This window comes from Amblyomma maculatum, chromosome 6 (genome assembly GCF_055883805.1).
Source record: "Amblyomma maculatum isolate TAMU_Amacu chromosome 6, ASM5588380v1, whole genome shotgun sequence".
NCBI lineage: Eukaryota > Metazoa > Arthropoda > Arachnida > Ixodida > Ixodidae > Amblyomma > Amblyomma maculatum.
Genome location: NC_139349.1, coordinates 26,103,050 through 26,247,228, shown reverse-complemented (window position 1 = coordinate 26,247,228; position 144,179 = coordinate 26,103,050). Strand labels below are relative to the sequence as shown.

General features: G+C 43.1%; 1 long non-coding RNA gene across 9 annotated transcripts; it reads right to left on the bottom strand.

Moving 5' to 3' along the window:
- Positions 1 to 24,160: 24,160 nt before the first annotated feature.
- LOC146185294 (uncharacterized) lies at positions 24,161 to 87,917 on the bottom strand. 9 transcript variants are annotated; one of them, XR_014707783.1, is made up of 6 exons: positions 87,722 to 87,917; positions 48,304 to 48,338; positions 38,340 to 38,413; positions 32,232 to 32,350; positions 26,135 to 26,155; positions 24,161 to 24,336 (listed from the first exon to the last, which is right to left on the bottom strand). It is a non-coding gene; the product is annotated as an uncharacterized LOC146185294 (long non-coding RNA). The 9 variants fall into 9 exon arrangements; XR_014707784.1 differs by having other exon boundaries at positions 38,354 to 38,413; XR_014707782.1 differs by lacking the exon at positions 48,304 to 48,338.
- Positions 87,918 to 144,179: the final 56,262 nt, after the last annotated feature.

Here is a 144,179-nt window from a genome sequence, read left to right as displayed (position 1 = left end):
AGCGCGCCTTTCCTCTGAACCAGTTATTCTAACTAATTACCTAATTAACTTATTGGTCTAATTATATTTCGGAAGCAACATCACGTCACCTTCTATCAATACAAAACACCCATTAACATCTACCCCTTCTCAATTACTCACAACCGCTGCGGCAAGAATTTGCAGACGCGTTCTGCGGTCAGAAATCTGTGAACATAGCGAAGTAAGGCTTTCGCAATAATATCTTTTATCTCTGTTTCAAAATAGTTGATGATGACAGAGAACTTCATCCGCAGTGAATAAGAATGAAGTGCAACATCAATATCAGGCAGAGTTAATGGTGTTAGCACTGCACTGAAAAGCCAGTCTTCTGGATTGCCCAATATATGAATGAATGAAGCCCTTATGTTATTGAAGGGATGGCTCTCGGCCGGTGTTTTGTGTAATTACGAAATTATTAGGAATGGAAGTGCAGCTTCTCGCTTCACGGTTCTGCAAGCTGCTTTTCCTTGCTTGCCATGCTGCTGATCAGCACGTTGTAAGTCGACCTCTCGTACAATACTCGAAGCAGGCCGCGTATATAAAGCCATGCTTTGAGCATCTAAGGTCAGATGTATAGTTCCCCCCTTTTCTTGCACATTTCTTATGGAATAATATTTTTATTTCAAGACCTAGAGCCAAGCGTTGATAGCAGCAATGCCGGTAAGTACATAACGAGCATATCTCAGGCCGCTCCAAGAAATCTTCAAAAATAACCAAGGAAAGCCGTTCTTTCTTTTCTTCGTTCAACTTCCTAATGGCGAATTGTGAGTGTAAGCAAAACAGCGTCCGGTTACCTTGGGAGCTTCTGAACTGAAGCAAACTTTTTTTAGTAAGCGCGCACCGAAATTCGAGATATAAAACGCAGCATGGTATAAATAACCGTTTGAGCCATCTTAACTGACAACAATAGGAATAAAAACCTTGCAGAAACAGGCAGAAATTGGACTCAACCAAAGCGTTATGGCAAGTGTAGGCTATTCCCACGTAGGTGTACACTTACTCGGGCATACTCTTAGGTACATTTGCGCAAATGGGTGACATTTTTTAACCTATCATTGCGCATATTGAACTAAAACGTTTTTGTAAGGTGTGCCGCTGCGTATTTTAGTGGTTGTAGTATGACATTTGGCGAAAGAAACACATCAGTTTTAACTGAGAAAAACAACTAGAATACCGATCACCGCAAAGACCATAACGACGTATTTTCGTAACAACATGCTTCGCTAACGTTGTCTCTAACGAGCATTAGAAACAAAAGAAAAGCATTCGTGAATTCAGTGCCAGAAACCAGCAAAATGCCATTGTTGATTCGTTTCGTGAATTGCTTGCCTTCATTGAGCCCTGGAAGCGTCATTACAAGGTGCCTTCATTAGACTGGGAAATGCGAGCCGTCGTTTCCTTTTTGTCCGGACGCACTCAAGCCGAAGTATGTAATTACGGTGCTAATGAAGTCCGACGTCGCAATGAAGCCAAGGCTGAGTGGAACACACACAGTTTGCATTTACCCTGGTTTCCTCCTCGTACAAAATTGAGACGAGTCACGATGCTCTTTCTTCCTCTTTCGTTTCGGATCGACTGGTATTGAATTCTGTATACTTTCGTATGAACAGCTCAGCATAGTCCAGCTCGCAAATAAGCTGAAAGCAATGTCTGGAGCAGCAGCATCGATAGCATGACTGCACTAATCGCGTAAACAGGACTCCTTGTTGTGCCAGCCTGAGAAACAATGTAGCTGCAAGCCCCAGTTTCCCCTCCATCATCTCTTTTCTGCATGAGCAAAAAGCTGGATAATTGCTGATGGCTTTTTGTGTTACGTTGCTTAAAAATTGGTATTGTTTTTTGTTTGCTGCCTTGAGTTGTAAACTGCACAAAAAACGAAAATAAATATTTTTATCGTGTGGTCCAGAAAGTGCAGTATATTGTCTCACCGTGTGTCTCGCTGTGTCCCTGTCTGTTTAGCGCTATGTTGCAAGAAAACCGTCACCAACTCGCCCAAGCTTTCATCCTGACAGTATATTAGCGTTTTATTGAGTTCGCCACTTAAAGTTACTTAATTAGTGCACTAATAAACGCTGTTAAGGCAGAAAGCTGAGATTGATGTGTCATCGTTAATTAAAGCGGATGTAACGACGACACAAACATAGAAGACAGAAGGACGAGCGCTAAATATCACGTGAAGTTTCACTGCGAAAGAAAAGTTCAAAAATAAAAGAAAATGTTCCTAATGAACAATTTGCCACATCTTGATTAGTTTTGCTTGCAGTGTTATATTCGGCACGCGCACGCACCACCACAGTACATTTATATACCTTTCTAACGCAGTTAAACCTCACGTGATCATCAGTGCTCGTCCTGTCTTCATATTTGTCTGTGTCCTCGTTAGACGTGCTAGTAAATTTGATAATAATAATAATAAACACAAATAAGGAGGGGTTGCATAGCTACTACAGTTATCTCCAAGAAATAAATTGCTCACCTCTAAAGATTACCGCAAAAACGTTTTTCTTAATGAACCGGTGCGCGCGGTTTAACATAAAAATATGCTTATCATAGGCCTCACAATAGTGTTCCACCCTAAAATAAACCGCCTGAGTTTCATTGTTTAGTACTGATATCGCATAGCACATAGGAATCTAAATGTTTCCAATACTAGAGCCTGAGTCCTTTCACGCCGTAGCCGAACATTATATCCAACACTCTAAAGCAACATGCATTCATACAGTACATGGACGTAGTGGAAAAATAAATATGGTGTGCCATTGAAACATACTTCAAAGGGTAAGATTACCAAAAAGGAACAAACTATTCATCAAGAACACAAGCGACCCTTGAGTTGTTAAGGCGCAGTCCTTTACAGCCCGGATTATTCATTGCCGAACACAGACGGCATCATTGCACCTTGTTTCATCATTGCTATGATTTTCTGTGAGATTTTTCTTTTTTTCTGTGTGTTTGCTTTTTGATCCGATGTTGACTTGTTTCCGTAGCTGACAATGCTTATATTTGCTTTTATGTATACCTCCCCACTGTAATGCCGATTGGCGTTGTGCGTAAATAAATAAATTAAATTTTCTTGATTGAAACGCTTGCTTTCTGCGTATGATCGGTGTTGAAATGAGGCTGAGCATATTTTCCATCGCACCGATAGCGTGCGATCATGAGAGAAGCAATGACGAAAACCGCTCTTATTAAGGCGAAGGCCTCACTTGTATCATGTGTAGCGTGGATGGAAGCGTCGGCAGAAATTTCCGCTCGCAGTAACACCTAGAGAAAAATCTGCTTCCATCATCCATCAAATCCCCAATCGAGTGCATAAACAGCGCACTAACTCACGCCGGGCTCGTGAGAAATAGATCGTAAATTTCCTTGTCTAGCGTGAGGATAATAGTAGCGATGACTATGGCGAGGCAGTTAGGGAAAACGGTTCCGTATAAAGTGGCGTTCGTCATTTCCGTTCTTCAGCAGAGTTGGCTGTAATTTGTTTTTCATTTGGCGCAATGTGTTTTGTGCCTTATGCACTAAAGTAACGTAACCGCGAAAAGTGCTCATACTTTACGATAACTCCTTGCATCACTTAAGAAATATTTAGGCTCCTGGATTCAATTAAGGCCAGGGAGTGTTTTAGCTACATATAACCAAAGCATATTATGAAAAGAAATGCATAGTGATCTCAGGCAGGCGTCAATTCCTTCGAGGTAGCTTTGCTCTCGTCAAGTGTCTATTCCAGTATCGCGTTCTAATTCAAGGGTCTTTACGAACTATGCATATGAAGCCTTGCGGTAATGTAGAGCTAGAAGTTGCATTTACTCAGTAGAATTTCTAACTATAAAGAAGACGTGCGGTGTGCACGGTTAATTAATCGTAGCTGCGTAAAACCTGCCATGTTTCCCAAGCATACAGCTTTCCATGTGGACATTAAAAATTAAGCACGGACAATTAGTCCAGCTCACGAGTAAAAAGCGAAAATATTGCAGTCTAATGGGCAAGATATTTTCCAGTAAATCAACTTTCGATTTCTTGCTTCAAAAGCACATGATTGGAGGAGCGCAGGGCTTGGTTCGAACCCTGGTCGCAAGTTAGCCTTTCACTTGACCTGCACAAGTACGCAATATGAAACTATAAATCACGTAACTCACCTAGAACGATCTACGACAAAAGGTTGCTTGACAACTTTGATGCGAATGCCGGGAAATCTGGCTCTGCAAGCAAGCCGGTGAGTGGCCAGGATTTACAGTCAAGCGACATTTCCTAAATTGTCTGAAGTGATTTTGGCCTCAGTCACACATAGGGCTTAATGCATTGAGCGCTGCATTACAGATGCTCGGCTTGCTGTGTGCCTCACGATGCCACCTCATGACTTCACCCTACCTTTCTTATTTTCAGGTAAGTATAAATTTTCTAAATTTTTAAATACAGATTACTATGGTGAAGTTTTGTCAGTGCTGCGTTTTTTTTTTTTTTTTTTTTTATACGCGTTAAGTGGAGTGCTTGGAATGGTATTTATCTTCTCTTTTGTTGTTCAGTTCTTCAGTACCATATGTACACGTTAGAGACCTTTCCCAGTCGAAAAAACTACAGAACTGTGTCAAAAATACCACGAAATATCCTGTGGTTCTGTCGTAACCATCAGATTTTTCTGTAGTTCTGTAGTTTTTCTGTAGTATTTTTCTGTTGTCTGTAGTTCTGTAGCACTTATCTGTTGGTAACTACAGAAATTTCTGATGTTACTACAGATTGTTCTGTTGTCACAACAGGTTTCCCGTTAAAACCAAACAGAAATTCTGTCGTAACATCAGAAAATGTTCTGTAGTTTTTTCCGACTGGGTTAGTTATTAACTGTATTAAACGGTTTCAGCGAGGAGCTCGTTTTATTAATGCCTGTATTTCTACTGCCGTTTTATGAATGCATAGTGTTTAGGCGCCAAGATGGTTTTTTTTTTACATGGCACAAACATTCAGCCAAAGCAACAAGCACAATTCCACCTTGCCAAATTTTAAAAAAGAAAGAAATATAAATATAACAAGATTGCAGGTTGTGCAACGTATGCCTTGTAAATGGAGTTTTATACGATAAAAAAAGAAAACATCTGTTAGAGAAACATTTTCAGTTGTAAACACTCGCTTATTTAACAGGGGACGTACGCCAATTTTTAAGGCTTCCCCGGGACCTGATGCCTTAGAGCGAATTGTTGCACCAGTGTTCTCAGCCCGAAAGAAACATTTAAGGAAATTAGCCTAATGACATCACGCAGAAAGTGGCAGTGATAACTTTGTCTTCACCGCAATGGTATTTAAACAGAACAGGTGCGGAAAATGTCAAGCGAAATTCTGACGTGTTGCAAAACTGATCTTGGAGGCTGAGCAGTTCCGGCAGGAAATCAATGAACTCCTAAGTATTCAGCGGACGACCAAGCCCTTCTCTGCGAGTTACGAAACGTAATTTACTTGAAAAGTTATATAGGTGCGTCGGCTATCGGTACAGTTAGAGGTAGTGGGCACGTTCGGCTTTCGCCTGGCGTCAGATTGAAGCCGTGCGAGAGCAAATGCGACTGATATACATGCGCACGGCGACATCACGAAAGCAGAATGCGCCTACTACGTGACATGGATTACCATTGGTTTCGATTTGCACATAGGGTTTAATATCCCCGAAAGCGACTCGATATTGTGTATGCCGTAATGGAGGGTTCTCGAAATTTTAACCACCTTGTTAAGGTGTACTGACATCGTACAGCACACGGGCGCCTGTTTTTTGTTTTTGTTTTTTTTTTTTTTTTGCCGTTAAATGTGGCCGCCGATGAAATCAATCTCACGTCCATGTGATCAGCATCATAACGCTCTAACCACTGAGCCCCAGTGTCAGGAAAAAACGACAACTTTGGTCGTTAAGTACTTTTTGCTTTATTTTTCAATATGCATGTTCATGTCCTTGTTTGGATGGATCTTGTACATTATATTGTCATTTTTCCTTACCAATGAACTGTCCGTGCGGTTTCTCTAGTACAAAAATACCTCAAGACTGCTGCTTGCTATGGGGCAGGCAATCACACTTTTCTCCCTAATATACCGTTTTGTACCAGGTAACCCTAGCATCTCATAACCGCGAGATACATTATTGTCACATGTAAGAGGCCAATTACAGAGGCGTTTTGCGAAAGCAAAGAAGACGACGACGACGATAAGGATTACGTGGACCAACGAAGGATTAAGAAGATGTATAAGTAGTCGGCGACTTGTCAAGCGCTGATTGGTGAACAGAAGACGATGAAGACGACGATAAGGATGACGTGTATTAACGTGGAGGTTATAAATAGGCGCGATATGGAGAGGCAAGACGCGGGGGGAGCCAGAGAAGCGGAGGCTCCGGGAGTTGAGGGAGGCCTTGGCCGGGAGTGAGCAACGCCGGCTGCTGTACCTGTGGCCTCATGTTCTACGGCACTGCACCGTAGACTCACTGCTGTTCTCGAACCGGTTCCGGGGATTGAGCGACTACTCAGCCACCTGCTACGTCCAGGGGCACCTCTAAAGCTCGTACCACCGTCCACCCGCATCGCCCATGTGGTTGACCTCAACGCCGCCGCGAACGCCAACGTTGCCTCAGCCCACGCTTCAATGGGAGGTCGTCTGTTGCGGCCAACAAGACCAGCTCATAGCACGCCGAGCGCCACTTCGACGCCGACAGCAAAAAGAAATGCTTCGCTCGATTTCGTAAAACAACCATCCTGAAAAAACAAAAGAACCAACTGACGCGCGAAATTATTGAGGCTGCCTTCATCTTAGCCCTTAGGGAAGGTTATGTCAGCACCCCTTCGATCTCACTATCTAAATAAGAAATCAACTTCATCTCTGATTTTATCTGACTTCACCTGGTTTTTAGAGGCACCCTTCATACCTTGCTGTTTTTCGTTCTAGCCGTGTTAATTGCTGGCGCTGATCCCTCGAACCGCTAATCTTTTCACAGTTTTCTCACCTTGCCAAGTTCTAACATCATTGCGCCCTAAACCCTCTTTTCCATACTTTTTTCTATTTCACATTTCTGCTTTACGTCATGGAATCCATTGTCTTATCGGTTTTAGCGATGATGCCTCTCTTATTTTTTATGTCCTGAAAAACTTGTTATTACCAATTCGATCGCGTGTCCTGACTGTCACGTCACATTCATTATTCCCCTGCTGGCCTTTTACCCGGCGTGTGTATATAAGTGCACGCTTCATCTTGAAATAAAGTTGAAAGCTCAGCGCTTGTTCCTATGCCTTTATTTCTTCCTAATTGTGTGTGCGCGGCTGATACAAATGGATCGAAATCAACTTGCCCGGCAGATCGTGTTATTCAATTATAAGCAGGTATGGCAGAAATAGGTAAAGAGAAGGCGAGTTATATCTTGATATTTTCATGCACGTTATACGGCAAGATTGATTATTACTACCAGCAGCGAGCAAACTAAGCAAGCGAACAAGAACGTACTATCAACATTTGCTGCTGCAAAATATCGCGAAAAAGATTTACTTGCCTAAACAGCTTTCTCTTTATTGAATTCACTTTTTTCGTAAGTCAGTAACAGCAGTTCATAATAAGTCTATGGTACTGGGATGATATACCTTGATGACTTGATCCCAGCGAGAAGACTTTCACATTCGCCTTATGCATTCAGAAAAGTTCCAGAATAAGAAATATACATTACGTGTGAATTTCCGGATCGGTAAACTGTTGAAAATTTATCTTCATGTAATCACACACGGTAGTGAGCCTACGTACAATGAAGTGTTCCCTCTTTGTTAATAAAAAATCTATCGGTCTATAGCAAAAATAAGATATAATTACCTGTTGCAAGTGCGCTCAGGTTGCAACAGTGCGTAATTTATCAAAGCGCTTTGCTAGTTTTCAAAAATCGCGCTTTGTAACAAAAGTAGAAACAACATTGAAAGAAAGAGAGTGAAAAGAAGGCTGCACTGATTTTCAGTACTAATGAAAAACAATAAAGGAGCTTAAGATATTTTATCGGCAGCATACTGTGATGTTTTCAAAGTCCCGAAGATTCGCAGGTTACGTGGTAAGCCATGGGGCTGGATGGCGGGTTAATTCATACCATGTGGTGTTCTTGAGCATGCTCGTCCAATGAAATACTACAGCCGTGGCTAGTATCGAACCCATGTCTTTAGTATAAGCCGTCGAACGAAAACAATAGAAGCAAGGCTGAATGGTGAGCCTGTCGGTAATTTATATTCAAAGAGTAAACTAGCCAAAAAAAAGACGCAAACATGAAAGCAAACTTCACAGGACGCGCGCTGGTTGATGTGGTTTTTAATTTCACAAAACGACTCAGGCTGAGAAACGCCGTACTGGCTGGCTGGCGAGTAATTTGGACTACCTGGCGTTCTTTAGCATGCACTAACATCGCACAGCACACGGGCGCCTTGGCTTTCGCCTCCACCGAAAAGTTGCCGCCGCAATCGGGATTCAATTCCGCACTCTTAGGCCCAGTAGTCGAGCACCCTAACCACTGCACCACTATAGCGGGACCAAATGAAAAAGACACTTAGTTACTGGACAGGTTAAAATACTTCAAAGCAAAACCTTTGACAGCCCATTGATCAAAAGAGCCATCCGTGATGTTGGCATTTTCGCGGTACCTACGCAGTGATTACGGCGCTCGACTACTGTGCCCAAGGACGCGGGATCGAATCCCGGACTCGGCGGCTGCTTTTAGATGGAGGCGAAAAGCAAGGCGCCCGTGTGCTGTGCGATGTCAGTGTACGTTAAAGAACCCCAGGTGATCGAAATTTGCGGAGTCCTCCACTACGGCGTTTCTCATAGCCTCAGTCGCTTCGGGATGTTAAACCCAAGAAACCAAACCAAACTTAAAGCCAGTTGTTCGTCAGCAGCAGTATAAGGACAGCTGGCGCATAGGTAAAGGGCAAGATGTTGCTCATCGAAGCATGCGTGCGAGGGAAGTAGTTCTCTGGTGTAAGGTCTTCACCCTGCGCTCGCGTCCAAGCAAGTACCTCCAGGAGCTTTCCTGTGTGTTCTTCCCGGCCCTCACGCATTGTTATCCGCATGGTAAGCGGGCAGGGGTCTCCAAACGTACGCAGACAGCGACGACGTGCGCCGACGGCTGTGCGAGGCGCACCGTGGGAAAAGGAGCTTCTTGGTGTAGGCGCAAATGTCTGCGTTTCACCCGTCAAAGCGCATTGCTTATCGTGTGGTTATTCAACGTGCTCAATGAAATACCGACGTGGAACGTCGACTACGAGAGGCCGAGGCGATGCACAATGTCGCCAGCAAGACGCAAAGATTTGGCAACAAGCGGCAGAGGCAAAATACGGCAAATGTGATGAGGGCGAAGACTTGAGACAAAGAAAAGCAGCTGTAATCTTTTCACATTATCGCACTTAAGAAGCATTAAATGTATCTACCTAGCTTTTCTTCCCAAGATATAACTTTTTAAGTAAACAAAAACTTCAGCTCAGGCCAGAGATAAATAGAATGTAAGTGTCGCAATGAGTGTTTTTTTTTTATTTAATGTTAATATTGCTGGCAAAAAAAAAGGTCAGTGTTTACGCTGGCATATTACGAACAATCACTTGGAATCGGGTCTTTCTAGCAGTTCACAGCATTTGCCTGGGCCACCGTAATACCCGCCGTGGGCCCTCACAGTTCTCTAGAGCAAAGTTGCTATAAAGGGCAATTCATAAAATAACAGTTTTTAATCAAGGTCGTGCCTCGAATAGAAACCAGAGAAGACCAGTAGCTTTCACTACATCTGGATCTGCCATTTTTTGTTCTTCAATGCGCTATCGCAGTGCGGATGTTAAAGCTTTCTATTCATGACCGTCTTGGGGCCGAGAAACTCCGCGGGCCTTCTGCGCTGCGAGTATTTACTGTTTCGAAACAAATGAAGACGGAGTTCACTATTTATTTTATACGAGAGTGTACAAGGGGAACATCCTTTGACACCTGACGCTAGGATGAGGGAACTTCTGGCCCCGCTTCATTTCACGCTCGCAATGTTCGTTGCTATGCTGTGAAAGAAATCTTTTATTGCTTTGAGGTTGTTGGGTGTTGCTATTTAAAAATGAAGAACGGTGTGTTGCGCCTTGGCTGAGCCGTGGCTGAGCCGAGAAACTTCGAAATTAAACCGTTAGAAAGCATTTTTTGTATTCCCCTGGACCCAGAAAAGAAATATTAGATATGAATACTGCTTCTATCAATCACAACGCTTCTGTCAGAGTGAAATGCTGTCGGTAAAAGCTTTATTGCGTGTTCCCATCAAAAAGAGAGGAGGGGCGACATTAAGACGAGGCCGACTAACACGCAAAGGGGCTATTGCTGCACTCTGACTAATAAATAAAGTACACTTCACAGTTGCGTGTTAAATTTTACGCGACGCGTATACTGCTCCTGCGATAGAAAAGATGGCCAATGCCTTCATCTTAGTTCATATTGAGAAAAATGGTGGTCACAGAAAATACTCACATGACTTCGCATTTTTTGTGCAGCTCTCAGGATGGCGTAATACCATTTCTCTCCCCATATAGTCTCCATCGTTTAGTGCAGATGTAGGCTATGTTCTGATGGTACTCGAACATACGACATATGTATCTCAATACGTGTACGAGTTCTTTGAGAAGTGAGACAAATATTAAGCCTTCTTCTCCCCAAATCAAACATATTTCAAGCATAAATAGAAAATATAAAAGTATTAGCTTAATGAAAATGCCGTGTTAAAGGCGCTTCGCGTCATTCTTTTGAGATAAAGCTCGAGTGTCGATCGAAATTTTTCCTCACAAGCGAAAGCAATAAAACGCGGTCTTCATGTACTTTATGTCATTGGCAATTTTTAAACCGTTATCTCCAGTGCTCACATTTGCCAAGGTCACGTTACGTCAAAAAATGACCTTGAACTCTCGCGCTGTGAAAGAATGTTGCCACTGCTCGGTTTCGAACCCGCACCAGAACGAACAGGGGTTTAGCTTCCTTAGTCAAGGCATGCGAGCACTATGCTACCGTACTTTTTTTTCAACTTGGTATTCATTACATTGAAACGTTGATCTGATGCTGTTTTTTATTAAGCTTTCGCCACAGCCGATCTCGCCACAGGTAAACCTGCCCCACTGTCTCGCGCTCTACAGTGCATATTATCATCTTCGTGAAGTTTCATCTGCGCCACTCCTTCATAGGCGGCATGACAACATTGCCACTGACAACACGTGCATTGTTGCAAGCTCCGTGAACATCATCGTGAAAAAACATTTGTGAAGATACACTGCAGCGGCTCGGTTTCGAATCTGTGCCAGAAAGAAAAGGTCAAAATCTCAGGCCCTGGCCCGGCAGGAATAGGCCATAATTTCTAAATAAATCTGAGCTAATGCTCGATATCCATGTTCAGTGGCATTGAACGGCTTCAGGATTTTTATAAACTAGGCAGATCCCTAAGAAGCTTTCCCTAAGCTCAATATGGGCACACACCGCTAATTGTATTACCTTTTCTCACAGTGCGCACCAGCATTATCTACTAGCTATGATGTTTCAATGCATGCAAGCCATGCACTGACAGATAACGCATGCGGGTTTTAGGGATAAACAGCCGGGTCTAAATATTTTGCGTTATATATACGTGACAATCTGCCCTACCGAGCAATATCTCTCACTTGAAAGTTCGAACAGCGGTCATGTTTATCTCTATCGGCAGTGAAGTGCGAAGGATATCATTAACTAGACATTTATGTCAGTTATTTCTTTTCGGCAGCCAAGCCAATGAGGCCGTTGCAAGCTATCGTAATTTTCAATGTTTACTAATAGCGGCTGCGAAGCTTCCTATATTCATATATGCTCATTTTCGAGCTATCAATAAGTGCGTATCATTACATATTTTAATACTCTGATGGGGAAGGAGATCTGCGACTCTTAAGAAAATTTCCTCCTAAGTGTAATGTGGAGGCATATACATTAATACTCCCCCGTTAGACACCTGTATTATGCAAGCCATGCTTAAGGTGCAACAATTTTTTTTATCAAAATTTAACCAACGGGTGCAGACTGCTTTTCTGAAGCTACGGTACTTGGCAACACGCAGCAACGCGCGATCTGCTATGTGAACGATAGGAACTACAAAGTGAGGAAACCGCAACTAACTTAGAAAAGACCTTAATTACGAGGCTGTGGTTGGTATGCGTGCACAACACATAAACTGCACCGCATCACGTAACAGTCACCGAAACGTAAAAATGGCACGAAATATCGTGAGAAACGCTGTCTGATATTTTTTACCCCCATGTGCTGGCGGAATGGTCACACAAAACGCTTTTTAAGAAAAGAGCTGCGCTCAAGAAACAAATCTGCGAGAACTGCATCACTATGTCCTCCATTGCATTGCCAGAAAGTTGGGCTGAAGTCCTTCAAGGAAACGAGTATGAAGATATCGTTACAGGCTTTTTTGTTAGTTTGTTGTACCTCAGAAAAGTGCTTATCCAATGATCTGCATTCACGAAGTATTTCGTCCCCGGGGCATACAAGCCCGAAGCTTATTAACGAAATGCAATAGGACGCTAGCGCTTCTCTCGGCCCTCTTCAAATTTTTTGCACTGTTATTGCGCTTTAGGCCATGCTATAGTTGATTTGCATAGATTATTACGTAATTGTATATAAATATATTCGCACATTCTGATTTCTCACCTCAACCCGTAAAAGAGAGAATAATTATACAGTGCGGCTATGCTTAAACTTGTTGGCATCATAAGGGTCCATGTTTTTAGTTAACAGTTATGTATCCTTTATTGCGCTTCTCTTGAGCAGGTAAACGTTTTAGACACTCTGATTCTGCGGCCAAGATTTATTAACGATCACAATTTTGTTACCATGACCGGAAGCGAAAGCGGACACTTTCTTGTTAGTTGCGCCAGTAGTGAAAATTTATCCCAAATAACAGCCCTGACATTAGCGCGGATTGCAATCATTGTATCTAAAGTTCGTATTATGCGGGTCCTCATTTACAGGCAACAGTAAAAATATTCGGTGGTTTCAGCTTTTTGGGTGCGTCCGGTAATTCATAATACGTGCCATTAGAGCTCGCTTCAAGTGGTCTTGCGCAGTCACGTGCTTCTCGTTAGATATGCAGTGTTACCAACTTGCTATAGGAACACGATATAACAATTATGACGTAACAACCACGTATTGAAGCTTGTGTTTGAACGTGCGGCTTCCTCGTAATCGTTTTCCTTAAACTGTCGCCAGTAGGAGAATTCTCGTGCATCGCACATTATTATTTTCATAGATGCACGGCTTTGCTACGTGAATTATACTATCCACAAGGACGAAATCATTCCAGACGACATCAGATATAGTCAGCACCACGTCGACGACGAATTGCCCCACACCCACATGCAACCGAAAACGTGGTTGTTTGACAGCGTATCAGATGGTTTCTTATTCATGGCATTTGCCTTACGGAAGCAATTCTTGATGCAGGCCGCAGCCAAATTTGCGGACGCTGCGTTTTCGCTCCTAAGTTGGCGACAGTCAACGACAAAAACATCCGAAATGCGGTGTTGCAACTTGGTCAGTCAATCGCAATCAGTGCGTGCTGGTAGAAGGTATTGAGCACTTGAATTGTGCCTATATGTCAAGTGGCTAGCCTGGCTTTCCCCTTTTTTTGACAGAACACCGTAGTTATCACAATAATCGAGAAAGTACTTTGTGTGCCCCGAGATGATGCCAAGATCGAGGAATACCATTTTATTTGGTTTTCTTGACACATCATAATCACCATAAGCCTGACGATATCCACTGCAAAGTGAAGGCCTCTGCCATATTCCTCCAATTAACCCGCTCCTGTGTTAGCTGCATCCACTTGTCCCCTGCGAACTTCTTAACCTCATCCACCCGCCTAACTTTCTTTCGCTCCTTGCTACGCTTTCCTTCCCATGGAATCCAGTTAGTTACCCTAGGCGACCATCGGTTATCTTCTCTTCACACTAGATGTCCTGCCCACGCAAATTTCTTCTGCTTGACTTCCACTAGAATGTCAGTAACTTGAGTTATTTCTCTTACCCACTTGCACGTTTCCTATCTCTTGACGTTACCCCTACCATTTTTCATTCCATAGCCCTCTGAGTTGTCCTCAACTTAAGTAGAACCCTCTTCGTTAACCTCCATGTTCCAGCGCCATAGGTGAGTACAGGTAAGATGCAACTTTTGTATACTTTCATCTTGAGCGATACAGATAAGCTGCTAGCCATAGTCTACGAGTGCTTTCCAAATGCGCTCCATTTCATACTTATTCTCCTTGTTACTTCCCTTTCATAGTTTGGATCTGCGCTTACTACCTGTTCTAAGTAGACATATTAGCCTACTACTTCCAGTGCTTCGCTACCTAGCGTAAACTTCTGTTCCTTCCCGAGGCTGTTCAGCATTACCTTAGTATTGATTTTCAAGCCTACTTTTCTACTTTTCCTGTATCGGTCCCCTTGATGCATGCTTGAGCTCAACAAGCTGGTCCACGAACAGCTCGCACTTCTTGTTCTGTAAACAAATACCCAAGAGCACACTTATCGAGCAGAAGAAAAAAGTAACAGGGGCACCATCCAGGGATCCTTGTATTTGTTGGTTTCGAGAACGTCGTTTTCAAACTGAAACAACGTACCTGCCTCCCAGTGAAAAACCGCCGCCTGCCCTAGCTGTCGTTACCACACGTGCAAAAAACGACGGCAGGCAAAATATGGGCGTCGCCTCTCGGTACGGGCCTGTTTTTGGCGGCACATACGGCGAAACGCTTCGTCCAGCATTCCATATATAAGGTTACTGTTTTTTTTTTTCGTTTCGGTGCAGTTGCGGTCTTTCCGTTCAAAAGAGCAGCGTCAAGGAGGCGTGGAGACGCTCGTCTACATCCGCTCCCGCAGCCAATGTCTGTTTTCGTCTCCAGAGCCGAGTATGGAGTGCCACCTTGTTCGGTGCAATTGATGTTTGAAGACAGTGACGTTCATTATATTGAAGTGCAGTGTTGTTTCTCTCATATCTATGTGGGTAACAGAACAACCCTCGTTTTTAACAGCTCAGTCGCATCTAAAAATACTGCCGTCAATACTTGAAACCTAGATTACCGCTTTCACATTAAGAGTAATCCATCCCCAAGGAAGCATTCTTTTATTTCTTGCCCTGCTGCTCTTTCCATCTCCCTGGCCTTTCTTCTTCGAAGCAAGCAAAAGCGTATAAAAGCCCTGCCACTAATGATCGTATTGCATTGGCGATGACAAGTCCCTTTGTGTAAATGTTAGCTTGTGAAGTGTGTCTCCTTATCCACCATTGTTCGGTTCTCTTGTAAACTGCCGTTATAACTAGGATATATGTATTTGAAGAAATATTTCAGCGGTCTGCGAACACTCGAAAATTTCAAAAATGAATCGTTGGTATGCGCTCAGTACTTGCTCCTATTAAATCTGGACGCAGTTCTCTCTACATTTTGAATAACCGAAAGGCCATCAAAACAGAAAAAAATCTTTATATTCAGGAATGACGAAGTCTTTTGATGTTCTTTTTGCCGCCACTGCTTGGCAGTGCTCACCGCAAACAACGCAGTGACGGGGACATGCCATGGTCCCGAACGGCTGGGAAACGGTATTGTTCGACTGATTCTTTTTTCATGCATTAACTGGGCATGCGTGCGGCTTTACAGTGCTTCATCTATTCCAGAAATTGATTTTAGGTACTACTGCATGGATCTGGTTTTTTGACCCGTCTCTAGGACCACAAGGGGAAATTTGAAAGACACTGGGTAGAAGCAAGGAATAAAAAAATAAACATAGGCGTGCAAAAGTCAATATGCGAAATCATGGTGGCTTTCTTTGAACCTCTGTATCCAGGCAAGCTGGTACAACATGCAGTAGAGTGTTCCACCTACCCCAACCTCATTAACAAAACTTCAAGTTTCTAGAAGCAAGGAATTTGCATGGGGCGCTTCTCCTTCTTGCATGGGAGCTTCTCCTTAAGCTCTATTGCGTTCGTTGGCTTAATGAACCGCTCAAGTGTTAGCTTTTCCAAGACAAACGAAAGCTTCTCTGATCTCATGCGTGATATCTCCACAATATGCGGACAGAACCTCTCATCCTGAACTGACACCTAAGAAGAAAAAAAAAAAAACAGTGCCACGACTGCTGCAACTGCACCAGAACAAATGTACTTCGCAGGCCCACACGTGAGAGCATTAAATATATATATATATATATATATATATATATATATATATATATATATATGAAGGAAAGAAGCCAACAGTCGGCGAGGCCAAGGAAAGCGTTGGGGATGGTAATTTATGTCTTTTTTTTAATGTTTAATTGGATAATCACAGAAATTAGTAATGTAATCTATTTAAGGGGAAAGATAATTAGACACAAAGTAGAAGAAACAACGTGCAAAGAGCACCGGACGCGTTATTCGGAGGTCGTGGGTTCGGATCCCACCATCGGCACGTTGTTTTTTCTTCTTCTTTCTTCTTCTACTTTGTGTCTAATTATCTTTCCCCTTAAATAGATTACATTACTAATTTCTGTGATTATCCAAGTAAACATTAAAAAAAAAGACATAAATTACCATCCCCAACGCTTTCCTTGGCCTCGCCGACTGTTGGCTTCTTTCCTTCATGTATTATAACGAGCACCCTCATTTCCCCTTGATTGATCTGCTATATATATATATATATATATATATATATATATATATATATATATATATATATATATATATATATATATATATATATATATATATATATATATATATATATATATATATATATATATATATATATATACATAGGTTGCGAGAACATAACGTACTAGACTGCTAAAATAGTATACGCTTGTTTAAGTATACGCTTCATTAAAGGAAACATTTTTTAGTTTTCATTTCACTCGACGTTTCGATCGGAGACCGATCTTATATATATATATACACAATTTTACACAAGCACTGTCAACCGTATTTTACTGGCGAAATGTGAATAAAATTCGTTTAATAATTCTAAGAATTCAATATGCTGGACCCAGTCACGTGCTGGATCGAAATAAATTGATAACTTCGTAATACCGTACAATAGATTTCTTAGTGTTCTCTCACTGGTCGTGCGTTAATATTTCTGTGACAAACTACCGTCCTGCTTGTACATATGCTATGCAGGCATACCACCATTAGAAAATCATATCATATATCGCCATTATTTTCAATCAGATGTGTATTGTTCACTGAACGCAGTATCAGTATTGTTCACTGAACGCAAGCGGTGTTCTAGAGGTACGTGATGCTACACGGCCACTAGTACCAATGCTGGAAGACGACTTGAAAAAAACGTTCGTCCGTGTCCACGCAAACGTTCTTATTTCCCTGCTAGAGCACCTCAATTTTAGAAAGATAATTTAAAATGGACTAAACCGGCTTACAGTGAATGCATAACATGCCATGTGAACAATAAGATTGGAAATACTTTCGGGTCGAAAGGTCGTGCGGCGAAAGTGCTCTCTTTCACCATTGTTATTGCACATCTGTATTGAACCATTCTGCTTAAGTGCTCTCCACAACTACCGTCTTACATCATTTCGACTGCGCAGAGAAAAAGCTCGTGTTCTGGCATGCGCTGAGGATGTTGCTGTTTTCTGCTCTAATCATGGAAGCATTTTCAAAAGTGTCAGAAAAGTGAGAGCTTTGAGAAAATACTATCAATTAGGAAAAGTGCTTGAGATTTTGGCCCATTAAATGGCCTCGAACCCAGTGTGCCTTCGCCAAAGTATCGTGGACAACCACCCCACCTAGGTATTTAGGTATCCTTATAAGGTTACAAAATTAAGAGAATAAACAGCACAATTTGGTAGATCTAACCTCTCGGTGCCTTCGTCAACATATCGTTTAAAACTCCACCTGAGTACTCAGGTGTCCCTTTTGAATTGTACGCTGATATCAGTTTATAGGCGAAAAAGGTCTGCATAATTAGGAGAACAAAACGCCAGATTTCGGTGGATTTAACCTATCTGTGTTTCGATGTGCTAAATTTTGCCATTTTTTCTTGGTCAGCAAGATATGGCACGTGACGCAAGTGCTGCACTATCCCCGTCTAAATTACAAAAGTTGCGTGAAGTGTTTGCAGTGTTTGCGTCGACGTCTACTTGGGAAAGGACAAGTCGAACAAGCCTGTTTCGAACCGCATGAGCTGGCGCTGTCGTTTTATGCCACTGGTTTGTAACGCAGTCAGTTCAACTCTTTACTTTCACTATGGATACCAAGGATAGGTTTTTACATGCTGTTATCCAGTAGATTGGCTTAGCTTTTAAGATTTAGCGTGTCAAGGCGAATCAGGATGTGAGAGGCGCCGTAGAGGAGGGCTCCAGAAAATTCGTTCACCTGAGGTTGTCTATCACTGACATAGCACAGTACATGGACGCCTTGCTTTCTGCCTACTTCGAAAGGCAGGCGGTGTGGCCAGGATTCGATCATGCATCCTTGGGCAGAGCTGTAAAGCAGACTGCCAAATGTACAACAGCGGCGGGGCGTTATTCCTTTCAGTGGAGACTGTTCTGCTACAGTTTGTCATCATAATTTATTGCATTCAATGAACTGCGTCTTGTGTATTTAAAATCAGTTACACAAGCTCGTCATTTTCTTCTTACACGACTTGATCTGATTGTTTCATATTCTTCCTCTAGATAGGTTTACCTATGGGTGTTATAGTTTTATAGATATATTTGACTAATGTTTCCCTTCCTTATTGCACAGGACCATGTACAGACAGGCCCCGCTCAAAATGTGCTAGAGAGTTTCAAAAAGTACATTACTCCTGCAACACTCCACCGGGAATATCGCGTCCGGTGCTCTTCCACCGGACGCGATATTCGGAGGTCGTGGGTTCGGTTCCCACCATCGGCACGTTGTTTTTTCTTCTACTTTGTGTGTAATTATCTTTCCCCTAAACAGATTACATTATTAATTTATGTGCTTATCCAAGTAAACATTACAAAAAATAATAATAATAAAAAAAAAAGACAAAGTACCATCCCCAACGCTTTCCTTAGCCTCGCCGACTGTTGGCTTCTTTCCTTCATGTATTATAACAAGTACCCTCATTTCCCCTTAATTGATCTGCTTGTAGCTTACGGGGGTCTCGGTTCTGGCAGTCTTGAAGCCATAGGTAGCGTAACAGGGCTCTAGCACAGCTGTCGCCCTCGCTCTTGATCACGTTCTACGCGACGCTGGCGGTAACAAAGGACGTTCCACGTTCGCCGCTATGGCTGAGGGTGGCGCTGGTGAACACTCTCAAGGTTCGTATACAGACAACATAAATACCCAAGCAAGTAGCAGGGGAGACAGCGGCCGATGTAGCTCAGTTGGAAGAGCACCGGACGCGATATTCGGAGGTCGTGGGTTCGGTTCCCACCATCGGTACGTTGTTTTTTCTTCTACTTTGTGTTTAATTATCGTTCCCCTAAACAGATTACATTATTAATTTCTGTGCTTATCCAAGTAAACATTACAAAAAATAATAATAATAAAAAAGATAAAGTACCATCCCCAACGCTTTCCTTAGCCTCGCCGACTGTTGACTTCTTTCCTTCATATATATATATATATATATATATATATATATATATATATATATATATATATATATATATATATATATATATATATATATATATATATATATATATATATATATATATATATATATATATAATATATATATATATAGTATATATATATATATATATATATATATATATAAAGAATGCTAAGTGCTCATATATATACATATATGAGCACTTAGCATTCTTTTTAACTGCCGGGATGCAGTTTTCTTCCGGTACATCCTCCAAAAGGCTCTTAGCAAATATTATCTGCTTGACCCACACGTCATTATGTATCTCTTGACTGAAACCGAGGACGGTATTCTGTTGACCTTGTAGCTTTTTCGGGCTTCAAAGGTATGCAGCGCTTTACAATAATTGGATTGATTGTTTCAGCTGTACGCTTTATTTACATCACTTAGGGGAGAGAAGAGCGTTGAAAATGAGGAGGAGGAGTAGGAAGATGAGGAGGAAAGGCAGGGAGGTTAACCCGTAAAAGAAACCGGTTTGTTACCCTGCACTGGGGCAAAGGGGTGAGTGGATATAAAAGTTGGGAGAGATGGATGGGTGAAGTTAGTACAGTCAAATCACAGATATGTCACATCACATCACGTCACAGTCATATCACGTAACATAACAGCGAAATCATAGTCTTTCGATTAGACCTGTGCCTAATCGATTAGGCCTGTGCCTGTGCCTGGGAGGCCTTCACCGCAGACAATAACGTCTAATAAAGACTAAATTTCACGCGCAAGGTAATCTGCCTAAATTTTTCTTGGTCTCTTAATAACTCCCAAACATTACTGTTCATTACGTTAATAGGCTAAAAGGAACAGTGTGTCGAGGAAGCTAAATAGCAGGCGGAGGAGCCTGAGCCTTCCAGGAAACACGGGCGAAAAAGACAGCAAGGGGAATGACGGCCATAACCCTACCAGAATTAATCCCAAAACAATGACAAGACGTTGCCGGAGAAACACGATGCGATGAGAGGAGACAAATTCTAGGGAGACAAGACATCCCCATTAGCTGGCGTCTGGCGACCCTCTGTGCTCACGTTACTTGTACCCGACTCCTTGTACTCGCTCTTTATAAGAGGTGACACGGGGTACGCTGTATATAAAGCTTTCCCAGGAATAGCTATATAAAAACCTGCTTGTCGAGAACTTCATTAGTGTGTGTAATGTGTCGCGACGGTAAGGCAAATAATGCCACCAAGGTCTTTAACAGCTTTCTCACTGACGCCAAATTCTTTCCTAAAGCAGATAAGCTTTCTGAGACACATCTTGACTATTTTTTTTATCAAAGCATCCTGTAAAAAGAAATGAAAAGTAACTCTTAGCGCACCGCTGAAACCTGTTTCAGGTTTTAACCTGCGACCAAAACTGTTTTTCGTGTTGCCGTGAGTGGCCTCATAGATTATCACCGTACCGTGCAAATGGGATCTAGATAACTGAGGGAAAATAAAGAGTGCACCGCACTTATTACTGCAGATCGTTCACGACGTTCGCGTTAAGCACGTACTCGTACCATACTCAGAAGTTCGAGTTCAAGTAAAAACATTATGTGAGACACTTTATCTCCACCTATGAGGATATGAAGCGAAAGCGTAGGCGGCAACCTGACGTATAAAGCCCCGCTCTAACAAAGCCGTATGAAAGTGCATGCGTGACCTAGGACTAGTGTTCTCTCGGCATTCAAGAGCACTGGAAGGTTGATTCTAATTACACCCTCCCATACCTGAAATGAGTAACCCGAGTTGGCAGCTTCTCCCAGCTTCCTATTATTACGTTGTCTGATCAAACTAACACCCTTGCGTAATCAGTGTCCGGTCATGCCAGATGCCAACTAGCATCTGCCAGCGCCATGCTCCTTATTTTTTCCCGCACAACGCCGACGTCTACAATGCCGACGCCTTAGTTTAACGCAATCGCTTTAAAAAAGCAAGTTGGCTAAGATACAAGATTTCCTTCTTGATGTAAAAGTGTCTATAAATAATAAATTCACAACGTGCAAACAAAACGCGAATACATAAAAATGAAAACTAGAACACAGGGCGCTCCCGCTCTCCGTTTTTACTGTTTGCTCTTCCTGCTCCCCGTTATGTTTCAGCATTCTGAAAATGCATTCCTAAAGCGTCAACGAGAAGCATAAATTCAACACCATATTATCAGCGGGTACTTCAAAGGCTGCTCTCGGCGAGATATAGACGCTTAATTTTCGTAATGTTATAAAATGCTATAGTTAACACACGCACAACGCTTTTGCGCGCTACTGCCCGCAGTTGACTTGCTTATGCTGACACACATATAGGTATATTGACCACATTGAGACCCACGAACGAACCAGGTGTTTTAGGGCGGTAGACAGTGCTTGCTTTAAGTTTGGTCTACAATATATAAAAAAAAAAAAAACAGGATTCATGGCAAGCCTTCTTACGGTGTGAAATTAACTTGAAAGGGATGAGGTTTGGAGCAATTCAGTTTCTGAGATCCTTTCATGTGCTATGCCAATTTGCAAAGAAAATACGCGATAATTGTCTGTTTAAGGCTCACGGGTGTGTGCAGAAATTGGGCGTCCGCGCGAGGTGCCCACCCCTGCTAGCACTTGAACGAATAAAGAAAGGAAAAAAGTATCGTTTTATTAGATCGAGGAAGATAACATGAACCTAGAAGCCAAGTTGTAAAGCTGTTGAATAATCAGTTAATTAATTAGATCCACAATGTCAACATTTTGTCGAAATAGCGCCAGATGTCGATAGTGTCAAGGCACGTGAAAACAGCTCGTACGTCTAAATAGTACAGAAAACGTCAAAATTAAATTGTAAATGCCTGGTTTGTGTCGATTTAGATTATTGCGTATAATTAAGAGCAATTAATACTTGCGATCTAAGAAATGCGTAAAATGTGGGTTAAAACAAACGAGGAAATTTCAATGATGAAGTCACATCCGGTGGAAGGACGTCGATGTATTGTGAGATCTCACAAAATGAGTAAATAACGCCGGATTTATGTCGAACTAGAGAGAAACAGTTGGAAAAATAAAAACGAAAATCGGCACAAATAAAATCAATGCAAGCAGAAAGAAAGCAAATAATTTTAAAAGAGACAAATGAGAGCAAACGCGCCAAATGAGTATAGAGTCGCATAAGGGCTGTCGCCTTACCGCACTTAAAAAGTATCTAAGTAGCTCCAACAAATGTTTTTGATTTTGAAAAGGTCTTTTTTTTTAGGTAAATAAGAACTTTCATTTTTCAGTATACCTTGGCTCTGCCTGATGTAATGCAGTGCAAGGTGACAACACATCGATCACGCGCTTCATGAAGAAGCGACGGGAATTTAGCTTGTCGTAAGAACCTGCTATTATTCCTGCGATGTTAGCACCTAGTAAATGCCTTTTTTGTATTTGCACTAAGAAGAGTGTAATATCCATTTCTTGGCCCGCACGAGGTTACACAGTTTCCACCTCTATCATGAGACGAATGAGTAGGTAGTAAATTGAGCTTCAACAATATTATGTTTGTATTAGAAATATTCACCCATTTCATTAGAACCTACGCCTTCATAGTAAATAAAATATTGAGACTCACTTTAATATCACCAATACCATAATTCGTTACGTACATCCTAAATTCGCACTTACCTTGGTTAGGTAAATCTCAAATTTTCTGACATTGGGAAATTTCCGAGTTCGGTCATTAAAACTTCTAAAAAGTTTTTATTCTTTAGCACGTAATATAATTTTATTATGGTTCAACGTACACCATAATTTGTTCTAATAGTTACTTTATATTTTCTTCGAATAGTTACATTTAGTGTACGACCAACAGCGAAGCATCCTAGGAGTTGAACGCCGTAGTTGCATTCTACTTAGTCCTGGATTCGTTCATCTAAAATGCTGCTGCTATTCAAACTGCGTTGTTCACCAGCCTCACCAAACAGCGGGACATTTTTTGTTTCTTTAGTCTTTATCTAGTCACTTTTTCTACTCTATTGGGCACTGCTCGTAGTGGCAGGAGTAGTATAAAATTAGTCTTTAACATAAATATTCCTTTTTCCCGCGACGTCATCCCTTCATTTTAAGGACAACGTGTCTTGATTCTTTCTTCACATGCCCCTATAATTGGTGACCATTATTTTATTTGAAACACATTTCGACGACTGTGCGCACCATTCCGGCTGTAATCATAGATAAAAAATTCATCTGGCACCGTGAGCTTTAAGCGTGACATGTCGCAATGCAACGTGTGATTTGTCTCAGTGCAGTCCAAGAAAAAAATTGCGCGGCTAGCACAAGTAAATCTGAAAGCTGCAGGGTTAGTGTATACCACATTTGTACCGCGGTGCAGTTAAAGGTGGCAGCTTCATTTCGAAGGCCCCGAAAATCCTCTCGAGTCCTGTGCAGAGCTCCAACACGTTCAAAGAACAACTTGCAGGCGCTCTGAATCTCCTGGCAATTTACTTCATAGTAAAGAACTGCTTGCCTGGCTTGCGTAAGTCTGCATCTTGCCAATTCCATTATCGAACTTCTGTTGTGTCCCAGTGGAATAACTTCAAGACAACACGTGGCTTACAGTGTCGATGTTTATTTGCAGGGTCATCTTGTAATCTTGTCGAGCGCTGTGATAATATTGCAGATAAATAAATTGAAAGAGGAGAAGCCCATTTCATGTGTTATGCAATGTCCCTGGCTCAGCAGAACTGAAAGGTATCTTCATCTGAAAAGAACACCAAGAACCTCTCTGCTGCACTGCGGTTCTCACGAGATTTATGTGCATCAGCGCTGTTTTTATAGGCAGCTTATTTCTAGAGCAGCAAACAGCTATTTGGAGGTGTTTTGTGAATCATCGGATAACTCAGTAGAAACGGGAACTAGAAGTCATGGTGTTAAAAAGTGTTAACCTTGAAGAGATCTTCTAGAAGGCTCTCATGTTGAGAGGAACGTAATTAAACAATCATTTTTTCCAGCTTTGTGAAATATCTATGTTCGGGAATTTGTGTTAAAGCTTGAATTTATGATACTAAGATCGCCATGTTTATAACAAAAAAAAAAAAACGAACTTTGGATGAACATGCGAGTAAAGTCAGGTTCCTCGGGTTGTTTTCCAGGTCTTCTGCACCTGTTCGAGATGCTCATTCATTCGGCCGGCGACGTGTAGTTCACACCAACAGTGAGACAAAAAATGATGAACTTGCGCTAACAGAGCGACACTTAACTTTCTATAACAATAAGAACACGAAGCACAGAAAAGTATTTACAAACGACAGGGAGGCGCAGCACGGTGGCCGGGATTGTGCGATTGGCTGCGCTTCCATCTGGAGATTTCTCGGCTTTCCATCTGAGCCGCTTTCTCCCACGTGCACGCCGAAACATTTGAACATGGACCATCGCCGTCTTATGCTCTTTACTACACGAGAATTACTGTTCTTTTTGTCCATCACAACAAAAAACTTATAAAATGCCACTGCCTTACGTCCACTAGCACCGAGTCCGCGTGCACAGTTTCTATTCATAGTCCCTTCTGGGCATACATGACAAATTCACGACAGATCACAGGTCTTGCCACACAAATTTCACAATCACCTTTCTCGTGCCCGGTAACTGTACTGCATGCAAACCTTTCGCGACTCGTGCCAGTTCCTGCACATATTAAACTTCGCAAACGTGCTGTCCGTGCAACCCTGCTTGATCCTTTTGTTCGTCCCTCGCCGTAAACAAGAACACACACGTCCATGCACAGGCTAACGGAGCCGCTCACGATCGCCGGCGTAACGCGGCTCAGGGTTGCCTGGGGGTTTCTTTTTATCCTGATCTCTGAAGCCAGGGAGGTGGGAAGTATTCTGTGGCCGGCCTAGTTTTGCATTTATGCTGCCTACTGAGCGCTCAAATAGCGCGGCCCGTTCGCTAGGTCGCAGTGCATCTCTAGGTTCCGATTGCAAGAGACTGCTAATTCCACGCGTATCTTTGGATCTGACCTTAGTACTTCCAAACGCTACCAAAACTGCTCCCGGGCAAACAACATTAGCGGCTGTGAACGTCTCATCGTTCATGCCAGCGATCTCATCACGCGTGATAGTGGTCACTAAATCATCGGCTGTGACGCCCAGTTCTTTAATTGCCATTAAAGGTTTTTCTGAAGCGATTTCCGGGAAGGATGGGCAGTAATTATTGTCCAGCAACGACACAAATGGTCTGACAAGCAGGCAGGTTTGTAATTAATGCTGGCAACCGCAATTTTTCCTGAAATACAACCAAATTTTAGAACTAGCGACCATAAGTTCCTTATATGATGAAAAACAATAAGTGTATTGTTGTCAAATGCTGGCATTAAATCTGAGCGCTCCTTGTCTTCAGAAATGAGTTTTCGTTCCCCACATGTAAAAGGCAATGTGCTATGCTAGACCGAACAAGTGTAAGGAAGATAATTCAAACACTTGCTCATGTACTGTTTCGCGCCACCATATTTAACATGAAAACGAAATAATAAAAAGTATATAGCCCAGATTTCTTCTTACCTCGTACGCTGCACAGACGCGCTGTAGAGAGGAAGAAAACAAAAATGCAAAATCTCGGCATACTGAATTGTTTAATATATTAAACATTGATCATGGAGGTTCCGCAGTAAACGTAAACTTGAAACCAAAATTAAATAGTAGCAAAAACAAAAATATTTTTGCACGCCAGTTTACCAGCAGCCATCTATCAAATGAATTGATTAGCTCAAATTTTCAAGTAGATAATACTGTATGTGTTTTTTTTCGGTTTTCCATGCATCGGAAAAGAATGAGAAAAATACAAGAAAAAGCGTTTTCAATTTTAACCCTCTCATATATACTTAGAAATGCTTGGGTCACATTGGCGAAGGTGTAAAGTGCGTTGCACATGGATTTATATCGATCTGGGAGTCAATGTGCCAAAAAAATAAAATGTGACCTACAAAAATTTTTAAAAACACCTATTTGTTTAGGCATTGTGCAGGCAAGGCCGAGTGACAAGGTTAAGGGGCACTCTACTTGTTGCGAGAACATTGTGTAAGCTCCAGTAGCCAATATACCGAACCCGGCTTGTCCCCTTGTTCTAGAGAATAACGGCGCGGTGGCGACCAGCAGACCTGAAAAACAACTGACAAATTTAGCAGCCAATGAACGTATAGCAAATGGAGTGCGTCTCAAATGATTAGGTGAGGTTCAAGATATCATGTACCACTTATGCATTTTGGTAAAAATATCAATGCCAAATTCGTCTTCCTTTCAGTGGTTATTAAGATAATTGTGTAATGAATTAGAACGTTAAACACTTGATTGTGCGTTTTCCGTACTAGTGCATGAAATGATAACATATTTTTGTAGATACAAGGCGCAGGAATAGACAAAACGAACACGAAATGGACACGGACACAGCGCTACTTCAGCTGGTGATTTATTGCACGATCTCGCCTTTTATAGCAACGTGCAAAGATCGGAGCAGACAAGAAATAAAAGAAAAGCAGTTAGCGTAACTCTGTGACGATAACCTTGCTACTAGTCATAAAATACACCTAGCCCAATAGCCGATTCTTCAGATAACACCTTCCCCAACATAAATCCTCATTTATTATTTCCTCGCTTTGTGCACAAAACAAAATGAAACTGTTAATCATTTTTTTATTATCTGGAGCCCTTTTCTCTACTCATGGGGTTAAAGTAAAGGATACCAGAGTAAACTAGTCTACCTTTATTACACGCAAAAATAAATTTAGCAGATGTATCTCGTTTTCATGTTTATTTTTCTAGCCCACCGCGGTGGTACTGTGTTTAGGGCGCTCAATATCTGCGAACAAGAATGCGTGATCGATTACCGGTCGCTGAGGCCGCTTTTCAATGGAGGCGAAAACCAAGGCGTCCGTGTGCAGTGCGATGGCAGTGCAAGTTAAAGAGCCCCAGGTGGCTGAAATTGTCGTAGTCCTCCACCTGTCGGCTTCAACTTCAATTAACGAATGTTAGATTACTGTGTAGTTAGTTACTATCCTCTTAGGTTGGTGTAAGTTCGATCCTATTGGCTGCCAGTACGCGTCCCGATCATTATCGTATTGTGGTTCTCGTTTGTGCTCGCACGTGTCAGAATGCACCGGGAAATCGGCCCTTTGTTAAGCGGTTTGTACATTCATTTTTCAATACACCTCCTACCATTGTTATTCGAACATTAACCAAGACACAAACGAAAGAGAGATGATTCTTCGAAATCATCAACACTTTCGCGGTGCGCAGAGCTATAAATATAAAAATAACTTTATTGGTTGATGGAGTCTCAATAAAACAACGCGCCCTTACGTTCGATTTAGAGCGGTTTATGTTTGGCCTAAGATCATTCAGCACAAACTAAATCAATAAACTCAAAAATCACTTTAACGGACAGAATACAGCGTACAGTGCAGTTTTGTTGCCCTTAAAAGGTCAGTCGTTATAGAACAGTCCGGAGAGATCAGAATGGCAGCATACGCACTTTTAGTGCAAGCAAATGAAAACAAATTGAAGGGGTCATGTCATTTTCATGTTGATTCGTTCCTACTAATCCTTACCCCCTCTCGGTATTTCGCACATAACTCGCGTCAGTAAATTCCCACATGACCAGCGAAAAGAAAAACAAACGTGAGAACCACAGACAGTCTTCTTCACAACACTTCATTGAAGGGCGCCCCATCCTCAAATCTTGCTCTGCATTACAGGAACTGTCCGCTTAACAACCAACTGAATTGTTCTAAAAATTCATGTGTTCCCCTTTTTAATGAAACAAAAATTTTGTACAAACACAAAGATAAACTAACAAGGGATATCAGTGAAGCCTTTCATATTCATAAAAATCATGACTCCTGTGTAAGCACCCCTTCTGTATCTGTTCATGACTGTGATCTAATCTATCTTGATTCAAAAGACTGAGGTATCTGTTTGGCGATTGGTGTCGCACATGCGTTATTGGTTGTGAAAAGAGTATATTTTGCGTGTTTCTTTCTAATAAACTGCAGTTGATAGTCAGCGCAGGTGTTGTCTTCTTCCTTGTCCTTCGTCTCCGCGCTGTTATTCCTTAAAAGTTTGTTCCAACTAGTTCAACTTTCCGTGTTATTGTGTTTTTGAGAAAGCAATCACAAATTCTCTTTTGCATAAAAAAATACAGGTCTCAACTATGCATCATTCGCCGTGGGTTGTGTAGGTTGGCCTTAGTGCACTGTTTATGCCTTTATACTTTGTATTGTTAACAGCATTACCAACGTAAATTACGCATGGCTTCGTGAATATGCAGTTTATTCATAGAACCCAACAATCTGCAAATCTCAGGGACTGTCGTCAGCCAGATACACGAATAAACGACGGTCTAAAAATTCTCTTTCCTATTAATATTTACCCTAAGAACTCATCTAAAAATCCCGTTTTTGTGTCTAGCTTATGGACTTATTTTCTAAAGAATAGCTACCGCTGTGTGGGAGCCGCTGCCTCTAAAAATAAAAGAAAAACAATGGCAGGGCTTTGAAGCACTTACACCGAGTAGGACGTGCGAAAGCTTTTGCACCGATGGAAGTTGGTGGAGACGACGGTATGGAATGCACAGGCGAGAGTGTGTTGCAGTCTGCATGCGGATATATCCGCGTTTTCGCATACAGCGAGATGTAGTGCTTCTTATCCACAAAATATTCATGGCTTCAAATCCGCTCCACTAAAAAGCTTTTTTTTAAGTGTGAAAACACAGCAAGCGGACATGAAATGGCTAGACGATTTTGCCAGGCTCGATCTAAGTTCTAACCTGGTTAGTCCCACAATAGTAAAAATGAGCTTCCGCAAACTGTTGGACGAAGATGAAGAAACACATAGGACGATAGGTAAACACATGTCAATCGTCGTACGTGTGCGTTCTATGTCTTCGTCCAAGTGTTTAGGCTAAATTCACATTTTTTTTTACGTTTAATGTAAAGACCCAACTAGCCCAACAACCCGCACTTTTGCACTGTGGTCAGATCATGGCATGTGAAAGGGCTATTAGAATTACTCGCTTCGGAGTGCATGCACAGTGAATTCACAATTTGGCGGCCCAATCAGAAGTTAGGCACTGGAAAGATCGTTGCGCGGCTTTCACGATTGCAAGTGTGCACCAATAAATGGCTTAAAAAATCAGTTGAATCATTTCCTAAGTTGGCTAAGCTAATAGAGCGCATTTCTTAGTCTCAGCATTAAAATACCTCACTACAGCTCAATCAAAACATGGAGGATTTTTATTTAATGAATAGAACCAAAAAGCTATACTATACAGAGAGAAAGCTAAGCTTGTATTGAACTGTAAAAATGGTGTTTAACTTACAGTTTGTTAGCGAGGAACAGGCAGAAACTATCATACGTATTACCTCTTGGTCTACCCTTAACGAAGTTATATACCTCCGAGGCGAACTAGCGTAATGATGGAGAGCAGATGCTGTCTCGCATATAACTATTTTCGTTAACCTGGACTTCTCTTCGCTCCCACTGACAGATTAAGGCGTCGAGCGTTATAGCCTTGCAATCACCGTACTTGGCGAATGTTAAGGCCGTGTTCGTTACTGAAATCCACGCTGGCTGGCCAGTCCACTTTCGAAGTACATATAATTTGCGGAGAGGAAAGGGGAGCGGGAGGGTGTTCACGTGAAACCGGCTTTATTCGTTACGCAGGTCATTTCCTTCATACAATACTTTCGTAAGCCTGGATGCTTCAGTGAATGCAGGAGCATTTGGATCTATATCGCCTGTGGTGGATGGAGTTCGAGGCCAACAAACCATGACGCTGGTTACGAAAGCATAAAATGCGCGCATTTCAAGGTAGAGCTCTTGAGCGCTTGATGCTCTGCACACGACGCGGCTCAGGTCATCCATCATAGGCTTGTTGTCGAGATATCTGTCGTCAGCGCTTTCAGCAAGGAGGTGTCTTTACCCGCCGTTACGTAATACGCAACGAGTACACTGCACTCAGCCACAGTTGCGCCATTTCACTGCGAAGTAACCTCCATGCGGATCAGAAAAATGAATAATGAATGATGAAATGAACGACGACTTACAGCGGACGTCTTTCCTTTGTGATTTGCACACTTTATCGAATAAATTATATGGTGTTTTTTTTTTTTCGGAGTGAATTTTTTTTAATGACTAAATTTTATGTACTGTCTTTGTCCAGCACACCATTTTTTGCACATCGCATTGTTCGCCTGTGGGATATCAGTACCGGCTTTGTTTAAACTTTTTCTTACTTCATTCTATCCAATATTCGTGCTTTTCACTCTAATGATGACCAGCTTTCTTTGCACTCGCACTTCCAACATTCTCGTCACAAAAAGTTAAGCTTGAATTTTTGGAAAAAATGTTGGCCACTTGTGGCACATATGATTGGCGAACAAGAGATGTGTTTTGGGGTTGTGTAAACTAAAAAAGCCACTTCCTAAATAGACTGTTTTTCAAGAAACAATCTCTGAAGCATGGGTGACAACTTATTAAGCCTGAACTTCAACAATCCTGCCTTAGTAAACTAAATGAAGAAAGCAGTTTCCTTCATTTTTTTTTTGTACGAAAAGAGTTACATCCTGTTGAAGACATATTGTGATGTCATAATTCACTCATTCTTTCTATCTACGCGCTAGAAGCCTCACAGTTAGCGAGCGCAGACGTCAGCGAAAGCTACAATAATCCCTGCGGCTCTAACTGAGGCATTTTGCTCAGCAATGCACAATGAGCGATATTTTCAAACATTTATGCCATCTCATTCCTATTATTCTAGGCAAGATATACACAGTATGCGTAAGGACTTGGTGAAAACGTATTGAAAAAGTAGGAAACTCAGAATGTGCAATTGCATTCTTCCCGCCCTAACAGTCAACAACATTTGCACATGCCAACTATTGCGAGTTGATAGCCTGAAGCCGTTGAAGTTTACAGGTTGCCCGTATTGCTGACCAGTATGTGCGGTCTTTGTGCTAAGATTGCCAAGCAATGTAGACCGCACTTGCGTGCAGTGGATACGTATAAAATTTCGGTTTTGGTGGCCTGTCTGGCTGACAACTCAGTTGCAATATCAACTTAACGTATTTCGATATACGCAGCGTGGTTTAAAAAAGAAGCACAGAAATACTTGTTCTAAAAGCATGCAGCGTTTATTTGAAATTTGTACTACTTTTGCGACGTCATAGGGGAAAGCGAGAGCTAACTATTAAGTCTTTCTAAAACATGCAGACCATGCGGTTTACTGCAGCATCAAGAAGTAGAATTAGTGTAGCAAATCAGAGGTCAAAATATTCAATAGGGATAACAATGCACCCCACATTCGCGTGTTCTTAGGACCCATTCATACCTGCGAGTCGCAAATAGGGGAGATTGGCTGTCGCAAGCGTCCAGAGGGCGGCTCAGAATGAGAGACTTGCATGAGTGACCCTCGGGTCGTATTCCTGAAGTAGGTTCGTTCAGAACGAGACTTGTCAATTTTGAGAGTTCCCCAGCAATGAGAAGCCGGATGTAAAACTAACATATTATAATGCTACTGGCGAAGACGAGGTATTGTGTGGCAGAAGAGAAGAAAGAGGAAAAAGGAATGAAGAAGCGGTGGTGATTTGGAGATAGTAGGCCTCACCTTGTGCTGCTCCTATCTGCATTGTAGATAAGCACCCCTTTAAAATTTCATCGTACCAATATGGTCACTTCAGCTGCACCACTGATTTGGCAGTGGTTTGGGACCAGCAATCCCGAAGCCTGAAAATCGAGAAACATGCGACTGGCCGGTGACTGTTTCTTTTCGGTCAATGTAGCCATTTCAGACAGCCGACTTTAGACTAAAAGCGTCGCACAAAATCTGCGAGTCGCAAGTGTAAACGGCCCTTCGTTCGTCGTGCAAAACAATCTACGATTACTGATAAGAAATGGGAAGAAATTTCTCAAATGCTGCGAATAGCTTCTTCTTAGCACATAAAGAACTTGATTGCATAACCTACTCAATGCGCAGAAAGATACTGATAAGAAGAAGCGTCATGAGTAAAAAAATTAAAAAAAGCAAAAGCAACAAAACCAATGGCAGCTGAAAAGATGCATGCAATCTGAACAAGAAACTACGGGATCGCGAATTGGGAAATGTAACAAATAAAAAAAAACCAAGTGAGTGCTCTCTATCCCCCGAATTCGGAAAAATTGAGTGGCAGTTCCGCACAGCCATCGTTTCTGCATTATTTCTTTCGACACATGTACATCTTTTTTTCTTCTACTTGAAGGCTTGGATTTGGAGTTTCAACCGCGCGTTCCATTTTTCATGTGCTTTTTTCTCTCTGAGTTCGCACGCAAAACGAGTGACAGATTTGACAGCCGGCTTTTTAATAATACGCCCTAAAATGTCACTTGTGACAAAGAAGGCAATCTATTCGGTTGATTTAACCGCAATGAATCAATCGTAGTTTTTTTTCTCAACATTTTTGGCTGGAGCGCGGTGTCAAAACCAGTGTTCGATTGCACTTGCGAGCAGGTTACTCAACTTCAAAAATACGCATATAAAGGAAGTCCTGCAAGCAATAGCCAAGCACTCATTCCTCGCCTCCACCGATCCATTATACAGGGCTGAAATCTCCAGCTTCATTTACGCCCTGCAGTGGCAGTTCTTAGGGGCTTATAGATCACTTTATTGTCTACCCAACTCACTCAACCTTCTGTATTACGCAACCTTCTGCATTCTTTTCTTTTCGAATTCCAGCTTGAAGAAAATGAAATTGAGATGAAAAAGCAATTGTAACATATAGCTATTTGGACATCAACAAAAAACATCCATCATCATTTCTCAACGATAATGTATACTACACATCAGCCTAGGCCGAACTGGTGACCAACTAAAGTTTCTAATAAAGAAATGAAATTTGAGGACGATTACGATACTTCCTAACGCAGAAATTGTGCGCAGTTGTTCAGGCGTTTTTGCTATATTGTGAGGCAGAGAATTGAAGGGTACTTATATGAATGTCTCGGCAGTTACAAGCACTCGATTTTTATCAGGAGGCAAACATAATTTTTGACATCAGAAATTATTTTTAGCTCGTGGCTCTCTTTCACTTGGTTGCACCGGCAACGGCACAAATGGCGACGCTGCGCAACCGCCAAAAAAAACATGGTAACAATCATGACCGAATGAGTTCCACTTTAAATGTACTATCTCGTTCAACAGTTTCAACAGAACATTTCTAGAGTAAATGGTCATACGGCTGAAAATGGCCCCAGTTTTTCTGAGGATATTTCCCGGCTCGCCTGCATAAGTCTTGAGTAAAAGCAAATTTTTACGGCAGTTGCTTTATTCTTTCTTAAGAATTTGCTACCTTTTGCTGGCATTTCTGAAATAAAAAACGAGGCTTTCGCAATAAACCATCAGAGTAAACGTCGCACAGATAGCTTAGGTTCACTTTTAACACCAAATCAAATCAAATATTGTTGTCCTAGAAACGAATACATACTCGAGCTAAAAAACACTTATACGGATTCACGAAAGTCTCGAAATCTATAAAATTAAAAATTAACGTCGAACCGTATGAAATAATAGACTTCGTTATCGATGCTGCAGGAAATGTGAAAACTTTAAACGAAGTATAACTGGACAACACATAACGGAATGAAACGCAGAAATTGTTTATTATTAAGAAGAATGAAATAATTCTTCTCAGTAATAAACATTTTCTGCTCTTCATTCTCATCTGCGTCGTTCGTCCACATCTATCCGGAACCCAACTTCAGGAGAGTGCAACAGTAAAAATGTTGGGTTTAACAATTCATGAGTGAGGAACGGAAACCGCATGGCTGCCTCGCCATAAATAACAGGCGTTACAGACTATGAGTCTGATCGGACGCATTGCTCAAAATTGGGCGGTGTCCGCTCAGAGGTTGCACGATAGTTGGTGCGGGTAGTTGTGCAACCGCGCCTTGTTTACCAAGCCGAATTTCAACATTTGACAAGTACCCAATGGGTCGCCTTGAAGCTATAAATCGAAAGGCAATGAGAGTTCTCACCAGTCTTCCTTGCATCACACCAACCATGGCGCTCCAAGAAATCGCACAGCTGAACACAATAGATCAATTGGTGCGGGAACGACATGATGCCCGCAGGCTTATGGCCCACCTCTTTCATGCAACGTGCGCTCTCAGGGCTTATGCTTCGTCGCATTCAATTCTATCACTACCACTGCCAGTTTTTCCTCCTCGGAGTTTTGTACAGCCTTGTCCACTTCTAGCTATAACACATTCACTGCTTTCAAAGCGTCATTGCATCCACCCGGCCCCGCATAGAGCTTAGTGGCAGGCCACGTGAAGCAACACGCCCGGGTCCTGTGCTTGCATCGCTTTGCATCTATATGTGCCTGCTTAGGGCGCAATGTTGCTTTAAAAGCAATGACTGTGTTATAGATAGAAGTGAATGACCCTGTGCATCTGAATGATAACAAGCCAACTGATTTAGTAGGACCAAAAACACAGGTATGGGCATCGTCGCTTATGGAACAAGACGCCCGCTTGCCACAAGGTTCCCTCGTAATTTGCGTCGACGTAAGCATCCAGACCTGCGAAGTGACAACTGCAGTTCACTGCCTTTGCAAGTCTGCCCTAAATAAGACATCAATTTTTCAATTACCGGAACCTCGCATCTTAGTTTTGTGCGAAGCTGCTAACAGGCGCTTCGCTCTGTGATCGCAATTCCCATGCTTCCCAAGTCCCGTATTGTTATACGCACTGAAGCCCTACAGGTGACAAAACTACTTAGACGCGTCAGTAGCAGCAAACAAATCTGCCAAAACATACACAGTCTAGCGGCACGCATACTGCAGCCAATTCGAATGGAATGGATTCCGCATGACCTAAGTTCTCGAAGCCATGCGGATTCCGCAACCCGCCTTACCACTTCAACCTCGTCCTGTCCAAATCTCCTAAGATGGGATAATGCTATCCTCCTTTTAACGAGAAAGGAGCAACTCCGATGCCGTACATGTGCTCTCATACCTCTTTTGCGGTAATCCTCCCCCGCGGTCTAATCCGTTCAAAGAAGGAGGCGCTTCGCAGGATTCGAGTTGGGGTAGCCCTAACACCTGCAGTGACTTGAAAGTGGCCTAAGTTTCGAGATTTCTATCCCCTCCCTGTGTGCACCGCCTGCAAGTCCCGAGATACACAAGCCGACATTCGTCACCTACTGCGGGAATGTCCAGTGCTGAAGCCGACACGGATCCGGCACCTGGTGGCAGCTGGCCTCTCCCCCCTTCTAGACTTCATTACACCAGCCAACATTTTTTTAATTTATTCTTTTTTTTTTTCATTTTATCTTTTTTTTTCCTTCATCCTTCATAACATTCCTCTTATGCCCCGAGGCAATGAGCATCGCAAAAGGATAAATAATTAGAATAATTCATGTTATATTAATATTAATAAAAGAATCTGTAATAAAAATCCCGTGCAATGACGCAAAAGTTTGTAAAGACATCAACACTAATTATTTATATTTAACAGCAAATATCAGCCATCATGCCACTGTTCTTGAGATTTAACCAGGTAGGTCAAGTCTCGAAATAATGGTAAATTTAAGTTTGCATACCTAAAAGCCGCAACCCAATCCGTGGTAAAAACTTCCTAAGCTTTGCGATCCTCACTCTCACACAGTTACGTTTGCCCAATATTCGTAATGTCATATCATTCAAGAATTCCTTCAGCTTGAGTAACATTATCGAAATTAGTATACTGACGGTGAAACAGCCGCCAGCTAATATGGCGGGTTGTTGTGTAATTGCCAGCCTAAAAACTGTTGGCGTGTGGTTGCTTAATGGGTTTGGACATCGGTTCCTCGCTGCTCTGCAGAATGTGAAGGTGCCACGCCTTTTGCACCGTCAATGCGTCATTCTTGTGGAATGTATTTCATTTGCTTCCGTTTCCATTTCATTTGGAATAATCCCCGCGTTTTCTTTGCTGCTGTGTGGGGACAACACCTTGGTTCGCCAACAGCAAAAAGAGGCAGGTTGCTTCCATTAAAAGAAATCTAATATTGTGTCCTGCAATCTTTTACATGCATGTATGTGCTAATATGCAATAGAAGTGAGGCATTTTCTAAATATTGTTTCATGTAAAAATTTCTTTTTTTTTCCAAGCGCTACTGTTCATGCTGTTCGAACGGTATTAAAGCGTTTAAAAGGCACAGTTCAGGAATGGGAGGTGTTCACGTGTTTTCACCACTAACATGCATTGGCATCGATTAGCCTCTTACCCGGTCAAACGTGGTCGGAAATTATTTGTGAGTTGCACAGCCCTTGCACAACCTGTTGACTTACGGGCACTACTTCGAGACGCCCCAAGAGTCATCGTTCTGCGCATTGCTCGCCTTACCAATTGCTTCGAGCACGAGAAAGAGCGATGTACTATTATGCAGGCCGAGCCGGCTTATTCATCTGCTTAATTTAATTATTTTGATTACGTGATGTCGCGAAAGAGCAGCTCCTGTACAAGATTTCTCATATTAAGTACTGCCCGCATTGTGCAAAGCATTTGTTTATTTTTATAGCTGCAGCGAGTTTTCTAGCTTTTATCACGACGAAACCTTTGCAAATATCACCGTCAGAAATACATCATAACCTGACGGCGCGCAGTTACAAAACTGATGCTACTAAACTGAGGCAGAAAGAAAACGTATCTACGGAGGCAAGTAAGCAATTTTCTTAAGAATCGGCGTGTGGACAGCTCATAGCTTGCCTGCATGCACACTTAAAACTGTCATGTAGTTTTAGTAACTTTCTCCATGAGTAATTCCTTTATAATAAATGTAGAATGAGCATTCAGGGCCTTGCTAATGCCACCATGTTATGAAAACCAGTGCCCTGCGCTGTAATTCGCGCGGCATTCACTGATGCCGTTAATGATCAATGTGTCGCAGATTTTTCAGGCGGCATTTGTATTGGCGAAATTTATATATTTGCGACTTAAAGGGGCCAAAAAAATCTCATACCACCTATATCTTCACGTGGTAGTGACAAGGCCGAAGTCACAAAAGAAACGACAGGGGTAATAACACTGAAATCAACTCTTTATTTGGGCTGGCTTGCGCTTGCAAAAGAACTGAGCAACTCGGAGGCGGTGATAGCAGTAAATGCGCTCGTCGGTTGTCGAACAAAGAATGCCCACTGCACTCGTCAAGACTCAATTTAAAGGCGACGAAGAAACAACTAGATAAAGCCGCAGACTATGACTAGCATAACCTGGAACATTGTAGAAACACACGTCAGTGGTCGGAATCTTCGAGATACCTCTCGGCGCACCTTGCACGACAAGGAAAATGATAAAGCTGCGTATCGTGACAACGAGCGTGAACAAAGAATTACAGGGTTTATCCGTGCGCAATAATAAGAGCGATAAGAACGCTTTTCAGCGGCAGTTAAAAAAGAACAAATAAAGATTAGAATGATTCACTACAATATTTTAAGGCGAAAGCCTTTAATCGCACATCGTTGTCGTCAGCAAAAGTGTCAATTGGATGATGTGGGGATGACATCATAGAGATCTCGACCAATCACAGGGCACTATCGTTTGGCAGGCACTGCCAACTCGGGCCTCTCCTTTCATATGAGAAGATGATATCAGCATCAGCCTGCCAAGACCCTTGCATTCACGTTATACCTAGGCGACGCAGACACGCTCATACGGCTTGGTTAAAGCGGGCCTTTACTTTATATGTTGTCTTGTAGCTTACGTTATCGATCGTACCGGTTCAGACGTCCGTGGGGCGCCTTTCATTTGTCCCTTCCTCGAACGCAACATCACAGCCTGTAGAAGCAGATGAGGTAAAACCATGAATCAGCGAAGTTTCGAACAAAGGCTTTCGCCTTATCGCACTTTAATGATCCAAAGGGCCACACAAATTTCTTTTCTGAATTGTGGTCTTTTACGTTTCTTTTCTATCTGAAGGTTCCCTTTGCTACATTACTTATGCCCGCTTCCCTGGCAGTACTGAATTTGCCGCTTATTTGGTTTCTCATTGAAACAAACCAAATTTCAACTGTGCCATGTGCATTAAATCATTACAGTTTGTGCTATTCACTTAAACCCGTCGAGAAAATAGTGCATGTGTACTGTATAGCGAGCTAATTAATTTTTGTTTTGAATACTTATTCACAGCCATTTTATCTATAATTATTGCTCGCGTCACTTTAAAAGAACTTATTAGTCGCTTGAGCACTCAGTGCCACCTCCTATTCGGGATTAATGACATCAAAGAGCAGTGTGGTATAATGCAAAGATTCCAGGGCTTCTTGACCACCATCGTTTCCAAATGCATGGCAGTCTCTACAATGCAGGTATTACCTAAAATTCCAGAAATATATTCTGTGCTAAAAGAAAACGCAGTTGAACACGACTGTAATTCGGCTGTACTGACGCCACGGTCGAGAGTATAAATCCAGGCATGTGCAAACCTATTCGAATAGAGGAAATATGAAAACAAAGGACCGATTTAAGCTCAAAGGCTTAAAAGTATGTAAACGACCGGGGCCTTATAGGTTCTGCCTTAAACTATGGTGAGCAAAAAGGCTCTGCATCTATGCCCGGAATGCGGAAAGCCACGCTCTCTCTATCTCTAGCTACTTAGCACACTTGCAAAGGCTTACTTTGACCAAGATTCTCATGTTAATGACTAAGCAAAGGGAATTCCTTGATGCAACCAGCAGTCGCCACTCTCCAAACTACTACGGATGTCGTTCTCCCTCTACTCCAACGGCCAACAAGGCTCGGAGGTGGCTTGCAAGAAACAGCACGCATAATGGCGTGCACAGCCGTGCAGCCGCATGCACGTGGTCTTCGCACACTCAAGGAAGAGCGCCATGGAATGGGAGGTTTGGTTCGGTTTATGGGGTTAACATCCCAAAGAAACTCAGATTATTAGAGAGGCCGTTGTCGAGGGCTCCGCAAATTAAGAATACCTGCGGTTCTAAACATGCGCTGACAATGTACAGCCAAGGCCGGATTATCCAGGGTGCAAAGGGTTAAATTAAACCGGGCCCACCTTTCTCAGGGGCACCCCGAGAGCTGAAAAAAAAAAATGACAGACTTCGAAGGTCGGTCCAAAAAATGGTCAAATTATCATCTTCGTTATTTTCTATGGTTAAAATTACGGCTTAGGTATTGCAATGTCAAATGCTTCAAGGGCTGCAAAGCTAGCCTCATATTTTGCCAGTCAAAATACAAAACTTTGTGAAATGAACGGCGGCGCGACAAGGACACTAAAAAGAAAGGGACACCACTTGAGCCTGTTAGTGTCCTTGTTGCGCCGCCGCTCATTTCATAATTCACCAACTCATTCCTCAGGCCATTATTCTACAAAACTTTGTGCTCTCCCAAACGGCTAAAAAAAGAGAAACGAAACAGTCTTAGGTGATTTTAGCAGGTTTAAGTTAGGTTCATCTGGTCTCTGTTGGTACTAAACAAGCATTAACTGGTTTCAGATGCCTGCCAGCTGGAAGTAAACTGGTCCCACTTGGTGGTAGTCAAGTGGAATCAACGATGCCTAGCTGGCTTTCAGTTGGGAGTCGGCTCATACCAGCTGGTAAACCAACTGACCTCTATCATTAATGTTGTTCTTGTCAGTTGTGAGGTTTGAGCGTAAGTAGTGAAAGCTGTGACGAAAGCAATAAATTATTGGTTAGAGACTATGATTTCCCATAGCTGACAGCCGCGTCAGGGATTTGTAGTTGCGGTGAGTAGAGACGCGAGATTCTCATGTAGCTCAACGTTGAAGATCTCACCAAGAGTATTTCCCAGTAAAAGGCTCGAAAACGCTGATATAACTGCAAATGCCTATATTTACTTGCTTAAAGGTGGAATGAAAAAACAAATCCGACATTCTATTTCAATACACACCCAATTTAAATTTTAATTCATGCGAAATATTTAAACACATTTTCTTCGTTGCGTAAACCTGTAATGTTTCTTCAAAGAAAAAAGGCTTTCTTGTAGACGCGATACTACGGCGTAAGTTATTGCCTTATTCAGAATCTGCATGGGGAGGCGGCAGAGGTACAATTAACACTGTCCTAAAACTTATTAAAGCGTAAATTAAATTTCCACCCTATTTTGAGTGCGTACCGTATCTTTACCGACCACCATCTACGGTGGAAGCCGTTTCTCGGTGGAATGAGCTGCATAGGATACCTTGTAAAATGTAAATTTATTTTGTAAATTGAAAGTGCCATATATGCAAAAGTACTGCCTTCTGTTTTAAAAGTAGAAGTTATGTGCATATTCATATGCACTGGCTTTGTAAACGTGCACAGTCTCTATAAGTGCAAATATATATTACAGATTACTAGAACGTGCTAAAACCTTAGTTTTAGGCCAGTTCAGTAGCGATCTCATTTTATACAGGCGATACCATTTCAATAGCTTTAGCTCTCTGCATTAGGACAGAGTAATTTGGAGTAATAAACATTTTTTTCTGAACTCTACGTCACCATAGAGAGCATAATATTTCAGTTTCTGTATAAACACTACCTTCTACGAGCTTCAATTCGTCCTGCTGGATAAATTCACAAAACTATTAGATGACAGGTAGATTACTTACGGTGCGATTTTTCGAACAGCTTATAGACAAGACCCATCTCTACTTCGTCTGTGCAAACACGCACCCTATCGTCCTGCGCTATTGAAAAAGCCAAGAAGATATCTACTCGATAAATTTATTTTTCATAAGTTCGCATTCCTATTTTTGAACGAGTATGTGTGTGTTTTGCAATGTTCTAGATGCTGGGCTGTTTTTGTTCTCTACGGGAAGGTATATGCTCAGACGATGTACATAAGCAGTCCGCAGATTCTTCGAGCAAATATGGTGTGTGTTCTCTGTAGGAAATTCGAAAGCAAGTCAAGTCTTAAGCATGACAGCAGGGTCGACAATATAGGGTAGGAGAGAGGGGGGGGGGGAGGATTAATAGGGGCCGTCTAATTTCTTTATTTTAAATCAGGCTTTCGTCACAGTTAATCCGGCCCTGCGTACAGCACGCGGCCAGCTTGCTTTTTCGTGTCCATCAAAAAGCTGTCACCGCGGATTCGATCCCACATTTTTGGGCACAGCAGTCGATCGAGAATCCTAAGCACTGCACCACTGCGGCAGTGCAGGATTGGGAGAGAATTGGTGAGCACGAACGTCAGCTAATGCCATAAACAGGTCTCGCAGGTTTCAGAGCACTTTGCACACGTCGGCCGACGGAGGTCCTTGAAAACATCTGCTCTCCACTGACGATGCGACAACTTTAGATATTTAAAATTAGTTAATTCACGCAAATGATAACTGAAATTGTGGCCGCCACTGTGACTTAGTAATAATGGCATTTCTGCAGCTGAGCAAGACAACACAGGTTCCATCCCGATCGCGGCGTCTACATTTCGACGGAGGCGGATCGCAAGGTTTCTTTGTACTGTTTAATGTGAACACAGGCTTTAGAATTACGAGGGGTCGAAATGATCCGGAATTCTTCATTACGGTGTCACTCATACAAATAATAGGCTCGGAATGTTTTACCACCATATTTAAATTATGCTTTTCGCTTATATATTTCTTGTTTTTGTAAACTGCTGCATGCGTGCGAAGTGACGCATCACGCGGCTATGCATTCAGATTTCGGATTGAACGTGCGAGTGCGTTTGTGCTCTTGATTCCAGACAGTTGCGTTTTCATGGAAGTTGGTGAATACGAAAACACACGGGGAGAGGAAGTGCGGATTTAGCACGGGATGCACCGATGCCGCAGTAGCATAAGCAAGAGGGCAGCCAATGTCTTTTGCTCACTTCGCCGTATGTTGAAACTCCGCTCGCGGCAATGAAATATTATTGGCATGTTTTGTTTATAAATACTGACCACGTGGTATGTGACGTGCCACCGTAACGTTGCCGGAGGGTCTTCATGGCCTGAACGGTTTCCAAACAGGGCCACCTATGAAACTTTTGACGCAGCTCACATTGAAAAACAATGTCGCACAAACTCAATCAATGCTAAACGTTTCTAGGCGCATGGCGTGAATGAAACAGATGTTTCATTCTAGCTATAGCTCATGTGTTACTTCGGGTGAATGATTGCAATATGTAAATAAAGACATACAAACATTTAATAGAGAGCTTTAGCTTAGTGTGTGACAGCGGAAATAAATGAAATTACGTTGGCGTATCGCAAGCGATGTTTTCACAGAGTTTCAGTATTGGACGCGAGCGCCATAACTGAAACGAACGGCGCTAGCATCGGCCTAGGGGAGCAAGTGGGATCATGTAACTCCTCTACTGCTGCTGGAGCAGACTCTCGATTGAATTTGTGCGTTTTAAAAGCTAATAGTCGCATTTATTTCTGTAGTTTGCGTTGATTTAGAGTACCAGCCTTGCATTTTTTGATCTTGCATCGTTACTGAGGCCGCTGAAGTTTATTTAAGCTGTTGCTACTGTCTGTTACTGCTCTGTACCCGGACCTAAGCGAGGTAACCCGACGAATGCTTCCATTGCTACTCGAAACATAAGCTCACAGAACCTTTTTTAATGGAGCAAAACAGCGAGTGATCATTCTCATGATGTGCGCAGCAGACATTTCAGCGAGCGAGATTTCGGCCATAGAGCTGGCGCTAAAAGTTCAGTGAGCGGGAGAAGAAACGGCGCGCGCGTTTTAATTTGCGCTTATCACTTGAGAAGCTAACGATACTATTGCTGGAAGGATGGAAACGATGCTGGCTTCTTCATGTAGCAGTACCCTCCCAAAGAAAGGAGGGATCGTGCGAAGGCCAGAGGGTCTCAAATTATTCTAAATGAACGTTTTGACATGTAAGTTTCACTATGCATGGTGAGTTTTCCCAGGCAGCCGCTCCAGTACTGTAGTAATTTCAAATGAGAGTCCGTGAATAGACGAAAGATAGAGCATTGCATGCATTTTTTGACGTTGCATGCATGTTGAGAGCATTGCATGCAAATAATATTATGTTCAGGGATGTTTGGAGCCATTGAAACCGGAACCATCATTTATGCCACCAAAAACCTCAAGAAATGCCTAGGCAACTAAAACTACGTGCAAGAAGATACGTGAACCTAGTGGCGTCATCTAGGTAAAGTGATCAAAAAAAGCACCCCCCCCCCCCCCCCCCCCCCGCGACCCCCAACAAGTATGCCTTTCTCAGATGAGGAGGAATGCTGGACATATTTTTGTTGTTTAATTTAGATATTCCTATGAAATACTGGAAGTTACCAAAACACCGTCCGAAAGGTTCAGTCCTGTTTTTTATTACGTTCATATCGGCTGTCCTTCGTTCTGAGCAGTTCTAGATGGTAGCATAGCAGATGGCGCTGCATTAGGCTTCAGAGACCGGAATCGAGAGTTTATCTCGAAAATTGTGCCCATAGATAGCCTCACCTTGGTCGTAAGAACAAGATCAGTCATAGCGAGAAGCAGCAACGTCAGGGAGTATTGTTAAAAGTACTGAACTGGACCACAAGGAGTTATTATTAATCTGAGGCGAGCAGCTCTCGCTTGGAAGGACGGCGGCATTTCTTTAGGCTAAGTAAGGAAACTCCGCTGCACTAAATGCTAAATTCTGATAATTGCGCGCATTGCGCAAAGAATGCCTACACGAAGATTATTATCACATAAACGTCTCAAGAACATTGCACCGTATAGCAACCTACTCTACTACTGCTACTCTTCATTAACGCATTAACTACTCTCAGTTAACGCAAACACGGGCTACGTGGTGGGGCTTCACGACAACCGATTATGGCGGCACCTGGCGGATGCTGGGCTCCCATGGGTACCTGTATTAGAGCCCTATCAGGCTGAGGCTTAACAATCAGGCCCGAATAAAACAAGAGCATCCCCGTGCAATACTTTTGTACCTTCCAGCGAAGTACTCCTTGCCAACCAGTTTATGAACAGAGGGGTTGTATAATTCCAATCAAAATAGATGGTAAATTATTTTTGTTTTGTTTCAAAAGCGCTGTTCATGATTTATTTTGACATTCCGACCTCAATATTAGGCTAGCGATCAATACTGTATAAAAATTTTACAAGCGTTCTTAATATTAAGTGAGTTTACAGATTCAAGAGTTTTAAAGCCACCTCAATATCCATTGTTTGAAGAATGGTAAATTCAACCCAACTGTGGGGTAGAGTTGTCATGTGGGCTCTGATGTCGAGAACAAATCATTTCGCCTTCATTTATGTACTGCGCAAGGCATGCAAGCGCATTTTATTACGATATTTTCTTAGGGCGAGAAAGAAATCAAAGGTAAAGATGGCCGAGGCTACAATGCTCACGCAGTTATTCTTGCTCCACCAGACGGAAGGGCGGATTTTGAGGGATACGCCAATGGGATGTGACAGTCCGAAAACTCAATGCACGGGCTCTCATATGCGCACACAAAACGCAGAGTTAAAGTTATAGAGAATATATTCCGCTCAATGCGTAACAACCAAAACAAATTCGGACCTGCTAGATTCAACAAGATTCAAGTGAATAGAAAAGTGCGAAAGCTCTTTGCTACCTTTGCCAGAGACGAACAGAAAAGAAAAAGCTCTTAGGTTTTCTACTCTTTTAAATCCCTGAACCATTCTTCTGAAGAGCCCAGATTCAAAATAGACAGGTCGAGAATTGACGTGTACTGTTTTTTATCACTTTTCATCTTCACCATGGAACAAAGAAATACAGAAACTTATGCGGCTATTTCTCGCTGTTTTTTTTTTCTTCAGTGTTTATTCGCAAATGATCTAAATAAGCTTACCGATAAGAAGCCGTTTTGAGAACATGAGCACAAAGCTTCAGTCAGAAAGATGTCCTCTCGCGTTAAAATCATCCGGAGGAAGCCACTTTCTGCTGAGTGAAATATTCGGATAGAAGAACGTTTATGCTCTATTTCATTTGCGTCAAAGAATGATTTTTTCTATCACACTTCACCACAGCGGCAACGTCAATGAAGAAACGTCACTGCCTATAGTGCACTGAAGAAAAAAAGAAGTGTTTCTTTTATTTTTATTGTTTCATTTATTATTAACGAACATTCTAAAATGTGAATTCTCTCCGTGCCTTTCTATCACAAGTTGTTTTTACAGATCAGACGAAAATTTCATCGTGCAAAGAAAATGTCAAGCCTGATTAGCGGCTAAACCATAAAAAACAGATCCAGTGTTGCCAACTAAAAAAGGATAGAGAAAACCCCCCATACGAAGCCCCATGACCTGCTAAAGCTGCTAAATTCCATATATGCATAACGGAAGCTAATACTCACGCATTTTGTCCTCTACTCAGTTTCTAAATAATTTACATATTATTGGTATAAAAATAACAAAAAGTTCCTATTTTATTACCATACTAGATCGAAACATCGAACAATGTATACATAAATTTCCAGTAATATCCCACCGGCATTCAATATGTTTCAATTAAAGTTGCCAACGCTCTTCTTGCTTACCTGATTCTCAAAGTGTGAACTGTGGCCACTTTCCCTCGCATAAAGATGTCGTCTACTAAATATTGGTGCGCCGAGCAGTCTGATAATGATCGTACGCTCTAACCGCGCCTTCTAGGCGGAGTTCTTGCGATTCTACCAACGTACACTTTCATATCGTGCCGATCTTTCGGATTAACTCCAGAGGCAGCATTTTCCTGTCTTCGTAGTCCGTCTCGATTAGCTCTGACGGGGTTCATTATCGCTGTTCACATTAGGATCATAGTTTACATTCGATAATTTTGAGTTGATTGAACATTCATCGAACCCCTGCTTTCGGCCAGAGCTGCAACAGCATAGAGAGAGCAAAGTCGGCCAGATCGAAGGAAAGATTATTGTTGAAAGCATTACTGCATCTGTTCACTCTGTCCAATAATTCATCAATGCACCCACAGTTTCCCCAACTGTCGCGAGCGGACCTCTTCCATTACAGTTGAATGCCAGTCATATTGTTTCTCAGGCAGATTCATTAACTACGTTATATATAGGCACCGATGACACTTTAACTGCACAAGGAACGTCCATTTGCACTTGGAACTCGAAACTTAGGGACCTAAACCCACTCTTTCCTAAACTTCTGCACATAATAGACAGGTTGCTTTTGGCCCCATCGAAAGCCCGGGAAAGGTACACATACGAATCCATTAAAATGCAGCTTAAATTCAAGGCGTATTTTAATACTTAGAATGATCGCCACATTGGTATTCCAGTGATTTAATGCAATCACACGAACGTTCTTAGTAGAAACAATTATAATTTTAATAAGTGTGGTCCAATCTAAATAAAAGTTGTACAAATAAAAAAAAACGCCAAAAACATCCCTAAACGTCCCTACTTCCATAATACAATATTTTTGCCCACTAATGAGTGTAACAACCTGCAAACTACAGCGTGGAAATCACTAACTTTGTTATACTGAACAAATCACGTGCCTTTGTTGTGTCTTAGTGCTTTGAAAGGCTGTGTTTCGAGTGACCAGTTTTTAATATGCTGATTATGCTGTCTAGATACAATCACCTTCAAATTTATAGCCAGTACGTTATGAGATCATGCCGTTTGGTGACAATGCGGTATGACTTTTCAGTCTCCAGTTTTTTAGCAAGCAACAAAATATCTTGCATTTGCCTATAGTTTACATTTACAGCAACAGTGAGGAGATTAACAGAGAACAATGGCAGCTAAAAGCAAATGAATATATTGTTTGAGCAATTGTTTGCCTTGAAAACATAAATGATTTCACTAGATATGTTGTCTTTTTTTGCCTATGAGTACGACTACTTAAGACTACATGTTGTGTCAACACTCAGGACTTATGACTGGGAATGTAAGCAATAGAAGGTATATCATACAGCTTATAAGTGATGATATTGATTCACTGCGAGACACTTCGCGAGAAATAAATAACAATTTTCCTCTGCACCTGCAAGGAAAGGGGAATTGAAGACCATTTCATTTATGCTGTTAGTCTAGAATTTGAAACTTATGAAGTCCAAAGGCTTCAACGATTATGTAAATGTTGCATGCAGCCCGAGACGTTCGCTTGAACTTGGGGATAAAGTATGTAGCACACGACTCCTAGTCTTTGAGGTCACATAGGCAGCATACAAGCCACTGCCATACAATACAATAGAAAAAAATTAATTTTCGGAACTACATTATTTTATGAAAAACAAACCTGAGCTAAGAACTGCTTTTAACAACTTGACATACACCCTGGCACAAAGCAACATGATTCAAAACAGTGAAATAAGGCACCAAAGCAGCCATTACAAAGAAGTCAGATATGGAAACACGGAATGTAATGCACGAGGAATATGCAGCCTATTTTCGCATAAAACAGTAATATGATTTTTATCACACAGCCCTACTACAGCGGCAAGACATTTTAGAGGAAGTCATTTTTGGGGTAAAAACAATAATATATTTAATGTATTTTTGACTGGGCTCAGAAGATTGAATCTTCAATCTTGTTAACATGCGAGGCAAAATATAGCATGGTGGTTGTGTGTTGTAATCTACCCGGAGTGTAGCAATCTACCAGACTTATTTATCTTGTGTTCATAGCAGTATACAATTATATGGCTTGGGAAGAGATGTAATGGTTTTAGAAAGGGTTCTGTAGCGTTTGATTATGTTTACGCAAATATAATACCCGAAGAAAAGTAAACCGCTAGTAGGATGACAATAGGGTACCTTACCGTTAAATCAGACGCTCTTTTGTAGTAGATACAATCTGCACAAGTGGGTAATACATAGCGGTACACCGAATTAGAGAGATATATTGCACAAGGGAAAACACTGAATGCGCTTTAATCCAACATTCTGACCTTTTCCAGTAACATGTGCCTCGTTATGCGTATGATGCCAACAGGCAGCTTACATGCAATGTAGTCCAAGTTTTCATTCGAAGTCATGCTCATGAAAAATATCATGACAGGCATGTTTACACAACCATCGAATTATATACATCCTTTTTCCACATGTGTGGTAAAACTTCAGGATAGTTCCTTTTTTTTTTTTGCGCTGGACATATATAAGTTCCATCAACATACTTTAAATAATGTTTAATTGATTCACTTTTACCCAGAGAGCCACAGATTAGTGTTGAGTGCCTTGCGTGCTTCCAGCACAGTGTAAAGCATGCCTCACATAAATGATGAACAACAATGGCTCAAAAATATGCCTCCTGACACATTAATAACAGGAGCTTGTTCTGAAGGGCTAGCTCTCCCAACTTCCACGTATTCCCTCCACAGTAATCCCTGAAACATGATTTCAGCAGTGCTAAGGTTATTTAGCGGATACCCTTCCGCCAGCTTTGAAAAAGAAATTTGCGAATAAAGAGATCGTATGGCTTTATATATATATATATATATATATATATATATATATATATATATATATATATATATATATATAGAGAGAGAGAGAGAGAGAGAGAAATTTTTATTTATTTATTATTATCACCATATTTATATCACCATAACGATTTCCTCCTCGTTAAGTGCTGCTAATGTGATCTATGCTTCTGGAGAACAGAAAAACGTCGAGATTAGATAATAGTTGGTAAGACTGTTTTGTTCCTAATTTTCGAAAAAGGTGAAATGAAGGCAACTTGCATCGCCTTAAGAAATAATCCCTTGAAAAAAATTAAGTTGCAAATATGCTTGATGACAGTGCGAATTTTGTCAAGAAACATTTTTTTTCATTATTTTGCAGGCATCCAGATCTTGACAGTTATGTTTAAAGGCAGCAATAGTAATCAAAACCTTTTCATGATTCACGCAAAAAAAAAAAACATTAATTGTTGTATATCATACTAAATTAATGTATAATAAAATAAATTGTTTTCCTGCCCTTGCGGCGAGTATAAGGAGTGACTTAGGAAAGCAATGTACTGCGAGATTGAAGAAAAACGTGTGTGACGACGGTGGGATATTTTAAGACACTTTTTTGAACATATTAGAAGAATATCTCTAAGCTTCCGATGCATACACAAAATATTTCCTCTGATGTTTGTACGCCGCTCCCAAAATTAAATCAGGCTAACATAGAAAACAAATGGGGCATGCTTTTAAAAAATATTATCAGAAAGATGCCTGCCAACAGAAGCTCTTCTAATATATCGACTGTAGTCGTGGCGTAAAACTGTATGTTTAAAATACGCTCAAACACTCTTTCTTTTTTTTTTTTAATTCTAGCATTTCTGGGTGTGTGATGCTGGTGAAGAAGATTCATAAAGTAACCATTTTCAACCCCAATAACGTCAGTAGTGTTTATATAGACGGTAGCTGCAGTAACTTTTTATAAAACGTATGTAGTAAATATATCTGGTGGGGAACTACTTGCTTGTTGTGTACTGCGTGTTGGTTGAGTGACCAAGATCTGTAGGCTGTTGGCAGTAGCAAGAGAATGTAGTTCTTTTTATGATTTGTCTTTTTTAAGTACATTGATATAAATATTACCATCAATATTCTAATGCAGGCCATTTTCATCTACACATCATATATTTCTTAGGAAGGCAAATGGTGTGCCGAAATCGCCTGTAGGAGGTCGATGAAGGAATATGTGCAAAAGTGACTGTAAATGTGAGGGTTACATAATCGAGTTTTAAATCCCAGAACTATTCTACAGTATTGCAAGCATCATCTGCTTGATTCAGATGCAAACGCCACTTCCTTGCCTATCTCTTTGTGATTGCGGTAATAACTCATACAGCCAAACGGATGACCTGCTACGTTCATAATGCAAATAAATGAAGACAACTCAATTGAGAGATAGTACTTAAAACTTTCCTCGCGAAGGAATTTGAAAATTGCTAAGACTGAGTGGCTAGCAAGCACAAAGAACATTTATATATTGAAATCAATGAAACAACGCTGCTCAAATTAAGGGCAATATAAAATATATAAGGCATAAAAGAAACATTTGCCTCAATAAGTTTCACAATTGGCTGTCCCATTAATTATTCTTCTTTCGCAAGGGACAGCCACGGAAAGACAATATCCTCGCTGCGCTGCATGTAACAAAGTCATGCCTCATAGCTTACCAATATCAAGCAAATATTGAGCACCGTTTAACCAAACGTAGTTGCTTATTCGAAACCGTAATCATTAACTTTTCAGCAAAAGTAATCAGTGTCAACCTGGAATAAAGCATTAGTTAAAAAACATCAGCACGTGTGGCTGATTGAACAAAATCAAGAAAATGTCATGCCACGAGAAAATAAAAAATGTATAGACCTTCAGTTTCCTGTGGAGGAGTGCATTGCCAAATCATCTAAAGCGTTTGAGATCTTCAAAATGCTGAGTTATTTGGGATGAATAAAAATGTTATAATATCGTGCAGTTGCATGAAAACAGGTTTATTCTTTTCGTTGAATACAGTCCGTATTTGCACGGGCTTTGTATTGTTTTAACAAAAATGAACTTTGGTAGATATGAGTTAAATTTTAAGGGCTAGCGCAGAACTGTGTACTGAAAGCGAGAAGACTGCGCGCAAGAAACGCGACGTGTTATAGTAGCTAGTAGAAACGAAACATTAAAAAGAAAATGGACCGCTTCAGAAAATGGGCCGCGAAAGAAGTTAAAAGCGGATAGCATCCTAAAATGCAGCTACGATCAAGCTATTTTTTTCTTTAGCGTAAAACAATTAACGGCTCAAGAATCATGCCTAATTAATGACTGCACCTATTTCGTAAAAGCTCTTGTCTGCTTCCCAATTTAAATTATTTCCCATAATTAAAGACAGGCGCCAAAAGGAATTCCGTAATCTTATTTCGTTGAATTAATTATCTTTCGTTTCGAGTCATTTTTCTTGCAGATTTTGCAAATACTCATACTTTTTGCTGCGTTCTGTTTTTATTTTTATTTTTTTTTTTTTTTTGTCTTGAAGCCGGGATTAGAACTACTTCCAGATCTACTGAGATAACTGCTGCAGGTTCAGGGGGTTACCAAATATTAGCTGTAAACCGCCTGCGTTACGAGAGGTGTTTTCTCACTTTATGCTTTCACATGTCTGCACTTGCCTTGCTTTTTTGAAAGGCAGCGCATTTCTCCTTACTCTCCCTCCATCTGAAACAAATAAGACCGGGACTAAAATAAAAAAGCTGTCTACCGAAAAACAGAGTGCACAATAGGGAATTTCACGTTCAAATCAGATTCTATTCCAAAGCAGAAAGAGAAAACATGCTCACAATAAAGAAGTTGTATCTGCCTGAAAATTCGACGCTGATAGAGGATTGTGCTGAAAATTCGAAGAGAAAGCCAATCAGCTCGTTGCAAGGCAGCTATGGGAGCTTTGGGAAACTGAAGTGCAGGTTCCTGTCCTCTGGTTCTTTAGCACTACCTTCCATTCGCCATTCGTGCGGCGCAGAACATTCGTACAGGACCGGAAGTCACGTGGGAGGGCGTCACGCAGACACTTCCTGTCGACAACGAGAATGGCTCGCACGAGGAACCGTGGACAAGTTGCTGCGTGAAGTGAAGTTTAATTCCTCTTCTTCCGTACTAAAGACCCTTCCAACACTAGCGCTCACGCTTTTCACTGTGGAGCTTCGTTTCGAGCTTGGACTCCCCTCATGCATTATTCAAAACCCTCCACGTTTTACCACTGCAGAAATATAGGCCAGAGGGTAAAAGCTAAAATGGATCAGTACATAGCAGACGGCAGATGGCGAGAATGCGAGCGGCTTCAGATGACGCCTTTCTTTTTATGACAGAAGTTTGGACCTGCTCTATAGAACAAAAACGTATTCCTCTGAACGAATTCTCAAGGTTTTTTGCTCGATTATCTGGGTTTGTATTAAATACACCAATAAAGTGGTGCTGTCGTTCTTTAGTTTCTGCCTGTTTAAAGTGCATGGGTGTAGTAGGGTCTGCAGCAGACGCCTGTCAGGCGTGGAATACGATCTCAAAATAAAGAACAATCAAAAGCTGATTAGACAAAAACCTGTAGTGGATCCAGACTGTAGCGTGTGTGGTGGGGAAGGGGGCGTTGTTTAACAGGGCATACGCGCACCAAGAAATCAAGAGTGCAATGAACATGCTTTGGCGTCTCTTTTCAGGCCAAGCGCATATTTTGTACATACTTGAGGCTCACTTTAAAACTGCTCAATACGGGTTACGGCGGCAGTTCAGTTTATGCGTTGCATATCTCAAATGCAGCAGCCGTTAAGGGCCAGGCACTGATTATGAGAACAATGCGGTTAACACCACCACCACCACCGCCTCCTTAGAATCATATAAAAGCCACGGTTGAACACCGTACGAAATTGTGACGTTGTCTGTTCGTTGGCTTGAACAAATGCGATACACCTAATTTTATTCGGGGAATTCTGAATCGCTGCTCCGTGCGACTTTATTCGTGAGCACAGCAAACGCCACACGTCTGTTATCTTATCGGCTACAACAACCTACCTATCTACGATACTTTGACATCAACTTTTTGTTCTCTCTCTATGTCCTCACTCTTAACAACTTCTCGCTACTGATTTTTTTTTTTTTTATCTTAAACAGATGGGGGAAAGGCCAACACTTGTTACTCAAAGCCACGAAATAAATTCTCGAGCTTGGTTTCATTTCGGAAGAAGCAAGTGACTTAGGATTTTCTTTCGAAGTTTTGCCGAGCATATCCGATCCGCAAGCTGTTTACTTCGAAGCAGGAGATCACCAAAAGCTACATGGATTTCTTGTACTGTAAAAGACAGTAGAATTATTAATACCGAGTTTTACGCCTAAAAGCGACCAAAGCTATGATGGGAAACCAGTAGGTTAGAATGCGCTGTTAGTGATGAAATGTTCTTTTCAGCAGAGTTTCTTAAAAACGCAAGCTTTCTTGCGAAGTTTAAATATAAGTGTAGAATCTACCAATGTTCCTTCATCTAAAAGTAAAATGGGGTGTAACCGGATATATTGTAAAAATAATGTAAATTATTCTTCTTAGTTGCTGAAGTTACGTGTGCGAAATTAAAGAGGGGTTTACTGTGAATTAATCTCTGCACTTTTCACATAGGGCTTCGCTTCGCTCAAGTAATTTAGGCTCGAATTTACTATTACCACAATATCAGTATGCACCTCAAAGAAACTTTAGCAAGTCACAGGCACCAGAACGTGCTCACCAAGTGCCCCTCTAACACGCTTCTTACACATGACGTTTCGCGGCTAAAGAGGGCTAATACTCCAATGAAAAACGTGAGCACACTATTGTGAAGGACACAACAAGGTTTCGATATTACCCAATTGATTTCCCAATTATGGAGCTAGATGTAGATACAACAAATTCCGTCGGCTCTTTGTCATTCTTGCCTGAATGACGGGACGAGAAAATTCATTCCTTTCATTACGCAGGAACTAGAGGAGTATGCGGTCTCTTCAGGAAAGAAAACAAAAACTGTAAACTGACACACGCTAGCGTGTCAAAGTCGGCTGCTCCTGCTATCATGCCAGATAACTTTCTGTTAAAGTACGTGGCATGGGTTACGAAATATCTATTCAGAATAATCAAAGAGAGTCAAAAATCAAGATACCCTTCTTAATTATTGAACAACGCCTAATGTCGTCCCTCCCCACAAGCCCGAAGATAAGGGTGTGTAGTTAACTATATAGGTCTCTTTTGCTTCTTTATACGACTATTAAGCTTATAAAGCGCTTCATTTCTAGGTGCACAAGTGGTATTCTGAAAATAATTTCTTTTCTCAAGCACAGCATGCCATCTACGTGGGATAAAGCGCAAGGGTGGAAGAACGGGCTAGTTGGTAAATCATCTTGGACAGCAAAATAGCGCACTTGAAAACACAGACATAGGAAGGGAACGACAACACAGCGCTGACTTCAACTGGTTTTTTATTAGAGAGTGTTTTTTATCGCTCTTTATGCCCCCTTTGGCTTTTATCGCTCTTAATGCCCCCTTTTGGTTTTTTCGATTTTAGTTTACGTATCTTCGGATCGTGCCATCTTTAACTGTTTTTACCTATTGGCCTCCCCCTTTTTCGCTTCTTCTTTATTTTTCATAGCCCTGCCGTTCTGCCTTGCTTTGACCTATATTGTTATCGTGCGCCTTTTAACTTTCCGTTCGGTGTTTTACGCCACGTGCAAACTCAGCAGTTGTTATCAATTCTTTCGCGCCCACTTTTCGTACATATATATTGTGTCACTCTCTAATAAAAAACCAGTTGAAGTCAGCGCTGTGTTGTCGTTCCCTTCCTATGTCTGTGTTTTGAAGTGCGCTATTTTGCTTTTCAAGTGGGATAAAGCCACGGTAACACGCCGAGTATATACTATTAAAAATTTGGTGACAGCTTTAAACTGGCAGGCGCAAATTAATATCCATTTCCTAAACTTTGGGATGATGTTAACCGGGTTCGTGACCAAAGGTTAACATTAAAATTGCAAAGTGTCTACAAAATCACTGGCAGGCTTGACACACTTTTATTGATTTGAAAACAGCATGTCTGTAGAAAAAACTCGAATTCATCTGTCCCCATACGCTGAAATGTACTTCTTGGACATCGTGTTTCATTAGATCGATAACCTGACTATACCTTCTTCTGTACAAAAGTGATTATTCGCTTTTGACTACATAGTGTATCACATCAAATTAGTGCAAGATCAGATTGCACTATGCGGTTACCTTTCCACAGAGAGTAGCTGAGGCCAATCCTGGAATATGAACCTAAATGCTTCAACACGTCCTCATGTTATGACTATAACAATAAAAAAAAAACGGTAATGTATACATAAAAATTAATAAATAAAATAAAGTTTCAACACAGACACAGTTTCAACGTCTCACCCGCAGACAGTGGGACTCCCTTGAGGCTAACAGTCGTGATGCTATGCGTGCCATAACATGTCTCCCCCATCTAACACCCATACCAGTACTTCAGGAGTACGCCCAACTTAATACGCTTAGTGAACTCATGGATCAGCAGTTGGCAAACAGAGCTCGCAAACAGACTTTACAACTCCATCGCTTAAAGACACTACCTCCATGGTCGTACTGCCAGCTCACGGACACTCGCCCCACTTCTTCCCCGTCGGTATCATATGCACATCTGCCGGAAGGGTGCATATTGTATACCGATGCATCACATACTGCAGAGCGAAGAGTACTTCTGTGTATAGTCCCTCTCATCCGCATCTGAACTGTCACGTGGCATATACCGCAGATACGTGCATCCCTCTGACACTGGAGCTTCAAGCCATTTATCATGCCATTTATTCCCTTCCACCCGTTCTTACACTCAATGCAGCTCATCTTTAAGGCCGTTCGACGCACGTTCCAGATAACTCAGTCCATTCATCTTGCTCTGTTCAAAGTACCCATGTCCTGTGCGCATACACTGGATTCGCTGCCATGCTCGCGATGCGCATAACATTCAACGGGATGCTATGACACACATTAACACATCAGAAGACAAACCATCTTCCCATCTTCCCCGAGATCCGCTCCTGTCCCAAGTTTCCGATTCACAAGTTCTGCGGCTGCGAACACATCCCCTCATTCCTCCGCGTTCACACCCTCCCTCATAGTCTTACTCGGCAGGAGGAGGTATCAGTGCACCGGATTCGGGCAGGCGCAGCTCTGAGCCAATCTGTACGCCATCGGTGGCGTGAAAAATATATGCCAGTGACTGACAGGTGCCCTCACTGTGACGCTGCACCTGAGATTTGTGATGTGCGTCACTTGTTGTGGACGTGCCCAGCAACGGCTCCGGTTAGGAAACGGCTACTCACGAAGGTGAGCCTGCGGTGGAACCGCGACTGTGATAATGAGAAGTGGACAACAGACAACCTATGTGACTACCTTAGTGAAACTGGACTTCATTCCTTTTTTTAACTTCCTACCTCCTGCGTTTCATTTCCTCTTTCTCACTTTATGCCCTGTAACAAACTTCTTGAATAAAAATAAAGGAATAAATCAAATCTAAAGCAAGCAGACAAATTTCAACATCTGAGTTGTAATTATTTATTTATTTTCGCATATTGTAGCGTTGGGGGGGAGAGGGGCTCTATCAAGACTACAAACAGAAACACCACAAAGGCTAGAGACAAGGATGCTGAAACACAGACGATAATGTTTTAATGTGATGGAACGATCGATGCCTGGTAGTGAGTTCCAATATTCAATTGTTTGCGGGGAAGAAAACGAAATATTATAAATGCTTGTATGCACACCAAAAACTGTAACTTTAAGCGCATAATGTCTTTTACTAGATGCTAAATTAGCGAATATATATTTATGTACCTGGAGGCACTACAGCTCGAATTAATATTACCGTGACAAACTTTATGAATTGAGGTACCGCTGTTCCTCGGCGGATGCTAGGTTAAGTGAAGACATGGCTAACGATAGTGGAAACTGATAGCCACAACTGCGGTAGATAAATCTAATGGCTTTTCTTTGGGCGCCCTCAACTGTGTCTATTTCGTATTGCTTGTACGCATTCAAGGTGATGCAAGCATAGAAAAGTATAGGGTGGATAACTCTTATATACTAGATTAACAGCGTACTACGCATATAGCCGAGTTTTTGTAAAGCTTCGGTCGTAATAGAATCAATGTGTTTTGACAAGGACAAGCTGGCGATGAAAGTGACACAAGTATATTTATATTCAAAAATGCTTTGAAGGTAGTTACCAATAAATTCTTAGCTGAGAAAGTGCGGGTAAGTTTTAATTGTGAAGGACATCGCTACGGTCTTACGGAAATTATTCATGATTGGCCAAACCTTACAACACGTGTAAAATTTGACGAATGATTCACGACGACGAAGACGATGAAGGAGAGATAAAGTTCTCATATAACACGAAGTCATCAGGATACATCTATATCTAAATAAAATCTTGCAAGGTAAATTATTAATATATAGTAAGAGAAAAAGAACTACAAGTACCGACCCTTGAGGGACGCCTATGACGCATCTGCTACCGCAAAATTTATCGAGGTAAATGACGCTAATTGAGAACAGCTAGTGAAATAAACACTAGATATCCATTTCACCAAATGCGATTTCTTTGAATGCTATTCAGTTTGGACGGTAGTACTGAATGCAGTACAGTGTCAAAAGTCGTAGAACATTTATTGAATATTGCCTAAATTCGAAATCCATTATTCGGGTTATAAGCGCTAACTCTGTGTTGATACCGCTGTGTTGACTCCAAGTTAAAATGGAAACACAAGTTTACCATGTTGTTTCAGCGTCATTGTAAAAGCTGGGGTCATTAAAACATCGCATGAAACACTGAATTCCAGCAACAAACTTTGCAGCCTTCACGGGGCTCCTTAGGGCACTGCTAGATTACGCTGAGACTGCGTGAAAAATATAAACGAGACCGAAATGATGAAAAAAAAAAAGAAGATTTCTTTATAACACCTGCCGTAGACGAACATTTTGTTTCAGACCTCAGAATACGAACTGAGCTTTTTATTAACACGCCGCTAACTACATAACCTACAAATAACGCACAGCATCACCTTGAATTATATAAACATCAAATGTGACACATGCACTTTACCAAATCAAGGGAAAAGAAGGTAAGCACAAGGAAACAATGATAACGCAGCAGGTCTAACGCCCAGAACTGCGGCGCAACGTAGAAAAACACGTAGACTGGCCACAGTTCTGGGTACTATGCACCAACTCGCCCTTCAAGCTGTTAATCAAAACTAACATCCATTGATTTTCATTATTTCCTACAACCATAGCCGCTTTTAGAGACAGCACGGTATTAAGATCAACTCTGTCCGGATTGGGGCAGTAAAAAAAAAAAAAAAAAGAAAAAAAAACGGGTTGGTTCCACGTTTTCCGCTTCTCATAAGAGGCGGCCTGATGGCTACTGGTCCAATTGCTTCAGCGTCTCATAAAAGCTGGGCCAGTGGGTGCATCAAGAGTCATAACAATGATTACCATTCTACAGAACAAATTTAAACATAAAAAAGACAAGAAAATATTCAATAGGCGCCCCATAAAGGCCTAAAAATGCATGTCCAATTTGCTTGTTGAATTTTCTCTTGCAGATTTTGCAAACTTCATATGCTAAGAAAAATTCAAAAATATAGGCTACACAAAGCGCGTGCTAAGACAAATTCCGACATATAAACTACACATTGTACAATTTAAACAGTGGTAATATAAATGTCTATGTGAAGGGCTAATCTAAGAATCAGAAAATGTACACGGGAAACCAACAAAGTTGACAGCTATCGCCGTTGTAGCCATATGCCATAACGATTTGAATCTGTAATTGACGTTCACAAGTCAAGCGGACAAAATAACGATACAGCCACACTGGGGATAAACGCCTCTCTGGTGATACAAAATCTGGTCACAGATTTTACGGCAAATACAAAACAAGGAGGTGTCATTTAGAGAACCGCAACTTTATTGTTAGCTGAAGCTGTTTCCGTTAAACAGTTACATGAGGTTCTCATTCGCGCGTAATCTGATTATAAAATGATGAACAATTAAAAATTTCAAGACCAGAGTTCACTTGGCTACGAGAAGCTGTTAGACGTTGTCTCCACCTGATGACACTATTCCTCACTTGCAGCGCAGAAGTCCGCATCTGTAATGGGCCACTACCATCAAAATAAAAAATTGGTAACCAAACCGAGTTTTCACGCAGCAGTGCTACTTGCGAGCTTCTGACCTCTTCGGCGCCCCAACAAGGACAAAGATGTTAAGAAAACGAAACATCAAGAGGTGCATCTTTCTTCCCCGCAACAACGAAACTGTGGAAGTAACGGCAGGGTGAGAGCGAATGTTATGCCCTAAAGCAGCGCAGAAAACACGGTGCTATATATATATATATATATATATATACATATGGGGCAAAAAATCAAACAACCTTGAAGAAGGATAACCGTCCAGAGGAAACTGCATTACATGAGTGGTCACTCTTGGCGCTTCAGTAGATTATACGTGTCATTTCGAGAGAAAATAAGGAAGCAGGAACGAAGAATGATGTCGAAGGTTAATAATAAAGGCTGCGACAAACGAGGCATGGCAGGGACATCGTGGGGAACAAAATTGCCCTCTGACTTCGTCGGATGGACCACTACTCTCAGGCAGAACTAACGCGCAATTCGATGTTAAGAAGCAATAGACTGCATTGATTTCCAAGCGTGGTTGCAGCGGTAGTGGATGAAATTTCACCTACATCCTTCTCCGCGATGGAAAGGAGCGAATCTAGAGGATGCAGGTGCCCAAGGATTACGACGTAATCATGCTCCCAAGAACGCCTGCGAATGAAAGTTCTCTTTATCCATTCTTCTCTTCGTCAATTCTCGTGTCATAGAAAATCTGGAAATATTTTCTTAGTATTCCACCGACCAGCGGGCGTACTCGAGGACATGCGCATTCAAGTGAAGCTTTTCACAAAAGCCCACCTTAATCATCCAAGGGAAGAAAATGCGTGGTGCGAGATACGTGACTTCTGTACGCGCCGGTAGTATTCTCTGTAGCACAATTCAAATAAATAGAACGACTGTACTTAAAATCTAAAGTTCTGCTATGGACACTGTCGTCCGCATTCAATATGATGAAGCATATCTTCTGATAAACGCTGTTTTATTCCACAGGCAAGAACATAGGCTGAATCCTAAATTTATGGAGGCTTTCTTTTCTTTCCTTTTCTCTGACTCCATAAAATACTAATTGCGTTGGGAAACTTGAAACCAACTATTACATAAGACTTGACCCGGCAATCATTGCTCAAGTCACAGAATCAAGGCCAAGCTACCGACCTCTCTTTATAGACGCTTCCCGGTACATTAGTGATGCTGTGCATGTACACAATTGTGCAAAAAACAAACAGGCATTTTTCAATGTGTCCTTTACCTAACAGAAATTTCTTATTATTAGGTAAACTTTATGTCCTTCGTATCGCAAATAAAGCGGGTGTTGTTCCAAACTGCGAACTCAAAACTTTGTCCGGAAGAACGTGAGCGGGGTAGGATGTCGTCTTGCCATTTTTGTGCTGATATTTGTAATTACTAGTAGCATCAATTTTCCCGCACATTCAAGAGCAAGGTGACCCTATAAAATGAAAATATTTTATGATCAAGGAGCGTTCAAATCATAGGTCACGACTCTTTCAGCTCGCAAATTTAATCAATTATGACAGTTTGTTCGAAACATTGCACATCCTTGATGAAACTTGTCTAGAGTATTTGACTCTAAAAAATGCATAGTTTTTCACAGAGCTCGTATATGCTATTGAAGCCTCCGCTTTCAAGAAAACGGGTTCATCTCGCCCGATGTGTACCAAGTCCTGCTTTTATAAAATACATCGGTTTATTCCGGATCAGTGAATATATATTCTCAATTTATGCATTAGACGCTGCTGGGAACCAAAGGATGCAGTCGAGGCCTACGACAGCGCAATGCAAAAATTCGAACAAACCTGGGGTCAGGGCTTCACTGCGGCAAGACAAAACACATTGACGAGCGAATAAGGCTATGCGACATAGAAAAATGCCTCCGAGCTGTAGAATAAACATTACTCTCCGCGTGGAAGAAATTCATACAAACGCCTAATCCAGCTCAGGAGGCACCGCTGCACTCTTCGTCCAGTTAAGGATCCGCACTACCGCCGGTACCCACCTGGCTGGCTCGTTTGGCACGCCAATAGCGCAACTGCCACCAGCTCGGTTCCAGCCGCGATCCTCGTGCCTCTCATCCGCTGTCGTTATCTACACTCACTGCCACGCTGATCACATGGCGCCACCGCGATTGACGGCTCACTCATGCACAGTTGTGCTGCGCGCGCATGTACTAAGACGAATGGAAAAGAAGTAGCCTTAATCACTAAGAGGGTTGCGGGGAGGCCAAGCTGCTTAGGCACAGAGATACTTTTTGCGGGAAAATGGTGCCTTCTAGGGATGCTTGTTTATGCATTCCAAGTAGTCGTATTAATAAAGTTATCACTAGTACACGATGTAAAGATGAACCGTATAAAAGATATTGATAAAATATTTCGCGTCACACTTGTAAGAACAAAACGCAAAAAAGTTTTTTACCTGCTTTCCCCTTCCACCGCAAATGAAGCCCGTGATATCTGAGCGGTCGGGTGACGTTCCTCAGGCCAAGGTTCCACGTTTGTGGTCTTCTCCGAATCAAGAAATCTCGCCGAGTAACGATAACCGTGTTGGAAGCAATCTAAACAGGTGTTGGTGCTGGCGATTAACTTCCAACTGAGGAAAATAGAGGGTAATAAAAGATCTGTCATTAAAACGTAGCAGCCATCTCACTCTGCCGGCCAGTAAACGGGAAGGTGGTAGCAACTTAAGAGCTAAGAGCAGTGCACCAACCAATAATGTCTGCCACGTGGACACAACTGTACGAAAGACAATGTAAACGCACTCTGCACAGCATACATCGATCTCACTCCGTAGCCGTCTAATGACTTCCGCCTCGTGTACTTTCGCTGTTCAGCGCAAAGGAGACACTTAGAAAGACAGTCAAGAGCGCAGGAAATGACGAACTAAACAGAGGAGACGACAAACGATAGAGGCTGGCCAGTAAGCAAGAGAAGAAGCACTTACGACCCTTCTATGTGCAAAGCGAGTAATTTGTCTGGCTGTTGGGTTGGTAAATTGCTTGATCACATCCAAGCTACCTTTGCTGCCATTGCGGAGAACTTCTTTAAGCGCATGCTGAGCACTGCGGACCAATGGTAACGCGTTCTTGCCTGAACAGAAAGTGAAAACGGGAAACCAGCCCCATAAGCAAATTCTTGAGGTGAAGAAGGTTTCGCATGGAATACTTGTTCCCGTAAAAATTGATCATATTTTGTCCAGTGTTTCACCTCGTCTTGATGTCCATGCACGGTCAGATGGTTTGCTTTCTAACCCTTGAAATTACTGTTCATATTTTACCCAGTTGTGTTTGACGCTGCCAGTGAGATTCTGCGGCCAGAGCTTAAATAGCTCATTTAAGAAACGGTTGCTTCCGTCGAGGTTTGTAGATTTGCGCGTTTTTTTTTTTTTGTTTTTTTTTTGTATATGAAACGGAATAAAGTTTGAAAATAACAAAGCGTGAATTCTATCTTTATTATAAAAATAGCCAAAACCATCATTCCTTTTTTAAATTGTTCCATCAAGCATTGGAGGAATCTGTACGCGGGCTGACATTCGCGCTCAAGAATATTTTTATGGTATCGACAACAACAGAGGGGATACAAAAGAAATCGTTTCAGAGGATGGTGGTAACAAAAGACTCCAGGTAACCGCATGATCAAACTGCCAGTCACTGTCAGACAAAGCACGTACACATTGTGTGCACACACCGCTTTCAGACAGCACTGCAGTGTATAAGCCCGATGCTCATTTGAAGTTGGTCTTGTCGAGTAGACAAAGCTGGGAACAACGTTGCGCCCAAACCTCGTAATGAAATGTGCAGAGCATATCTGTAACATTCGAGATAGCGTTACGTATTCTAAAGGCGACCGCTCCGAGAAATGTAAAAGTGGGCACTGTGATTTCACTTTGGGAAGAATCTCAATATTTCGCCTAAGGTAGAACATTATGTCGAAAACATTATCTTCATTCAAACAGAAACCATAACCGACAGCGCTCAAGAACTATGCACAGGCTATACAAAAGGAAAAAATCACAAAGGCGCTTTTTTAATAAACAATCAGTGTCCTAAGGGGTTGATTACCTACAAATATAAAGCCTTCGGGTGCATGTTGCCTTTTTTTAATACAAGGATGAATGAACGCATTTGTATTAGAGCTGTGCACGGGTTGGTGTCGCCCTTCTGCCTCGAACTCAGCCTGGACCCAGGCCAGGGTATATATGTCTCGGGTAGGCCTGGCCAGAAGCACAGATCTCGAGCACATACAACCTATACGAAAACATGAGTATGGCGAATTGAGTGTCTGGAATGCCCAGCATTTCCCGCGTCTTCCCCATACGAGAGCTTCCGAGTTCTCTCGAGGTATCGGCCTCCCTTTTCTCCACGCCTCCTCCCCTTGAGCAGGCGGATCTTTCTTAGCCGTCAGTAAGCGAGCCAAAGGGCCGCTTGTGAGGAATTGAGTTTCATGTTTCGTGTCTCTACTTCAGTAACCCTGGCGCATGTGTTAGGCATTCGTTTCGATATCGGCACCAGGCTGTCGACTCTCAAACGGCTCTGTTGTGACTTGCTCCTGGTCACGAACAGGCCTCGGCTGAAGCGGGACATAGCTCAAAACTTCAGCATGAATTGAGTTTCATCTTATTTCTGGGCGGACAGTACACTAGCGGGGCCTTGCCAGCGCCGCAGAAGGCACACGCGAAAGGCCCACAGTGGCTCGCGGTTTGCGTGACGACCTCCCCGAGTACTTGGCCGCAGAAACCCTTGTTTAGATTTAGGCGTGGTGCACTTTTGGTGAAACAAATAACGTCTTAACAGAAGCATCTGCTAAGAACTTGTTAGTCATTCCAGCCACAAATCAGAGCATCGAAAGAAATTTCAACGTATCTGGATTCATAACCTAGAAGTGCCGCAAATGCCTCAAAGATTCATCAATTAATATTTCTTCTTTTCGCAACATAAAGCACGGATTATAGTTCTGTGTATGTGCTGTGCCTCTCTACATTGCACAAGTTGTCATCGTGAACGTTAAATCTCAACAATTCGATATCGTAGACAACTCACAATCTTCAATATGAAGGAGCACTGAGCAAGTGTCGAGGGAGAAACCTCAGCCAACGTTTCGACAAGTGAACTTCCCTTCGGGCCGGGAAAATTTCGGATCTGTACAGAGAGTCCGGGTCGAGTTCGAGCTCGAGATTTCGGCCAGTGCACACCTCCGATTAGTATCTATCTTCCGGTATGTGCTGCTTACTAACATGCGCTTTAGCAGCGTTTCGATCAGAATTTAAAATGCTCGAGTCCGCCCCGTAATATTGCCTTGATATCGTATATATCTAATGAGTATATTTATGCCATACCGCCGACACCGCGGGACTATGTAATCAGCATATAGATTGAAAGAGATTATGGCCTAACTTTTGTGCCCTCTGGTGCACTTTTTGGGGACAGATATTCAAGGCGCACGTGGCTCATTGCTGTTTTGATAAGATTGTAATGTCAGAATTGAAGTCTTGTATATCCAAACGTTTGCATACAGGACAGACACCCAAGCATTGACGTCCTTGAGATCATTACTTCATATTAGTGTAGTGTGGTAACCAAAAAGGTTTTCCAGCAATTGTGCAAGTGATGTCGGAGAAAAGTGCTCAGAAGGAGCTTCAAGCATGTGTTGAGATTCCGAGTAGAGCAATCTGACAGCACAAATCTAGTTTCTGCATCTGCGTTAAGCTTTGTTAACGCGCTTTAACTTTGGGCTTTAATGATCATTGAGTGGCCATTCCTGATCTAAAAGCAGAATAGCTAATGAGGCCATTGTAATGCCTTAGATCTAGCAGCAACCACTGAAGCTGCGGAGGAGCTTTTGATGCCAAAAGCAGCTTCTTCTTTTTCGGATATTTCGTAATTTCATTTTTTATGTTATACGCATGAGTGGCCGCTATCAATAGAAAACGACGCGAAATGAATTACCTGCATATAATTTATCTCAATGCCAGGCTCCAGCAATACAGTCATTCAGAATCTATGTTTATAAAAAGTGACAGTATTTAAAAGCGGCTTGAGAAAAACATTGATAAAGCGAATTAAGGCAGCAATTTCTTTTTAATCAGAATGAGGTGGAAACCATGTTAGATGGGATCAATTTTGTAATACGTATTACGTTATAAGCGCCGAAGAGGCAGCCTGCATTAATCCAAATCCATTTCTGACATGAGGAATCTTCAAATAGCTGAGTGGATGGCTGCTTTAATGAAGCGACCCCTGTTTTGAAATGCGACAAACGTGCCTGTTTTCTCATTTTCGTCCTTCACTCCTTTTTTTTTTTTTTGTGCTCGTACTCGACGGCCCAACTGAGTTCAAGAGCAGTACGCCATTCTAGCGGCACATGTTTATTTTACCGCAGAATCGAACAAACGGCGGCAATCTGTTTTCCGCCAATCGATTTTAACGAGCGGCGCTCGATGCGTGGGCGTTCTCTGTGCAGATGCGACCCTAGCGAACTTATTCTTGTAGATTTTGTTTGTTGCGTTTTTGCAGTCGCTGCTCGGTATGTCGTGCAGTGATATAAATTGGAAATAATATGCAGAGTACCTCGAAATTCTTAGATTAACATTGAAAGAATGCGCAGCACAAAGTAGAAGAAAGCAGTAATGCTTGGTTCTTTCAATGAATCATTCCTCTATGACATAAAGAATGCCCTCTGCGACCACGTCGACACATACCTACAAACAAAATAGTTTATATGAAAGGAATCAATCCTTCAGACTCGCAGCAGCCGTTACGAATTGAAAGCTGCAAGGACGGGCCGAGAAGGAACAAAAAAAATTTGTTTCGAAAGTTTATTATGTTTTTAGGAAACAAATATAATATTCTGATAATTATCCTCCGATAATATGAAAAAACGTTTTGCTGCCAAATGCAAACCAAAAAAACAAAAACAAATGTGCACTCCTTGAGAACGATAACAAAGCCCATCAAGTTCAAATTATTTGTTTTTAACCACTCACATTCTACATCAACACCAGTTTACCGGCCATTGTGTAGTGCTTTTTTCTCGGCGCGTAGCGTTGCAACCAAATCACGCTCCATTGAATGAACGAATGAATGAATGAATTAATTAATTATTAATGAACCATAGATTTCCTCATTAAGGGTAAAAATATTGTAATTATATTCTATGCACCTTAAAAAGAAAGTAATTCGCGAATGTGTAAAAAATCCTGACTGCTCACCCTTAGACAGCCGAAGTTTCTAACAGAAAAAGAAATTTTGTATTCGATCTGTGTTTGCGTATTTCACTTTGATTGGTTTCCTTCATACAGCGTTCTCTTTCGCGGATGAGAAATGATACACACTCCACGATAAATCTACGTGCTGAAGTGTTTGTCTCTCATTTTGAAACACCAGTTAAGAGCAATAAAATGCATCCAGTCAGTTGTCTTCAACTTCATTAGTCAGTAGACGAACTCTGTTGCAGTCAGCGAGAAAAATAAAATGAAAGTGCATCTCCACACTGTACAGACTCATGTAGAAGGAAACATTAGGTTAAGGGCCCCTAAGTCACCTTAACACTCGGTTAACTTTGTGCTTAGCATTTAACAAGTCATCATGCGGGCTTTCCCTACTGCTGCGTTACAGGAGACGCCAATTGTCTTCTAAAAGCGTCACCCTTCACCGCGTTTCCCCATGTCAACTACTCACCGACCATGGCCGTTCTTTACGGTCCAGAGCAATTGACGACATCTTCATTCATGTTACACACAGCACAGGCTCGCGACAGCATACCGTCCTCAAGCCGTCCTTACGAAACGGCTGTGCCACATGCTGACCGACATGTAGCTATGTACGCCTCGTCATGGGACACATCCTTGTCTACATGACCTCTGTATTTAATTATTCACAACATGACACAGAACGCCCGTTCGTACCCTCTATTTGGTATAGGCACACCAGCTTGCCCTTGTATACACTCATGCGGTCTTTTCCTGCCCGAACCACTGCTTACGAATGAGATGTCATCGCCCAGGCGTTGCTGGTGCGTCAGAAATTCCGCGCTCGTCTCTATGCCTTTCAAGCTGTGCAGCTGCCTTGCTAAATGCCGTTACAGCGCAGTAGACTAGATTCCAGAATAGCTCTTCCTATTTCGTCATTTTCTCGTCACCTAGGTCCCTCCGAGGAGCCTCTGACTGACTACAGTGGCTCTTTTCGTGTCGTGCGCCGCTTCCCCGTCGTGACCTATTAAATCCCTCCCCTTTCATCCTCGCTCCACACGCCAGCCCTACAACTTGAATATCAGAAGCTGTAATGGTGTTCTTCGTAGCCTAACGAACGAGTATCAGAAAATTACTTACTTCGTTACTTGTTTAAAAAGTTTGCTGGCATAGGACAGCGAACCGTAGAAATGCTGTCCTCGTCCCCTCGACATACTGTTTTTTACAGCATACAAGTTACCTCCCGAGAGTTGAAAGAGCAGCAGACGCCGAGTAAATAGGCTTGTCTTTTGGCAACACGCATTGGTATGCTTGTATTCCTAGACTGAGCAAACAGAACGGTGCTTGTGGCTGGCATTGTTTCGGTTTGAGACCCTGGAGGTACACAAATAGCGACCCAGAGCGACTAAATGGCTTCAAATCAATTAGGTTTCGGTCATGCGCCTTGCGCCATGCGTTGAACGTTACGGAAAAGATGGCAGAACTCTCGGGGCAGGCTTTCCCGCCTTCTATGCGTCGCCGCATGGGGTCAGAGTTTTTAATTGCACATTATTATAGGAGAGAAGACACCAGGCCCTATTGAGGTAACAGCGCGGAACGTGGACGGGAGCACAAGATTAGAGGACGACACAACTAGCGGTGACTTTCAACAACGTTTATTTTGGAAAACCCTCAACTTCTTATACCCTTACGCCACAGAACACGTACAAATGACTTGCACATTTCAGCATAGTTATAATAAAAAAAAAAAACATAATAATAGATAAATGAATACACGTGCCGCATAACCTTCTCTTGCACACAGCGTGGTGCTCTCTCTGAACACTCATGGAAGAGATTGCACATTCAGCAGTTCGATTTCTTTTTGTGTTAGCAGCAGGGACGGTTTGCTTACACATCGTTCCTGCAGTCTAGCTATCTGTCACGGAATCGGCGCCCATTTTCATCAAGCCGGTACGGCGCGAGGCCCGCACGGCGTCGCGTGGAAGGCATAGAGAGAAAAGCCCCCTTCCCCGCGGGAGAGAGCGCGTAGCTTCGTACACGTTGCCGTCACCCTCTTTCCCATTGCCCGGGGAGGACGGTGGTTCATCGGACTGGAATCAGCCAGAAATTTCTAGCATGTTCTATGGGACCTGGCCAATGGCGACGCGCGGCTCGACGGGAGAAAGAGAGAGCGCTATAACCAGCGAAGCTAAGCGTGTGTGCGCGCTAGCTTTGGCGCGTGCTAACAAACAGACGCGGCGCACCCTATTTAAAGAGACCGTGCCGCTTGATGAGTCAGTCAGTCAGTCAGTCCGTCAGTGGTTGCGGCGTGTTTGCCAGTGCTTCGACTGGACTCCCGGGGATCACCCGCTGCTGGCAAGCCCACGGACCTGCAAGGGAGCGGCGCTCGTCTCGTATGGCGGCCACATCGTGACTCTTGAGGCGTCGGACTGCAACAGTGCCCGGTGAACAATTTGGTGTTTGTTTATGTAACTCTCTCGTGTTTGATCTATTGTAAAGACTGAGTTATTGAATCATTCTGTAGTTGCATGCTTAGCGTTTGTGTTCTGTGAACCTCTCGTCTGTGTATTTCAAGCGATCTTGTGTATTCCTTTGTATCGTCTCTTGCTGTGCATAAATTGTGTTGTTTGTTACTTCTGACTCCGATCCTTGCTCTGAATTGAACCGGCGACCGCTGGGCACCAAACGACCACCCCCTTCTGTCACTACAAGGTAGTTGAATTCCGGCTGAGCTTGCTACGCAAGTCGAGGGCATCTCCTTTGCGACCGGAACAGCTACCCCCACTCACTCAAAGGGTGTCTGGGAGTGTGCGCACCGTTAAGGGCGCATCGTTAATAATACCCCCTAATTATTAACGGGTGACAATTAATCTGGCGTCCGCGACAGGACGTTTGGTGAATTCAAGCTCAGAGGACGGAGAACGAGTTGGAAGAGTTTACGAAGAGGTCGTAAACGGCGTAACAGCAGAGCGATAGCGTGAGGTACCGCGCTGAAGCGGTTGTGAGGGTCCATTGAGAGTGCTATATGTTAGCATTAGGCAGTTCAGATTGAAGATGAATCTCAAGGAGATTATTGCGTTGGGCCTAGAGAAAGGTCTTAAAGGAGCTGAACTGCGAGGATGGGTGGACCGAAAAGAAAGGGAGGTTCTAGAAGAGGCTAAGAAGGAAAGAGAGAGTCAGCGAAAAGAAAATGAAAGGCCAAGGCCGATTTATATAGAAGCCTCTGCGAATGAAGAACAGAGGAAAAGATGCAAGGCAGAGAGCTCTCGAGTAGCTGCTCAAAAAGCCCGATTAGGGGTGCCAAGAGAAAGGGCAAGAGCCCGAGAAGTAACCGAAATAACCCATTTTGGGAGAGAAGAAAAAGAAAGCGCCCGAGGAAGGGCAGTGAAATATCAAAGGGCGCAAGAAACAAAATTTGACCACCAAGAGAAAATGCTTTCATTGAAGGTCAAAGAAGCGCCTATGAAGAGTGAGAGGCAGCAGACAGTGCTAGCCAAAGGAAGGGGTAATAGTGAGAAATTATTCCGGCCCCAAGTGAAATGCTACAGGTGCAACAAGGTAGGGCACTATGCCTCAGATTGCCGTAGCAACTTTGTGCACACAGGAATGGTTAATTGTTTTAGTTGTGGTGGTAAGGGACATAAAGCAGTGCATTGTCCAAAGAAGCCATTCCTACAGCCATCATGCGTCGGCGACTCTTCTTTTGAACACTGCGATGAAGACGTCGGCATCGACAGTGTGCAACAAATGAGCTGGGAGAAAACTCCAGTATTATGCACAGTTGCGTGCACCGCGCCGGGATCCAAGAGTGCTGGAATTCCGGTTCTCAGCGGAAAAATTCGAGGCAAATCGATTTCTGTACTGACAAGCACAGGGAGCACTGCAGTGTTTATAAAAAGAGAATTAGTTCTTGATGAAGAGCTTACCGGAGAATTGACTCCTGTGCTTTTCCTCGATGGTTCCGCTAAACTGTTTCCTGAAGCCAAAGTGCATGTGAAGACTCCGATCTTCACCGGCGTTGTGACTGCGATATGCATGCAACACCTAGTGTACGATCTAATCTTGGGTAGCATCAAGGACGCGGGACCACCAAATCCCGAAATTTGTCACGCCGACGAGGCTGAAGAGATGTTTGCTCCCAAAGCAAAACAAACTCTGTCAGATGAGTGGTGTACACTAGGTATGCCTACACAGACAGAAGTGAAAGCTCAAGACCCAAAGTTCCAACTATCTGACTCTGGAGAGAAAATGGGCATTGACGAACTAGAAAATGTTGCTAAGTGCTCTACTGCTTACTGCCCGGCTGCGGAACCGCCGCTGCATGCGGCTATATTGTTTGAAAAGGTACCGACTGGCTCCCTGACCACCACTGAAGAGGGTGAGACTAGCTCCAGGGGTCAGAGTAAGGTTGTAGAACAGTCCGTCCCCGCGACAGTATGTTCAGAAAGAAAACAATTTTCTGGAGCTAAGATTTCTCAAGAAAGTGAGATTGTCCCCTCCAAAATGAGAGGTTGCGGCGAAGCTGTGAAGGTAGTTATCGAGCCAGAAACCTCTTTCGCATTTTCATCCCCTGAAGATAAAGAAGGGCAGGATTGTGGCTCCTTATTAAATGACACCATGGCTGAGTGCATGAGTGACCGGGATGAGGAGCTTTCAAATAGCAGTGAGCACCAAAGCTTGGACGAAGGTGGCAGTGCAGATCCTAACCTTGAGGATTCAGAAATGGAAGAAAGCGAAGACTGCACTGCAATGAAAAGTTTCAAGAAACATTTTAAGGAACAGGAGGTAACCAAAAGTGAGGATAATGAGTCCCTAGTTGAAAATGAGTCCTGCTTTGAGAAGGTACGACTTAAGGTCGCAAAGAAAAGAAAGAAAATGAAAAGGATTGAGGGAGAACAAAGTCCTCAAAAAGACGCTCCTTTCAGACAGCAATGTTCTGATTATGCGGGTAAAACCGGATCAAACGTTCCCCGGCCAAAGGTGCGAATAAAAGTGAAAATGAAAAGAAACAACTTCAGACCTGCCAAGTCAGGTAAAATGAAGCCGGAAAAGTCAAGAAGAAAGAAAAGGAAGAACATACTGAAGGACTTGAAGCGCAAGGAGAACTGCTCAAACAGAGAAGAAACTGGGCGGCCGGCACGAAATAATATTAGGTCTGCCGACATTTCTCTCCGCGAGCTTAGTGTTGGGGCCCTCAGATACAAGGGCCAAACTACTTCTGATCGGCAAATAGACAATATAAGGAAGACCAAAGCGCGAATGAGGAAGAAAAGCAGGACACGCGTGAGAAAGAAGTACCAGTGCTTCGTAAGAAAGAAAACTGGCGTATCTGAAAGATGGAGAGGAACTGATACGTTCCAAGGAGGAAGGGCAACACGAGTTTGGAAATATAAGCGAAAGCATGCCTTACGTTGTGCGCTACATATTTGAGTAACTTTGTGGTTCTGTGTTGTTGATTCTTACGTGTATCCGACAACAGTGTGGTGCTATGTTTGTGAATTTCATAGCATTGATGTGTAAATTTTGTAATATGTTATTACAGTTTGTGAAATTTGTGCAATATGTGTGACGTGAACATTTGCCCCATATATTTGTGAGCGCATGCATGTGCGCGCGATGTTCGTGGTTGTTGTGAATATTGTGGGACAATATTCTTTAAGGGAGGGGCAGTGTCACGAAATCGGCGCCCATTTTCATCAAGCCGGTACGGCGCGAGGCCCGCACGGCGTCGCGTGGAAGGCATAGAGAGAAAAGCCCCCTTCCCCGCGGGAGAGAGCGCGTAGCTTCGTACACGTTGCCGTCACCCTCTTTCCCATTGCCCGGGGAGGACGGTGGTTCATCGGACTGGAATCAGCCAGAAATTTCTAGCATGTTCTATGGGACCTGGCCGATGGCGACGCGCGGCTCGACGGGAGAAAGAGAGAGCGCTATAACCAGCGAAGCTAAGCGTGTGTGCGCGCTAGCTTTGGCGCGTGCTAACAAACAGACGCGGCGCACCCTATTTAAAGAGACCGCGCCGCTTGATGAGTCAGTTCGTCAGTGGTTGCGGCGTGTTTGCCAGTGCTTCGACTGGACTCCCGGGGATCACCCGCTGCTGGCAAGCCCACGGACCTGCAAGGGAGCGGCGCTCGTCTCGTATGGCGGCCACATCGTGACTCTTGAGGCGTCGGACTGCAACAGTGCCCGGTGAACAATTTGGTGTTTGCTTATGTAACTCTCTCGTGTTTGATCTATTGTAAAGACTCTGAGTGTTATTGAATCATTCTGTAGTTGCATGCTTAGCGTTTGTGTTCTGTGAACCTCTCGTCTGTGTATTTCAAGCGATCTTGTGTATTCCTTTGTATCGTCTCTTGCTGTGCATAAATTGTGTTTTGTTTGTTACTTCTGACTCCGATCCTTACTCTGGTTTGAACCGGCGACAGCTGGGCACCAAACGACCACCCCCTTCTGTCACTACAAGGTAGTTGAATTCCGGCTGAGCTTGCCACGCAAGTCGAGGGCATCTCCTTTGCGACCGGAACAGCTACCCCCACTCACTCAAAGGGTGTCTGGGAGTGTGCGCACCGTTAAGGGCGCATCGTTAATAATACCCCCTAATTATTAACGGGTGACACTATCTCAGCGGCTTCAATTATCTCACGAACCAGCTGCTCATTATGTTTTCATAGCACTTTACATTGTGTGAATTGCACGGAGCAAGTTTTCGACGCGCAGTCTCTTACATGGATCCCCAAATGCCTGCTTTTTTGTTCGACGTTGTTTTTGTGTTCTTTCAGCCTGTCATTTGTGCACCTTCCTGTCTGTCCGACGTATTCCTTCCCGCACTTCAGGGGGTGCGCAACAAACCACCAGAGTCGGTTTGTGGAGTGCACGGAAGGCGTTGTTTATTCCATACCCTTGAAGTGCGGGAAGGAATACGTAGGACAGACAGGAAGGTGCACAAATGACAGGCTGAAAGAACACAAAAACAACGTCGAACAAAAAAGCAGGCATTTGGGGATCCATGTAAGAGACTGCGCGTCGAAAACTTGCTCCGTGCAATTCACACAATGTAAAGTGCTATGAAAACATAATGAGCAGCTGGTTCGTGAGATAATTGAAGCCGCTGAGATAGCTAGACTGCAGGAACGATGTGTAAGCAAACCGTCCCTGCTGCTAACACAAAAAGAAATCGAACTGCTGAATGTGCAATCTTTTCCATGAGTGTTCAGAGAGAGCACCACGCAGTGTGCAAGAGGAGGTTATGCGGCACGTGTATTCATTTATCTATTATTATGTATTTTTTTTATTATAACTATGCTGAAATGTGCAAGTCATTTGTACGTGTTCTGTGGCGTAAGGGTATAAGAAATTGAGAGTTTTCCAAAATAAACGTTGAAAGTCAGCGCTAGTTGCGTCGTCCTCTAATCTTGTGCTCTCGTCCACGTTCCGCGATGTTACCTCAAGATGCATAACCAACATGCCCAAGCTGCTATTCTAACCAGGCCTTAGTCGTGGGCGGGGAAGACCGAAAAGTGAGTCACTTCGGGTGATGCTAGAGTTGGTCGAAATACCGCTCGGTTACAACTACCGCCAGGAAGTGGAAGATATGTGGTGTGGTAACTGAAGGGTGCGCGCGGAGAGTTGGGTTTCGTAGAATATGAATAAAATAGGCAAACGTTTAATAACAAAACCTCCAACCATGTTTTCACCTTCAGATTCCCAGAAACCAGTAAGTATCCACCATCACCCGTAATCTTTATTACCATTCCAGCAAATAGGTACGGCGAAGCAGAAGGATACGAAATTGAGGCATACAATTATATGAAATTTGAATATTTGACAAGGCAGCAGCATTGGCGCAACCGCTAGGGCTTAACAGGAATGGCTCCTGGAACTTTACTTACACATCGCAATTAGTCCAGACAAAGAGATGGAACGTTTCGGGATTTTTAACGTGATCAAGCTGATGGGTCAAGGTATGAACTCAGCTGCATTTACAATGAAAATGTCCCGCATAAACAGGCAGAGAAGGAGGACTACAAATCGCTCTCTACGTTAACTCTAAGAAATGGCAACCGTTCCGCAGCTTTAGTATCGAATGGTATAAGCCTTGAATTTAGCCGCTCGTTAAAGAAACCAGACATAATCATTATAAATGGCATCAATTGCCAAGTGCTCAAAATAAATGAGGCTAAGATAAATAGGCTAATTATACACTATACAAATATGTCACAGACGATAGTATTTAGAAGTGGTTGTGATCCACTTTACAAATCACACAGTAAGCTTTACCTTAAATTTCTGGCTTTAACTTACAGCAACAGCGTACGCAGTATAGTGGCGTAGTAAACGGTGTTTATGAAAAATATTAAATTTTCTTCCCGTGAGAGATAAGGCTTGAGCCCTTACCCAAAGGGTATCAAGTACAGCACACTTTCTAGCTACTTCGAAATACCATGCAATTTTGTTATCTTTAATTTTGGTCTGATGTACGGGTTTTCAAATGTCTCACTAAATTGCAAACTATAAAAGGGTGCCCACTGAAGCAAACTATAGTGTTTCTACGAAACCTAGACGTAAACAAAGCTGGCATGTCGATTTATTCAGATGTGGACGGGACCACTGTGCAGATTATCGTAAAGCAGCCAGTTCCGCTTCCGGTCGCATCAGACAAACGATTTCCAAGGAGAAATGTAGATACTAGGGCGTTTCCTGCTTATTGCATCTTATGAAGTATACTTCCGTTACTTTGCTCTCGGAATCCTTAATGCAACACTAAGTCATATTGCTAACATCCGGATGTCCATGGAGCCCGCGTTAGCCTCCTGCTTCGTTATCTAGCTGTTTCCTAGAACCAAGGATAAATATTCCATTGCTACTATTTGGTTATGCGTATACACAACGCCCTGAATTTATTATGCCGGTACACATAATGGATTGATGTTCACAACGAGACTTCCTCATGTAGCGATTCCAGGCTTCAAACATTGCAGTTAGCGCAGACAATACGGAATTTCTTATATTTCCAAGCAGATGGGTCATTTCTCGAAAATCTGTTGAATTTATAACGAAAGCGTCCCTTACCAACAGGGACAGACAAGTAGAACTACAAACCTAGTCCAAAACGCTGCCTATATTGTAACGTAACGTTACACAGAAGGCGCTCTGGCACTCTGACACCGAAGAACACCAACAGCCAGTCAGGTCAGCACGAAAGCGGAGCACCGTTTCGCTTCGTCGTCTTCTCCGAATCGCCGGTTCAAATCTTCGTCGTCTATGAATGGCATGTGTCAATATTAAGAACATTCGCTGATACACCTGTTCCGGTATGCTCAATGACGAAACCATGGGCAGGAAAGGAGAACCGTAGATTAAGAATGGTATATCTTCCCCCAGCGAAATGAGCCACTTGTCGATGGAACATCCCAGTCATGTCATTTCGGGGGTAATTTCCGCATCTTACTCGCTTGTTTTCCTTGGCAAACGTCAAGTCTGCACGCCACAGTATGTACTCTTTCTAAACTTCACATGGTTTTAATGTCAAATTAGCTGTGCACATTCGCTATGCTAGATCCAATATGTTCGCAAACGTGGTTCAACCTCCTGCAGACGCCAAAAGACCCGTCGAATGCCCCTCGATATTACCACTTCTAGGCTTCGGAAAGCGTCTGCGCTCTTAAATAATAGAGAAGTGACAATGGACTAAAAGATCACTTTAAGCAAAGAGCATGCCTCAAGGGTTGTTTACTCTGTATTCTTGCTGCAAAACTAGTTATTCAATATTCATTCTCGTCTTTTATACTTCCCTTTCTCTGTCATTCCGTGAATTTGCAGCTTATTTACATGGCCTCATTTTGTCTTCGTCATCTGCGGTCCTCCCTGTGTCCCGAACAAGCCTGTATGTACTCAATTACCGTGCTCCTTGTTTCAAATTCGCCGGAAGCCTTTTTAAGCGCAACCAAAATGCACTCCCACACCGCTCCTACCGGTACACTGATGTAAAATGCATAGACGCATTAATGAAAACTTTCTATCTTACCAACCTTACATTCTCCCCATTCGACACGCATGAGGTCTAACAGCTACGGTTTCCAAGCGTGCCAGAACAAATCTAACTGCTTCCTTTTGAAAGAAATTGCAGGACCGCGTTCCAAAACGTGTTGTATAAAGGTCCTCTCGGCTTTTATCAGTGCTTCTTTACTTACACCTGACCGCTCTTAACCCTCGCCCTCGATCGTACCGACCAGATCCGGCGGGACTGTCTTTACCGAAGACTCCTTAGTGTAAACCACCATGACAAACATTTTATGCCTTGGTCTAGTTTGGCCTAGTTTGGAGACCCTTGCCTAACAATCAAGTAGAGCCGCATATGCATAGTAGCGGCTATATCATGCAGAGACGACATGAGACAAATGTGCTGGTGACTTCCATAAGGAGATGGCTGCGAATCGCTCTAGATGAAGGCTCAGCCGCCAGGAACGCTTCGTGCCAATGAACCACCATACGTCATTAGTTCGGGCTCTTGGACGAGCACTTTCCAGATTCCTCCGAACGGCACTATTTCACCCACATATATGCGACTGTGTTAGGTCAGAATGAACATTAGATACAAAGCGTTTAAATCTTTCTTTACTCTGAGATTAAACAAAAAGGTGCCAATTACGCCCCAAATTGCGCCTTAGTTTCGCTACCATACCCTGGGGCGAGTAGCTTTATGACACTTAACCGCTCCTGCTGCCAAGCGTATTTGGCAGACAATGAGCGCGAAGGAGTAGTCGAATCGAGAAGTCAAGGCCACGAGAGTCACTAAACTATGAGCTTACCCGCTAAGTTTGTGAATGCTTGGGTTGTTTTGGTTTCGTATGTGATGTGTAAATGCCGAAGTCAATTCAAGTTATGATGGCAATGACATGATGGAGGAATTCGGAAATTTCGACCACCTGGGGCTCATTAACGTGGCTTTTTTTATTTTGTTGCCTCCCTTGAAAAGCGGCCACCGCGGTCGGGATCGAGCCCGCGTCCCTTTAGTGTTTGGTTGAGCGCCGTAACCACTGAGCCGCAGCAGCAAGTGGAAGGTGGGGGCTGCAATTTCTAAAATTTTGCGATTACGATTGATGCCATCTACTCTACCAGAAGGAGGTGCGTTGTTGTCAACGGCACACTTGAACGCGGGCAGAATTTCTCCCGCTTAAATTTAATCTGACTTGCAGAGGAATAAAGAAGCCTTAAATATTTGATGCAGCTGTGGCTGAAGTATTTCGCTGTGCGCGTAAAACCAAACTGAAACCTGACACATGGTTGATTGATGTTAACACTCTGAGAAAATAATTTCAATGCGATGGCACTAGTTTTTGTAGGAAGCAATCGGCGATACAGTTACAAAAAAGAAGACTTACTAGATTTACGGGGCAGTATTTATTTTTGTGATTTAAATATAAAAAAATGTCTTACCGAGTATACAACAACCAAGATTTCATGTGTTTCATAAAACAAAACCGGAATGTCCTGAAATGAGCTGTTTGAGCAAAAAAAAAAAAAGAAAAAAATAAGGCTTTTTCGGCCGCGTAATACAGCTGACATACGTTTTTAGGCAGTTCAATCACGTTAGCTAATGGGCAGATGAAGTAATCGCTAATTATTTGAATGCCTAACTACTAGAGCATGGCACCTCTTTGTATGTGCTATTTTGAACTCGCCATTTGTAATAACTGCCCTAAAAATATAAAGTAAGCGCTCTGATTAAAAACAAAAATGTCGATCATTTGTCGCGCAGTTAGAAAATTCTCCGTGCTATGTCTGTGCTGAATAGAGTCGAGCAAATTTCGCCCCTTTAGTACACTCGCGGCACTTGACCTACTTTGTCTAGCCCGTACTGCTCTTGGCATAGCCGGAACAAGAAGGTCAAAGAGCGCTTGTGGTGATGGAAGACATCCACTGGTAAACGCTATTTTCAGCGCAACGCAGCCGCGCAACTGTCAGATTTTGAGAGAAATAACCAAACATTTGTTTAGTGACAGCACCCTGAGTAATAGAGTTTTTGAAAATTCTGAAAGGCCAAATGGATGTTACTAATCTTCAACTACATATCTTTGATTGCAACAATATGCCTGGGTGTAATATCTCAACGGTTAGTTATTGGTATATTCTTGACTGGCATGCTCATTACCATGATTACTCATTTGCCTAATCCTTGTCAGCAGTGGTATTTTCGTGCCAACAAAGTTGTCAGTTGTCTTTTCATCCCAAAAGCATATTTGTTGCGAGCGAGGGCATTGTGTGGCAGCTTTTTCAAGTGACTATGAAAACACGACTCTCCGAATCACATAGACACTCAGGGGATAGAAATGTGATAGCGCCTTTGTCGGTCAGTCATCGTCGGGATGTATTTGTCAGTCATCAGCGGGATGTAACAGAGTGCTTGACGTGCTTCTTCGCTGCTGCGGCACCAAAATGCAAAATCACTGTACTTCAACTATTTTTATGACGCCTGAATTTATTGAAGTACTTGCAAGAGCTATTTAAATCGAGTGTCCCTTCAATATAACATGCTTGGTTTATTCTTCTGCAAGATTTATACTATAATGTTATTAGGAAGAAGACATTCACCAATAGAAACACTATACATGCTTGATACAACACTGTTTTTTCTACGTCAATGCTATCGTGCCTCTAAAAAAATATAACTTGCGCCTTTGCAAAACAGTGCGCTTGGACTTGAGGGAATGTCTTCGAGGCAAGAAATCTAAGGTTTACTTTTTACCTCCTAGAAAACCACTTTCTCATCTGCATTGAAGTGTACAATTGGGGGTCTATATACAGAAGTTCTATATTTTCAATTAAATCCGTGCATTCGTGCTTGCATAGAACCATTTTTAGGATACTATATTTATTCACTTGACCACAAAAACATCTAAAGCCCACGGGCTTTGAATGATGTTTTCATCATCATCATCATCATCAGCCTGACTATAGCCACTGCAGGGCGAAGGCCTCTCCCATATTTCTCCAATTAACCCTGTTCTGTGCTAGCTGCATCCACTTGATCCCTGCGAACTTCTTAACCTCATCCGCCCACCTTGCTTTCTGCCGCCCCCTGCTACGCTTTCGTTCCCATGAAATCGTTTGTTACCCTAAGCGACCATCGGTTATCCTCTCTTCGCACTACATGTCCTGCCCATGCCCATTTCTTCTTCTTAATTTCCACTAGAATTTCAGTAACTTGAGTTATTTCTCTGACCCACTCTGCACGCTTCCTATCTCTTAATGTTACCCCTACCATTTTCCGTTCCAGAGCCCTCTGGGTTTTGGAACAATTATTTCCAGCTGTTAAATTACATACCTAAAATAACTTTTTTTTTATATACCTTCCTCTCCGTTGGTTAGGTAGTTCACTGACCGACCGACCGAAGGACCGATTTAATATTTTATTTATTTATTTATTTATTTATTTATTTATTTATTTATTTATTTATTTATTTATTTATTTATTTATTTATTTATTTATTTATTTATTTATTTATGAATAATTAATTAATTAATTATTATAAGTTATTTATTTATTTATTGAAATTCTGCCTCCACGGTCTGGGTTCGACTCTTAAGTGCCATAGCACTTTAGCCTCAAACCCACCAAGCCACCGCATCCGAGACTCGCTTAAGTGTCTAGGGTGGCTTATAGGGGGTGCAAACATTACATTGCTCTCAAATGCCAGCACAAAGCGAATTTCATCCAGTGCGACCTTCTATTCAGTTCCGAGAAACTTGTAGCTTATTAAATATACAACGATGGTCTTCGCGGACCACAGAACTTATCTTTACCGCCAATAGAGGATAAACAGAAACACTTTTAGTGAAGGCTCCGTATTAAAATTTTGGGGCTTCACTTTTGTCGACGTTCGAGGGATATTACTGGGACACAAACAACTTCCTAAACGTGCAGCAGTAAGGCTTCTAACACAAACGCATTAAAAAGGGGTTAGCACACAAAAACAAAAGTTATTAAGCACTCCCCTGGCTTCATATATTGGAAAATACACTCATGTCTTCTCTTAAGGGGAGGGACAGTTTGAGGCTGTATTCGAGCAACCCATAGTTTTCATTATTACCTGAATATTTTTTTTTATTTATAGTTTAAGCAGTTCGATCTGATAGTCAAACGACAAAACTCAGACCGATTTTATTTACATGATTGTTAAGATCATGAAATGGAATCAGATATAAAAGTGATTTGCCTCACTTTCCTCATATATATAAGGGCACACAGCGCTGAAAATTTTCGCTGCTTTTACCTTTGGGAGTGGTTTGCTGCAGTAATTTGGGTACTAGGGTGCAATCTCTGTGAGAATTTTTCGCAAATCAGTAGCCGAATAAGTGCGCAGTAGGTGCTAAGCTCCTAACAACATTTCGTGTTGCATAAAGAAGGGCTGATAATGTTGTTGCGTACAGTTCAAACGGAATATATTTCTCCAACGTAAAGTAGTTCCAATTAACTTGAACTTAAGAGCCGTTATTGGTTATATATTTGCTGCAGAGAGCATCCTGATGTTGTCCATTTCATAACAGGCTCAAGAAAAGACTTCGGCAGCCGACTAATTTATGGCGTGAGCTCTGCATGGTTTTACACAGCACAGCGATAAAATCAGCCAGGTCAATGGGGTCTGGAGCAATGTGTCCTAGCATAGAGGCTCACTCATACTCTTGACGTTGTGTTTTATCTCAAATCATTACACTGTCTTACCGTTAAGCGATAATATATCAGTATCGCTACAGATTGCTGGATGGCAGCCACTGCAATGCCGTTAAAAGACACTGAACCATGGCGAAAATTAGGCTAATATGTTGATTTGCTGAAACATTCATAGCTACCTCTGCGCTCCGGTTTTTAACAACAAAAGTTTCGGTTGATCTCCAAATATCTATACATTTCGATTCTGGAAGCCGCGCAGAAAGAAAAGATTAATATTTCGAGACATCCCCGCTATCGTGAGGCGGACTCTTGGTGGACTCCAGGACTTACATGGTCATTTATCTTCTCCCGTCAAAATCAATCTTCATGTGATTGCACAATGAAGTCATTAACCGCCACCTAAACACGAGGCAGGTCATTTATGTTCTCAAATTTGATATTTATACTTTGTAGCTGGGCTAGCCGTTTTTTATATCCTAACCGCTTGGCTAACACTACTCATTTTATTGGTGTGCTATATTCTTCTGTTTTACTTCTAAAATTCTCAGAATATCCCGCTTGCCTAATACGGAGAACTAATGGAGAACTGAGCTAGCTACGACATGTATACGTCGCAATATCAGGGGACCGACATCGAACGACCTTCTAGGATGTCAGCTGCCACCGTATTGGGACTTGCGAAAAGTGCATTGGACTTTGGAAACAAACTTCAAAGAGCAGTTTTCCCCTCAAAGGCAGACAAGTGTGCAAGATGGTTTTGAAGTACTTTCTTTTCCTTCGAACCAGAGCCGTTATCAGGTGGCCATTAATTTGTCACGATTTATTTGCCATAAGGCTGCCCGAGCGCCGGTGATTGACCAGCATTCTTTAGATGTAATACGATTTATTACAGGTCTATATAGGGGTTTGATCTTTCACAAAGCAGCAAGCTTTGTACTCCGTCGAGAAAGAGCAAAATATATGTGGAAGCAATAAGCCAACCCACGTCTCTTACCCGGTGGGTTCTAAAAATTTGTTTTATCACGTTTATTATATGAAGAGCACGTAAGCTTCAGTAATAACGGTTGTAGACAATTTCAAGCCCTTTCCTCAAAAGAGCAAAACGAGCGCGCCCAATCCCTTAATAAAGCACAAATAAAGTCTACTTCTGCCTGCTTTCATTCCAGCCTTCACGAGGACGGCTGGTAGCTTGGTTGTTTTGTTTTTCTCTGTTTCGCTGTGTTTTGTCATAAATGCGAAGATCGGATAATAAATTTAATTCTAATAACAGTGACATACTGGAAAATCAGGAACGAAGGTGTGTTACAAAATATCTATAGTAATGTTGTAGGCTCTACTAGAAGTAGTAGAAGCCAGTATTTGCATTTTAGAGGCTTGGATATTGAAGAAGATAGCATCATGGATCGCCTCAGCGACCAGATGGGGCGAAGGCACTATACGATGCTTAACTTTAAGCGACAACGCTTTGCAGATTATGACCGAAGCAATCAGATTGCCTCAGACTCTTCACTCCGGTCCAACAGAGGAGGAAAGAAAAAGTTAACGAAATTTGTTGCTCTTAGATCAGTGTGATGGCACAGTACAGCAACAAACTTTGGTGTTAATGTGCTGGGCAAAGCTACTTAGCGCTGCGAACCACGGTAGGATAAAACTGAGACAGTTAAGGTACAGCAATCTAATGTTGTACAGCAGCGTTCGAAGCCTATAATGAACTTGTATGGATCTTTTATAGAAGACAGCGTGCGTGTTACCTGCTAGACACACTGCATTAACTGACAACGGAGACTAGTTAGTTCAAGCCATCATATTTCGACAGGTTTCTTAGTGTTCTCTGGTATACAACTTCGACCCCGACAAAGACACGAATGAAGCAAAAGAGGAAGATTTCTACTGCAAATGGGTAGGCAGCTAAAATTTCTGTCCTAAAACTATGTGAAATATTAGTGTTTTAATTAACTACTAGCATATCTAAAACAGTTGCAGGCCTCTGCATTTTCTTTTCCTTCTTTCTACAGCCACAACAACAACAGTTATGCAGACAAAATGCAGTTTATCAAGTTACAGGCATTTCGTGTAGATATACTATACTTGCTTCTTGATAAACGTGGTGCGAGAAAATAGGAATTTGAGGAGGACCTTATCATGATAGGTTAGGGCCAGTAACATAAGGATACTACAAAACATAAAAACGTACCATGCAAAGCGTGTATCAAGAACTACAATCCGCTGAACGGAGAAACGCTTTCCTCTTGTAGTTGTTGGGCACGAATAAAAAAAGTAGCGAATATTACATCACTATCGACTGACAGGCGACTCGGCACGACGGGATTTTTAAGCCTACCCTGCCCTGCCATACTCCTTTTGTCCATAGAAATTTAATTGACCTAATTTGTCTGTTGCCAGCATCGTTTGCGCAATATTTCACGTCCAGTCTACGTTGAAGCGTAAGTTTCGGAATGGCGTGTTGTAGGTGTGGGTGTGCATTTCCTACGTGCGGGTCTTGGACTCGATAACAGGCGTTCATTTCCGCTGCTAATTAGCTTGAGAGCACGCTGAACAATTCGCACGGCGTATATTTGATTATCGAATTACTGAAGCCCACCAGGCCCGAGTGTCTCACAAGCGTTCGATGAATGGATCAAGGCACATTATACTATATTATAGTTTAATGAGTACACGCGCTGTACACATTCCATGCGTTGCTATACATGCTGGTCACATCTCATTTCAGGCTTTAACTTCGACCAATATCGGGGTTTCGTTAAATAAGTTGGCCTTTCTGATGACAGAAAGGGATCGATCGATGAACAAAACTAAACCCCCGTACACGTATAACTCTGTATTTCTTTTGATAGTTGTCTGGATCTATTGATAGTTACTTGAATTTGGATTATCATTTGTGACCTTAGACCAGTTTTACTAAGCAGTATACTTGGTGGGCGATTTTACAGATACATTATATTAGACAGACTAATTCAAGTAAGACATGAATTATTATTAACGCGAAAGCTTTACTTCGCTATGTTCACAGATTTCTGTCCGCAGACCGCGTCCGCAAATTAGTGTCTCCAGCAGTTCCGGGTAATTGATGAGTGCTAGAGGTTAATGAGTCGTATCAATCAATAGAGGCGGACGTAATGTATCTGCAGAAAAATAATTAGGCCAATACGTTAATTAGGTAATAATAACAGGCAAGCACGTAAAATTGTGTCTGCAGCAGCTGTGAATATTTGAGAAGTTGTAGGGGTTAATGAGTAGTGTCAATTGATAGAGGGTGATGTAATGTTGTGTGCGAAACAATTATTAGGACGAAAGGGTAATTAAGTAATTAATTAGAGTCAAAAAAATGAAAAAAGTAAAGGCGAAAAAGGTCTCATTAGCGAATGGCTTGATGCCACATTTGAATGTATCAAATACTAAAATAGTTGTTTAAATCAGTCAATTAGGGTGCCGTCAAAGATGTGACGGCCCGCAGCTGGAAGTAGAGCTGAAAAAGGGCATAGAAAGAGATTGGCGCACAATTTGAAAGTACCGAAGATCAAAAAAAGGGGAAACAAGAGGCGATTTATTGTGGCGCCAAGGATGTGACGTCACGCAACGGAAGTAGAGCTGAAAAAGGGCATAGGAGGGGATTCGCGCTCAATTTGAAAATACCAAATACAAAAGTAGTTAATGCAGGCAGTTAATTAGGGTGAAGTGAAGAATGTAACGTCAGGCAACCGGAAGTAGAGACGAAAAAAGGCATAGGAAGGGATTGACGCGCAATTTGAAAGTACCGGAAGCTAAAATGGGTAAACAAAAAGTGAAATAATGTGACGTCAAGGATGTAACGTCACGCAACCGGAACTAGAGTCGAAAAAGGGCCTAGGGAAGGATTGGCGATCAATTTGAACGCACTAAAGACTAAAATGAATAAACAAGAAATGAATTAATGTGATGTAGAGGATGTGACGTCACGCAAACGGAAGTAGAGCCAGAAAAGGGCATAGGAAGGAATTGGCTCGCAATTTGAAAGTACCAGAGACTAAAATGGGCAAACAAGAAGTGAATTAATGTAACGTCAGTGATGTAACGCCCCGCAACCGGAAGTAGAGCCGGTGAAGGATATAGGAAGGGATTGGTGCGCAATTTGAAAGTACCAAAAACTAAAATGGCTAAACAAGGAGTGAATTAAGGAGAAGCAACCAACAGCAGCATCCGTGCTTTCGCATTACTTCATAGCAGATTCTGCAGTGCTCTTTAATCTGTCCCGGATAAGAATGCGTGGCGAGGACAAGCCAATGCAAGAAAGTTATCTAAAGTTTAGTATTTTATACCAATCGTTAACAAGCAACGTTGGTATCATAAAGTTGCTATGCATATGTATATATATATATATATATATATATATATATATATATATATATATATATATATATATATATATATATATATATATATATATATATACAGGTTATGTTGCGAGAACATAACGTACTAGACTGCTAAAAGAGTATACAGCGCAGTATACGCTTCATTAAAGGAAACATTTTTTACTTTTCATTTCACTCGACGTTTCGATCGGAGACCGATCTTTCTCAAGAGTGAATCTTCTTGGATCGTGTTGCTGCTTTTAAGCGTTTGGACACAGACCACACCTGGGTAGGAAAACAAAACGTGAGAGACAGACGAAAGAGACAGATGCAGTAGGGAAGGATGATGTCCAGGTGTGCCATCCCAGAGCTGCGCCTGGGATGGCACACCTGGACATCATCCTTCCCTACTGCATCTGTATGTCTCTCACGTTTTGTTTTCCTACCCAGGTGTGGTCTGTGTCCAAACGCTTAAAAGCGGCAACACGGTTGAATCTGGCATTTTCAGGGCTTTCCAAGTTCCGTTAATCACCTTGTATTCACCTTGTAATATGCCTTGCATTCTACACTCAGTAACATAAGGAAAATTTATTCCCAACATTACAATCATGTGGGCTCGCCATCACCCCCAAAACGTGGGTCTGAATATATATTTCACTAGCGTGAGTAAAATAGTAATGCCGCCGCAAAGGTTTGGAGATACCTACGTACATACTCGTAAAGTGGAACAATTACTGCTGCATAGTTTCTGCGAATACTGCATAATTAAAATAGCTTTTAGAGTAAAAATAGCCTTTATTCATTGCATAGATATGCTTGGGACAGCTTTTTTTTTATTACAGAGTTCTGCAGCGCCCGAAGGCATTATTGCAGGGAGGGAGATGACAAATAACATTACTGGAAAGGCCAGAAGTACAATAAAAATTCATAAAAATTAAGAAAATAACACGACGCACGTGATAAGACCGAATGAAAAACATGCATTGAAAGGACGCAACTGCGCGACGAATAAAGGGATGAAAACACTAAAAAAAATGAAGAAAACACGCGCCAGAAAACTGCGCGCCACGTCACACATCTGATAAAAAAGCCCGAAATGAACTTTCCGTGCAGCACTCAGTGATGCCAGCTGGTAGTCTGTTCCACTCATTGATCGTCATTTGAAAGAACGAGGTTTTATACACATCTGTCCGGCATTTTATTTTTCTGATCTTCCACTGATGATCACAAAGCGCAAATTTTTTTCGCATCGGCCTAGAATTTCCCAAGCGGGACCCTTGAGAGCCAAATGGGGGAGTATGTACTCAGTTAGCCCTTTCCACGCCTATATGATGCTCAGATGGAAAAAGCCCAATTTGGGCTTGCCGGCTCGATCCTTAAACGGGGCCCTCATGGGTATTATTGTGGTTTCTCAAGCCCAACTTACCCACACGGGCCCCAAGTGGGCCACGTAACGTGTGCCACTTGGGATAACTCACATTAGAAAGTTCGTTAAAAGAGCTCACATTTCGTAGCGCATGAATATTTAGGGCGCATTTCCTGCAGTGAGAGGGTAGTGAAAAAAAGATATTTTGTTTTTGACAAAGGCTGCCGCTGCCATAATTCTTAGTCTTCCGGTTTTGGAAACGCAAACCCGTTTTTCTCTCATGGTCTTTACAAAGCCGCTGCGCAAAAGACGTCTTTCAAAACATGTCAGATGCAACTCTCATCTAGCTTTGAGGCTTATCAAGCCTCACAGCTTCCATTTATAGGCCACGCTTATTGAAACATACCAAAAAAGCGAAAGCCTAGTGGTGCGCATGTTATCTTCAGTACGCACCTGCGCGTAATAATTGTAGACCGAGCACGTTTTCACAAGCGCTTCTCGGGCGGATTTCATGTGGAGGTTTTGACACAGGCAATACAGCTGTTCACCTGCGGCCCTGGCTTATATACGTAGCGAGATACACACTTTCTTCTTTCAAAGCTCTTCTTTTGTTTTCTTCATTGTCAAAGCTCTTCGTCGGGCCTACGGGGTTGCGAAATCGAGCATGTCCCTTTCTAATAAGAAAGCAGTATATAACTTTTCGCCAACGAAACCCTACGTCGTCCTTGAAAAGTTGCGTCCAGAATGTCGACGACGTCACAGCACGTGACCTCGCAAGAAAATTTCAAGAACTTCACAGCGCTCACGCTAAATATGACGTCACGAGTGAGGCGAATGGGATGAAAACATGAAATCAATGCGAGGTAAATGCTCTGTCTGAAAAGAATCAAGAGGTCATATCTGAAATGTGCACGTTAAGAAGGAAAGAATTTTGCTTACAGAAATATGTTGGTTGTAGTCGAATTTTGAATCCGCGGCCCTAAGGTTGAGAGCCATGCACGCTGTAGACTTGGCCGCACCAGTCGCACTTGTTGGGCTTCTAAACAAGCGGAGGTTTACACGTCTGCCAATAAGTCAAGGAATCTCGCAAGTGAACTATTGATGTGCCATTAACGCTTTTCATATCCAGAGTACGAAATAGTCTTAACTGCCACTCATAAATGAATATTTCATGCTTGCGTCCGCAGTTTGAAAGTGCCAGCTGAAAGTTGATAGGCACTGTCAATTAACTTTTCGCATTATTGTCAGCGGCATCTAGTCTTGGTTAGCATCTAATATACACTTATGTTACATTGTACCTTTCAATCCATTTCCTACATTAGTATTAGGCATCACTTGTAGAAAATAAAAGCGCCGCAGTATAAATATCGAAAATACATTTTCATTTCGTATAATAATTGTATCCGAAACGCGAAGATTATGCAGCATTACTAGCTGCTCTAAATAAGACGTTCGGTCGGCAGCGCTCAGTAGACCACTAAATTTTGGAAGGTAGGCTGCATTGCCTAGTAGCGTGGGACATGAGTTGAAAACTGCAGATTTTTGAGCAAATCATGGACAAATATCGAAGCTTTGACTTCTCAGAGGGGTTTAGAAGTGGACATGGAGTGCGGGGATTATGGTGTGATCACAAATGTAAGTGGTGTCGCCGATAATAATGTTACCTGGAAACGCGGTACCAAAGTGATGTGCTCACTGACGAAGACGACGACGACAAAGCGTTGAGAATCAGGACGACGCACACAGAGTGGACACTGCACGGCTACTGAAGTCTCAGCGCCGAGTTCAGCCCATCGCAGTGCTGTTACATTAAGTGCATCCCCGTAACATCTTGGTGGAGGTCGCGGGTTCGACACAATCTGACGCTGGATCTCCGCAGTGGCCGTCACCTCGGAACCGTCACGATGACAACCGACGCGGCTCCATCTACCTCTGCAACCCCAACTGTCGTCGTAGCCCACCCCCGTGACCCTGGCTCATTCTGCGGTACAGATGAGGTCGACGTCGAGGACTGGCTTTCGCTTTATGAGCGTGTTAGCCAGCACAACAGGTGGGACGCCACGCTGATGCTGGCCAATGTCATCTTCTACCTTACTGGCACGGCACGCGTTTGGTTCGAAACGCATGAAGCAGAAATACCCTCCTGGGATATTTGCAAACAAAAACTCCGTGACCTGTTCGGAAAACCGGTTGGCCGTCAACTCGCCGCTAAGAGGGACCTCGCCAAACGTGCCCAGACATCTACCGAGCCTTATATTACGTATATACAAGACGTTCTGGCCCTCTGCAGAAAAGTTGATAAAGACATGCCAGAACCTGATAAGGTGGGGCACATCCTGAAAGGCATAGCCGACGATGCCTTCAATCTTCTACTCTGTCGGGACTGTACTACGGTTGACTCCGTTTTGCAGGTTTGTCGACATTTCTAGCAGGCCAAACACAGACGCATTGCACATCGCTTCGATCGGCTCCCCAACACTGCCCCTACCTCCACGTGCGAGGGTCTGCCGACCCTAAGGCAACCTTCCAACACTGAAAATGTGACACGCATTGTGCGTCGTGAACTAGAAGCGCTCGCCCCTGCTGCATCCAACCCGCCCTCCTCGGACAGCAACCTAGCGACGATATCCCTCATTCAAGCCGTCGTTCGTCAAGAGGTTGCCAACTTGGGCGTCCCCTGTAGCCACACCGTAGAACAACACAGTTCGAGCTCCGTCCCTCCCATGGTCGCCACCGCTACACCCCGCAACACCTACGCGCCGCGCAACCGATACCGCAATCCTGATGAGTGGCGCACCCCTGACGACAGGCCTATCTGTTTCACGTGCTCGCGTATTGGCCACATCGCTCGCCACTGCCGCAGCCGCTGGACATCACCACCTCGACGTTTTCCTAACGTTGACCGCTACTCCAATTACGGTCACCCCCGTTTCACGCCTCGTTATGAGCCGCCCCGCACCGATACTACTCCGCCTCCTCCTGTGTCCAGTCGGTCTCCTTCCCCGCCAGCCCGCCGTTCCCGTTCACCTCTTCCTGGCCGCAGTTCCTCGCCGTCCTCTGCCGGCCGCTTCAAGGGAAACTAGCCAATGCAGCTCCCGGAGGTGACGCTGCATTGGTACCCCGACCTGGAAATCCTCTACTGCCCATTTCTTCGCCCTGTAACCTCCTGTCCCTGTTCGTGGATGGTGTTCCCGTCTCTGCCCTCATCGACACTGGTGCCCAAGTTTCGATCATGAGCTCATCGTTTTGCCGCCGCCTCAAGAAAGTACAGACCCCCGCCGCTTCGCCCACCGTTCGTGTTGCCGATGGCAGTACTGCTGCCGTCACTGGGCAGTGCACTGCCCGAGTCACCCTTGCCGGTCATCACATCCCGGTTTTGTTCACTGTCCTCAACCAGTGCCCTCACAATGTGATCCTCGGCCTTGACTTTTTAACGGCCCACTCTGCCCTTATCGACTGCTCCAGCGGCCTTCTTCGTTTGGACCTACCTGTCTGCTCAGAACATCCTCCATCTGCACCCCGCCTTCGCTCCACTGAGTTCGCTCGCCTGCCCCCTGACTCTGCTGTTTACCTACCTCTGTCACCTTTCCCGCCTGTGCCTGACGGTGACTATCTTGCTTGCCCTATCACCGAGGTCTTTCTTGACCGCAACGTCGTTCTTCCTCATCTCATCGTACGCGTTACACAGAACAGCACCTACCTTCCTATCCTGAACTTCAGTCTGTCACCCCAAGTTCTTCCCGAAGGAATATCCCTTGCTACCTTGTCCCCTCTCACAGACTGCACCATTTGTGCACTCACTCCTGGTCCACATTCAAGCGTCCTTCCAACACCCGTACTCTCCACCACAATTACCGACCCTATTTCCGCAATGATTGCCTCTGACCTCAGCCCCGAACACGCTCAGGACCTGCGCAACCTTTTGTTATCCTTCTCCGACATTTTTGACTTTGCTGCCGGTTCTCTGGGCCAAATATCAGTTGTGACTCACCGCATTGACACCGGCGATGCAAAGCCTGTACATCGGAGGCCTTATCGTGTGTCCCTTTCTGAGCGCCAAGTCATCCAGCAGGAGGTCGACAAGATGTTGGGCAACGATATCATCGAACCTTCGAACAGCCCCTGGGCATCTCCTGTCGTGCTCGTTAGAAAGAAAGACGACAGTTGGCGCTTTTGTGTCGACTATCGACATCTGAACAAGATTACAAGGAAAGATGTTTACCCGCTGCCGCGAATAGACGATGCCTTGGACTGTTTACATGGAGCCCGCTACTTTTCCTCCATCGACCTTCGTAGCGGCTACTGGCAGATCTCTGTTGACGAACAAGACCGCGAGAAGACAGCTTTTGTCACACCCGATGGACTTTACCAATTTAAGGTTATGCCTTTTGGACTTTGCAACGCCCCTGCTACGTTTGAACGCATGATGGACTCCTTACTCCGCGGCTTCAAATGGACGACTTGTCTATGTTACTTGGATGACGTGATTGTCTTCTCGCCCTCGTTCGAAAGCCATCTTAGTCGCCTTTCTTCCATCTTGGCACTTTTCCGCCGTGCCGGACTTCAACTGAACTCAAAGAAGTGCAGTTTTGGTCGCCGCGAACTTAAAGTGCTTGGCCATTTGGTGAATGCCACCGGCGTGCAACCCGATCCCGACAAAGTTCGCGCTGTCAGTGCGTTTCCATGTCCCCGTTCACCCCGTGATGTCCGCAGCTTTATAGGAATGTGTTCTTATTTTCGCCGGTTTGTCCCAAACTTTGCCGCTGTTGCTCGTCCTCTCACCAACCTGCTGAAGAAAGGCGTTCCTTTCTCATGGGGACCAGAACAGGCTAACGCATTCTCCACCCTCATCGCTATTCTCACCAATCCTCCTGTGTTGGCCCATTTCAACCCGTCTGCCCCGACGGAACTTCGCACCGACGCCAGTGGCCACGGGATTGGTGCCATTCTTGCACAGCGACAACGCGGCCAACATTGCGTTATTGCCTACGCCAGTCGTCTCCTGTCATCAGCAGAACAGAACTATTCTATTACGGAACGGGAGTGCCTGGCTCTCGTTTGGGCCGTTGGAAAATTCAGACCCTATTTGTTTGGCCGACCCTTCACTGTAATTACCGATCACCACGCCTTATGTTGGCTCTCTTCCCTGAAGGATCCTGCTGGCCGCCTCGGCCGCTGGGCACTGCGCTTGCAGGAGTATGCCTTTTCCGTTGTATACAAATCCGGTCGGCTTCACCAGGATGCAGACTGTCTGTCCCGTTATCCCGTCGATCCCCCTTCCTCTACTGACCATGAGTCGGACCCCTGGGTCTCCTCGATATCGGACTTTTCCCACATAGCCGACGAACAGCGGTTGGACCCAACCCTCAGTTCTCTTATCGACCGCCTCCGCACACACAGCCGTGACTCTTCCCTCGCCCTGTTCTTCCTTCATGGGAATACGCTATATCGCCGCAACATGCGACCTGATGGTGCTGAGCACTTGCTGGTCGTTCCCCAACACCTACGCTCCGCCGTTCTCGAACAAATGCACGACGCTCCTACAGCTGGTCATCTTGGCCTCTCACGCACATACGACCGCCTGCGCCGGCGTTTCTTCTGGCCTGGACTCTACCGCTCTGTCCAACGTTATGTAGCCGCTTGCGACCTCTGTCAACGCCGGAAGAAACCCCCTGTGCTACCACCTGGACACCTGCAGCCGATTGCTATCCCGACTGAGCCATTTTCTCGTGTTGGCCTTGACCTCCTAGGGCCCTTCCCCGAGTCCTTGTCGGGAAACAAATGGATCGCTGTGGCCACCGATTATGCCACGCGGTACGTGATCACTCGCGCCATTCCAACCAGCTGCGCCACAGACGTTGCTGACTTCCTTTTGTACGACGTCATACTACACCATGGTGCTCCCCGTCAACTCCTTACCGACCGTGGCCGCTGTTTCCTTTCCCGAGTTGTTGAGGAAATACTTCGTTCTTGCTCCGTTCGGCACAAGTTCACCACTGCGTATCACCCTCAGACGAACGGCCTTACGGAGCGTCTTAACCGCACACTCACCGACATGCTCGCAATGTACGTATCCGACAGTCATCGCGACTGGGATATTAGTCTGCCATTTGTCACCTTTGCATATAACTCTTCGCGTCATGACACTGCTGGGTACTCTCCATTCTATCTTCTCTTTGGAAGAGACCCCTTACTGCCCTTCGACACTTTGCTCTCCGCCGCTAGCCCCGTCACAACCTATGCCCGCGATACCATCGCCCGAGCCGACGCTGCTCGCCAGATTTCTCGTCAGAATCTCACCATGTCTCAAGAAACTCAAAAACGCCGCTACGACGCTCACCACCGCGATGTGCACTACCCTCCCGGATCTCTGGTGTTGCTCTGGCTTCCGTGCCGTCGTGTGGGGTTGTGTCAAAAACTTCTGCCCCATTACTCAGGTCCTTACCGTGTACTACGCCCAGTGACCGACGTTACCTATGAGATTTCACCGCTCCACCCAAAGTCACCGACTGCTACACCCACTTCCGAAATCGTACATGTCGCCCGCCTAAAGCCATATTACTCCCCCTCCACATCGCACGCGTAATACGCACCGGGACGTTGCCTTTTGCCGAGGGGGGTAGTGTTACCTGGAAACGCGGTACCAAAGTGATGTGCTCACTGACGAAGACGACGACGACAAAGCGTTGAGAAAGAGGACGACGCACACAGAGTGGACACTGCACGGCTACTGAAGTCTCAGCGCCGAGTTCAGCCCATCGCAGTGCTGTTACATTAAGTGCATCCCCGTAGCAATAAGTTTAATGTGGCGAAGCATGAATGGTTTCTTTTGTGCTTTCCCGAGGGCGAGTAACTATTTCCTTAAAAAATTGTTTGTTTTGAGACATGTTCAGAAATACTAAAGCCGATGTTTTTTTTTTTAGGCTGTTAGCACAAAACAGTTATATTCATATTGGTCTTAAAACGCGCAAAATTAAATGTGATCTGCCTGTTTTTGTTAGTATTAAACCTTCCAATTATATGAGCTGTTTCAATGTCCATGGTTTTTATTACGTCTAGTTTGTTTTCGCATATATCTGCGACCAAAAGTTCAAATTTCTTCTCAGTTTCTACGGCAGAGTCCTGATTACCAAATAACAGTAAATTGCAACGGCGTGCCATATCCTAGGAGTCGGCCCCGCGACTGGGGTGCAGTGGTTAGGGCGCCCGACTACTGTGACCATGTATGTGGGATCGAATCCTGGGTGTGGTGGCCGCTTTTTATGGAGCTGGTAAGCAAGATGCCTGTGTGCTGTTCGACGTGATTTCACGTTAAAGAACCCCACCTGGTTGAAATTTGAACCTCAGTCGCACTAGGTGGGTTAAACCCGATAAACCAAACCTAACCTATCCGTTGAGTCGACCCGCTTAAACATCTTCACTGCTTTCTCCAAAATCTGCGGAATATCGTTTATCTCTTTATTAATTATTATTTATAAGTTGACTCGTGTATTCCCTTCTACTTTCGCAGAAAGTAAGAACTACGAGGCAAAATTGGCTCTGTAACCACAGTGCACACCAATATTTTGCAAAGCCTGACCGGAATCCTTCGTGCTGCGGGAAGCAGTAAAAAAAGAGTTGTCCGACCTTGAAAGAAAGGTGTGACCGAGCGAGTTATCAAAGTGATTGGTCAACGCGACTCGTAGTGGTCCCGAAAAGGGAAGGTGATAACGTAAAGCTGTGCAGTGATTTCAAAGTCACGGTCAATCCGGTCTTAAAAACGGATTATTATTCGTTGCCACTATCAGAAGATTTGTTCACTGCAGTTTTTGAGGGAAAAGTGTTTTGTGTACTCGATTTATCATCGGTGTAAAAGCAGGTGATGCTTAGCCCTGAATCTAAAGCAGTGGTTAAAGTGAACACCCACCTGGGGCTATCTCGGTACAACGGACTTTCCTGAGGTATAGGGAGTGCTCAGGCCATATTTCTATCTTTAATGGATTAAGTGTTGATGGGCATTGATAATGGAGGTTACAACATTGACGATGTAATTGCGGCTGGCCAGCACATAGATGACTGCGAAAAAAACACTCGAGCTAGTGTTACAGTGATTGGATGAATACAACATTACCTTCAATGCAGAAAAATGCAAATTTTTCCAGAGGTAAATGTCTTATCACCTCTTATCTCAGTGTCTTACCTCAGACATCAAAGTGAAAGCTATCATCTATGCTCCTGAGCCGACGAATGTCAGTGACTTGAAAGGTTATCTCGGGCTACTAAGCTACTATGGCTAATTTTTAAACAACCTAGCTTCTTTGGCGCAGCCATTGTACAAGCTAGTTTGAAGGACAGAACATTGGGCTTGGACGAAGAAATGCAGCGAGGCATTCGTGGCAACGAAACAGTTGCTGATCAGCAGTCGAGTGTCCGCGTACAAGGATGCACGCAAACCACTGGGGGTACAATGTGATGCGTCAGCGTACGGCGTTGGAGCGGTTATTTTCACTTGTTGCCGAGCGGTGAAGAGCGTCCAATTGCATTTACTTCCTGTACCTTGACACCTGCACGAAAGAATTACGCACAATGCGAAAGAGAGGCCCTAGCTCTTATTTTCAGATTGCAGAAATTCGAGAAGTTCTTGCACGTTTGAAAATTTACCTTGTACATAGACCATTATTTTGGGACTCAACAAAGCCACTCCACCGCTAACAGCTGCGAGGCTGCAAAGGCGATGTAAGGCGCAGTGGCTTATTTTCTAATGTTTCGGCGCGCAGATGGAAAGATCGAGCGGCTTCCAGACGGCGGCGCGGTCGATTGCGCAATCCCGGCCAACACGCTGCACCTTATTGCCACTGTAGGAATGAGCGCAAAGCACGCTGACTGACGCGTAAGTCCCACCGCGCGGACCTGACCCTCCTCACTCATGTCCTTGAGAGGCGAAGTGCGCAGCCCATGGCTTCGCGAAATTTCTGGGCTTCTCTAGCGAACCGGAGGGGGGAAGCATAGATATCTCAGCGCTAGGCTGTTTCCGCTCCTCCTCCGCTTGAGGAGAATTCGGAGCGATGATTTGAGCGCGCGCCGCGCGCCGCGCGGCGATCGCCGGTGCAGGCTCGGCGAAGCAATGATAGCGACAGCGCCAGGCACCGGCTTGGAAGAAGTCTTAAAGCTCATGGAGCTGCGCTTAATTTTCTTGCAGTCTATTTTGTCAAATGTAGTCACCTCTCTGTCTTTTATAAACATGGAGGAAGGAAAGAACTTAGGAGAGGCCCTGACGTCATTTCTTTGAAGCCGGCACGGCCGCACCGCGACCGGACGCTGCAACGTCTCTCCTCCTCCTCTACCCTCCACATTCTCTTTCTCCACGACGCTCACGTATCTCGGGCCCTTAGCAACGCTGTTGCTAGTGGCCCGAGTTTTCATAGCAACAGCGTCGCCGTTGCTAACGGCCCGATTTAGCTAACCCTAAATTTTGACGTCACTTCCGCTACACTTTCTTCAATGCATTGGGAATGGCAAGGGCCTCTCCTAAGTTGTTTCCTTCCTCCATGTTTATAAATAGGTTTTCTGTACTTCCTCTTTTTTGTTATAAAGTCAACTTTCGTCTTGTTGCTGTAAGCCCGTCGTCCTTCGTCTCAGTGTGTGTTTATGTGCGATCTACACGTCGTCCCCCAAATCGACGAGCACCATAGAGAGGTGCAGAAGAATTTACGAGGAACACAAACAACCTGGATTTTTATCGGCGGCCTTCTTACCAGTTCACTCTGAAGCACCGCAAGGGAACTGAAACTGAAGAGGACTATGCGCTGTCGAGATTGCCTACTTCTTGTTCATACAAAGCAGAAACTGATGAATGCCTGTCAGTTTTTCAATGCACTCCGCTCAAAGCGCTAGATGTGTCAAACGAAGCTGTACGAGATGGCACACTTCAAAGTTCTCGAGTGCTTCGAGACAGGGTGGCAGACAAACATCGCGGATGAATTGCAACCGTATTACGCACGGCGTCTGGAGCTGTAAATTGAACAAAAATGTCTCACGGAAGGACCCAGAGTAATTGCACCTGAAAACCTCAGCCCACTCTGCTATCCTTTCTTCATGAGGACCACCCTGGCTCTAGGCGAATGAAAATGTTGGCAAGAAGTTTTGGGTCGTGGCCCAGCAAGGACAAAGCTATTGAGGAGTATGTAAGGAAGTGCCGGGTACACCTCTCCACCCATGGCCATACCCGTCAAAGTGCTGGCAAAGGGTGCATGTAGACTACGCGCAAAAAAGTAGCCACAACTTCGTTCCCATATCTTAGTGGATGCCTACTCTAAATGAATTAAAGCTTGAATTCTGTCCTCTACTAATACGTCTCTAGTATCAGTAAACTTCGCAGCCCTTTAGCAGCGTACCGGTTTAACGGCCCACAGTTTGTGTCTCATGAATTTGAAACATTCTTGTCTTCTAATAATATCAAACATACTAAGACCCCCGTATTAAGCAATCTCGAACGGAGCGGCCAAGCGTGTAGTTCAAACAACAAAAAAGGTTTTTTGAAACAACTCTTGTCCCATTCTGAGCATGGAAGACAACAATCTTTCCAGGAAGGATTAGCATTTTTTATGTCTTGCAGAAATACCCCTCATTCTGGGGAAGATCCCAGCCGAATTTGTTTTGAAGTGGCAGCCTCGAGTAAAGTTTCCTTTTCTCAAACCGAGCTTTATGAAAGACACTTGTGATAAGCAACAGCGCATGAAGCAACAAAGAAACAAGGACAGAGGCTGTGCAATTGCTTTCGCCGTGAGGGAAAGGGTGTTTGCGAAGTGCGTGCGTGACGAGGCCACTTCCTGGATCGATGGCATAGTGATGTAAGTTGTCAGCTCAGTCACCTACGTTTGCGCATGTCGGGTCAAACATGAATTGTGCACGCTGATCCCCTCCGCCCCTCTTGAGCACAACCAGCATCTTTACCGCAGAGTGAACTTCTGCCTGGTAAGCAGCCTGGATAGTTATCGGTAATACCGTCAATGGAGTCCCAGTGCACAAAACCGAAGCCTTTTTCCAGCACAAATGCGCCAGCCTCATCATCTCCGTCTGCAACCGCTTCAACTGTGACAAACGATGCGTCTAGTAAATCACGAGAGCCGTCACTGCCAGCCAGCGACGAAGCTGCGGTGCTTCTTCGTCGTAGTCAATATATGCGTCGACAGCCTGATTGCTTAAGAGCAACAGACCTAATGAAATGACCCTATAGTGTTGTCTAAGGGTGGATGAGATGTGATATTGTGAGCGACAGCGAGACGATGTGGTGTCACTTATGCCGCGCTTCTGATAAGCTGCGCACGGCACGCTAGCAATGATCTATAAGAACATGATGTCCTCGGAAATAAATGTGGTTTTGTTGTTGGACAATCCTCGTTACTCGTCGTAGATATCGCAGTTGACATCAAACTTTCTATCCAAACTTCATGAAGAGATGAACAAATATCGTGAAAATAACATGTCGGTACAATTCAGGCAGAAGAAAACAAAGGGTAACAGTTTGAAAGAGAATGCAATGAGAGATTAAATCATCGGATGCTGCAATTTGCGAAATCGGTTGGGCTCTCTAGATGACTTCAAGTGATGCTTCCACTCGGTGAAGGCTTTTACTCTAAGCCGAAGCTTTCCACACTCGCCGGCATATTTTTAGAAGGTATAGCTGAGGTGAAGTGTGTGGTTTGTCGATGGGAAGTATTCCTAAAGAGTGCAAGCTGGGAAAGGAGTTTGGTCGAGGGTAGCAGTTGGTGGGTGGACGGCCTTTTTTTGCGGTATGGAAAGGGGAGAAGGCTGCTGTGGAAATGTTTCTCGAAGGTAAGAAGTTCCTCCACTTGGCCGCTAAATTCTAGCTCGCCATGGCTTATTAGTTCTGGTGCTGCCTGAGCTTCTCAGGGTTCGAGAATTGCGGAGGAGAGTGGATTTTTGATGGTGCGTGGAGCTTCTGGACGATAGATGTCGACAGGTGGTGAATATCGCTTGCAGAGAATTAGGGTGGAGCAGAGATAGGAATATGGCTTTGGATGGTGGATAATGGTGGAGGAGGCCTCACACTTCAAGGCTAAGCAGAGTTAAAGAGAACACAGACGACAGGCGCTGCTTTTTCGCATTGTGCGGCTGGTACTGACTCTTTAGAACAAGCCTTCGTAACAAATTTATATTTAATGGAAGAATAAAATGTGTGATTTCTTTTTGGGGTTGAGTAATTTTGACGGAAAGCTTCCCGAACTGTGGGACCATTATAAGGGTAACACATTTATTAGCTTTTAATATTTTAGTTCGGTTTTGTAGAGCTTAACGCCCCATAGCAACTAAGGCTATGAGAGACGCCTTATTGGCGGACTTCGAACATTTCGACAACCTTATGTCTTTAACGTGCGCTGACAGTCACCCTGTTCCGCCTCCATTTAAACGCTGCCCCGTTGGTCGGGGTCCTTGCATACTGAAAACAGCATGACGTCAAAGCCATATTTTCCGGAAGTAGACAGCCTGCAGGCGAATAATGTAATCTCCCTTCCCGTGTAATGCACCTGCGCGATTCAGTTCTCTAGCGTCACTCAACGTGGCACGTAGGAAACAAGGTATCCTAAAGGCAGTGCACCCAAACTACTTTTGCATTGTAGAATTCCTCTATGAATTTGTTGAAATGAAATATGCACGTAAAATTAGAAGTCAAATTTGTGTTCTTCCTGTTCCAAAAAAAAAAGCTTCCGAGGGCACTGCCTAATCTGCAGTGGATGAATGCGAAAACCTAAGCGTAGCTGCTGCACACGGCACATCACAAATTCTTTGTATATCTTCTGCTAGCAAGGTCAGGGCTCGTGGGAATTGCGTTGCGTTAGAGCGCGTTCGTGGTAGTGCTCCTGCAAGTTGGGGACTGAACGGTGCACCGTCGCTTCTCTCGCGTGGTGTTGCTTGAAGTGCATTCGTTGCAGTGTTCTTGCAAGTGTGGGATTGGCGGTATGGCGTCGCTCGTTGTTGCGCCCCCTACGTTGTCTTGGAGACGGCAGGAACGCTAGACGAGGGGAACATATCACGCGGAACCTTGTGGACACATCTCGTGAACAGATATCGCAAACGCGGAATTTTCACCATAAGCCAAGATTTGCTTTCACCTTAAAAGAACACAGTTATGCCACGCATGTGACACCGACAGTACCGCGCTGCACTATCATTCTTATTAAATCAGGCATTGTGTGGTATCTGTATTACAGAACAAAAAGAAAAAGGAAGAGCGGATTATTGCCATATTGCGGCAGTTAATGAGTTAGCTTTATTGTTAACCCCGGAAGGAGCTGCGGCGCCGATGCCAGGTTTAGACCATGCAACAGTGTAGCTAATCACTGCAGACTGCTAATGCAGACTGCTAATCACAGTGTGAGACGGCCTCGCTGTACTCTCCGGATCCAATACACAATTACAGTCTGTAATATCCCCATTACACTCTCCTCTAATCATTACGTTTTGCCTCCCACTCTATTTTCGTGCTCCCCCCCCCCCCCCCCTCCTCCATATAACAGATTCACCAAACTTTTTTTTTTGCATTGGCGCTATACAGAAAGCCCCAAGTGCCATGGTATGGCTCGCTTTATTTCACCCCAACTTAACGCTCACAAAACTTGTTATGTCAGAAAATAGTTAATATAAAGTTATATAAAAGTGTCTCATTTATCGCCTTCAGCATGGTCAAAAGTGGACAGCTACAGCTCAAGTTCTGCCGCTCTTTGAGAGCCTCTATGTGCTGGATGGCTAGAATGACATAACCATGGGTTAAACACATTCAAATGTACAAACATTTAGAGAGGGCAAAGAAAGCTTGTATTTGAGCTTGTGTGTGAGGGGGGAGGGAGAGGGGGCGGGTGGCTCAGCGTCTGTGCCATTAATTTCAAAGAAAGTCGTCCACCCATCTCTCATTGTAATAGATTTGTAGACCACGCGCCAGCTGATATGTTTCACGGAATAATGTTCTGAAAGCAATAAAGCATTCGTCATCAATTTATTGAATGCTTAAGGACAAGACACCGTGTTACTTTTTTCTACCACACTTTGTCCAGCATGGTCAAAACGCATCTCCGGTAAGTTTGTTTCATAGCATAAAATATGCTTAATATTTTAATATTTATATATTTTATGCACGTGCCGAACTGCGCACGTTTTTGTGATTTCTGTTATGAGAATGTCGGTGTTAGCATTTCATGTAGTGCACACGAAGTGAGAAGGCAGAAGTGCAAATTTTATGACTGTAAACATGCTGCTTTGTCGGTACTGTAATCCGGTACACGTCAAAACAAAAATCATGCCAGAAACACTGATAAGAAATTTGTCGAGAGTAAATTTACTGCAAAGTTTCCACGAGGCAAGGCCAACACAACTGAGACAACTCCGCTTTTCCGGTGGGCAGCGTCTGGCAATCTCTGTAATTTCCTGCACTGAACAGGCATAAAAAGGAACGAACGTTTGCACTCGTTATCCTACCAGGGGAATCTGCTGCTCCATACGCCTTTGCTTCAGAACTTGTTCTTTCACCAATTGTTGCCATGAAACACGGGGCTCTGCTCGCATTCGCTACCTTCGGCTTTCTTCTATGCGTGGCGCTCAACTTGTGGGCCAACGGTGGTAAGCATGCAGATGAACATAAATATTTTCTTTGAACATTATCTTTTTTTCTCACAAGACAGGAACAGTGGGGCTTTTTGAGCACCAAATGAAGGACGTGTTTGTTGTCAGCGGCTTTGCACTGGAATATTGTTAAGAAAATGAATTTATTCTGGTAAACAAAGAGAATGAAGCGCAAGTTGAACTGAGCTCCATGGACAGTATTTCCTGAGACGTGGACGCAGTGCCAGATGCGACAAATGCCATCGCGTTGTAAGTTTTCAGAGTGGGTATACGCTCAGTTGCACACAGTGAGGCTTATCGGCAGCTGCATTCCCAAAGTGAGCCGCGCAGAAGAGCTTGCAGGTGTCGTGCTAATGATGGTTATTGTGCTAAGAGAATAATTCGGCAAGTGAGTTAATTAATATCTCTGCGGAATATTCTGGCAAAATAAAGCAACCCTTGTTCCCTGCGGATGAACTAAAGGCGTTTTCCTAAGTATAATCACGTGCAAACTGAGGTGCAGTTACCGACAACTACCAGCCTCAATCAACCACTTAAATATCAGTGGCATCAAGGACGCAAAATAAATGCAAATGGCTGAGCGAAGGAAATGAATTATGTTTCTTATATCTCCGTGAAACCGAAGTTCGTGTTTTCGTGAGCGAAAAAACAAACTAAGAACATTATTCATGTGTGTACAGAAAGGTGTACTAACCTGCTATTATTTATTTCTGCTTATCATTAAGCTGCTTGTGCCAACAAAATTTATTTACGTATCTTTTGAGCAGTCTCACACAATAACAACACGTGGTGTTAATACCGGTTTTCGTTTAAGCAATCAGTAGTTCTTAGTTGCGCATTAGCAGCCTTCATTTAAAAAGCAATGCTCAGGTCATGCACATTCTATTAAAATTGATATGCCTGCATCCCTTCGTGGCTGCAATTTCTTAAATATTTATCCAATGCTGGCAGATGTAGCTATTGCGTGCCTCCTATTCCCGTATATTTTATTCCAAATGGTTCGTCACAAGTAAGATTTCATTTTTTTTTCCTACTTGACATATAGTCAAGTTGTAATGTGTCGTAAAGTATGCGCACCAAACGTAGCAAACACATTTTCGCTTAGTCATTCATATTGAGCGTGCTTATCGAATAAATGTTTTCTTTTCTAATGATGCATCGCAACTTAGTCTAGATGCAGCCCAATATTATTAAGGAGATCAGCTCCTTGAATAGCACTTAACAAAACTGTCAGTCATAGTGATGTCATTCGTTTTTTTTTATCTCGTGCAGATTCTCTCGTTGTGTCCGTTATTGCACTCGCACAACGTTCATTTGTAATCCATTTTTGTTTATTTTATAACTTTTGGCTATTTTTTTTCGGGCATTATATTTAGTACAAATGCCTACATTTATTCAAAAAATTATGGCGGACACTTAAGGTCCGCCTTTAAGAGTATGACGCGATAGCGTAGAGTACGTGCGCACACATAAAGTAGCGCCCTAACCAAGCCTAATGAACGTACCTGCATGGCCTATTGGTAACCTGAATGCAAGGGTCCTGGCACGCTGTTTTTTATACCACCCTTCCATATGAAAGGAGCGACCCGAGTTGGCAGTTCCTGCCAAACCTAACGTCAATTTCGGTCCGGGCTTTCTCTCACATTTGCTTATTTGTTTAGTTATCTTTACGTCTTGAGAGTTTTTGTTGTTTTCTCTGAAGTTGATATAGGATATTTTCTTCTTTCAGTGTTATGTTCTATCTGCAGTGTTATTCGCCTTTCTACTTGTGTAGTACCAACAACGAGTCTTCAGCTGGAGTGAAGATTGCTGGAAAACGTATCAACAACCTTAGATATGCGGATGATACCACTTTAATGGCAGAAAGTGAAGTGGAACTCGAGAGGCTTCTGATGCGCGTACAAGAAGAGAGTGAGAAGTTTGGGCTTAAACTGAACAATTAAAAGACAAAGATCATGGCGTCTTGCCCTATCAAGTCCTGGAGCATCAATGGACAAGAAGTGGAAGCTGTGACAGATGTTCTCTTCTTGGGCTCCAAGATTACCTCGGAAGGAGACTGCAGCCATGAAATTAGGAGACGCCTGCTTCTGGGAAAGAGAGCAATGGTTAGCCTTGACCGCCTAGTAAAGAGCAGAGACATTACTCTACCAACCAAGATCCGTATAAGTCGTATTATGGTCTTTCCAGTTGTGATGTATGGATGCGAGAGTTGGACTGTGAAAAAGGCTGACCGCCGAAGAATTGACGCGTTTGAATTGTGGTGCTGGCGAAGACTCTTGAGAGTTCCTTGGACTGCCAGAAGATCAAATCAGTCGATATTGTGGACCATAAACCCTGACTGTTCATTGGAGGGTCAAATTCTAAAGTTAAAGCTCAGCTACTTTGGTCATCTGATGAGAAGAGAGGAGTCACTGGAGAAAGATTTGATGTTGGGAAAGGGTGAAGGTCGCCGGAGAAGGGGTAGGCAGCGAACGCGATGGTTAGATGGCATCCTCGAGGCACTGCAGATGAAGTTATGTGATGTTAGGAAGATAGTGAGAGACCGGAAAGCGTGGCGTGACATGGTCCATAGGGTCACGAAGAGTCGGACACGACTGAACGACTGAACTGAATTGAGTACCAACAAGGACCTTTAAGAGGACTCTAAAGAAAATCATTTAAGAGCACTGCAGAAATGTGCATTGAAGAAACTCGAAAGCATGTGCGTTGGCTGCTCTGTAGTAGCTCTTAGAGTGTCATGACTAAGCACTTTTGAGAGTCATGAACAGAGACTAGTCATGGGCATGACTTTTACTTACTTCAACAAGTCATGAACTCCATAGTCATGGACATTAAATCTCCGATCTGACTGACTCACGACAAGTAAATTATAATTACTAACACGTCATGACTAGGCATGACATCGTATTTGTACACCACTTGTCATTGCATATACATTAACGACTACCAGTTCAATCTTAACGTGTCGTCATATCACGATATATTTCACTTCCATATTATGTTTTCACGTTTTGCTTCCATGTTTTGCTGACAAGGACGCTTTCGCAAACATAGCAAAGTAAGGATCTCGCCTTCATAATAAAGATTATAAAGAGGAAGTTGCGCAGTAGATACAGCCATACCGCTGGCGCACGAAACAAAATTCGTGCATTAATGAGGAGGAAGCAAGCATATTTATTTAAATCACAGGGCACGAAAACTGATGTCACCCCAGCCGGCGTCCCATTGGCTAATGTCGTCATCACCAGTACTTTATACCGGTTAGGGTGACCGATGAGCTGAGTGGCTTTCCATCGCACGGTGGAGAGAATTTGTGGGAGATTGGAATCCTGTTAGCCAGTCCACAGTATATGAATCAAATCATCAATCTCTCGTAGAGTAGGCAATGAGGGGAGCATAAGATTGGGTACCATTACCAGTGTTGTAGTTTACAGCCAGAACTCAGACTCTTGGTTCGTCAGGTTGTCCTCGTGCTGCGTTCTTGTGAATGAACCACGTCTCAAAATAAATAAGTCTGGAGAACCTACAAGCTTTTTTGAGATCGCGCTGACCTATATACAATATATCACGATATCTCTGCTCGCCTTTCTCATGCGCCTCCTTTTTTCATTTATTGCAGAAAAAATTGTGACGACCGAATGTGTCGTACTAAGAGTGAACGAAGACTGCAGCCGCTAAAAGCACGATGGAAAATCATGCGAAGATATGCTGTGCAGAGAAGGGGAAATATGCTGCATGAAAGACTGCAACATGACCCATTTCTGCTTTGTCGACCCAGATATCAAATCAAATCCGTGATGAAATTAGTTCAGTGATTTCTTGTAATACCGGCACAGGCTTCTTTTGAATAAACCGAACTTTTCGAGATCCTCCAGAAAACAATATTATCTTCCTTTCTGTGAATAGCACAGCCACCTTTTTGCAAAGGTGAATTTACTTTGAAAAATTGCAGATGTAATATGGGACCAGCAACACACAGTTGGATTGCGGAGGTAAGTTGAAAGAAAACTTGATTTGAGCGCCAAGCAATAAAGGTCTCCTTTTTGATGAACATTGCAAGCATTTCCACCAAGTGGTTTTATAAATTAAGCCGCCGAGGTTGCTCGGTCTCTCTTGGCCCTAGGCTGCCAAAACTAAAGTCGCAGATGCACCCCCGGTCGAGGGAGCGTAGTTCGGTGGCGGCAAAATGCAAGAATGTCAATGTTCCATGGGATGCTAGAGCACGCCGAAGTGTCCCAGCTGCCCTGAAGTAATTCTGAGCCCTCTCTAGTGGAGCTTCATAGCCCATGGGTGATATCTCGACGTTTATCTGCGTTTATCTCAGGATGGACTTGCCGTGGAGAGTCAAGCGTAGCGAACCCCGAAAATAGCAACCTACTTCTTTGTCCTCCAGAGCACCAACGATGATGTTTTAGGGATAAAGAATATAAATGCAAAGTGGAAGAAAAAAGATTGATATTCTTTATCCCAAAAAATTATCATATGACTAATTCCTGTCAACACCAACAACAAAACATAAAAAAAATATCCCCAACGGTTGCTTTCGACTCGTAGGCTGTTCGCTCCTTTAATTCTATAATACTTTGAAGAATTAATAATTCTTCAAATTATTAATTCTATAATAATTTGAAGGGGATGTGATGGACATCCCCTTCAGATATATATATATATATATATATATATATATATATATATATATATATATATATATATATATATATATATATATTACAATTGGCGGAGGTGCCGGAAACGATCCCACCCAAACTGGAACTGCGAAGCCGTACACTACCCTCTACGACCGCCATGCAAGACACTTCGACGCTGCCGGCCGTTCCACCCACGATCATGTGTGCTGGCGTCGTGCGCCAGCGTGACCCTTGCCTGTTCAGCGGCACGGCCGATCAAGATGTCGACGACTGGCTGTCATCCTATGAAAGAGTAAGCACCTACAACAAGTGGGATGACTCCTACAAGCTCAGTAACGTCATATTCTATCTGACGGACGTGGCGAACCTCTGGTTTCGCAACCATGAGGCTGACCTGTCATCTTGGTCGACATTTAAAAAGAATTTCGCGGAAGTGTTCGGCCGCCCGGCAGTGCGTAAGCTTCGTGCCGAACAACGTTTACACGATCGTGTTCAGCGCGCTGATGAGACCTTTACCAGCTACATAGAAGACGTCGTTGACCTCTGCAAACGAGTCGACCCGGCCATGCCGGAAGCAAACAAAATCCGCTACATCCTCGAGGGCATTTCCGAGGACGCCTTCCAGATGCTGGTAGCGAAAGATCCCACCAGCGTTAGTGAACTCGTGAAGCTTTGCCAGAGCTACGACGAGCTCCGCAAGCGGCGCGCTTCTAGGCGCCGCTCCAGTGTGTGCGACGAAGGCGTATCCGCATTAGCCCTGGGTGGTTCGCCAACTTCTGAAGGGAGCCCGCTGAATCAAAAGATCAAAGATTTTATTCGTGAAGAGGTCGCACGTCAAATCTCACTCCTTCCCCATTTTCAAGACTCGGGCCGCCTCGTTCCTGAACTGGCTCCATCTTTGGCCCCTGCTATACGCCGTGTCGTGCAAGAACACGTCGCTGATGCCTTGCCGTCCAACCCCGTGGTGCCGCCTGTGACGGCACCTCTCACGTATGCCCAAGTAACGGCTAGGCCACCACCTTCGCCCACGTCTGGCTCCTATGTGCAGGTTCACCGTTCACCGCCGCATGCTGAGCCTTCGTTTCAAGCCCCACCCTCAAGGTTCCGCCCACATCCTATGAAACCTTGGCGTACTACGGACAACCTTCCGATTTGCTATGCCTGCGGTCGGCCAGGCCATGTTGCGCGCCTTTGTCGCCAGCGCCTCCAACCTTCACAGCCTGACATTCGACTTTACCCGTACGATACCGACTCACGCTCGCAAATGATTCCGCCCGGTTCTCAATTTGTCCCACAAGATCGCCAAACCTATACCACTCGTCGATCACATTCTCCTCGGCGCCGATTGCTTTCTCCAATGCTGCGACGTTCTACCAGCACCGTTGAGGGAAACTAACTAACCTATTACAATATATATATTTCGTTTCTTTAAAACATAAATGCGATTGCGATATGACGTTTCGGAGTTTCTTGGACTGAATTCTGCGTTTGTTCTAACTTGCTAAATATTAGTAAGCGCTATACTGTGGCATACATTAAGAGGCAGCCAATGCTCTTTTCTGCTTTCTTTTCCCGCATTCTTTTTTTTATTCTTATGCACTGATTGGTGTCACTGCACAGATTACGGATGTCAAAAAATTTAAAGTAATTTTGGCTATGGTAAACTAAAAGAATCCTATCTCTAAATTCACAATGACAGTGCACCTCACGGCAAAGCAACCGCCTCGGCTTCGGAAGGTGATGGATTCGGCTCCCACTACTGTCCGGACACTCACTGGTTTTTTTCAAAAGTGTGCAAGCCATATCTCAGCCTGGGGCTCGGATTCGTACGGTCATTGGCTTGGCAAATACCGAAGTGCTGGCCTTGTGTACAGCATTCGCCTCGCATTCAGGATGTGCGCGGTTCGTTCCCTGGTGCCGCCAGGTACTCACCGGTTCTTCAATAGGTGCAAGATTTCCCTCGGTATGGTGCTCAGCTCTTTCGGGGTTTAAATGCTTGGGAAAGAAATCATGGACCGAAATGGTGGTCGCGTTATTAAAAAAAGAAAAAAGAACGCGTCTACTCGCCGAAGTAAAGTTTCCAGTGTCCTGGTCTTGTGAAGATAGTAAATGTAACGCATAATAAGCTAAGACAGTAGATAGGTGGTCAATTCTGCATGGGTCGCTTAGGTCATCCTAGTAATATGGTTATGAGCACCTCGTGACGTGAAACTTGTATATTCATGTTCTATGCGTTTAGGCAAAATGCCTTGCCTTTTCTCTATTTGGTATATCTTGCTAGCTTTCGCATTTCCAAATACGGAATGAGAAACTAATATTTGGCTATCAATTACTGGTCTGGAAATTCACTGCTAAGGCCTTCCAAATCTTGAACTCTTCATATCAGCAGTGAAGCAAAAAACAGATTATACTTCCTTTTTTTTTTTTTGCAAATAATGCTGACCATAACCTTTTCCCGTAAGTGCCTCGTAAGTCTTCTTTCACAGGAACACCACTATGAGAAGTGCGCCCACTTATGAGAGTGTGTTCAATTGGTCGCGTTCATGCTGGAAGCCTGCAATGCGTAAGGGTTTTAGTGCGTTGAGCGCCTAGTCTATTTTTTTTTTTTTTTTTGTGAGGATATAAACCTGTAGGTAGTGAACAAAATATTTCAATATCTCGGTGTATTTACGCAGTAGACATTTACAGTTTCAGTATAAAGCAGAAACTATGATTACGCTCTCTTTGAAAGGAAAAAGAAGGAATATTACTTGTATTTGGATACATTGTAGCACGCATTTTTATACACTAAAGAAAGTTTGGCCACCGTAGCAACCTGATCGGTCTATTCATAGCTTCCTTAGAGGTCCGCGGGGAAGCCGCGGGTGCGCTGGATTCAGACTTTCTTACGGTGTGTAGACTGGCGAGTTCAATGCCGGTAGCAGTTTTGTTCAGAATATACGAGAGTTTGGTGAGTTTTATTAGCGCAGCAAAATGAAAGTAGCAGATACAGATTTATTTACATATTTATTTATTTATTTATTTATTTATTTATTTATTTATTTATTTATTTATTTATTTATTTATTTATTTATTTATTTATTTGTTTATTTATTTATTTATTTATTTATTTATTTATTTACAAATCTATTTACAAAGAAAGTTTTTATGTTGGAACGAAGTAAGGAGTTCTCAGATATGACACTGTATTACTGATGCATAGAGGACATTTGCAGACGCATCGCCTTGGCACTGGACTAATCCGAATGAGGTATACAAACTTCCCCAACTACGCCGGCGAAGCTAGTTTTGGCCATGAACGAGAACGTTTTCTTAGTTACGAAGAACGGTCTCATACACGTTTCTTTTTGTATACAGTATTTCTGTTTTATTCCGACAAATATAGTGCAGAATAACTTGTTTATAGTTACGTCTAGCAGATCCTGCTGTTTGCTTTGTAATTAAAATGCAACACTCCCCTAAAACACTAATGCATTTCCCCACTGGGGTGACGCAGTGGTTACGGCGCTCGACTACTGTTCCCAAGGAAGAGGGATCGAATCCCGGCCTCGGCGGCAGCTTTTCGTTGCAGGCGAAGGGCAAGGTGCCCGTGTGCTGTGCGATGTCAGTGCACGTTAAAGCATCCCAGGTGGTCGAAATTTTCGGAGTCCTTCACTACGGCGTCTCTCGTAGCCTGAGTCGCTTTGAGACGTTAAACCCCACAAACCAACCAACTAATGCATTACTTATATTTCGTTACTTATAGGGCCGTAACACCACACTGGAAGTGTAGAACCGCACTAGGCATTAAAAGCAATTTGCTATGATGTCTATGGAGTTGTCACTCTCAAACTATGCCTGCATTTTGTATTCATGCCATTTAGTTTGTACAAAAATTTGTTAAAAAGTATCTTTCACCTCGATCTAGAACTGCGGCACATAAAAGTCATTTTGCTTTAGCAGGCTTCAACATTTTCCGCTTCATAGACACCACAATGTTTCTTAAAGCTTGAAAAAAAAGCTCGTGTGTTAAGGCGAAATTCTCGCCATGCCGAACCAGCTCTCCGTTGCTAAGAATAAACGGAGCGTGAAATGTATAAGAAATATTCAAAAATAATTTAAGAAGCACCCTAAAATGTAGACGTTGGAGGGTAGAGACGGCACGTGTCTCTTTTATTCGCAAGCAATCTGCTACGAGGAATTTGCAATTCAAGCGGTAGATGGCTTTAATAAGGCACATTCACACCCAATCGGGTTTTTATCAATGACGTGTTAAAGCCCCTGCCTACTGGTGCGTTGTTATACTTCAATATGCTCCTAAATCTTCTGAATATATGAAGGTCAAACGAAATCACGACAACTTCTCTGACGCATACGAAGAGCACACAATTTTATTTTTTTATTTATAGGCAATATCTCGAAACATCCTACTAACGGGCTTGAAAGAAAAATTTTTCGCAATGATGAAAACGTGGGGACTGCCAGCGTCTTCCCCCTTTCTGAATGTGGTGTGGTATGAAAGATTTCATTGCACTGCAATTTTCATGGTGCCGTTTTCTTGATTTGCCCTATCCACTTTCGGGAAATGATTCCGACGCCGTATTTCGCAATATGCTGCCACTGTCAGTTCAGTGAGGTGATGCGAGTTCTACGAGGTGATGCGAAGCGCATCAAAGCGCAAACAAGACCAGTGAAAAATGATAAAATCTTAAACATAGTCTGTAAGGACGTGTTCGTCTATCTGAGCTTGACATTGTCTAATGAGCTCAGCTGTCAGCTCTCAGGACATATCACGTTGAGTTATATAAAAAGATCCCCAGGTGGTCGAAATTTCCGGAGTACTCCACTACGATACGTGTCTCTCATAGCCAGAGTCGCTTTGGGAGGTTAAACCCCACAGAATAAAAAAAGCAATGCGATGATAAGCATCAACTATCAGTATAATTATGCTGATGATAAGCAGGTTTATTTCCACTTGAATAACGATCAGTAGATTAGAGTTGAAATTAACATTGGATTTCCTGTCGACTGCTCAGCGTCTTCGAAATAAATAATAAGATTTGATGTTATATTAAAATCAAAGAGCCTACGGAGCACATTAGTGCTTTCGGCGATGGCTGGGAGGAAGGTGGCTTGAGTTATAGCATCGACGGAGACGACGTCGTCCATTGACACAAACGAAAGATATTTGACTTGCCCGTGCCGGGTTGGGATTTACACAAATCGTACTTACCACCCGGAATTCGCCGAGATCGAGCTTGGCGCTGAATAATTACTTCGTTGAAGGTTACAGTTTTATCTAACCTGTCTCAATGCGGTTTATTTCTGAAGTAGCTGGATTAGTTCGGGACATGGTAGCCACTGTCCTCTCTGTTCACAAGATATTTTTAGAGTAAAGCAAGTATTGTGGAAGGCGTAAGAGGGAGCACAGCGAGAGAATAAAAATATGCAATCCTTCATACGGCACAAAGAGACAAATATTTACCAGGCACCTCCTGCGCAGTAAACTTCTTTGAGGCTTGCGGGAGTTTTAACAACCATTTGACAACCGTTAACTTTTAGATGCCAGTTCGTGAACACAAACTGTGAACAGCGTGAAAAGGAACACCGAAAATTAAACCATATCATAACATTTATGTCCCAAGGTAATAAACATGGCAAAAAAACTGCAACGATAATCTCAGTGACAGCTCAGAATATATAAAGAAGCTGTTTTCGCTAAATGCAAGCTAATCTGTAACCAAATGCTGAAAGCACGTCTACATTTTACTCGACAATGAAAAGCTTTCTCAGTTCGAAATTAAAAATTTATAAACAGAGTTTATTTTCTGAGCGCTGGCCGTTCGCAACGAAAGTCCTGCAATTGGCGTCTTCACTTTCTTTCAAGAACTGCAAAGTTTTGCGTCCATTGCTGAAATCGCAGCACCTGTGTCAATTGTCAATTAGGGACATGACAGAAACACTTTCTACGAAAACTTCAATAAGATTGCCTGGCTGTAGATGAGGACTTGGAAATATCGACGAGGTAGCAGTTGTCGCCTCAGGAACTGCGGCCTCTAGTTTTCCTCACGTGAAGCATTCGCTCGAGGTCGCATCGGAGAGATAGAGCGGCGTCGCGCGACGGTGAACGGCTGTCGGAGATTACTGAGCGGTCGGGTGAGAAATGACGGCTTGCTAGAGGCTCAGTAGGCGCGGAATACTGAGACGTCGAAGACCAGTACCCAGAACCTTGAGTAGGTGGCGCTGACACTGGAAGACGGTTTAGGCAATAGCGGGGAATATGTCCAGCTAGCCCGCAAATGTAGCAAATTAGCCGATTATCTGTCGTGCGCCAGGGATTGCGTGGTCTTGGAGCCGATCGAAAATATGATGCTGGCGCTAGCACAGACACTGACGGTAGAGTGTAAGTTGGTGGCCGAGGTCGTGAAACGATGTCAGCGTAAGTCAAAGGACCAGCGACAGGTCTTGGGATGACATCGCCATAGGTCATAAGAGCGGCGACCGGTCTTGAAACAGCGTCGGCGCAAGCCACTGGAGTAGCAGTGACGACTGATGGCGGATGGACAGGTGGAAGATCCTCAGCAACCTGCTCCTGGATAGCCTACCGCAATGCCGGGGCCAAATGGTGTGGCTGATCTTGAGGTCTATGAAGCAGGGAAAGCTGCCGCGCCACCTCTTCACGAATAAATTCTTTCAATTGCTGCAGCAACGACGGATTGTCGGCTGTAGGCGTCCGTCCGGAGAGCGATTCAACCTGTGCTTTGGCCTGACGCGTCAACACCCTCTGCTTGCGCAGCTCCTCGAAGCTCTGGTACAGCGTGAAGACTTCACTGACGGTACGCAAGTCGCGCGCTGACAACATCTGGAAGGCGTCATCGTCAATACCCGGCAGGATGTGTTTGATCTTTGCGGCCACTGACATGTTGGCGTCCACACGTTTTCACAGGTCGACGACTTCTTAAATATAGCTTGTAAAGCTTTCGCCAGCCTGCTGCTACCGTTCGCGGAAGCGCTGCTCGGCGCGTAATTTTTTGACAGCCGGGCGACCAAACACTTCTGCGAGCGTCGTTTTATTTACAGCCCACGTACGGATGTCGCTTTCATGGTTACGGTACCTCAAGTTTGCCACGCCGGTGAGATAAAATATTACCTTGTTCAATTTAGTTTTGTCGTTCCATTTATTGTAGACGCTCACCCGTTCGTAAGAAGTGAGCCAGTCTTCAACATCGTGCTTATCAGTCGCGCTGAAGATAGCCGGGTCCCGCTGACGAAGGGAGCCGGCGCAGATGACAGTTGCACTAGCTTATATTGTCACGTAGTGGTGACGAGGTCGACGACACAAATGAAGGGGTCGATGGTTGCACTAAAGAAACTCTTTATTTGGGCTGACTTGCGCCCGCAAAAGAACTAAGCAACTCGGCGGCGGCGATAGAAACAAACGTGCTCGTCGTTCGTCGGACAAAGAATGCTCTCACACTCGTCAACGCTCAATTTAAAGGCTGCACAGAACAATCTAGATAACTTCGCAAACAGCTACCAGCACGGGCTGGAGCATTGTGGAAAGACACCCGAGTGGCCGGAACCTTCGAGACAGATCTGGGTGCATCTTGCGCTACAACAAAACTGATAAAGGTGTGACTCGCGACATCGAGCATTAACAAACTAAGATTAGGGAACTGATACGCGGTCCAGAATCAGAGTGATAAGCCTGTATGTCGGCGGCGGTTAAAAAACAACAAATACTGTTTTGAAGGTTTCGCGGCAATATGCCTTGTTGTTGGAAGTCGTCTGGTATTACAGGTGTAGGAATATTGCGGCTGCGGAGCTCCAGCACCTCCACCAAATGTAGGATGGGGCTTTTGTTAAAAGTATTGGGACTCGATCTAGAAGCACGGCAGGGACAGTCCGCGTACAAGCAGGTCCACCGAACGCACCGATAGCGATGTCACTGGAGACAGCGCACGGAATTTTCTTCTTCACCTTTGCACGTAGATCTTCATCTTAACAAAATATATTTGCAAGGCCTCCATAAAAAAGGCAACGTGTTCTTCTAGCTTACGAAGGCAACCAAGAAAACCGGCAAAAAGGATATGCCGAAATGAAAGCAAGAGATCCATTTGATAGAAAGCTTGGCGCTGTAGGGATGAAGCTGGAACCGAAAAAGGAGAAATAATGGATACTCTTTTCTAGAGAATATCAACAAAAAATGGGTTCCTTGACCTCTGAGCGTCGGCCATGGAATGAGAACAGTAGCCTTTTTCGAAAGAGAGCCGCATAATGCAAGTGAGCGGTGTCAAATCTGTCGGTTCCCGTAGCCTCTTTTCTGCCTCGCTGAGTGCTCTGTCAGCTGCACCTTGCCGTAATGTTGGCTTGATGATTTCCAATTTTATACACGTTGCTGTTTTTTCTCTATATGAAATTTATTGTTTAGTCTGAAGTTTTCACATACGTGCGAGCGAAATTGACGGTATGATCAGACGTATAGAAATTGGACCCGAGTTTTGAAGTAAGCAGGCATGCTGCAACGAGAAGTTTTAGACTTTTATTTTCCAGAGTACAGTATGAAGTCTCCCTTCAGCCCTCCTGCTTGTACACTATAGAATTTTTGGTGCCTCAGGAGAGACAGGTGCGCAAGAAAGCCGCACAGGAACGGACTACAGACCGATTTCTTTCAACAGCGAGACTTCTTGTTGTAAAGTTAGCTGAAAAAATTGTTTTGCTTGGAGCTGAAAGAAAGAAAGAAAAAAAGAGCTAATCAAAGGTAACAAATGAGGAATGGAAATGAGTTTCTAAAAGGCGGGAGAGGCATTTAGCTACACGGCTTCATGAATGAGATTTTGTTGGTTATAATGCTTTCATATCGGAAAGCAACTTTTATTCTTAACTCCCAGTTCACTCTGCAGGCAATGAATAAATTTTTTATTTGGTTGGAAATGTAGTGATGTGAAGAAAGCGGAAAGAATAAGTCGGGTGATATGAAGAGGTTCCAAGAATACTTCTGCTTACAAAAACATACCTTATTTCTTTTATACCATCATCTTCAAAGTCTGCTCAAGAGCGAGTTTAGTCGGCCAACAAATTCTCACCTTGTTTAGCTTTGTGCATCTTTCCTGTCTTTGGCTCCTCTTGCAGAGCATCCTTTACGTTCATGCCCTTTGCTCGCTTAATAACTAGTTGCCTAATTCCTTAGTAGTGTAGGTTGTTGGGCCAATCGGTGAAACGACATATTCAGGACAACTGAACAAAGAAAAATGCGAAACAATTTTTGTCGTAAATTATTCAAACGAAGAATTGATAGATTCCAAGCCCACACAACTTTTTTAATTAGAAGTCTCAAAAGGAAGGCATATAGAGTCGTACAGATTCAAAGCTATAGTGTTTTTTTTTGTTTTTTTTTTTTCACACGAAATGGAATCTAAATGTTTATCGTCTCCATTAATCATCATCCTTTAAACTTCAATGTTTCTTGCGCAAAAATTTAGAGATATAGAGAGGGATGCTACCTCTAAACAACACGGAAGGTTTCTCACATAGAAATGAAAATCTATTTAAAGACGAGACTATTATATATAGGAATAATTATAAGAAAAAATGAAAGATGGCTTAGCTGTATTATGCCTGGACATACATAGCGAAAAGCAGTGACTACGTCGGGATCAGAAGAAGTTAATTTCTCCACCGTACGTCAGGAGCTAAACTATCTTCGCTTCCATGTCGAGCGCGCCTAAGTTCACCGCCGTTCTGTAATTCGTTTACAGGAAAGGAAAGGCGCAGCATCTGTCACTCGCGGAAGACAAGAAGCGCCGCCCAGCGGCGTTGGAGCGCACTCGTTCCCGCTTGGTTCTCTAGCTGATGGCAGATGGACGACGTCACATCCTTGACGTCACCCTGATTGAGTGAACCTACCCGCTATCATACTCACGATAGACAAGCGGAATTATGAAGAGCGTTTCCCGACCCGGGGCGTGGCTCAACGGAAAAGCGCTCGGAGGGATGAAGGTTCGATTCCCGGATGGAGACAATTTTTTTTTTTTAATGAGGAGGAGTCGCACACTTTTTAGCCGTTGCTAGGCAATGCCGGCAGAGCTTGGCGAGGTGGCTGTGCATCCGGCCTTGGCTGTGACGTCATGGCATACGGCATATGCGAAGCTCGGCTCCGAACCTCGTAGTGAAGCTTATCGCTTCAAAACTCGACGTATCGGTTTAAAGCTCCATTTGGCGTATGTCCTTGTTGGCACTAGGTAAAAGCTGATCAGAGTCATAGGCACCTAAGACTACTTAAGTGCCATGGAATTTCCGTCTATGTTTCTTCTCGTGTGTCTCTCTCTCTCTCTCTCACACACACACACACACACACACACACACACACACACACACACACACACACACACACACACACACACACACACACACACACACACACACACACACACACACACACACACACACACACACACACACACACACACACACACACACACACACACACACACACACACACACACACACACACACACACACACACACACACACACACACACACACACACACACACACACACACACACACACACACACACACACACACACACACACACACACACACACACACACACACACACACACACACACACACACACACACACACACACACACACACACACACACACACACACACACACACACACACACACACACACACACACACACACACACACACACACACACACACACACACACACACACACACACACACACACACACACACACACACACACACACACACACACACACACACACACACACACACACACACACACACACACACACACACACACACACACACACACACACACACACACACACACACACACACACACACACACACACACACACACACACACACACACACACACACACACACACACACACACACACACACACACACACACACACACACACACACACACACACACACACACACACACACACACACACACACACACACACACACACACACACACACACACACACACACACACACACACACACACACACACACACACACACACACACACACACACACACACACACACACACACACACACACACACACACACACACACACACACACACACACACACACACACACACACACACACACACACACACACACACACACACACACACACACACACACACACACGCACGCACGCACGCACGCACGCACGCACACACACATGTATATACACCGGGGAATATCTCAAGGAATATATATATATATATATATATATATATATATATATATATATATATATATATATATATATATATATATATATATATATATATATATATATATATTCCTTGAGATATTCCCCGGTGAAGCAGGAGTCACCATGTCCTTAATATTATGCCTTACTTTGCTGGATCTGATAATTTTAAATACAGTTTTTTCCACGGCTCATTGAATTCTCGAACTTAATCCTTGGAGCAATGCGGTCACTGGCTTAAACGATTCCCTGTTGTAAGTTAATTCCAACGCCTATATGTATTTTATTTTGAGTATAGTGTATTGCTGCATTCTCATTTTGGTGCGGTGTCCCAGTGTTGATGTTATTCTGAGTTATATTTTGTCATCTGCCTTATTTAACGGGAATTTTAAATTGCACTGTTTACCTGTTTTGCATCACGTTTACAATAGATTTGTCTAACCCACTCCTGCAATAGCCCTATAGAAGGGCTGTATTTTGTTTAAGTAAATAAATAAATAAATAAATAAATTGAAAACCTTAGCGGATAGATCTACTGTAGTGTTTATTTGACAGAACCCGCCCATTCACAGAGCAGGAGAGCAGCTTCTTCCGTGCTTGATTCGAGGTAACTCCACTCAGCGGCGATGGTGCGCTCACGCTGCGGCGCCTCATCTTCATAGCTGGCTGCAGATGGCATGCCCCACGCTCCCACCCTAAAACCCCTCAATAAACTAAATGTAGCGCCATCTCCTCTCTCTCCTCCTCCGGCACCGCCGCTCCTCCCCTCGCGTTTCGACCATGGCTCCCCCTACGCGGTGCACGGCTAGCACACTTTCCGGAGCAAGCGCCTGTAAAGGCACTGGCGCCGGGTCTCACCAGAGCATTTCAGCTTGCATTCTATCACAATGTGTTCACATTAAAATATTATTCGCTGCTGAAACATCAATACAGAATGTCGACCGGGATTTCCCGCTAAAATAGTTTCACCTGTCAGTGTCTTACACCACACGAACGCGATTTCGACGTTGGTTCAACTCGCCTTCACCTCCGTGCGTCCGTCGCTCGTCATCAATTGGTCAAACTGAGCGGCATGCTTTAAAGAAGTTGTAACTATGCGTGAGATGAGAGCAATTTAGCAACAGTCTGTGAATGGTTTCTTTGCAGCTTTGACTGGCTTGCGAGCTGCCGATAAGCTTGAGAAGACTGGCAGAACTTGTCTTCTATGTGCTTTCAACTTAGCTGCACATCTGTCAGCGCTTGCTTGCGTGGCGTGCGAAATCGAGAACCGGCACATCAAACGAAATCAAAGCACAGAATATGTGACTTTATCCGGTCGCTAAGAGCCGTCTCTAATTCGTTAAATCCGGTGACACACTGAAAAGATACAGATAGCTTACATTCACGACAAACACAACGCCTCAGAAAGCATGGCTGAGTAGACAAAAACCAAGAACTTTATTCTATACGTAATCTATCTAACGCAAAAAGTGTAAACAAATATGACGCGCGGGCATGCGGCACTTGGCAAGGCAAAAAAAAAAAAAAAAGCAAATGGACGAATTCGTACAGAATATGTGGTGGCATATTAGGTTAGAGGTGAGCAATACGTCACTTACCTCACAAAGCCACGACCATAGCCATGAGTTGAAGTCCGCCGGCTGACTACTTGAGAATCTTCGTTACGAAGGCTTAATATACTGAAATATGTCTAAGTATGATATGTCTAAGTGGTCCATTTTCCCCCTGTTAACCTGAGTATGCGTGTCGAAGCGTAAACATAAGAAATGTAGTCTCGTTCCGCTTATTTATATTTCAGATAAAGTGCAAAGAGTGCAAAGAGAAGCTAATCAGGTCAGTCTTATCGGCGAGAAGGTTTCGCTCTTGGGCCGATGCCAGTCCATTAGCGCCTGCCGATCAGCCCATCGACCACTCATGCAACGGCTGGAGTTATCGCGTGACGTAGCGTAGTTTATAGTACGTCATGTTACTGTCATGCGATATGACATCATTAGTATTCACTGATACCCTTCTGACCTTCCTACGTCATTAATTATGGTGCTAGGGATTGGGCTGGATCGGGAAAAAAGAACATATAATGGCTCTTTGGAGCTGATTTAAGTTATATATAAAAAGTTAGTTGTGTCCAGAACTTGGCCGTGGGTGACGTTACATAGAGAGGAAACCCGTACCATATTTATATAGCCTCAAACCTTGGTGTTCCAACCCTTTAAAAAACAACATGATACGATTTGAATGCAACAAAATGAATTAGAAAAAAGAAATAAAGCTAAACGTGAAAAGACTAGTAAAATTACAAGGGTTCAATGCTGCTGAACCAAATATTGAACGAAAGCATTAGCGGCGGGTAACCGATCATTCCTCTCTTTTTCTTCTTCATCAGCTCAAGTATAAAGCCCCTCTTTAACCAAGCCGTACGAACGTACCGTAGGGGCCTATAGGGGTAACGTGAATGTCAGGGTCCTAGCGGGCTGATTCTGACATAACCGTCCCATGTGAAAAGAGAGACCAAAGTTGGCAGCTCTTGCCAGCCAATCTCTCACTTTTGTGTCACGTGCGGTGTGACGTTACGCGCTGCGCCGTGGCTGCGACCGCACTACACCGACCGCTTGAGTTGGAAGCCCAGCTCTCACCCTAATGTTACGTGAGGTGTGACGTCACAGCGTCACGTGGGTGTGGCCGCGCCACACTGAAGGCTCGAAACTTAGAGTAGTATTGCTTTCGCAATAGAAATATGGGATGAAGCGAAGACAAAAAAATCACCAATACTGGACCGCCTCGCCAAGTCAGTGGTTTAATGTAAAATACGATGAACTTTAAACAATCTAAGAAATCTTATAAGTAAAATAAACAGAACTGACAGAGGCCGTGCTCGCATTGTATGGACTAGGACAAACTGACAACACACGCAAAGAAGGCCAACATTATTTGGTCACATCGCTTATTTGAGTAAAATGTAGCAAACTTTAAACTACCAAGATTTCACCATGGAAAGAAGCAGCCGTTGACAACAAAGGCTAGAATATAGCTCAAAATGCAGAAATGTGCCCAGATACTTATTTCCGCATGGCTTATTTGGCGGAAAATGCGGTAAACCTCGAACTACGCGTTAACATTCACTCCAAAAAATAAAAGCGTGAGCAAAAGTAAAAGCAGATAAAAGACAGCAGAATCATACAAAAATATTGCCTATATATTTGGCCACATTTTTGATGTAAGCAAAAATGAGGTAAACCTGAAACAGTCGAAGATAACTCAGAGTAATATAAAAATCATAATTGAACATAAATGTAAACTGACAAGAAAATACCAGCAAGAAGAAAACTAAGAAACGTGGTCAGACCTTATCACCACATGAATGATTGCAAAAAAAATTAAGGTATAGGTTGTAGTGGGCATAATATTTCACTAGAAAAACACCGCAAGTGAAAAATTTATGAGGAGAAAAAAAAAAAACGCGGTAGGGTAAAGGAGGCACAGAAACACAGAACTTTGTTCACCAGTGACAACGTTCTGTGTTTCTTTGCCTACTTTACCTTAGCGCGTTTTTTTCTCTCCTCACAAATTGGATGATGAAAAAATGGATGAGTTAAACCACAGCACACCATGCCTGACCATGTTTAATTGAGCTTCCGCTCTGCAAACTATGTTATCTTTACGGGTCTAACATGACTTAGCAGCGCAGTGTAACGAAGGTAAGAAAATTTTCGTTTGTATAACCGGGCTTTAGCCGAGCTAAGACGAAAAAAGTTTTACCAGTTAGCGTTAAGGCCCTGTTCCCCGAAAATCTATACGCTGGCGACGGCTTTATCGCTTTGAATGAATTTTTTTCCTCTTTCTATTATTCGTGTTTTTAGCGCAGTTTCTCTATCCATACGGGGACCTTTTCTGTCCCGTCCACGCTGCGGTGCTCACTTGCACTTGCAGCTAGTTTTACCGGTAACTCAACTTAGAGCTTCTCGGAAGATCAGAAAGTAGGGCAAGTTGGTAAATTTAGTTTTAATGCATGGCTGATAAAGCGCGAAATTGCACGTAGACGACACACAGAAAACGACATGGACAGGAGCTTGTTGGCTACGACTTTGATGGCGTTATCTCCCAGTGGCTCCTCGAGCAATCGATCTTGGGCTCCTACGCGAGTATTCTTAGAGAAATACCGTACTAAAACGTAATCACAGCTATGGACTGATAGAGAGCACGTGCAGAGTGCATTGATCAGTAATGCACTGGGGCCTTTAGCTCTGGTTGGAAGAATAGTGCGATCGAGTGCCCAACTCAAAGAGGCGAGTTCCATTCAATCAACGGCCGCCGCTTTTTGACGGGGCGCATTGCTATGCACATGTACGCTGAGCGATGTAAGAGCGAATTAGAGGGCCCAAGTGGTCCAATTATTTCTGAAACCCTGGCTTGCGACGCCCATCGTAGCTGAAGTCGCTTTTGGTCGTTAAAGCCTACACACCAAACTAAGCCATCAAACAGCTGGCATAAAAAATAGCGATGGAAAGTACTTGCTTTTTCAGGTATGTGCCCCTTTTTTTAGATTTTGTGAATTATGTATAGGGCATTTGCGACATTATCCATGAAGGAGCACTGCATCCATAAAGGAGCACTCTCGTCTGCCTTTTCGTGCTTCCCTGAATGATGTTTTCTAAATCTTAAAGTCGCAGCTCATCAACAAAGTTTTCAGTCAACTTTCCGCTGGCATTTCGTGCTTCGACAGCTTTCTGTAAAAAAAAAAAAAAATGCTAATTTCTGTTTTCCTTTCAAAACGATTACAAAAACTCTAAAAGCGTTTCCGTTTTCCCCGCCCAAATTAGACCGTGCCGAAAGTATTCTGAACTAGAGACCAAATAAGCCCACTTGAAGTTTATTAACCCAGACGGTTGCATATATTTTGAGAGTTTATGGGCCACCTTCATATTCATAAGTTAATGGCCGCATGGAGTGCTCAACTGCGGCCATGCTTCGGCGATGACAGCGCTTCCTGACACCTCCTTATGCTAATTCACGACAGCTAATCTCTAGAGGCTAGGGGGGGGGGGGGGGGGGGAGCGACTAAGTACGACGGAAAGGGACCACTCGATTTTGTGTTTTCCCTAGCCAGAGCAGACTTGGGACTAATAGAGCCCTGTCAAACATAGTTCAGAGCAGCATTAGAGGCTATTCTCTCCTAGACAAAATAGGTACATTTATATGTTCAAAAAAGGCAGAAAGAAGCATTGACATAACGCTTCCAAATTGAGGCTCACTCTGCCGAGTGAGAAAACAAAACCGGTCGGTTCTGGCTATACAAGATAGAAGACAAGATGACTGTACAAAAATATTACATGCAGTACATACAAATAGAGAAACCTCTTATCTAAATGGATTTCAAGAAAACTAATAAGTAGTTTGTAGAGAACTGCCTAAGTGAGTAGTCACATTGTTCATGTGAATCTACGGAAAACTAATACTTACACTTTCATATGACTTCTGAAAGTGCTTTGCATTTATATTTCGATATAGCATGACATAAAAAAAAAAAATCTGTATATAAGCTCACTCTGTAAATTCCAACAGTCTTTACAAATTTGTCCAGTGTAACTTCGGCAGTACTAAAAGGAGCGCAGAAGGCCCGGCTAGTTTATTGACCGATGATATTAGACTGGTCACTTAGATGAATGCAGCAAAAATACGGAACCTATCGATGAAAACATTCAACCGCAAGTTTCAATTTACTTCGTTCAATATAAATACCTCTGCCACAACTTTGTTCTTCTTGCCGTTTCCCTTGTCATCTTCATTTGTTAAACGCCACCGACTTGTTGCATTGTCACAATCTTTTTAGATCTACACTTTCCACAGATGATTGCCACTACATAATGCAGTTAGTGTAATTTTCACGACTATTTAAAGCACTTATGATGAACGTTCGTCCTGATATACATATAGAGGGCAGCCAGCAGTGATTAGAATAGAGAACACGATCACCCTCGAGCGCATTTTCTTACTATCACCGGGGCTCGGCAGAGTCGATTTTGTGGGCACAAATTTGCCCGAGGAAGGATATTTTGAAAGTAATCTTTTTTTTTTTCTCTCTTTCACTGTGCCAGCCAGAGTCTCGGCAACAAAGCGTATTATTACGTCCTATTACAGTGATGAAGGGGAAGCAAATATTTCACATTCTTGAACACAACAAAGGAATTAGTTTTTGTAGCATCAAACAAGCCATTGCTTGAATTTCATTCAGTAAATAATCTCACAGAAGCGAAATACTTATTTTAAGCCGGTCTTCTTCGTCCGCGGATTATGTGATTCTATATTTTGTTTTTGAGAAATATATTATGAATTCTGTGCCTACAAAGCGTGACTGTCTCGTACCTACTTTGATGGCACAAAAATAGATTTCGCTCATCTTTGTGAACAAGACCTCCGTAGTGGGGTCAAATCGTTATTCTTTAAAGCGATTGGACGGTACTTGAACCGCTCCCGCCATGAGCATACGCGACCAGACGTGTTTCTATCAAACCCTGGATTTCAATGCTCTCATCAGGAATTATTCTTGAAAAAAAAAGGTGCATTGCCTAAAACACACTTTACGTTAAGTCCTTCGTTTTTCATTCGTGTCGATAATATCTTCCATATCTGCACTACTTTCGCAGCAGAGCGTGGTCAAATGACCTCTTTATTTATGGCTGAAAAATAGAAAAAGGCGCTGTTCAAAAATATTCTGTGATAAACTTCTTTTTCCAATGATAGAGATTTCTGAGGATTAAGTTAACATTTCACAGTTTCAATACATCGCATTCAATTTCATTAAAGGTGCTTAATGCTGACAGAAAAAATAAGACAGATGAATCAGACCTTAGGTTCAAATATATTTTCAAAAAGAGCCCCTTTTATAGTCTTTTGCCGCAGTATGGGCAGTTTAGTTGTGATTTAGCTCTGGCTAACCCTAGTTGATTTGCGAAAGCAACGGCGGAAGCTTCTTTCGCCTGCTACATTAATCCCCGATCACGCCCTCAGTGTAAGGTGTTACATTATTGGGGACACTTAAGCTCATCCTTTAAGGGTATGACGTGAGAGCGTAAGCTACCAACCCACATATAAAGTCACGCTTCAACCAAGCCGTATGGACGTGCCTGCGTGTCGTAGGGGTAACGAGAATGCAAACGGTCCTGGCAGGCTGATTCTGATATCACCCTCCCATATGGAAGGAGCAACCCGAGTTGGCAGCTCCTGCCCGTTAACGTGAATTCAAATTCCATGGCAGGCTGAACGTTTTATGAGGAGACTGTAGCTACGCCTCTTCATGACGTAGCTGCGGCCACCCGAGGTCTTAAAAACCTACCGCAGTGTAGCTTTCGCTACAAAAGAGCCCTATTTATGGTCTTTTGTCGCAGTATGGGCACCTTCCGTAATTTTCCCGCCTTGGACATGTATGGTCTGTCAATGGCAGAAAAACTAACCTTTGAAATACCACCAAGCCAGCTAGAGTGTCCGTATTGTGCGCACTAGGACTGCATAACAAAACTTCGGGGGAACACTTAAGCTCAGATTTTAAGGTTATGCCGCGCCAGTGTTATGGCTCCCCGCTGCGGCACCCCATGGGAATAGTCATCCGAGTAGATGCACTTTGGTACTCGCTGAATCATTATTCTTTTCACATACTTATTAACATGCTGTTGCAAGCTACCAAATGTTTGGAAAACCCAACCTGTCTGGATATAAAAACCCGCCTTAACCAAGCCGCAAGAACGCACTGGCGTGCTCGAGAGGCAATGCGCCTAATCGGTAACCATGGTCTCGGGTTCGATTCCCTATTTTACCCACCCATGTCAGAGCAGCTTTAGTGTCGACAGCTACTGCTCACTTGATCACGTCAAATGGCCTCTTAATATGATGCAAGTAGAACTTTTGTTTTGGGCTAGTAGGTATACATTTTTATTGACAATTAATACGGCCTCGTCTTCGTCCGTCATGCCGAATTATTTGTGAATTAATATGATACAACCTTCCAACTTATCAGTGTCCGGTCATATCATCTGCCAACTAATACCTGCCCATTATGCCTGTGAAATTTTCTTATCTTGCCGACAGCACCGACAGAGAATTGTTTTGAGTGTGGTACTTCAACGCTGTCCCGTTAACAGACATTTTACGTCGTAAAAAAGGGCATATAATCTCCTTTTCTGCATACGAGAGTAAATACAAAAGCTATTGATTATTTGTGATTTCTTATTTCCCCGCAACGTAAGTTCATACAGAAAATTGCACGGAATAAAGAGTTTGTCCCAGTGAATTTCAAACCTCGTCATTTGTCGCCAACGGCATTGTCACCACTACGTGGCAATATTCTCCAGGATAGATTTCACAGTACGGCCGTGGGTTCACCGGTGAGAGATCGACGACCAACAACAAATTTGCTATACATGCTCTAACCGCCAAGAAGATTAAGCCAAAAGTAGTATTATTTGTGGTTGTTAGTGCTGCAAGCGTTGGACGACGTGTTTGATTCAGATTGAAGTTGACACGTGAGAAAGAGACGGTATGGCGAGTAGCCACATTAATTACCAAGCTATGAACTGCAGATAAAGAAAACTAGATCTGTCACATACAGCACACACAGTCATAGCAATCTAATTTTTCCTGATCATGCACTTTTAAATGGCACAAAAATTACCTTGGACACGGGAAACTGCTTTCCGGGCGATGACAATTGCTCCAATTTGATTAGTGCACATCGCCGTAGGAAAATAATAATCTTCGCGCTAACTTCACAAACGCGTGCTCGGCTATAGAAGTAGTCTATAATGAAAGAAAGCTTTGTGTACTTTCAACAGATAAAAAATAACAAGAGAGGGTGGAAAGGAACAAAACAAGGGGTGCATTCACTTGACCTTTAATGGTAGAAAGTAATCGGCTGGTGGCAGGTCGTGTGGTCTCCGGAGGGTGAGCTGAAACTTCGGCCACTAGACCCATTCAGCTAAAGGAGAAAATCCTAGTTTATGGAAGTCACTCATTTTTAAGACATCGTTTAAATGAGTTGTCCTGTAAGCTATGGTGTCAAAGAAAACGAAAGTAAGCACGTTATTTTTCCTTAGGTACGACACATGATCAGGAAAACCCTTCCAACTAACTCACCACTGAACTGTGTGCAATTATTACCCTTCATCTTCCGTGAGAAATGTGCAGTGGGTTCAATAATGTAATCCGTCTGTTGAAGCGGTCCCACTGCGGAGCTTAAACGACATTAACAGCAATAAGGCGCATAGTATACTCGGGTAGACAGGCAGATGCTTCGGGGGGAGACTTTGGAACCATGTTGACAATATTATCGTAGTCTATTTATTTGCGCACATTATTCGGGGCCGAGTTGAATGAAACATGCCCAAAGAACGCACAAGCCAATATCCAACTTCGGTTTTTTTTTTTGTTTTTTTTTTATTTAGTGTCACCGCAGTAAATAGGTACGGGTGTATCAAGAGCAACAGCTTTACTGTTCGAACACCATTTGTTACTCTAATTTTGCCCTCCTAAAAATTAAAAAGTGCAAGCCCTTTGAGGAGTTCCTAAGCGAAGCCATATGGTCCGTAAGCGGTGTTTTTGAGTGTCAGCGATTGTTCCGAATTAGGTGTCTTATTACGTTGTTTTGTGCTCGAGGTCCTGGGAGCGAAGCCGAAAAAGCACCGGGAACAGAGACGACAAAGTGACATATGCGACCAATGCAGTAGCCGCCAGAGCCCTATATAATTCATTGCGCTATATGATTACCAGCCAATTATTAAATTAAAAAGAAAGCTCGGCTTATTATTATCTTTCCTCAAACCAGAGTTGTCATAGAATACTAACTGCTTAAAATTTGAATACAACGTGAAAGCTGGACGTAAATTGTTAGTAGAACATTCTGTTAGCAGAAAAAAATTCTGACGAACACGTCATTACCATTTCTCATTTATAATGGCACAAGGAGTTCCCGCGTACTCGTGCTTATGGGTCGATTTGCATAAGAATTGAAGTTAATAAAGGCAACAACATTTACAGCGAAGAGTCGGGGTCTAATAGTATAACACTCGAAGTTTTAGGCTGTGACCATATATAATGATGCTCCCTGTTAGAACAAGACAATAGGCCGTAGATCGAAGTCTCGGCTCGTTTGGTTTTGACTTGCATTATTGCGATGGGGCATCCTCCAACCAGTACTGCCGCTTACAGCGCCATTTGACTTCAGGTGAAAGCCTAAAGTGTCGACCGTAGCAGAGCTCCTGATTTCCGAGATACGTTGCTAGCGTTATGAGCCTCTGTAAGGACGTGTGCGTTAATTGAATAGTATCCGATTAGCCATATTTAAATGGTGACATGTGAAACATACGTTTCAAAGAGTCTAGTTCACATATTGAAACTTTGGCTCAGAGGTCTAAAATGTATGGTTCAGATCAGATTACTAGGAAGATATTAGGCCTGTCACCTTACTGGCTTTGTGATTGAGTTTGCCACGTGTTTTTTAAGGTGTGTAGCGGGTTTTTTTATTGTCAATTATGAATCAGGTATATATATATATATATATATATATATATATATATATATATATATATATATATATATATATATATATATATAATGTTTTGCTTAAGAAATATGATTATGTTACACAAAGCATACAAATCTATTTCTTTATCAAAACTTACTAAGCTAAATACATAGCAAGATACTTTGTTGGGCGAGTTGGTACTTATTCATCATTAATATAAACAGCGCGAACACGAAGACAAGGGACAAGAAACAAGAAAGCCACAGTGCATGCGCTGACTCACAACTAAGCCTAAGCCGTTTACTGCAAGGCCCAGAAAAACAAACATGAAGAAAACGAAACAGTCACGTGAAACAACCCCTGGGTTCACCTGCTGCATAAAAGTTACTTTAAAAAGTCACTTAAAAAAACACCTCTTTGCTTGAAAGAGCAAGAGACGTCTTGCTGACACACTTATTGTCCGTTGAAATAAAATACGATTCCACTATCTCTCTCGTTATCTTCTCTTTGTGGCGATATAAAATCTTAACACTGTCAAACTTAGGAGAGCGCTTCTTCTTCTCCTTCTTCATTATTTCACATGACTGGCAATGGGATACCAGAAACGTTTTGTCCTTTCCAATTTCCAAGTTGTTACAGTGTTCCTGTAGTCTCTTGTTAATACACCCTCCGGTTTGTCCTATTTAACTGGCTCCACAAGAGAGTGGAAGCCTATACACAACATCTGTCTTGCATCCAACATATGGGTTTCTATGTTTCACCGCACATTCTTGCTTCTTCGCTTCTCTTTCCCTTTGAACAGCCGGGCAGATCCTCTTCATCTTGAGCGGGGCGGTCAGTGCGACGTCCACATTATACCTCTTGCCTACATTTTTGAGGCCATGCGAAATCCTGTGCACATATGGTACCACTGCAACCTTCCTCTTCCTCTCACACATACTGGGCACGGACTTCAGTCTATGCGTTCTTCTAAGGTTCTTCAGTACCCGGCAACTGGCCTCAATAATAACTGACTCCCGATAACCGGCCTTTGCAATTCTCTTCACTTGTCTTTCAAAGCTCTTGCCCATGGCGTGGTAGCAAACATTCAGCTGATGTTGAGTGCTCGTTCTGCATCAATTTATTTTTGGTTCCTGTTGTGTGCACTAGCAATATAAACTGTCTGTTCAAACGGTTTTCCATCAAACTCGCGACTTTAAATAGTGCAAATGATGTATTGCGGCAAGAAAATGGTAAAATGTAGCGCATACTTTTTTTCAAACCTTCATCGCCCTTAAAGGGATCGTACGCGTTGAGACAACTTGTTTCTTTACATTGGCGCCTGCAAGTGCAGGCCTTGCTTCCTGTTTTTCGTAAGCTTGTTTGAAGGCTTTGATATTTAAACATCAAAACCACCTCTTTGTTACCTGGTTATAATAGACCTATGAATTTTCGTTAGCTTTATCAGAATGCGGTGGCTGCTCATGACAGCGACAAAGTGTTGTGACATTTCCGGAAGGCGGTTGCTGACACGTTCTATTTCTTCACCTTTCCCGCTTCAATGCTGTATTTGCTCGAACTATCATGAAGGAATAATGAGATGCACGAACAGAGTCCCTAGTCTATGTCCATCATTTGGCTGCATTACATTGCCTTTAGTAACTCAAGTGTACAATAGCAGCTTGTATTAAATCTATGGCGCATTCTTTTTAATCTCCACATATCAACACGACCTTTCAAGACCTGGTTGTGGGCAAAGAGATCATTTGTACCTTGGGCGGATAAATTACATCTGTGTAACCGATCAGAAATGATTAACCACTGCTTAGAGCGCTGCCTCGATGCTGTGTGCAGTGACACATTTCAATCTGCCTTCGGAAGGATCTTAAAATCACACCTTACATTGTGAGGTTATTGCGTGTGCTGAAATACTCCAAGATGAGCAGCAATATGTCAGGGTTCTCGATTTTATAGACTATGAAAATTCCGCATGACGAACTCCCTTGCAGAACTGCCTTCTACTGGTTCAGAGAACAGTGCGCCTTGGTGCTCCTGTAAGCTTGCTGGTACTGTATGCATGCTCTACTTATGTATTCGTGGAATGGAATGTGTGGTTGTTTAGAGTATGTATTGGTATCGCGGAATTCCATTTATATATGTAATATATTTGGCACGCTCATGCGATTGATTACAATCCAATAAAGAGAAAACTACAGCGACGGCGTAGCGGACTAATGCTCCCCCTAACAAAGTTCATCTGTGCGCGTGCCTGCGGATTCAAATTCCGCTCAAGGGTATGAATATTTAAGTAGCCTGGTTACCTCACCATGTGATTACATCACCGCTTTTACAACTAAGCGAGTTTGGTGCTGCCAAATGACTTTGTGTCATCCTCACTGTATCAATCAATCACTGAATCTTATACCATCAAGTGACCTGTGTAATAATCACAATACCGACGAGTCAACGCATTTGTCACTAACAAGCCTAGATCTTCACTAACCTCTGTATCTTGAGACCAGTCGCATAGATGTTTGTCTGTGATGAAGCATCTCTTTTGGCGCTATTAAATATTTAAGTTATCTGTGAATTTCACAAGGTGTCTTCTCATCTTGCTGCGTTTGATGTCATAACCAACGTGCAAGGACAGCATTCGCTATTGCTTTTCGCCTGCTTTAGTAAGTTGTAAATGTAACTTTGGATGCTCTGCACATTATGTTGTAAATGCTATGGTACGCAAATCTAAGCCAAAAACAAAAGTACATGCGGCCATATCCACTAATGAAGCTGAGCACGCGCTAGCATTATATCTCCCCTTGACGGAGCGACAGCGGCATTGACAGGCTGAGACCGGGCGACAATGTGATATGATCCGGTCCGTCTATCAGTGTGGGACACGACTACCTCCGCAGCACTTTCCAAACCCTGACCAGCGATCAAAACATTAAACGCAGCAGTCCCTCTTCAGCCTCCTTCACCCGCCACCCTTCGCCTTGCCCTATTTCGCCATTTCTATTTATGATCTTATCATCCCGCTCTTCATTCCCCTCTCTCAGTTTCTCCAATCGCTACCCGCAGCCTCTCTCTGTCTATGGGTCTTCCTGCCTCTGCTTGCCTTCTCCTCTCTCTATCTCCATCTAAAGTGAGCAGCGGGATATGTCTACCTCCACTTGGCCACCTGAAAACGGAGACTTCAGATGGCCGGACGTGTGGAAAGATTTTTTTTAAATGGGGCTGTTTTGATAAGGCCTTATTAATAGCAACCAGCAGGCTCCCAAGACATCGATACTCTGTCCGAGAAAGGTTTGACTGAAATCATTCCTGCATTCAACAGGAATGGAGGTTATACTCCGTGATAACTTGAAGCAGTGAACTCTCAAGTCAAGACACCAGTAGTGCGTAGCAGGACAGTCCAGATGCATCCACAGAAATTATTTCGAACTTTCCTAGATCGAGAGCTATTATAATTCTGATCAGTTGATGCCCGTCATCTGACCTTGGAGTTCCCCTCATATTGCTATAAGAAGCCCTATACTGCCTGTTATGGGTTCCAGCGTTAAAACATGGCCAGCTGTTTCACGGTGAGCTGACAAAGGCTCCTAAATTTTGATATTTCTTTCTTATTCGATAATGCTGAACGGAAAGACACTTTGCAAATACGCCTCGTTTTCCCTTCCGGGGGTTCATTAAGTTGTTAGCGAACCAGCGACAGGCCCGCTACGGCGGCAGCGCTCGTGCGCATACACGAGTGATTTCAGCCTGATTGCCCTGTTTGTCCCTAATCTGAAGAAGCATTCGTGTGTTACGGAAAAGAGTCGGCCATCCAACTGCAGCGGACAAAGCTGGGACGGCGGTGAATTTAAACAATGCTGGTGTCTCTTCTCATATTGATGCAGCTTTTTGCGCTTTCTCTGCTTTGTATTGGTATTTTATTCACTCCAGTTCTCCCCCATATGCAGCTAGAGCACATTACAGGCAATTGAGGCCACTGACATCATCATACAGCCGCCGCAATGCTGCGAAAGGAATAATTCGCAGAGATTGCGTTTACGCGCGGGTCGTTCGCATAACGAGCGTCGTTCCTCAGAATTGATTTGCGTGGCGGACATTTGCGCGGCGCATTCGGCTCTATGCGCACAGTACCCACTCTCGCCCTCATGATTTACACTGAGAACCATTGAACTGCGCGTTACATAAGGGCGTTAGAAAAGTAAGTCAGAAAGTGAAAGGAGAAAGGCTCGTTGTTACAAACATGCTGTTTCTTTAGGGCCGGAGCCAGAGAAGAGGTACTACGACGTGCGCTCATCTCGATTGCCACTAGGAAGGGTCGACGCGACGGCACCTCTTGAGCACTGATGTAATAGCGCAAGCAGCTGTCCTGTAAACCCTAAAGTGGGAAAGCAGTATGTTTCTACAAACACAACGATTTTACTTTATGATCTACTTAGCACACTCACGTTTCCTTTCTGTCGTGAGATAGTCGCTTATGTTAATTTTTATTTTTATATTGCAATTATTTATTATTACTATTTCGTCCTTCATATTTGTGCATCACCAAGTAAACTTGAATGCATAGCAAATTTGAAGCAATCATATATGTCTATGATGTATTGTTACTTTTACCCGTTGATATCGGGGTTGCTGTTGAGATGACAGTAATGCTTATTAATGGTTGTTTCGGCTTTGACAGGGTTTTATGATATTTAGCAATGCTGTGAATATGTTTAAATAACATCATGAATAATTCCAATCGTCATAAATTCCAAATAACTTCACGAAGATGTCTTGCGCTGATTACCTTCATAAAGGGGAAAAGTCAAGAGGCGTTCTGGCTGCCAGGCGCAGGCCTTACACTGTTGGCTTTCAGATTCACCCATCAGTCAGCAGGCACTTAAAATCAGGATATGCAGGAATCTAGTACAGAATTTAATTATGAGGCAACTGTAGGATGTTATAAGATACTGCGATGCAGATTTCGATGGAAGGGGTCTGAGTTCGCGATGCGTGGCAAAATTCGCCTTCAAATTCCTTCCTGCGCTCGCAGTCCCTAGTTAAAATTGCCTTAGAAAACCAATGGGCTACGCTTTTTGAAAGTAATGGTTAGGTGGATGTGAAATATAACAACAAAATATTTATGAACACAAGTTGCAAACGTTCAGGCTTCCGATACGCAGCGAAACTTAGCGCCTGAAATTTGTCATGCGCTCAACGCGAGTAATTAAGCTTTTTCGCGGATACCATTCTTTGTATTCTGAAATAACTGTGCGGCGACAGCAGAAAATTGTAAGATACTGTTTATAAACATATTGCAAGTAATATTCTAAGCTTCCGATGTGTGCCAAGGGTTTATTCTGTAGTTTATCTTGCACAATTCGGGTTTAGCGTAAACCCTCAGCTGCCATAGCATTATATTTCTTGAAAAGAAATGTTCAACTCTAAATGCAAAAAGCTAAGAATGTTCTTATTATGTAATTTGGCATAAACATGCATTCAACAATAGAAAATTTTAGCAACCCTATATTAACATTATTAACCTTACGCAGCAGATTATTTAAATATAAATATTTAAGTTGCTCTTTACAATATAAACTCAAAAAAGGATGACCACAGGGGTCACCATTGAGGCCGCTCATCTAGAATGGAATGATTGATTGCAGAACTATGAAAATTGCGCGCCAACACAATTCGATATTGAAGGTTTTGCGGATGATATCACCATGTTAGTCAACGGTAATTCTAGAATGGAGCTAGAACAAAATACTCAATTGGTACTAAATCATGTCTCACAGTAAACAGATGAACAAGATATAATTTTCAATTCTAATAAACGTTAATTTTTAGTTCTTGGAAAAGACAACAAAAACTGACCCCCGCATTTTAAAATTAAAGGGAAAAACATTAAGTGGTAGAAAGAAATTAAAATATTAGGTGTTGTTTTAAATAAATAATTATCTTTTATCCCTAACTTAAAATATATTTAAAAAAAAACGCATATATTATCTTAAAGTTTACAAAACTTACTAGCAACAATAGGGGCCTGACGGCCGAACACTTAAGACGACTAAATTTTAGAGGCTTATAAAGAGTAATGATATATGGTTCCCCAATAATGGTACTCCATATTCTCATATGCTAAGGAAACTAAATGTTATTCAACGCATTCCCTTTTCGAAAATATGTAAAGCATACAGAATGTCTAATTTAACTCTTTGTGCCTTGTACAATATTCTCTTTCTATCTTAGCACTGAAAAAGAAAAAAACCTCTATTCAATATTTTGGTTAACAACAGCGTTTTCAAATGGAAAGGAAAAGACATTACAGTAAACAAAATTGTTATTAAGATGGACAGGTGGGCTATGCATCCAGCTAAAAGAAAATTAGTACCTCATACAACAAGAAACTTTTTCACTCTGACTTCCAACTATATAGAGACGGATCGGAATTTTCAAACACAGTAGGAGTAGCACTTGTAGTCTTCGACAAACGTGGGGATGTTATCCATTCAACAAAATTTACATTATCTCGTATAGCAATAATTTATAGCAAAACCAATAGCAATACTAAAAGCAATAAATTATATTAATGGTCTCAATCAGCCACAACACGATAATATTTTAGTTTATCAACATTAGAAGAATTGCGTAACCCCATAATAGTAATGGTTTTATTCAAAATAGGATAGATGAGCTGTTAATTGCAGACACTGCTTACAAAATCTTTCTTACCTGCGTCAAGCCTCATCAGGGAATAACCGGTTATGAAATTGTGGAAGAATTTGAAAATAAAGTAAGATTTCAAGGCCTATTTATCCAACATCTAATAACGAAAGAGTTTGTTAGGAGAGAATTGTATGAACGAACGATGAAGTAGCAACAGTGCTCAGAATCATATAGTTATCAGCGGATTCCAAATATTTCAAACATACATATATCCTTCCCAACAAATTTTCTCACTTCACAAGCAATATGGAATCACGGACGTTTTTCTTTTTGTATTAAATGATTTGGCATACAAGAAAGCGAACAATGCATTTACACGAAACCCACAATAACATTTCATCTATATTTGAGAGAATGTATCTTTATTAAATAACAAATGCTTGCACTTTAGAATCTAACAAGACATAAGCCCGATTTGGTTAAAAATACAAAATTATATAGAATTATTGAACAAATTGTTCAGACCATAAATGAAAAAATAGTTCCTAATGCTTAATTGGCTGACCTGAAATTCATTCGTTGGACAGAGGGTTAGGTACTGGAGAAAATATAGAGCATCACCCGAAGGCGGTCATTACCAGGCTGACAACATCGTACACGTAATCACTCTAAGTGGACAACACTAGATTTTATTCCTATGGACAATGTGACACAACGCTCCCTACGGTTTAGTCTTGCTTTTTATCTGTTTGAGTCATTGTAGTATTTTGCTTTGCAAGCTTCCTCTTTAACGTTAACGTTCCCATGGGTTGAGCATGAACAAAGACTGTAAACATCAACGCCAGTTTACTGACTTTGCTTGTTCCCGTCAGGCTGAGCGCTACAATACTTTCCCCTCAGAGTGAACCAACAAATTAATCTTCTTCCTAAAGTGGACCGCCCCTCGGTTCGAGCAAGCTGCGTTCTGGCCACTGTTCTCACGCACCCCTAGGACCCACAGGGCGGATGAATACGTGTAGTAACCCACGCACCAGGCATTCAAGTCTCTTAATCAATAAAGTAGCAAACTCTAATCACAAAAATTTTAAAAGGAAATCTCGTCTCATCACCTTCGTGAAATTGTGGCGATAAGGTCCAAAATAACATTGAGTAATGAATAACAATTAAGAACACCTTGCCATACAATGATAACGAAGCAACAAGACACTAGAGGAGAATTATAAATGCTGAATGTATAACTCAACTCTCCTTGCATTCAGTAATAGGCAATTTGCATACTAATATAGCAGTTCTATCACAGCTAATTTTTTTCAGAACATAGAGTAAATTATGAAGCTACAGTAAAATAAACAAATTGGAAGGCAACCAAGATCTGAAAAAGAGAGAGGATATAGATGTACAAGAAAAATGAAAATAAATTTTATCGCGATCTTCAAACACCTCTATAACTTTGATGTACACTCCCTCCTCCGCTTTTCATTCTCTTGTTTTTTGTGTCGTTTTTCTTTGTTTTCTGCAATGCAAAAATTTTTTTGCCCATCTTTTATTGTACATTGGTTTCACCCCATTGAGCTTTTGGTGGTGCGGGCTGGGCAACGTGATATTTATTTCTTTTTTTTATTTCCCCCGCTACCTACAATAAAGAATAGCTCAGACTGCCATTAACAACCAAGTATTGCGTTTTTGAAAACAAATAGCAATACAGGGAAACGTATAACTTGACTAAACCTAGTATAACGTGTGGTGGTATTAGTTTGGCGTAGTTCAAATTAGTAGGTGGTAAATATAGATGACATTGCAGCGGTCGCTGTCTTTTTGCCCGCTGTTGAAGCAGCTTGACGCAGCGTGTATCTGCGTCCGCCAACTGCCGCCAAGTAAAAGGCAGGCTATCTTTTTTAACCCGACTGAATTCACACTTTTCACACTTTATACGGTTAAACCACGTGACACATAGGTCACCGCTGGCATCTCATATGAGTTTTATGTATGGAAACAACAAAAGCACGTGTCCCTAATACAGTTGACGTCACATAGATCTCCCGGTAAATTGCAGCCAGGCAATGTTACCTAGCAACTACCCCTTGCCAGAGGCACTCATCTGAAGATGACTGTGATGTATGCTGCCCCAGTTGTCAGGAGTGACAAGGATAAAAAGTATACGAAAGTGTCTGAGTAACCTAGAAGCAGCGCATCTAATTAGGGATCCAGGGGTCCTGGGTGGCTAGATACCATCCTCATCCCCTCATCTCACATCAGAAGCCCAAGTTGACAGCTACCGCTAGCGCGGCCTTGTAATGTGGCCTCGTGACATCACAAGACCAGAAGGCCAGTCAGTGCATATTCATGTCATCTGCCAGCTAACACCTACAAGAGACATCTTCAAAGGTGAAAGTTAAAACATTGGGCTCAAAGGTTAGTGTTAAAGGCTTCAAGTATACCCCGATTTTTGTTTTTTGACTTACCATCAAGCATTGCTTTAAATCTAAAAACTGAACGTGTACCTAAAGAATACTTCTGGATACCTTAATTGCTATTGTGATCTTATTGGCATGTAGAAAAATAACGTTCAAAAACACTTTCCCAGAAAAGGCCCAAATTTCACGGTATGAGCAATCGCTTAGCTGCGCACTTACACCGTGTTACGATTTGTTGGCCTGCATCACGTGTCAGTGAACCTACTTGCAGTGCTTCCTGAAATGGACGTCCTTTGAAAAAAAAAAAAAAAACAGGAGAAATATGGCCAAAAAATTTGTATCTTGTTTTGAAGCATGCAAACAATATTTGTCAGCTTTGTAGCAAGCTGTCACGTGGTAGTAGAAAAAAACAAACAATGCGCTTGATGTAACGCCACGTGTAGGTGAACAAAACACGTTAGGGCCCTCGAAACGCGCAAACAAACCATGCACATTTCTCCTTCTCACTTAAGGGCTTCATTCTACCCTTGCTTTTAAGATAAGACCATGCTTTGACTTGAAAAAATTGCGCTAAATGAAAATGAAGTTCGACATGGCAATGCTAAATGAGAGGGGGGGGGGGGGGGGGAGGGGAGGAGCATCGAGAGTGATAGCCGATGCATATTGTCCAGCTCACCTTCATTGTTTTCAAGTTAATATATTCTGTGTAGAGTGTAGCGCTCAGCGAGCTTTGACAGCGACGGCATACCTTTTTCTCGATGTCTTTGTAGAATAACTTCTCTTTTATGATGGGATTAGTGCAGTGCCACGTCTGCGTGGCCCTCGATAGCTGCTCCAGCATAGGCAGAATGGGGCGCGCCAGCTCCTCGGCGCGTTCTTTTCGTTTATTTAGGAGGTGTTTAAGTGCCTTGAGACGTCACTTCTCCGGAGGATGAGGAGGAAAGGCAGGGCGGTTAACCGGTAAAAGAAACCGGTTTGCTACCCTGCACTGGGGGAAGGGGATGAGTAGATATAAAAGTTGTGAGAGAGAGATAGTTGAAGTTAGTACAGTCACATAACAGACATGCCACATCACATCACGTCACAGTCATATCACTTAACATAACAGCAAACTCATAGTCTTTAGATTAGGCCTGTGCTTTTCATAAAGCGGAGCAGTGCCTGGGAGGCCTTCACAGCAGATGATCGCCGTGGCCAGGGACCTAAAATCTTAATTTCAGTCAATGGGCTTCCATCTAGACGCTCCAGCGCACGGCACAGACACTGCCTTTCCTCAGTGTATATCGGGCACTCACAAAGAATGTGGCCTATAGACTCGTCGCATCCACAGTTCGTACATGCAGGCCTGTTTGCCATGCCTATCATAAAAGAATACGGATTTGTGAAAGCTACACCAACCCACAGGGGACACAGCAAAGTTTTTTCGCGTCGGGGTAGGCCAGGTGGAAGGCGGAGCTTCAGGTCAGGGTCCAGGGAATTAAGCGGCAGTTCGCAAACTGGCCAGAATTTCACAAGGAGAGTGTGTGTTCCCGGGCACTTCTTCGGGATTTCGTGGAAGGCTAAGCGTCTCAATACGCAGGTTTATGTACCCACTATGGTAGAAAGTCCTTTCGAATTGGTTGATAATTTGTATTCTGCTCACGCCTCGATACTGGTGCATTCATAGCCGTCGGTTCCTCCTTGTGCAGGCAGCCAGGAAATCGTCCCTGCTTAAACAGAGTGACATGTCTTCAGGCGTTGCTGATAAAGAACCGATCATTTCAGGGCATGTTTTGTTTTTTTTGATACCCTCAGACCCAGAGACATTAGAGAGGGGAGCGGTTACAAAAAGATATAGAAACGTAAAACGCGACAAACTAGTTCGTCTTGCAAAAAAAATGGCTTCTAGTGGCCCAATATTTTCTAATTAACTCATGAATTGCTTATTAGTAATACATTAACAAAAACATACAGTGAAATAATTACAGCATAGCAAATGGCAGAACAAAAATGATTGTTCCTACTGTAAAGAAGACAGAAAAAGAAAGAAGAAGAAGAAAGAAGAACAAGAAGAAGGAGAAGACAGAAAAAAAGAAAGAATAACAAGAAGATAAAAAGGGAAGAAAGAAGAGGAATAATGAGAAGAAAAATAAGAAGAATCTGTGGTTGTAGTTAGTAGAGACGAACGACAACAGTGAGTTCCTAAGACAGAAGGTTCGTTCGAACGTTGTGACGACGATGAGCCCCGGAGTTCGACGTAGAGACGATGTCGTACCGCTTGAAGTCTTCTACACCCGAGTGAGAATGATCAACGACGAGAGGCAAGGGATGCTGATACAAGTGATTCCCCTATGACGATCCCCCTCTGTGGGTATGTGCCATAAGTTATTTGGACAACAACAACAACAACAGCATAAATAAATCTTAAACCATAGAATAAATTACTATGCGCGAAAGCCGTGTTTCACTTTGAAGCCGAACATAAATTTAGCAATGCAGGTTGTTTTCGCGTAACTCCAGGATTAACCACAAGGTAAACCACCGCTAATTTTTTTCGCTTACAATGCCGATGTCGCATTTCATGAGAACAGGGCCTTTATCGTTGTCTCGTTAAGAATGAGCTGGCATTTCTTCGTGAGCTGCTTTACCGGAGCAGTCAAACCCGCCTCGTGCTCTATTTGTTGATAGGCAATGAAAGCGAAACATACGATGAATACAAACCACATCTAACACAAATATTTGTAGAATTGTATTTGGTATTTCACTCCCGCCTGACTGATTTTACGGAAAATGGGTTCAGTTCAGTCGCTCAGTCGTGTCCGACTCTTCGTGACCCTATGGACCATGTCACGCCACGCTTTCCGGTCTCTCACTATCTTCTTAACATCACATAACTTCATTTGCAGTGCCTCGAGGATGCCATCTAACCATCGCGTTCGCTGCCTACCCCTTCTCCGGCGACCGTCAACCTTTCCCAACATCAAATCTTTCTCCAGCAACTCCTCTCTTCTCATCAGATGAACAAAGTAGCTGAGTTTTAACTTTAGAATTTAACCCTCCAATGAGCAGTCAGGGTTTATGGTCGACAATATCGACTGATTTGATCTTCTGGCAGTCCAAGGAACTCTCAAGAGTCTTCGCCAGCACCACAATTAAAACGCGTCAATTCTTCGGCGGTCAGCCTTTTTCACAGTCCAACTCTCGCATCCGTACATCACAACTGGAAAGACCATAGCACGAGTTATACGGATCTTGGTTGGCAGACTAATGTCTCTGCTCTTTACTAGGCGGTCAAGGCTAACCATTGCTCTCTTTCCCAGAAGCAGGCGTCTCCTAATTTCATGGCTGCAGTCTCCTTCCGAGGTAATCTTGGAGCCCAAGAACAGACTTCGTGGAAAAGGGGGGTACGGTGCAATTGAAGCATGAATAAAATAGGAACCAGGTGGAGTTTAATGAAAACGTTGCCTCAAATTGCTCCTATATATATTGATTGAAAAAGCACCCTACCCTCCTACCTTCCATTTACAGAGGCTCACATTTCAAAGCCCTTCGTTCACTAAATGCGACCGATATTCACTTGTGCTTCGGAATGCTGCATAACGAACTGCGCCTGATAATCGTACTATCGTAGAGTCTTTAAATCGAAATTATTTTGTGAGAGATAACGTTCGCCTGTCTAATAAACCTCACGTTGTTTCGGTCAGGTAGTTTATTCACCACAGCCGCCAAATGAACCGTTCCGTGGTCCTCTCCTTGCTGACACCACACGAGTCACGAGATTATTACGCCTAGCCGCTCTTTTTCACGTGAACAAATAAATGTATATTTTTAAGAAAGGTAACTACAGAGCTAGTTGATCGCCAGGCATAATAACGGGGTATTCAGCGCAACCTAGACTCGCAGAAGAAATATGATACCACGGGCATTTACTACAAATAATTAATCAGGGGAAAGCAGCCGCCATATACAGCCTTCTCGGCTAATGCGTACGCGTGCAAGGAGAGCAGCACCAATATAATAAAGCAGACGAGAAATGCTTGCTCAGCCGTCATGAAAAAGCACGGCGTGTCACTGATAGAGTTCGAACCTGCGTTTTTGCTATAAAAGGCTTCTGGAATTTCACGAGCATTCTGATGTTCGTCTCTGCCCAGAATACTTACGTCATAGAACCATGGTAAACAATTGGTGCAAGGTCTACTGTGCAAAACAAGTCGCCCGCCCTCATTGTTTTCAATGTGCATATTCCCTCCGTCTGTCATTCACGCAATGTCCCGTCTTTTTAATATAGGATTTTCCGCAAGATAATGGCGGCGTGCTTTGCGTTATGCCAAGGCTTAGCTGGGCAAACATAGATGGCAAATTCATAATGTCGGATGTCAGAAGAGGCATTGCCAGTGATTTGTTAAGTGCACCACCGTCACCGACTATGAAATTTTATTTTCTTGTGCAACATTCTATATTGAAGAGACGGGAAGTTGCGTGAATGAAGCAATTATAGAACATGCAAATCACATTAAAAGCAATGAGGGTAAACGAGTTGTTTTGCACTGAAGGGCTTGCATTAACTGCATACCACTGTTTCGCGACATGAAAATTCTGGTAGAGGCAGACATCAGACGGCTCGTGAAACTCTAGAAGCCTTTTATATAAAAAAGAAGCTTGAAAATGTCAGTGACACGTCCCTTTTTCGTTAAGAGGCAGAGCAAACATTTCTCTCATGCCTGCTTTGACAAGATTGCTGCTGTTTCTCTGATGACTTGTACGCGTGCTCATTAACGCACACGGCTATATATGTCGGCGGCTTTCATCTGATTAAACCGTTGTAGTAAGTTCTCGTGGTGTCCTCTTTATTGTGTGTGACTCTCTGACTCTATTGCGCTGAATAGCAAGTTACTATGTAATACTAAATCAACATAATTACCATAATTACTTTTCACATTAAAATTACGAAACCAACGTATGATAATAACGTTTGATTACTTGATCAACGCAGGTAACTGCGCCGCCGCCATGTGAATTTGGTCTTACGAAATTGGCCCATAACTGCAGTAGTAATGTTAGCGAAATGCAGGCCAGTCCGCACCATTGAAGCGGCCTATCTTCATTTTACAAACGAAGGAATGATGGTTTCTCGTATTAACAAAATGACTAATTTTTATCATACGAATTATGCCGAACTTTTTAAGGGAGTTTGCATATTGTTTAAAAATATTTGCTGTCTGAACTGCTTTATATTTGCAGATATGCGTCTTTTGACATCCTCGCGAGTGGGATGAAGATATATCGAGATTCCTGGCAGAATCTTCCACAGCTAAAGAGCATAACATAACGTTTCGCGAATGCACATCAAGATTAAACAGCCATAGCAACCGTTTTCAAATCGTTCAGTAGTTTTTGTAAACATATACTCCTCAAAAATGTAAAAACTATATATATGAATCCAATCTACATGACAGTGCTAATACATGAGAAATATAGTTGAAAGGATGGATTTAGTACAGACGTGTACAAAACACACTAAACATTTCAAAGGATTTATTGTACCAACACTTATTAAAAACGGAATTTCTATCCAATCTGCGGTCACAGAGTGTTCCCACACACAACTTGCACTTACTTTGTTACTGTTTTTGCCACGTCCAGCTATGTAGGTGCCGCCGCACTCGCATAAATCTTTCGCAAGGTCAGCGGCCATCGGCGCGCCTTAATTCCGAAGTGAGCTCTCAATCCTAATTACCTGTCACAAAACTGTCCACACCTTGTGTGTTGCGCTTCTTGCTTGTATTGGGTGCAATAATGTGTTTTCTCTTAACGGTTACGCTGCAGCGCTTTTGTTTTTCTCGGGTATTGAAGACTGTTCAAAAGTTCAAACCATCTGAACATGGTACTTTTCTTAAATTTCTCAAGTGATTATAGCTATTATTTTCACTTCGATTTACACCTGGGGTCCATAAGTATAGTCCTTTGTATTTCCTTTCCGTTCCTTCTGTGTGAGGGTCGTTTTCAAAACATAGTCCCTCTATTACATTTCGGCCACTGGCTTCTGAGTTGTGTGCTGGTTTATACCTGCACTTTCTGGTCAGGAGCATAACCTGGTGGTAGCGTATCTAATGTCTTACTAATCTGAGAGTACGCATTTAAGAGGCATTAAATTTCCCTTTTTTGCTTTGCTTAAGTTAACATACTTCTTCCCGATGCGTAGCTCTGTCCTTATCCACTCTTCCTCACAATGGCTTGTCAGGTTTTCATAATCTATATATCGCTCATAAATCAAACATTTCTTCTTTTAAAACAGCGCATAAATGTCGCAGCAACGTGATGATGAAGGCACCGACATGTACCGAGTCATTCCAACATACGGCAAGTTCCGTGAGTGCTACAAGGCTGTGCCAACTTCGTCTCACGGAGGCGTATCTTCTTTGTTTTCTCCCCGATAATGCCTCTATCTTTTGCCCGGTGCCTGCAACGTGCCTCTATTCTTTCTGCACGACCCATACACTGATATAGCAGCGAACGTCCATGAGGTATCGTCGCGGGAGTCATTAGGCGTCGACTCTCTTACCCTCAGCAGAAGATTTAGAGGCATAGTGGAGCTAGTGTCTTTTTCTTTGTCCAACGCACAGATGGGACATCACGACAGCCATTGGTTCCTAGCGCCCTACTTTTGGTACGGTTATTCATGGGTTCTACGTTACCGCTCGGTTGTTTTCTCTCCTCTACAGCGCAGTTTTTTTTTTTTTTTGTTCTTCTCTTCCCGTCGGGATTTCTCAGTAGAACAAACACCCCATTTCTCTTCCTCTGCAATTACTCCGCCTTGATAATGTCCTCTGTTCGGGCGCTCTTATATGCTGCATGAAGGCAAATCATTCTTCGACCAATCTGCGTGATGAAAGTCTGTTTTTCATTGCGGTAATAAGTGAAAACCTTCCTATGTTACCACTACCGGCATAATATCGATACCCTTCATGCGCTGAAAGCCACATTGGTCGGGCGCGTTCGAACAGTTCTTTTAACTCTGTGACGTAGCAGAAATGCCGCTAAAGCATTAATCCTGTATCCGGCATCAGGAATTCTTTCATCGATTAATATTATTCATTTCATGATTATTGACAGGAAACAACCGAAGTATAAATAGGTACCGCGCACAAATTTCCGCGAAAATTTTACTTTTGTGACAAATTTATGGGTGCATACGAGAGGAAATCCAACCAAATACCAGGCATCTTCAAGGCAACAAGGCGAAACGAGAGAAGCAAAGAAAGGGAAGCCGTGATGTCTATAAGAGCTGAAACTGCAGCCATCATGACTTTCTGACCGTACACCAAAAAGCGCTCGGGCC